General features: G+C 38.3%; 2 protein-coding genes across 9 annotated transcripts in view; one reads left to right on the forward strand and one right to left on the reverse strand.

The window, feature by feature from the left end:
• Nucleotides 1-9,284: 9,284 nt before the first annotated feature.
• On the forward strand, nucleotides 9,285-110,250 carry git1 (G protein-coupled receptor kinase interacting ArfGAP 1). 5 transcript variants are annotated; one of them, XM_039757185.1, is made up of 22 exons: nucleotides 9,285-9,406; nucleotides 9,630-9,887; nucleotides 60,637-60,770; nucleotides 62,185-62,297; nucleotides 72,376-72,481; nucleotides 72,591-72,677; nucleotides 73,014-73,144; nucleotides 73,238-73,332; nucleotides 74,610-74,652; nucleotides 81,856-81,882; nucleotides 82,667-82,715; nucleotides 83,768-83,840; nucleotides 91,936-92,033; nucleotides 96,111-96,222; nucleotides 100,379-100,512; nucleotides 101,726-101,878; nucleotides 103,289-103,513; nucleotides 104,988-105,068; nucleotides 105,398-105,474; nucleotides 107,638-107,820; nucleotides 107,993-108,056; nucleotides 108,319-110,250. In XM_039757185.1, exons 2-22 carry the CDS (start codon nucleotides 9,836-9,838, stop codon nucleotides 108,529-108,531), a joined length of 2,250 nt encoding a protein of 749 aa, XP_039613119.1. In that variant the 5' UTR covers nucleotides 9,285-9,406; nucleotides 9,630-9,835; the 3' UTR covers nucleotides 108,532-110,250. The 5 variants fall into 5 exon arrangements, with proteins under 5 accessions (XP_039613119.1, XP_039613120.1, XP_039613117.1 ...); XM_039757186.1 differs by lacking the exon at nucleotides 9,285-9,406 and adding an exon at nucleotides 9,520-9,535; XM_039757183.1 differs by lacking the exon at nucleotides 9,285-9,406 and having other exon boundaries at nucleotides 9,542-9,887.
• Nucleotides 110,251-130,456: 20,206 nt separating this feature from the next.
• Nucleotides 130,457-144,179, reverse strand: part of tp53i13 (tumor protein p53 inducible protein 13) — a 20,524-nt gene continuing 6,801 nt past the window's right edge. Inside the window, exons 2-9 of one of the 4 annotated variants that reach the window (XM_039757191.1) lie at nucleotides 137,461-137,535; nucleotides 137,283-137,318; nucleotides 136,782-136,845; nucleotides 136,624-136,739; nucleotides 132,996-133,124; nucleotides 132,662-132,868; nucleotides 131,932-132,580; nucleotides 130,457-131,829 (exon numbers count right to left, since the gene is read on the reverse strand). In XM_039757191.1, coding sequence (XP_039613125.1) covers nucleotides 131,717-131,829; nucleotides 131,932-132,580; nucleotides 132,662-132,868; nucleotides 132,996-133,124; nucleotides 136,624-136,739; nucleotides 136,782-136,845; nucleotides 137,283-137,318; nucleotides 137,461-137,535 — 1,389 coding nt within the window. In that variant the 3' untranslated portion in view covers nucleotides 130,457-131,716. Of the gene's footprint in view, nucleotides 131,830-131,931; nucleotides 132,581-132,661; nucleotides 132,869-132,995; nucleotides 133,125-134,059; nucleotides 134,250-136,623; nucleotides 136,740-136,781; nucleotides 136,846-137,282; nucleotides 137,319-137,460; nucleotides 137,536-144,179 lie in introns of those variants that run through there. The other 3 variants (XM_039757192.1, XM_039757193.1, XM_039757194.1) reach the window with 3 other exon arrangements.

Raw genomic sequence — 144,179 nt, forward strand, 5'->3', positions numbered from 1 at the left:
TATTAATTATACAGTACTTACTGTATTGTCATATACGTTTCTATTTTATTTTTATTATTATTTTACTTTAGGCTTCTTGCAAAAATATTTTTGACAAAAAAATAAAAATGACAAGAAACAGAATGAGGTCAAGGACCCTTGGCATTTAATATAGACTGTTCTTACTAATGTTTATGCACTACTGTTCTAGCGCCCGTTATTGTAACGGGCTTAATGTCTAGTTATAACATATTATTCTCAAACACACTTAATACAATGCAGAGCTGTCTTTATTGGCAGTACTGGATCCATCCTTGGACAGGGTACTCAGAGGATATACAAATTCAGTGTTATGTTTTATCTTCTTATATAATATGCTACTGTGGCTGTCCATTTGACCTATTGACCTGAAATTTGGTACACATATACTACATGACATCTATTATCCGCTTTCGTGGTGATGATTGACCTCCAAGGTTATTCCCCTTTTTATTTTTATTTTATTTTATTTTAGAATCAACTCTCGGCAGTGGGCAGCAGGGCAGCCGTATGGCACATGTGTATGCGTGCCGTTCTCATTCCCTACCACCTTCGCCGTCACTTTCCCTACCTCTTCATATCTTATATCATTCTTGAGGCACATTGAAGACTTAGGTACCAGCTTAAGCGAAAATTTTAAGAAAATGCTAACCCTAACCCAAAGTGGTTCTTCAGAACGATGCCACTGGGGAATCATTTTTGGTTACTGAAGGACCCATCCACATTAAGGTTCATTGAAAGAGCCTTGTATTAATTTAGATCTGTAACAGGCTCCATACAGTCAATGACCATGAATAGATGGTAACAGATTTGTGGAATACCAACAGCTCATGATTTTGTAATGACTCTTGCTGCATACAATAACACAGGGTAAGTCCAGGTTTTCTAAATCTGGCATCGCCATATTAAAGGTAGCCTACCAAACATTAAAGTTTTTCAAAGCACAAAGAACCATTTTCATACGCCCTGAATCCTTCCCAGAATGAAATGGTGCTTGGTCATGCAATGGTGCTATGTAGAGCCACACAACCCAATAAAGCCTACTGGAAGGAATGCCAGCCTGGTGTTTCTACAGCAAATATGGAGCCTCCCCAGACCCTTGAAGTGATTTGGGGACATGCCTGATAGTGAACCCAAAATGACATGGTGTAAATTCAGCTCACAGCTAGAGGCTTACTGTTCTTAAAGTAGGAAGATGAGCTGGGCATTGGGATTTTGAATGGTAAGATATTATTTTCACACCTTTTTGTCATTATTTTACTTTGTAAATATGACATATTTGTTACCTTTATTGTATGCTATTTATTTTAATTTTTCATAATGTTCATTTTGTTTACATTTTGCCTCCGCCATTTTGTATTTCATGGTCACAGCCATATAGTTTTGAACTTTGATTTGTTTGTCATGTGACCCACTGTGTTACGTCATGATAACTATATTTAAAATGCCAGCAGGTATTGGCCTTCATCCAGAGTTTTTGGATAAAAAAAACATCACTTTACTGAAGAATTGCAGATTATTCTTAGTGAAAGGAATTTAACTTCTGGTTAAAATTTTTTACTCTTAGTTTTGACTTCAGTTCCCATTTGACATTTTGGTTTTGTTTGGAAATTGTATTTATTTTTTTTTTTATTGCCATTGTCTGAACCTTTGGCTATTTTTATTTTGCTTAACACCTTCTTTGGTACCTTCATTATCTATTAGTGTTTAGCCTATTCTGTTCTTTTCTGGGGTTAACTAAATATCAGCCTATTTATAATAGTGGGCAATGGCTCAACTGCTACCAGGAAGATAGACCAGGCTACATAGAAAGGGAGTTTAGTGCTTCAGGGTGGAAAAGTGGACAAGTTATCTCATTTGTTTTGCCAGAAGATAGAAAATTTGGAACACCACAAGAGCAAAGGGACTGGGAGATGAAAATGTCAGATGAAAATCAGGGCAAAAGTCAAAACAGAGAGATCAGAATGCAAAGCATCAGACCCAAAATACTAAGCAAGAATCAAGTTCCAAAAAAGTAGCTGGAGATCTATTAACTGGATAACAAAAGACACAATGCTCACCTTTATACTGAATATCTTTATTTTGAAAACGAAAATGACGTTTTGGCATGGCAAAAATGAGATATGAAAAAATACTAACTTAGTCAAAACCAAAATAAAAGAAATTTTGACAAAATCAGATTCTTTACTAAAAAGCACCACTAAATAACACAGAAAAACATATGGAAAAAACAAGGAAAAGCATAAAATAAATTAAAAACTGTACATAATCATAGCACCTTTGATAGACATGACTTACGTATTGAGGCCTGGAGAGGTGGCTGATTTTGTTATTTTTACATTTATTTATTTATTCATTTAAGATTTTGGCTACTCTGAGTTAGAGTGTACATTTTTCACAACTATGGTGATTTTAGATATAGTTTTTATTCCCTTAGCCTTTCTGATTTTTTAAAAGGTTTTGCATATTATTGACACTGAGTACTTTTTAAGTTTTATCTAATCCTGTTATAATAGAAAAAGACAACACAAATGAACAGATAAGTATGTTATTTTGTTTACTTATTTCAACAGTTACATAAATGGGCAGCATGGTGATTAATCATGGTGTAATTAAAACCAGGGTTAATAAATATAGATAGATAGATAGATAGATAGATAGATAGATAGATAGATAGATAGATAGATAGATAGATAGATAGATAGATAGATAGATAGATAGATAGATAGATAGATAGATAGATAGATAAAATCTGCTGTTGTTTTAATGCTTAAGGGGGACCCAAATTGCAGGTTTCATGTCTGCACCCAGTCAAAATGACATTTTGCAGGTACGAACTGGGAAACTGAAATGGCTCACGTGAGTCCAGTATGAGCAGATGACAACCTGGCACGTTCCATTAAGAAAGCCAGAGAACATGGATAAGTTCATCAAATGCCATCACCTACTCTGAACTCTTCCAATTCTGTATCAACCTCACAAGATTCATTCTAAAAGACTGAAGCAAACAGGAATGTTAAAGGAACATACAACCCAGATTTTCTGATTTACTTTAACCGTGAAGTCATTGCAAGCAACAGCCATTGTGTGTTGTCTGCATTGTGGTACTACTAAATAAAAGCATGAGGCCTTTGGCTATGAAGACAGATTGAAACAATATACAGTATGTTACTTAACAGAAAATAATTGATTTGTTTTAAATGAAGAAACAAATTCAATTTTGGGGCTTCACAAAAAACATTCTAGCATGTTTTTAAATAAGTCAAGCGGGCACTCAGGGTATCGTCTTGTTGCACATTGAATTGCCAAATATAAGAAAGTGCACACGATTGCAGAACAGCCCATCTTGCCTCTTGCAATCAGTAAGTGCAGTGAAATTCTAAACAATTTAGCTGCATGCAAACTAAAACATATTCATCTCTGTATTCTCTTCACTTACCCCTGATTTTGACAAACTTGTGAAAAATCAGATACGCCCAGGTTACCGATTAAAAAGAATTTTGATTAAGTATTAAACACCCTGGTGTCAAGTAACATTTGGATGAGTCCTGTGCATATTTTGTCTGTTATGTACACTGCATATAAATGTTGAATATGTATTTACTGATATAATGTGTGCCTTTCAGGAGAAAATGTTGGCTAGTTTACATTAAAATTACAGCTAATAAAGGGTCATCAGAGAACAGAAGAGAGCCACTGGTTAAAACTACTGCTGCATAAATCACACTTCTTTACTGTAGTATGAATCCCATGTCAGCTCATCTGGGTTGAATTTGCATGTTTTCATTGTATTACTGACGCTTGTGCTCATGTACTCCACTTCTCTTCCTACACTCCCCAAAAATGTACATATTGACAACAACAACATTTACTTATATATCCAGTAACTTTGAGGGGATACCGCAAAGTCGCAAGAAGTCCCACAATTCAGCTCAATCAACTGAGTCGAACGCTTTATGAAAATCAACAAAGGCTGCAAAGAATCTCTGCTGATATTTGCATTTGCGCTCCATGAGAACCTTCAGTGCCAGAATACAGTCAATGGTAGACTTCTTAGGTGTAAAACCAGGCTGCTCCAGTCGCTGGTAGGTGAGCAAGTGATCATGGTTCCATGTTGAGGATGACCCAAGCAAGGACCTTATCCAGCACTGAGAGCAGTGTTATTCCCCTGTAGTTGCCGCAATCCAGGCGATCACCCTTCCCTTTCCAGATAGGGACGACAAGTCCCGTTTTCCAGTCAGTTGGGACGACGCCTGTCTTCTAAATGGAAGCAAAGATTGCTTGCAATGCAAGGAGGACAGCCTTACCACCAACCTGGAGAAATTGACCCCGGATACCATGGATCCCTGCAGTCATCCCTACACTCAGCTGGTTTACCACCTGTGCAATCTCAGTGACATTGGGTGGATCAAAGCTAATTGGAGGATCAGCCTCAAGAACCGTGGACCCAGAGATATCCAACGTCCTAGCTGGAGGATCAGTTTTAAACAGCTATTCAAAGTAGATAGCCCAGTGGGTCACAATTGCAGCGACATCCATAAGGAATGTTCCATCAGCCACCCTGATTGTGACTCTTTGAGGAACAAATTCAGATGTGCGTAATGCTTCGATTCCTCTGTAAGCAGGACATGGGTCACTATATCATAGATGTTGTACCACTTGCGCACAGATTCCTCTAATAAACACCTCCTTGTCTGTCCCCAGAGCCCTCACAGCTGTCTTTCTCAGTTCCTGGTACAGACCGGAGTTGCCATCAAGCTGTGCACTGTGACTCCTCTTGATGATATCCAGGGTACCCTGCGAGATGAAACACCTCCTTCTGGGAACACCAGTAACACTAACACAACCCTCAGCAACCTTCAGGGTCTTGCCATGGAAGGTCTCCCACATCATATTAGGATCAGCAGTCACACCCAAGTCTGCAAACTCCTCACACAAACTGTTTGCAGACTCATTAGAAACTGCCTGGTCTTGGAGTCTGGCCAGGTTCAGCCTCATTCTCTTAGTAGGGTGTAGCCTACTGGACCTAAGCTGGATCTTCAGAAAAGCAACCACAAGTCTCTGTTTCAAATTCACAAACTGGGCACTTCTGTAGACCCTGCAGTTATGTAGGAACCTCCAGCGTCTACCACAATGATGTGATCGATCTTGTTCACTGCACCACCAGTACTGGAATATCAAGTCCAAGTCGTTCAGGGCTCTAGAACCAGGATCAAGCAATCTGCAGCCCCTGACCTTTTGCAAAGTCAAGGAACATGGAGCCACTTTCACCACGGTCGCCAGACCAATAGGGACCGACCCAATCCTCATAACCAGCCCTGTCAGCGCCAGTGGTCGTATTGAAGTCAACCGTGACTAGAGGAGTGTCACCTTGTGGGCATCCATTAAATACTGAGCACAGTTGCAAATAAAATGTCTTCCTCACTAAGACATCAATCACCATGGTCGGAGCATACACTGAGACAACAGACAAGGCACCCAGAGTGTGACAATCTGAGTCTTATCATACATTTGTTGAAAGGAGTGACATTGGACACCATCAGAAGAAGCTGACACACTACAGTAATAGCTGCTCCCTGAGTATGACAGTCATCAGACTGACCAGACCAATAAAAGGTGTATGCACCTACAGAGATCTGGCAGGTCTCAGGTCTGCACACCACAGAGAGTGTCGCCACTGAAATGTGGAGTTTACAAAGCTCCTCTGACAGCAGAGGAAGATGATCATCATGCCAGAGGGACAAGACATTCCATGTACCTACCTGGATGGGCTGCCTCAAATTGGGATCTGAGTTCTGCTGTGCAGTGGGCGACACCTCAGCACCACACCAGCTCTGATCCCCAACAGGCCTGACCCCATTGGCTCTCCAACAGTTTTGACTCTTCTAGGGATGAGGCTCCTGAGGGTTTTTCCCCTATTTTCTTCATAATGTGAGCAGCCCTCCTATTGGGGGCTACAGCAGAACTACTCCCGTGGAGAGCAGAAAGGAGTCGTGTCTGTTGTTACGTAGCTGCATGAAGTTTTTACACTGGCTGGAATGCCAATCCTGCCACCAACCCCCAAAATTTCTCAGCAAGTTGGAGGACTGCTTGCAGGGCCGGATGCAGGTTAATGTCATACCCAGGGCAGTCAGTGGTTACCTCTAAATTCTTTACATCCACCTTGACTTTTAAGAGATCAAGTTTATTTTTAATGCCCTCACTATTTCCATATTTGCCAGTCAGTAAGGTTTCTATTTTTTCCTTATTTAGTTTGAGAAGGTTTCTACTCATCCAATTGGAAATACTGCTAAGACATTGGATCAGAGAGCCAAGAGCGTCAGACATTATCGATAAATAAACCTGTGTGTCATCTGCATAGCTATGGTAGCTCACCTTGTGCTTTGAGATAATCTGACCTAATGGAAGCAAGTAAATTGGAAAAAGCAGCAGACCCAAATAGATCCTAGTGGTACACCATGTACCATATCATGAGACTCCGAAGAACAATCACCACAACTAACAAAGAATTTTCTGCCTGTTAAGTAATACTGACACCAATTTAAGACGCTACTACAAAGACCCGATTTATAAGAATACTCTGGTCTACAGCGTCAAATGCGTCCAAGTCTAATAAGTTTAAGAGAATAAGAATAGATATACGGCCTCTGTCTGCATTAACCCGCAAATCATTTACTACTTTAACTAGCAGAATAGTTTCTGTACTATGATTTGTTCTAAAACCTGACTGAAACTTGTCAAGAATAAAATGTTTATTCAAGTGGTCATTTCATTGCTTAAAAACTACCTTTTTTTAGAATTTTACTTAAGAAAGGTAGGTTAGAAATTGGTTCAAAGTTGTCAAAGACAGAGGAATCAAGATTATTTTTCGTGAGCAGGGGTTTAACAACTGCAGTCGTTAGACAGCCAGGGAAGAGACCTATATCTACTGATGAATTCACTGTGTCAAGTACACTATAAGTTATTTTTTTTATTGAAATTTCAAAAAGCCTGTTGGTAGGTCAAGGATGCAGGTGGAGGGCTTCAGCTGAGAAATTATTCTGCACTGTTCAGGTAGATGTATTTCAATGAAAAAATGTAACTTGCTTAAAAGGCCATGCTGGGTTTCAACAGAATTAACTTGGAGGGTATGTACTATATTCATTCTAATATCATTTATTTTGTGTTTAAAATATATAGCAAAAGCCTCACTAGTTTCACATATTAGGTTAATTTAAGATTCGAAATTGAGTGTATGGGCCTTGAAATAGGCTGGCACCCGGTACGGGAATAGATCCTGTCTTGCACCCAATGCTGCCCGGGTGGGCTTTGGTCCACTGTGACCGATTGGAGACAGGCTATGTCAGTATGTCAGCCAATGTCCAAGGTCCATTTTTAAAAAGGAATTCACTCACCTCAGATTCAGTAACTGGTTGCACTAACTTTATAACTGCAGTAACTAGAACCAAATGCTTTCTCTAAATATTGACCAGTTTTTCATACCTCTATGGAGGAACTGTGACCCATTCCTCTACAGTAAACATATTCAACCTCATAACCTTTACAGGTTCACTAGCATGAAATACTTGCTTCAGGGCCTGGTAAACTATTTTCAGGGCGTTTAGTGTTGAATTTTCTTGTCGCTGTTTCCATCCATGAGATTACTAGAACCATTTGCTAAATCTGGTATATGCAAGAAAAATCTATCTGCAAGTCTTTAATTTGTAGAATAACCAAAGCATGTGAACATGCTGTATATATTTCCTGATGTGATGTGAACACTACACATACAAAATTGTGACCATTTCTGAACAATGAGCACAATATTTTTTTAAACATTGATATGTGCAGCATGTAAGGATAACCATACATGCTCTTTGATGGACATCTGCTCCCCTCCCTCCTCATGTTGTTGATATGGGTTGTCAGTAGATATTATAAACTTTTTTTAGTAAATGGATATGTGTAGCTGCAGAGAATGCTACTTAAGGGTATACTTGAGTGGGGCTGATTTTTTAAACTCTTAAGGTATGGAGTTGTTTTTTGTACCTTATGTTGACCCAGGGCTGACTTGAGGGTATATGGCACCCCCTCCAAGAAATTTGCCTCTTTAAAATAATTTTACAAAAGTATTACGGCAGTACTGTGTGTTGTCAGCGGCTCCTTTTTGCAACGTGTTATTACTTTTAAATGATGTGTTAGAACATTAGAAAATTCTAGAAAAGAACAGGCCATTCAGCCCAACAAAGCTCATCAGTCCTATCCACTTAATTCTTCCAAAATTACATTGCATCTAATCATGGAGTGTATTGATATTAGTATTATATGGTATCTAAGAATGGTGGGGCCCCTTAAAGGTGTGCATTGATTTCAGTATTAGATAAGAATGGGGGAATGGGAGGGCTCTGACCGAATGTAAGACTGCGTATTATATTAGTATTATAAGGCATCTAGGAACTGGGGTGGGGGGTTCTTGGCAGCCACCAAGTCATGGCGCCCCTAAGCTGGTGCCTTCTTGGCCTTATGCTAGAGCCATCTCTGTGTTAACCTGCCTTTTTTCTGACTAATGTCCTGTGTTGGGTGATTGCTCCTGTGGGAGCCCTTGCCAATTAATGAACTGATAAAAATAATGTGGTGTCCATCTATTATTTTTCTACTATACAGGGTGGTCCAGATCTAATTATGCAGATCCAGATCGCCGGGATGACTTTGATTTATGCGGGGACGATTCCAGTTCGGCGCAAAGAATATTCTTCTTGTCGTCAGTTCGCACACTTCTCGATGGTCCGGGATTTTTCGGGCGATTTTCTATGCAATAAACTTAATACGTTATAGCGTAATGAAAATTGAATAATTAGATCTGGACCACCCTATATAAAAAGATATTTAGAGCTGATGGATGTATGCATGTGTACTCATTACCTCTTTTACCATATTTGTGATTAGGAGTGCTCACAAAACCATCACCAAGATTATTAGGAGTTTTCTTTAGATTTTCATAAATGCTCCCTATACCTGAAAAGCCTACACACACAGCATGTGGATTTATATTCTGATTCGAATGCCAATGCGTGTTCCAATTTAAAGCAAGCAAAAGTGTAGAGAATGTATAAGAAAGGATTTAGAAAGCACCCGATAAATTGTGCTGAGCACCCATTTGAAAATCGCTTTAGCACATACCGAGCGTATGTATGTATACGTCAGCCAATTTATGGTATATTGCGCACCGACTCTCTACTGCCTAAGTATGTAGAATAAACACAGAGTAAAGCGAAGCAGCGGTTGCTCAAAGCCTTCGTGGCGACTGATATGCACAGCAGCGGCATGTCCGGATATGAAACACATAGGGATGGATGTATCGCGTATGCTTGCTGATGTAAATCCGCAGCCGTGACTCTGCATGTTCCCGGTATGTACAGGCATGACTGCGCCTGAAAGCTGCGCAGAGGTTATTGGAAGGGGTGCCAGTGATCTCACCGCCTAATTGCGGCCTCTTTCACACCCCCAGGTGGAGCCGCTGCGCTGCAGAGAGAAGGAGGTGGCGGCTGTTGGGGAGGGAGACGCCGTCAGTTGGGGAGCGATTTTTTTGCCTTTCGTTTCCAGTGATTTATTCCGGTTCTCTCTATTCTTAGCTCCTCCAAGCGGATAGGGAGACAACGAGCGAAAACGGAAGAAGAAGAAGACGACGGCGACTACCATCACTTTCAGTCCATTTGGATACACAGCGGTCACAGGAACTAGACAAGGCACTGGCGGTCGAGGGCCGAGTGGGACGGTTCTGAGGCTGCGAGCCAGAGACGGGAGCTGCGGCGACAGCGGATCGCAGGCAAGAAGCAGGATGTCTCGTAAGGTGCAGAGAAGCGAGGTGTGCGCGGACTGCAGTGCTCCAGGTAAGACTACCAGAGTGGCTTTTCTTGTGCTGCCGATCTTCCTCCTCAATGCCAGAGGATGCGCGATGCAAGTTTGTGGGAAATGTGCTGGAACGAGGCGCTGGGGGCCTGAGAGGGAAAGCAGGAAAACTCCAGGATGAGGCAGTAACCAGTGCGGCCCTTCCTTCTTGCCACAGACGTAGATCTTCTGTTGGGTGATAGCTGGCATATATACTTTATGTTGAGTTTGTTTTGTAAAAGTGTAAACCTGAGTCCAAAGACTGAAATGGATTTGTTAAAAAAAAATACATAAATACAGCAAGGCGTGGTGCCGTGAGCCGAGAGAACACACAGGAGGCGTGTTGCTGACATGTTGGGACTCTCGGCGATCCCTATGGCCCGGCAAGGCTACCATACAGGGCGCTGAAGACTTTAGCAACATTCATATTTTTATGTCTATTCAGCAAACGGATTATTATTCCGGCTAAATGGAAATTCTTTATTTACTCTGTATGGCTTTCATAATAAGGTGTGAGCAAATATATGATGTTGCTTTGATTGAGAGAAACCATGCCTCTTCAGCCAGACTCCTGTCCGTTAACATCGCAAGGTTTACAGGAATCATTTTAATAATAATATACATTTATGTTTTTTTCTAACTAGATATCTAGTGATAGAAACGTTCTAGACATATAATGTATTAAAATCAAGTAAGAACAGGAACGAATACCCTTGTTATAAGACCAATATGAAAGGTCGCGGTGGTTAGTCGTCACGAACGATTGTGAATTTTTCTGAGTATTGATTTGTGAACATTACAGAAGATGAACTTACCCTTGAACATTCAGATAACGGTGCTTACTAATTTATGGAAAACCTGACACAAATACTTTTTTAACTGAATAGCAAGGGTAAATCGATTAAACTTATCAAAGGTTATCAGATAAATTCATTAGAAAATGCTGCGGTATCTCTCATAGTGCCACTTAATGGGTAAGAGTATAACAGTGATTTATTTTAACATCTCAAGTAAACTTCCTACTATTGGTACCGTTTTTCAGTGCCTCAGGCTTTTGACTTCTAAGTCTACAAAGTGCATTGCTGTTGGTGACCGGCCAGTCAGTCTGATTAGAATTTCTGTTCTCAAATATTTATAGTAAAGCAAAATAAAATGCTTAGTTACATGGTATTGGCACATATGTACTATAAATGTTTACACTCACATTGTGCAGAAAAATCTTCAACTACTACTATAATCATAACTTTAAAAAATGACAACTTCCTGGCTGCCTATTTTCGTGCTTTATTATGTCAAACTTTGCGCAGAAATTACTACCACGTAAAACATTATTGCTAAATACTATAGTGATTTAGAAAAATCCTTGTGGTATTTTGACATTAAATGTGACACACGTAAGTTTTGCATGCTGTTTTGCTATTTATGAAGAATCTGTTAATCCCAGTCCTCTATATATTTTGCCTCGCACTCGTTTCAGAAGGGTCTGCTCCACTTCCTGCTAGCATTGTGTACCCTGAACAGTACTTGTTGCCAGCATTAGCCTGGTAGCCAACCCTTATTTTGATGTTTATTTGTTTGGCACTGTGGAGAAGTGGACAAGACACTGAACCATAAAACTCAAGATTGTCCATTCAGTTCAGTGACTTTTTATGTCATGCTTTGCAATTTACTTAACCCGTCTTTGTTCCAAATGTTTTAAAGAAAAATCTGTCTACAGTTATACAGTGCTGTATTCTGTACTTGCAAGTCACCTTAGATAAGAGCATCGGCTAAATATACTACAGTAATAATGTTTAAGTACACCATCTGAAAGTTATGTTTGTTTAGAAAAAAGATGAAAAGCTACACTTTGTGGCAGACGGCCAGGGCCCATGCCCAGCTGAGACGCCTCTTCTGTATGTGGTCTTGGGGAACAGGCATGGACTGAACCGTTCCTCCCCTGGGATGCTGGGTGGTAGTGCGTCTCGGACTTCCTCCGGGCTCCATGGGAGATGGAGTTCTCTGCGACCCTGTTGGGATCCGAGCGTGCCATCCAAGGGCGCTGCAGTGGTTCCTGAGCCCATGTGGGTGGTGGTTCTGTCACACCCAGAAGTGCAGCCGGAAATGGGTCATCAAACACCTGGAACACTTCCGGGTGGGGCTAATAAAGGAGCCAGCAGCCACCACTCCGGGAGCCAGAGTCGGGAGGAGGAAGACAAAGCTTGCCGGAGAGCAGCGGAGGGGAAAGAATAAGAGAAAGTAAAGTATTGTGTAGATTGTGCTTGTGTTGTGTCTGTGGGGATGGGGAAGGCGTTGCCCACAGGCGAAGAAATGAAAAATAAAACATTTATTTTTTATAAGTGTGCCTCCCTAGTGGTTTTGTTACAGCTTTTTAATAAATGTATTTACACAACCACCCCTAAACAAAAAAGAATGTTTTCTCAAATATTAGTATTTGTGACAGTGTCATCACAAGTATCAGAAAACTCATCCCTAATTATAATTGAACAAAAACTGAATAATAAAAAGCAGTACAAGTACAGAAGACTCAAATAATCTTTACTTTAAAACTTACATATTTTTCCCCCCAAGAATGACAATTCAAGCAAGAATTATTAAATACTGTTATCGTTAAGTTTGTAAATTTAACATTATTTTTGGAAAGATGCAACAGGCCATAAGATGCAGTTGGACAATGTATATTAAAATTATTATCTTTTCAATATTACTTGTTGTTCTTAAATTTAAGAATATTACAGCACATAGGGATATTTGACATTGGACCATACGTTGTTCATGGGGTGTATAGTTAACTCACTTTATGCTTTAAGAATGGTAAAGCTATGATTTTTTTAAATTAATCTCTGTGCCTTGTGTTTCTTTTGCAGTCTTGTTAAACCATGCCAGCCTTCTTGACAGTTTTCCAGTGATTCTCATTTGCGTGTAAAAATACTTAGTCTTTGTAAAATGTGTTTTGAAAGTTATTTACCTGAACATTTATATGCTTATTGTTAGATTGTATTCCAAATTATTAGATTTGACACACCATGCTAGTTTTTTAGAAAAAAAACTTTGTTCTATGATTTAATCAACCTTCTATAAAACGACAGCCCATGAAGTACTTAACTATGTAACAATAAGCTGATGTGTGGTAGACTTCTGTTAGTCCTCAAGATGCAGCTTTGACATACTAAGCCTTAACTCTCACTTCTGTGCTCACTTTGCCTCTGTGGCTGAGATGTTCATCCACAGTCCTTCAAAATGTTCCAGAAAGACCTAAGTGGGTCCGTTGCAGTGTAACCGAGATAGTATGATGATAAGACCAGAGTATGTAGTATGGTACTAAGAGGAGGCAATCCTCAGGTCTAAGTGCTGTCTCAGTGAACAGTGGAATAAGATCAGCCCCAAGTTTAACTAATCCACCACTAGTCTTGTTTTAGCCTTGTGTTTCTCCTTGGTTTGCTCAGCTGGCATCTGATTGCTTGCTAACGACAGCACGCAGGCAATTAACATCTTACCCTGATGATTTAAAGGGACAGAACACACGGGGTGGGGGGTGTCGGAAAGTACATTTTCATATTAACTTAATAAAAAATTGAAGATCTTAAGCTACATTAAATTGAAATGAGTGTCAGTGTCATTACTGTGAATGTGAAAAGGTGCTGAAATATGGAAAAAAGTATATAAAGTAATGACAAGGAAAGTTAGTAGAGTCGTATCTGAAGCATATATATCTAGCTTCCGAATGATCTAGATAATATGGTAACAAATGAGTTGATATGTTTCATTCATTATGTGCCAAACTTTTCCTAAAAAACAAATTAATCCAACAGTCACCAGTGCAAATGAAATGCCTAGTAAGAGGCTGGACAATATTAGTAAAGAATATCTCATCACAGCACAAACTTCACCTTGGAGCACAGGCTTCATGTAATAGATAGATAGATAGATAGATACTTTATTAATCCCAAGGGGAAATTCACATAATCCAGCAGCAGTATACTGATACAAAGAAACAATATTAAATTAAATAGTAATAAAAAATGAAAAAAAATTAAAATAAAATTAATGTTAGCATTTACTCCCCCAGGTGGAATTGAAGAGTATACATACATATATAATAATATATATATTATATATAATATATATAATACATATTGTGAGAGATCTGGTATTAGATCTGGAGGACACCTGCAAAACCAGAAGTTCAAATGTGTTTTGGGGTGTTCTTTTTTTATCTAAACTAGGAGGCTTTGCTTGCCAGCCCCTGTGCCTGCGCTACGTCTTAGCCTCTTTGTGGTTCTGCCGCTCGTGTATGAAAATGCAGATGTACAATTTACTAACTATTTTAACCATATTAAAAAATAATAAAATGTAATAATCTGAAAGTAAATTATGTTTCATGTTCTATTAGTTATTTGTTGCATATTACGATTTCTTTTTGTTTGGCTTTGAAATTAACATGCAAAAACTTTTTAAACTTCCATAAAACCATAAAACTTACCATAAAACTTCAGTGAAATATCACATTGAATTTTCATTCTGTGTTTGTTTGGACTTTCATTGTGACAACGCAATGCATAACTGCTTGTGATTGAATTTTGTTTTTCTCTCTAAAATAAATCGACTTCTTTGAATGTTTGGCTCTGAGATTTGTTAATTGTCTTTGCAAAAACTATTCTAACGGGAAACTGTTAATGTTTTAATACAAATGGTATATCAAGATCTCCTTTGTTGTCTAATGTTTATCTCCTGAAGTTGTTCTACATTACCTTTCTTGGATATGTCCTTGTTTCTACAGTAATTCATGCAGAGGAAGACTGAACTGTGTTAATGGTTGTAGATATTCTACAGGATATTGTTTTTATCTTCTGCACGATCACCACCAACTATTTCAGCATAGTCTATTGATACGCATTTAACTGATTTGCCGTGCACCCGATCGTCATTTTTGGTGTTTAGTTTGTTTGACTTCATCATTTATCAGTGCTAAGATTGCCTGTGTAGTCATTTTTATCGTTGATAACCCTTTGTGATGAAATTCTTCAATAAGATTTGGACATAAGTCTTCTTTAATTGGGAAGTTAAAGTGAGGAAAACGTTAAAATTTATAAGAGCTGAGAGAGCAAGAACTACAGTATGTCTGTCAAAAGCATTCACACGAATGAGAGGTGAGAGTACCGTGTGCGTGGACTATTAACCTGAAATGGTTGAAAGGAGGGCATGACTTGAAAACATCTCATGGCAAAAGTCTCAACTCACTGGACTTGAAAAAATCTTCCAAAAAGTCTCGTCTCGTCATAGGATTTGTTATATAATACAGAGATAATCTTTATTTTTCTTGTTCTGCTGTATCTAAGTATTTCACTGCTTTTTGCTCTATTATTGTATGTTACAACAAAAAATCAGATTTGATTTGAAACCTTCACGTCACTTCAGAGGAATACAGCATGAAAGAAGCTGGCAAGATTTTTCTATGTTCACATTCTGAAATGGCGGCCAAGCAATTCCTTAGTTAAGACCACCAACCCTGTGTGTAGTTTTAATTGTTAAATGTATGTTATCCATATTTTTCTATTTTTTTTTTCTAGTTCTTATATATTGCAGTATAAATATTTCCATACATTGCTTGTCTTTCTATGGTATTATGTTAAATATATATGATTCAGTATCGCACAATATTTAAGTCCATATATGAAATATAACCCAGGAGTTCTGCTATGGCACTGTTGGTTCTAAACCCTTTACCGATTCTATTTTAGTAACCACAAAAAGCAAAACATAATTGTTAAGCTTACAATTCTTTTTGCTCTAAACCTTCTTACTTGTAGACTGAACAATACTTTCTAAAGAATCATACATTGTGGGCAAAACTCCAAGCCAAGATTAAACTTGGTTTGCTATGTGGCCAGGTTCTGAAAGAATGAGTTGTTATAATGCGGAGTTCATAAATTATTTTAGGATGTTTTAACTTAAGCTGTCAAATGCAGATTTTCATATTTTTGTTGTGCTTGTAATGGTTTATTAGAACATTGGTTAACTTTGCAAGAGTATAATTTATATAATTGAGTTTATGAATGTGTGTTTATTTTCAGTTGTAATAATTAAGTACACATTAAAACTTTTTGTCCCTTTTTTCCATAAACTGAATATATAAAAATGTCAACCTATTTAGATTTAGAAAAGTGGTTTTTTTTTTCAAATCTTCTTTTTTTGATGTTTTCAACAATTTTAATCAAAACCTAATAGTTAAAACGTATGATTAAATGGTTCAGAATATTAACTGTGCACATTGTGTCATTTTTGTGAGGAGATATTTAAAAATTTTTGTGAGGGGGGAAAAAAAACATATGTCAAGGTCACTTACCATTCTGAGAGAGCTCCCAGTGCTGTACTGTATAATGCTTCTGTAACAATGAGGATATTTCCATTTCCTTTTCCTTAAAAGCGCTGGCATTTTGAAAAATAAATCATATTTATTTTTCAGCTTTGGATTGACAGGGACTGACTCGCAGATATTGTAGACTGCCAGAGGTAAAAGTTCAAAAGCTCCACTTAAATAAAGAAGACAGTTTGATTGCAGTGGTGAAAGCTGCTAGTTCAGTAATATCGGCTCAATTTCATTAACGTTCGTTATTAAAGTGTTTCTAGCACACGTCCAATAAACCCTAATTTCTTCAAATGTTCTGTCTTTCATTAGGACACAGCTTTTGACTGTAGACTCCTATTGTTAATATCATTGTTTCCTCTGTACTGCAGACAGTGGCCCTGAGGCTTATTTGCTTTTAAGAGCAGTAATCTGTTTGCCCTGATGTGAAAATCAGAAATTTTCACATTACACCTCTGTAATATCTTTAATTGTCTATATCTAGATGCTATTTGGAGTGAGTGTAGGCTTTTTTTTTCTTTCACTGAATAGCTAATTTTGTCTTTGTGATTTTTTTTTTTTTTTTGGTCACGATTTAGTTTGCCAATTGCAGTTAATGATAAAAAATTATGAATTTAAACAAAAATTAGCACTAAATGATTTTTAAAACATTGTGGATGTGGAGTGTTAGTTTTACCTCATCACTTAACTATATTAATTTTGTGGTTGATAGGGGTTATTTGTTAGGAATTGGATTTCAGAGATGTCATGATTCATAACTAGTTGATGTGTCAAGAATCTAGGCTGCACCATATACTGTAGTTAGGCTTCTGCAAAATTATACCTTAGCAAAACTAATTTATTATGATCAAGAATACATTTGTGGGAAACATGCATATTTTGCTTTCTAGTTACTATTCTAGGATTGTGTATAACCCAAGATTTACCCCCTTCAATAATTGGCATATTAGATATATATATATATTAATTTCTTTATTGGAGCTAAACTATTGTGCTTTTTATTTTCATACTGGTTAATTATCAGCCTTATTTTGTTTATAGTGCAGCATATGCACTGCTGTCTGAAAATACAGTATACTGCATGATGCCATGGTTTAGCTAAATCTAAAAAATCTCCAAAATTCAATAAAGGTACCCTGAATGCAAAGCATCAAAAATATATACACATAATTTACTTATTCCCTAAATAAAACTTGTTGTTTTAACTTAAACTTGATGATACTTTAGTAAGTCATTTGTCATCCAGTTTACTTCGTGATGTTGCAGTGACAACATGCTGAGCTGAACCGATGAGGTCATTGTTTTCCAAGAATTTGACTCCAAACCCCAGCCTAATTATTAAAGAAGACCATAATTGAACTGAGGGAAAGCAGTGCCCACCCCTTAACTAAATGAGTCTTGGTGGTTCATTTAACTTTTGAATATGAGCTAATTTATATTATCACACTCCTTGTTGAATTGTGTTCAAGTCGTCTAAACAATGTATACAATTTAGAAAGTTAAGGGCATTTCATAGTTGAAACACACATAGTAGACATTCAAAAACAACAGTATTGAATAGTGGGGCTCTCAAATTTTTTTACAACCTTAGGGTGAAAACAGTATTTATTTGTTTCTGTTTGAAGAAAATTCAAATAAATAGCACTTTGTTTTCTTATCAATATCATATGATCTTTAAATTATTTTCTTTAAGTTATTTGAATAAAGCAGTAATGTGAGGGGTATATTCAATATTGTGGTCCTGTTTCAGAATGTGTCAAGCTGCCCATACGTGCCAACACCTATTTTAGGTACATGCACATCTAAGATGTGATTATGAGGTGTTATTGCCATAAATCATTATTAACAATACATACACTTTGTAGGTTCATAGGGTCAGTATTGTCCTATGTACAGAGTACATTGTATTGAAGCACTTTGTATTGAAATGTATGCATTTTACTTTAAAATGCCTACATTTAGAGCGGAGACATATGCACTGTACACTGAAATGCATACATACTGTCAAGCTCCCATTTCTCAGCCCTCCAACATCACTACAATGAATTTAGTTACATGGTTTGGAGAATTGAATGGGGAAAACATTTGGAAAATAATTTTGGTTGTTTTAATTGAATTTCTCTATAGTGTATTGATCACTATACCCTTCTGTCTTTTGAGAAGAGGCAATAAATGAGTTCTCGTGTATAAAATCAGCACACAGTGGCAGTAACTAAGAAATATGTCTTTGTGTAGTCAAACATTTCTTAGCATACCAGTGACTACCTCCGGCCCTCCAAGTTTGATGGGGGACCAAATGTACTCCTTCCCATGAACCTCCCCTCAAATGTTAGTGGTGCTCAGAATTTCATGGTACAAGGTCGTCGGTCGAAAGCCAGTGTATTTTCATTAACAGAGTACCACCAGTAAATTGGTTTCAGTTCAACCACTTTCACACCTTTCTACACCAAGACTGTACTCCTTAAAAAAAAAAAAAAATACATCATTAGGCACAAATTCACAACTTCACCTTTTCAGCTGTTAATTTCTGTTTATTAAAAATATTTTTATCAATAAAATGGCACTAATATATTGCGTTCACTAAGAAATAAAATTAGTAGCCAAAAACTAAATTTAAATAACTCGCCGAGTAGGTGGATAAAACCTCTATTATATTTTCTTATTTAGCCTACTTACAACATTTATGACAATTGGTTACATTTTTTTTTGTTTTCCAATTGGAGCACAGGCAGGTGAAGTGACTAGCTCATGGTCACACAGTGTTAGTCGCAGGATTTGAAGCCTTAATCCCTGGACCGCACTGCTTACACTTTTTTGTATTATCATCATTAGTCCCATGAAAATAGTTAAAATCAGTATAGCTATTCAGATTAAAAAATATTAACTGCAGAAAAGGATATGTCAGAACATTACAAAAGCCTTGATTACCAACAGGATGCATTTCAGTGAGTTATATATTATGTGAATTCTTGAAAGCGAAGTACTTTCAGGTTGTCCCTTGGATATTAAAGTGTTCCAAAATTATGCAGCATAAAGCTTTGCTTGCTTTGATATTCCTTGTGTTGCTCTTGTATGACCAAGTATGCATTTTGGAGAAATTCTGAAAAATTCTATTCAAATTTGTTTTTCCCCTCTCCCCCAAAACCCCCCCAAGTTTATAAATGTAACATTTAAAAGAAATGTATCAAAGTAGTAGAACACTAAAATAAGCAATTTGTGGCAATAATGTAAAGATAGCAAGTATTGTGTTAAAATTTGTGGAAGTTTTTTTTAAAGGACTAATTTGAGACTTCAGGTAACTTGCAGTGTGACTAGTTTTCTATTTACAGTAAATTTAAGGTTTGAGATCACATATGATATGGGTATGACTTTTAATGCTTGTAATGGTCCACTTAAAATCTGTTTTGTCAACACCAAGAAGTGGAACTTCAAGTTAATAATGTGCTATCCAGTATGATGGATTCGGGATGTATAAAAGTTATTTGTGGATCTTATTGATTGTGTATTTTTAAAGCTATACAATTATACAATATGTATATATATTGTGGGGTACAGCCCGGACACAGACAGGTAGACATGTTGGTTCACCACACACGTTTATTTACAATACTATGTACAAGTTAGTAAAGTGCGCAACCCAGTGCAATGCCTTTTCCGTCTTCAGACTGCCTCCACTTCTCTCCTCCGAGCTCCGTCCACTTCCACCCGACTCTCAAACTCAAATGGACGGAGGCGGCCCCTTTTATGCACCTCCGGATGGGCTCCAGGTGCTTCCTGAGGAGCCTCCGTGTGGCGGAAGCACCAGCTATGTAGTCGGAAGTCTTCCGAGTGTCCCTGCTCCTCTTCCCCCCCAGCACTTTCTGGTGTGGCGGAAGTGCTGAGGTCCAGGGCTCCCAAGGCATTGGGGCACCCCCTGGCGGTGACCATGGGCCCCTACAGGGTTGGGCTTCCAAGCCCTCTACCCATGGCCCCCAACATAACCAGGGCGGTCGCCCCCTCATGGTCTGGAGGAGGCACAAGCCCTCCTCCGGTCCTCCCGGCTGGGCTCCACCCCCAGCCGCATGCCACAATATACAGTCCATGCATTTAGTATAGATAGATATAGATACTTTATTAATCCCTAAAGGGTAGTATTAATTAGTATCTCGTTGAATGATTTTTTTGGACACCCGTTTTCACTTTCTCACATACAGTAGCATGTGCACTTTGTTAATCATGGTTAAGTATTTTAAGAATATGCACTCTTTCCTTTCATATAGACTTCCAGGTGTGTTTGAAAGTGATGCTGCTTGCTGGCTTCATTATTAAAAAAGATTTTTAAAACAATGCAGTAGCATTTTAAAGCATAACTGTAAATTGTGGAATAGCTTACTTACAATTGGATGTGTGTATTAAGAATTAACTTGTAATGTTTTAAATTGCAAGAGAAGTAAATTCCAATATGTACAGTACATTCTTCCTTATTCTGTTTGTCTCTTAATGATAAATATGGTCTGAAATTTTTCAGGCTAGGGAGACCAAAGTTTTGAGAGGTAAGATTGTTATACCTGCTATTAGTGGAACTGGGAGTGGCTCATGACAATTATGGATAGATAGCACTTTATTTGCCTGCACGGGTATAAACCTATAAGGTGTTAAAATTACAATGAAAGTAAAGATGGTTGTACTTTCAATACAGTATTTCACAGAGTCTTGCAAGGAATGCTTTAATTACATTATACTGTATGTACAAAGCCATCTATATATATATTCTGCCTGGTAGCTGAAACCGATGCTGATTTGGCCTTAGATGAAGATTAAATAATGCTATTTTACATGTACAAATATACAGGAAAAGGTTAAACAAGCACAAGAATACACAAAAAATAATTACTTTTGATTCACTGTACCTAAAGAAATATATTCATGTGCTCCTTTGCATAAATTAAGGTATCTCGCCTACATGTATGCCTTTTCTCACCCTCACACCAACCCTGTTCTCAAGTTGATTCTCTCATTCTGCTGTCAGCTTGAGGCCTCAGTTTGCTCTCCTTCTGTTTGCGATTCTCATCTTTGTTTTTGTACTCTTAAGTAGGCTCTGGAGCTTGTCTAAATCATTTAAAGCTTTCCTATAATTCTTGCATGAATGTAGTGCTCCAATACAGGATTAAAGAGTTGACAAATTTAAATTACTTTCTGTGTTACTGTACTGTTCTATCCCGTAGTGACCCCTTTCTATGTATACTGTATAGCCTTTATAAATGAGCAAAGATTTGAGGTAACTTGACATGGTTTGGAAGCTTTATTGACTTCAATAAAATACAATTGCATTTGACTCTGGTATGATGCTACAGGTACTGAAGACATGTTAGTAGCATAATGCCATAGTGGTTGTTACTACAGTCTCACTGGCTTAGGCAGCTGGATTTGCTTTCCAGGTCCATTCGCTGTCTTAATGGAGTTTGCTTGGAATTTCCAAGCAGATGTTTGTTTCACACTACTACCTTGAATTTTACAAGAGAAACGTGTAATGCTCAAATGTCCTGTTGATGAAGTGTCTGCCAGTAGACTAGTTTTCCATCCATGCTTTCTTTCATGCACAGTTGGTTTCTGTCTTACTTTTTAATGCAGCTGACATATATTCTGCTGTGTTCAATCTCATAATGAAGAGAGCGGGTTTACAGCATTGGCTGATGGACAGCAGTACCGTAAAATACTTGTTTCAGAAGTAGAACCCTCTTATGAACGTGACAAAAGAGCCTTTTGTTTGAGACCTAAGGTCTGGGAAGCTTTGTTTCTGAGAATGTGCACATATTCATTACAACAAGCACCACAAACCTGGACATTTATTGTAAATGTGCTCATTTAGCCTTACTGAACTACAGACAATTTCTGATCAGATTCTTTTGAGCCTGAATCTCAAAGTGGTGTTGTACAGTTTTGATTTTGTAGTTGGCCAAAGATAATGTGTCAACTAGCTAACACTAGAGGGATTAGTTATGGGTAAGCTGAACCCATTCTTTCTGAAAAATGTTAATCATGAGGAAGGTCTCTACACATTGGGCAGCCAGAATATTGATTCATATAACAAATCATTACAACATGCAATGTTCCAAGGGGAGCCTCAAGGTTCAAGCTAAGGCTCGAAGCATTTCATAACTCCGAATAAGACTTGAATACGTCACTATAACCCAATGTCCCAAAAACCCATCAGAACTATGAAAACATGCTGATTCTCCAAAACCAAAGACATTCAAAGTTCGGCCAGTGCTGGAAAGATCACAAGGACAAGTTATACACAAATATATCTGTATTTTGTGCAATAGTCCATATTTATTTAATGCTTCAAAACACCCATAGAATCCGTCAGTATTACTCTGATTTACTTTGCTGCTTGAAGCAATCAGTTAGGAAAAAGCAATGAGGAAAGCCGGCAACCAGTTACCTTCTGTTTCACAGCTGTACCCCTACTCGCATTACAGAGGTTATGAAAGCTGCACATTCAAAGAGATGCTTCTCACAATCTCCAGCCCTGTCTCTTTATAACTACTCCCGTTCCCCAATCAAAAAGGACTAAATTGCTTTGACATGGTATTTTAAAGGTGAAGACATTAAAATAGCCAAAGAAGATTGGTTGTACAAGCAAGACAAAAGTTGTGTTAGAGTGACTTTAAAAACTTTATAAATGTTATAACGAGGGAATAAATTGAAAATACAACTTGTTTGTTTAATGAAACTCTAATAAAGCTAATCGTGCTCAGATTTATTTATAACCCTGTGTGTAGTAAAAAAAAGAGGTTTTAGTACATTTTTAATAAAAGCTTTCACATAAAATAACCTTCAAAGTATGCATTTTTCCATTCTTCATTATTAGTTCACACCATATGCACAACTTGGCCTCTTTATTTTAAATTTGCAACCCTGTCATCAGTAGTTGAAATTAAAGTCTGTAGGAGTGGGATGGAAAAGGGTGAAAACACTGGACCTACTGGTGCCTTTCTTTTGCCAAATTTTTATTGACTAGGTAACAGCGATAGTAGTAGTAGTATTGTATTATTGAGTACACTGAAATTCTTACTTGCATGTCTAAGCAACTTCCAACACCTTGCAACTCTCTGGTGCCATGATAAGCAAAAATGCAATAAGATGGAACATATTGTTAGTGATGCTTTAAATTATATTATGCACCTAAATCTTTCCAGAGACATACATTTTACACGCAAAACAACATTTTTTCTTTGCTTGACATTATTCAGTTTTTTATCTTTGAATATATTGTCTAATAATTATTTGGCAAGTAATGAAAAGTCAGGTCATTTAAGTCAGGAGGAGGTTCTGCTCAACCTTTATAATGCACTGGTGAGGCCTCATCTTGAGTACTGTATGCAGATTTGGTCTCCAGGCTACAAAAAGGACATAGCAGCACTAGAAAAGGTCCAGAGAAGAGCGACTAGGCTGATTCCAGGGCTACAAAACAGAAAAGGAGGTGGGGCTGCTGTTTATACCAAACAGGATTTAAATGTCAGTCCTCTTCAGTTGGATGATGAGCCCCATCTTAGTGAGGACATGTGGCTTTGCCTGGAAAATATTAAGGACAGAGGTCTTATTTTAGGAGTGTGTTACAGACCACCCAAATCAGACCGTAATTTCAACACACGTCTTTTTAGTAATATCAAAAAGGCAAGTTTACAGGGAGATATTATAGTCATGGGGGATTTTAGTTATCCAAATATTAACTGGGATAACCTTGCAGATGGAGGAGCACAAGAGCAGACGTTTTTAGAAGTAATCAGTGACTGTTTTTTTAACGCAGCATGTTAAAGCACCAACACTGGGTGAAGCCTGTCTGGATCTAGTATTTTGTAATAATCGGGATAGAATTGAGGGTGTAGAGGTGATTAAACATTTAAGTAACAAGCTGGTTAAGTTTGCAGATGATACCAAGATAGGTGGATTAACAGATAATTTGGAATCTGTCATATCATTATAGAAGGACTTGGATAGCATACAGAATTGGGCAGATTTGTGGCAGATGGAATTTAATGTCAGTACATGTTAAGTATTACACATAGGAAGTAAAAATGTTAGGTTTAAGTACACAATGGGGGGTCGGAAAATTGAGAGTACACCTTATGCAAAGGATTTAGGAGTCATAGTGGACTCTAAGCTATTGACTTCAAGACAGTGTTCAGAAGACATTAAGAAGGCTAACAGAATGTTAGGTTATATAGCACTGTGATGTGTGGAGTACAAGTCCACGGAGGTTCTGCTCAACCTTTATAATGCACTGGTGAGGCTTCATCTTGAGTACTGTGTGCAGTTTTGGTGTCCAGGCTACAAAAAGGACATAGCAGTGCTAGAAAAGGTCCAGAGAAGAGCGACTAGGCTGATTCCAGGACTACAGGGGTTGAATTATGAGGAAAGATTAAAAGAGCTGAGCCTATACAATTTAAACAAAAGAAGATTAAGAGGTGACATGATTGAAGTGTTTAAAATTATGAAGGGAATTAGTACAGTAGATCAAGACTGTTATCTTAAAATGAGTTCATCAAGAACACAGGGACACAGTTGGAAAGTTGTTAAGGGTAAATTTCACACAAACCTTAGGAAGTTTTTCTTTACACAAAGAACAATAGACACTTGGAATAAGCTACCAAGTAGTGTGGTAGACAGTAAGACGTTAGGGACTTACAAAACTCGACTCAATGTTTTTTTGGAAGAAATAAGTGGATAGGACTGGCGAGCTTTGTTGGGCTGAATGGCCTGTTCTCGTCTAGAGTGTGCTATCTGTTGGATACATTTATGGCAGTTTCTCTTTCCTATACAAATGCCTAAACTGACCCATCAATGATTTTCTTAGGACCTTGCTATTTTTTTATGGGTCTGTTTACCTGTCATGAAATTTAGAACTGCCCCTTTGTGGAAGGCTGTTTGCGCTTTGTGATTGGCACCCCATGCACAACTGGTTCCTCTTTTGTGCCAGATCCTTCTGAAGTGGTTTTACAGTTAAGAAATGGTTTACGTTTCCTTGTGCTTATTCTTTCAAGACATGTTTGAGGGTAACATCATACACTAACAATTGTTAAAGTGATGTTGATTTTTTTTTTTGATTCACTGAAAGTCACTGTTTTTAATTTTACTGCCTTCAAATAGATGCTGCTATACAGATTCCTATTGATGATGGCATGCATTCATATACACTCTTTTTAAATTCTTGTCAACAAGCCTGTTGCATTGCACAAATAAATGACAAGCTAAACTTATAGGTGGAAATTCTAAAGTACCGTATGCATTAGCAGTATAAGAGTGGGAGGCTTACAATTGAGGAGTTGGTTTCATATGTAACACAGTGCCAAATTCTATCGCTCTTCAGTTGGTTACGGGTTTTGTAACTTTCATACTTTAAAGTAATTTAAATGTATATTAGTGAAAGGATTCAATGATGCCTGTACTTTTAAACATTTCAAGATGTAAAAAAAGTTATTGAAGAGTTTCTACAAAACATCAGTGAATTTAAAGCAATGTGTGCAGTGGACTTTCAGTCCTCCAACTTTTTTGAAGAAAAAAGTCTGAACATTTTTACAGGATGACTAAAATTATACAAGAGCCTATTTTTGTCTTAGTTTTGATTCCTTAACTGTTAATGTGAATATTTTTTGGGCAACCCACATCTTTGTCTTATGTTTTTGTTACAGGTGACATGATAGAAACATAAACAAGCATCTAAATATGTGACATTGTGTTTATGCCTAAATCACTATATAATAATTTCTATATTTTTAAGAAATAGATTGTGCTATGTACACTAGTATCTCTTGTAGCCCTTTTAAGTCATGCCAGTAAAAATTTCCTTAACTACTGTTTTGTTTATAAATGATACATTTATGTTAGATATGAATCTTCTATGTATTTCTGTTAAATGTGTTTATAATTACTTTTTTAATTTGATATAAAATACTGGAGAGGTGTGTGATATTGGCAAAAAAATTATATTTCAGTATTTTCTGGGACCTTGATGATAATGATTATCTGTATAATAAAAGCCCAGTGCTGTGTCCGTGTCCAGGACCTCGTTCCTTTTGGCTGTATAGCCGCCCCATAGAAAAGCCCCAGTCCGTCCCCTCTCAGAATTCCTGCTTACCCCCCTCCGGTCTTTCCCCTTTCCTTTTATTTTCCTGATACCCAAAAATCTTCTCATAACAAAAGTAAAGAAATAGACAGAGCGTCACATTAACGTCTTCTCCCCTCTGCCTAATAAATAATCAATAAAATGAAATAAAAATCACGAAAGAAACAGAAACCACAACCTAACCTTACAGCGTCCACCGCGCTTCTGGCGTTACAGCCAAACACGTGGTGTATGCAGGTTATCAGGTGTGCCCGTACTACAACATATTATATTGTTCATATACTATTAACTATTTACAGGGATCAACTCTTTTGGGGAAGTTCATAACAAAAAAAAAAAAATTAATTATAAATAACATATGCACTTAAGTATTTCGAGCGCCGTGTCTGAGTCCAATGGTTCCCCTGGTCACCAATTCGTGTGTTTCACTATGCCCACTATGCCTTTCCGTCTTCAGCTACCCACATGCACTTGTACGGGGAAGACCTTATGGAACAATGCCGAAATGAAACGCAAGTAAACCTGCTGCTTCATTACATTTCTGTCCACCTCAGGTATCATCAAGTAGCTCTTGATCTCTTTTTCGATGGCAGTGTGTAGAGATTCGCCTTCTCTGGATTCCTGTGTGTGTCCGTGTGTGTGTTTTTTCTTTAATAGCTGCTAACAGGCTTTTTTTTTTTTCTTTCTTCTGTCTACGGGCCGAGGAGGCAGGGATCTATATGAGTGTTTTAAATAAATAATGAAAGAAAAAAAAATGTGCTTTTGAATCTAGAACCCACCCAGCCAATACAGCTTTCGAAATAAAGTGCACACAGTAGACGTGTGCATTTTACGGAAATAAAAATAATCTGAACGAATTATGTAATTTGTTTGAACAGATTTATTTATTTTTTTCATTTATTTGCCTGACACCTACAGGGCTTTGTACTAGATTAATTTCACTTCGCAGATGATGAATCAAGTTATTTATCAAGCTGTCTTCAACAGTAAACGATTTCTGACATAGTTTGCAAATTGCCATTTTTTACACATCAGTCTTTTCAAAACCAAACCACCTCCACGCAAGTGAGGATGATCCATGTCTTGCAATTAAATCTAACAACATAAATTGTGAGGCTGTTTTAGACAGCTACGCTAGCTTCACTTGTGTTGCGCTGACCATACACATGCATGCAGTAGTCTGTCCTGTTAGGTTACACAAGACAGTGAATGCATGGACTCTCAAGGCGTGATTTTTGATTTTTTTTTTTTTTTTTTTGCAAGTTGAGTGGCATTCTTGATAATTTCAGCTCGCACATTGTTAAAACAACAATTAAGATAGTATCATTGACAGTACATTTCGCATACGTCTAACTGGAGATAAAAAAAAAAGTATCGTAACATTTTTTTTCATATTATAAGAACAATAAATGTCTCAAAGACCCACTTAAAGCATGACACCCATGCTCATTGCATCCTACCTGCACCCAAACTCTGTGCTATGGTAGGGGAAATTAAAGGAGGAGAAAGAAGTTATACCTGAACCAAACAGAAGAGTAGGCAGGAGTACATACAGTAGGCCCTGTGGGGAGAAAAGAACATACTTGAACTTGAAGAGTAGGTTAGTGTTACCAATCACTGGTCACACAATCCCAAACCAGTTACACCACAGAGATCATTTTTTCAGGGTTGGTGCTGTGTGACCCATTTATTAATGCTACAGAGAACTCAAAAAAGTTAATTTAAGAAGACGAGATTTCCATACATTAAGTTAAAAGCATTGAGAAGATTTGCATCGTGGCGCTATTAAAGTTTTGACCATGATTATTCCTAACAGAGAACAGCTTATACTGGATATAAGAGAGTGAAAGAGAAGATTTCTCTAAGTGAAGAAAGATTTCTTAACCAAGCAAAAGGTTAGAAGATCAAATATTGAGAATTACCTGTATAGACTGGAAGACAAGCCTAAATGCACATTCCCAGAACCTGTGTAGTATAGTTTCAAGGGCCCTAAGTACGGAGAAGTGACAGTAGCGGTCTTCAGCTTAGCTTATAGCATGGCATTTGTAGAGGGTAAGAAATAAGTCATGGACATATTTAAATTGAACTTTTTGATAATTTGGGTTATTCAGAGCTACAGATACATTTTTAAAAATTTAGAATTTCATGATAAGGAGTGTAAGCCATTCTCTCAGAAACAGGTTGCAAGGGCTTATAAACTGTGTTGCAGAGAATCTTGGATGATGATGTGACACACTTCTGGATTGAAGAAAGTATGTCTGTGGGGAGACTAATGCAGGAAACCCAACTTTTCTTAAGAATAGATCTTAGTTAGAAATTGGAGGAGAGAGAGGAAGTACTGAAATTAGATCTTAGAAGCTAGAACTTTTCATACCCATTGACTTTGAAGAATCCCTGAACTTTGTAACTTGACCATAGACAGAAAACGGTTGCCAGTTTGACTAGGTTGACAGAACTTAAAAAGTTTGGAAGATTATTGTGGCAACGTCTGGGCAACCCTGATTTATTGGCAACAACAAAAAAGCAACAGACAGTACACACAGGCACAAAATAAGGTTGGGTTGTATCCTGCAAGATTTCTCTTAGAGAAAGATTCCATCAACCAGGAGCTCTGTTCAATGGGCATCCCTATTGGAATGTGTGGAGCCTTTTCCAGGCATCTTCCCTGGGTGTCTTCTCGGAACTTTGGGTGAAAGAGAAGATACAGTTAGTAACCATACCCCTCTTAATGGAGTGATGCCACTTACGTCTGAACAGTCAGGAAGGTGATTTCCAGGCACACACATGTGACGCCAGCAATGTACAGAGCTAAAGATTATGAAATGTGGGTGGGAAAAGTGTTCCAGGCTAAGCCTTAGCCAAGATGTTTGTCCAGTCATTGCAGATCTAGAGATCATATAAGAGAAAGGATTCTAGTTTTGATCACAGTGTGTTAATCTTCGCACTCTGCTGACACTTTGTTAGTAGCTTCTGTGACTAGTTTTGTGTCATTGTAGATGACTGGGCCAGTGGTATGCAGCAATTGAGGGAAACCTGGCATATGAAGGATGGTAGCCCTGCTTTGTGTGTCCTCTTCATCACAGAAAGAAGCACCTTTCTCACTTGTCAAGTATTAATGGAAAGATCCAGAGAGGCTGTGATGCATAAGTCAGATTAGGAGTTTTCTAAGTCATATGATGAATAGTTTGTTTGTCCGAGTTATTAAGGAACTTTCAGATTGAAGGTCTCTGGTCAGAGGAGTTGCTCTTTGGAGAATAAATACTGTGCCATCTCACCACTACTGAAGCAAATTTGTTCAAAGTGGCAAAGACCGCTTGCCAGAACTATCTTGAAAAATCAATAACATTAAGGCAATCTGCATTCTCCTGTTAGCCAGTAATGTGCAGCTGAGCCTGTGGTTCTTGTGTCTTCCAGTTCAGTAATTATGGAGGTCATTGTTGCTACATATTCTAGATTTTTTTTTTTGTAATCCTTCTTTCACAGCCAACCGTGGAGCTTATTCAGATTTTTAAATGCCTGTGAACTTTTCATTTGCTCATTGGAAACTTTCATCATCTCATATAGAATAGCAGCAAGCTCATGTTGGAAGCTTTGTTGAAGAAACTCATGCATAGCCAGTGGGTTTTTCTGCAGTATTGTGTCTCACATTCCTGAGCAGCATCTATTTAAGATGCTTGCCTGCTTTGGCACGTCCTTATCAACCACTGCCACATTTTCACAGGACTAAAGGTTTCTGGGTGGGACCTTCTTCACTCTGTTGGCATCATTGGTAGCCAGAGGGGTAAAATGGAACTCAAAAATCTATAATGTACTGTGTTTTAAAACAGTTTTAAAAATAATCCTTGTATTCTAAATTGAGAGAGAGAATATCAGGGAGGTAAAACTATGTGTCTTTTCTTGGTCTTACCTTATCTTCTGTTTTCTGTCATTTTACATTTTTTGTCCTGATCAACTAAGCGACATTGGCAGTGAGATGAGTACATCATGTGTAAAAATTAATTCTCACTATATGTGTGAAACATTCAGGGATTTGTGTGTGGATCTCCACTCCAGTATGATTCCCAATGAGGCTTATTGTTCTGATTCAGGAATAAAATTAAGTGGTGTGGTTTTGCTGCTTCCTCAAGGAGTGTTATGTTTTTGTGTAAAGTTTAGAAATATTCAAAAATGTATTACAATTTGAATATGCAAAATTGGTTGCAATATTTTGAAGTGAATGTTGTTATCCGGATACCACTGTGTGCCAATGTTTTTTCTATAGTCAGCTATCTAGCTTTACAGTTTTCACAAAGAAAATATGAGAGTCATTTTCAGAACAACATATTTGTATTTTTCATTTGGGACCTTCTGTTATCTTGATTGAAAGTTGTACTTTCCTAAGCAGTGAGCATGCTTTTTAAATGTGAGGTACTTTATCGCTTGCTAACACTACCTGGTTCCTTAAAAGTCATACTTTTGCTTCTACAGCTGAAAGATGAACTGCTAGCTATGTTTCATGTAGATGGAAACTTTGAAGTTTTTACAAAATATAAATATTCCTTGTTCATATGGAATCAATTACAATACAGATTGAATGTGGAAACATTTAAGTTCATTAATGCCTGTGTGCAACGTTGTTAATCAACTACAAATTTTGTAACAAATGTGTGTTTATTTATCTATTTATTTATTGAAGGGGACAATTTTTGATAGCTTTCAAACATACTTCATCTTGGTCTCTGACCAATGGTAATATAATGGGGTTGGTAAAAACAAAGTTGTCTGGTGGAATATCTCATGTATTATAAACCTTTGCTCAGATTTGGTACTCCCCAGTATATGACTTACAATGTAGGTTGGTGTAGTTATGCCTGCTATGTGTGAAACATGTAGAGATCTACACTCTTATGGAGAAGACTTGCTGTATAAAGGACAGGTTCCAGAAGCTTATTTATCCCAGATATGTTAACACACTGAAGAGAAAGAGACATCTGCAGTGGCAACCAAAAAGCATGGCAGATACAAAATAGAAGCCACCAATCTAGAGTCAAATGCTTGCCTTAGATTTCCAAAGCAAACTCTTTTTTCTTTTGTATTGTTCTTGAGCATCCAAATATTTTCTGGCAGGCTAGAATAGTTTTCTAATGTTTGTGGCGGGTTGCTGGTGATGATATCCTGGTGCCATCTTCCTCATTCAACAACAACATTTATTTATATAGCACATTATCATACAAAAAAGTAGCTCAAAGTGCTTTACATAATGAAGAAAAATAAAAGACAAAATAAGAAATTAAAATAAGATAACATTAGTTATCATTGAAAAAGAGTAAGGTCTGATGGCCAGGAGGACAGAAAAAAAACTCCAGATGGCTGGAGAAAAAAATAAAATCTGCAGGGGTTCCAGGCCACGAGACTGCCCAGTCCCCTCTGGGCATTCTACCTAACATAAATGAAACAGTCCTCTTTGTATTTAGGGTTTTCACGGACGGACTTGATGATGATGGTCATGCAGACTTCTGGCTTTTAATCCATTACTGTTGGAACATCACGGTGCTTTGAGTAGATGCACCACCAAAAGGACACCAGAAAAAGAAACCGAAGAGAGAGTAGGTGTTAGTACAGATTTTAGAGCCACCATGAATAGTTATTATAATGAATTGGCTATACAGAGTATCAGGAGTAAATTACAGTGAAGTTGTGAGAAGGCCATGTTAAAATAATGTGTTTTCAACAGTTTTTTGAAGTGCTCCACTGTATTAGCCTGGCGAATTCCTATTGGCAGGCTATTCCAGATTTTAGGTGGATAACAGCAGAAGGCCGCTTCACCACTTCTTTTAAGTTTTGCTCTTGGAATTCTAAGGAGACACTTATTTGAGGATCTGAGGTTACAATTTGGAATATAAAATGTCAGACATTTCGTTATATAAGATGGGGCGAGATTATTTAAGGCTTTATAAATCATAAGCAGAATTTTAAAGTCAATCCTGAATGGCACAGGCAACCAGTGTAATGACATCAAAACTGGAGAAATGTGCTCGGATTTTCTTTTTCTGGTTAGGATTCTAGCAGCTGCATTCTGCATTCGTTGCAAACGATTTATGTCTTTTTTGGGTAGTCCTGAGAGGAGTGCGTTACAGTAATCTAGTCGACTGAAAACAAACACGTTAACTTATTTCTCAGCTTCTTTCAATGATATGAGGTCTAACTTTTGCTATGTTTCTTAAGTGAAAAAATGCTGTCCTAGTGATCTGATTAATATGTGATTTAACATTCAGATTACAGTCAACAGTTACCCCTAAGCTTTTTACGTCCGACTTGACTTTTAATCCTAATGTATCATTTATTTCTAATAGCCTCATTTATCCGTTATTGCCAAGATTTCAGTTTTCTCTTTATTTAGCTTGAGAAAGTTACTATTCATCTATTCAGAAATACCAGTAAGACATTGTGTTAGTGAATCAAGAGAATCGGGGTCATCAGGTGCTGTTGATAAGTACAGCTGTGTGTCATCAGCATAGCTGTGGTAGCTCACGTTGTGCTCTGAGATAATCTGACCTAACGGAAGCATGTAGATTGAGAAGAGCAGCGGACCCAGGATAGAGCCTTGTGGAACACCATATTGGATATCATGTGTCTTTGAGTTGTAATTCCCACAACTAACAAAGAATTTTCTCCCTGCCAGGTAGGATTCAAACCAATTTAAGACACTGCCAGAGAGGCCCACCCATTGACTAAGGCGATTCCTAAGAATATTATGATCAATGGTGTCAAATGCGGCACTTTGATCTAAGAGGATGAGAACAGATAAATGGCCTCTGTCTGCATTTACCTGCAAGTCATTTATTATTTTAACGAGTGCAGTTTCTGTGCTGTGATTTGTTCTAAAACCTGAAAATTTATCAAGAATAGCATGTTTATTGAGGTGGTCATTTAACTGCATAATGACTGCCTTCTCTAGAATTTTACTTAAGAAAGGAAGGTTGGAGATGGGTCTAAAATTTTCAAAAGCAGACGGGTCAAGATTATTTTTCTTAAGTAGGGGTTTAACTACAGCAGTCTTAAGACAGTCTGGGAAGACTCCCGCATCTAATGACGAATTTACTATGTCAAGAATATTATCAATTAACACGCCCGATACTTCTTTGAAAAAATTTGTTGGTATTGGGTCAAGGACGCAGGTGGAGGGTTTCAGTTGAGAAATTATTTTATGTAAATCTATTCTAGTGAAAGAGTTTAATTTGTTTCTAACGGAGTACTGGGGTTTAGGAGGATTCTTAGTGTTGGGGAGATATACTATGTTATTTATAATATCATTAATTTTTTGATTGAAAAATACAGCAATAGCCTCACAGGTTTTACTGGAAGTACTTAGGAGGCATTCCTTTGAGTTACCTGGGTTTAGAACTGTGAGAGTTTAGATCTGGACTGTTATCAAAGTAAGAAAGATTTATTGGGGAAAGGGGATGCTGGCACACACATGTTGCTGCTGCTCCAACCTGGTACCTGGTAACTTCAACAAGGGCCCAGTTGCTGAAATAGCCACACAGCCCCTCAGCATGATGGAACCTCCACCAAATTTGACTGTAGGTAGCAGGTATTTTTCTTGGAATGCGGTGTTGTTCTTCCGCCATGCAAAGTGCTTTTTGTTATGACCAAATAACTCAATTTTTGTCTCATCAGTCCAAAGCACTTTGTTCCAAAATGAATCTGGCTTGTCTAAATGAGGATTTGCATACAACAAGCAACTCTGTTTGTGGTGTGAGTGCAGAAAGGGCTTCTTTCTCATCACCCTGCCATACAGATGTTCTTTGTGCAAATTGAGCTGAATTGTAGAACGATGTACAGATACACCATCTACAGCAAGATGTTCTTGCAGGTCTTTGGAGGTGATCTGTGGATTGTCTGTAACCATTCTTACAATCCTGCGCTTATGCCTCTCTTGTATTTTTCTTGGCCTGCCAGACCTGGGTTTAACAGCAACTGTGCTTGTGGCCTTCCATTTCCTGATTACATTCCTTACGATTGAAAATGACAGTTGAAACCTCTTAGATAGCTTTTTGTAGCCTTCCCCTAAACTATGATACTGAACAATCTTGGTGTTCAGATCTTTTGAGAGTTGCTTTGAGGATCCCATGGTGTCACTCTTCAGAGGAGAGTCAAAAGGAAGCACAACTTGCAATTGACCACCTTAAGTACATTTTTCTTCATGATTGGCCTATGAAGTTCAAGGCTTAACGAGCTAATCCAACCAATTTGGTGTTGCAAATAATCAGTATTGAGCAGTTACATGCATTCAAATCAACAAAATTACAAGGGGACCCAAATTTTTGCACAGCCAGTTTTTCACATTTGATTTAATTTCATCCAACTAAATGCTGCTTCACTAAAAATCTTTATTCGGAAAACACCCCAGTACTCGGATGTTCCTAGAAAATGAAAGACATACCACTGTTATCTTTTTTTTGTTGAAAGTAGAGTAAATTATTATGCAGGCTGAGAGGGGTTCCCAAACATTTTCATATGACTGTATTGTTTTGTACTATGCTAAAATACATTCATGTCAAACTCCTTAATATTAAACAGTTTGTCCACAGCAAATGGTCACACTGGAATGTCCTAAAAGAAACTGGCATTGTGCGGTGCCCAAAATATTTGTATCGCGGGTCATGTCACCGCCACTGCTAATAAGTCTAACGGCATCATTTGTTCGGGAATATGCCATCCTGTTCATGGCTTTGGAAATAGGTGTGTCATTGTGCCAAGTTTGCAATTTGCTAAAATAAACTCTGATCATGAATCTATGTACAATGAACCCTCATCAGCTAATATTGCATTGTTTAACACAAGATCTCTTAATGGCAAAGTGCTGGTGCTATCAGAATTCATTACAGATTCCAACCTTGACATGCTATGCCTAACAGGAACCTGACACAAACCAAATTATTTTACGTCTCTCTCAGAGGTCACACCATCCACATAAATTTACTTTGCAGGACCTTGCAGCTCAAGAGAAGGCAGCGGAGTGTCTGCCTCTTAAGCTAATAAAGAAATCAGGTTCTGCCTTACTCATTATTTTCTATCATCACCCCAAAATACAATGCGTCTTTTTTTCTTCGATCTAATCTGACTTAATTATTAATCCATTCAAGTTCCCTTTCCCAGGGAGTCATTCTTCTTGGCCATTTCAACATCCATATTGACATTACTACCTGTAAGTGGAGAAATGAATTCCTATCTTTACTGGTCTGTTTTGACTTGGTGCAACATGTTGATTTTCCTACTCACTGTAGTGGTCATATATTGGACTTGATCTGTACATCTGGCTTATCTGTCGGCATCATTTATAGCAGTTATTTGGGACGCTTTGATTATAAAGCAGTACTTTTCACTGCCTCATTACCTCTCCCTTCTCTTACCTGTAAATGTCAAATTTCTTTTAGAAACCATAAAAATATCTGTCTCTATCCTTGCTGGATTCATTTCTAATCCTTTTCTGTCATCCCATAATCCATTAATACTAGGTAGTCTTGTTGACTACTGTAACTCAGCCCTTCATTCAGCACTAGATAAAACTGCTCCTTTATAAATATTAGAAAGTTTCCTTTAAGCGTTCAGCTCCATGGTACAATTCAGAGTTACAGTCTATGAAAGCAGCTGGCTTATGCTTGAGAGAATGTCATGTGAGACTGGCCTCACCGTGCACATCCAGGCTTTCTCTGACCATCAAAGGGCTTAAAGGGATGTACTAACTGCAGCCAAGAACATGCATTATAGCAGAATAATAGAAAATGAATGTGATAACCCAAGGGTTTTGTTCTCTGTAGTTAATAAACTACTTCAACCTGCATTTGGGCCAATTACCTCCTCTACCAAAGTCTGTGGAAAAATTCCTCCACTTTTCTGCAATAAAATTAAAGACCTAAATAATTAAACTAACAAACCCATCATCCATTTATATCTTTTCCCTGTCTTCCTATTCCATCCAACTTTTTGTCTAGATTTTCACCTGTCACTCTGTGTTTAACGACCAGCTTTGTAAGATGAAGCGGACTACTTGTGTACTGGACCCCATCCCCACCACATGTCTTAATCCTACCTTCATGCCTTAATCATGATTGTTACAACAACAATAAATACATACCTTGACACTGGTTTTGTGCCAGCCACTTTTAAATTTGCTTCTATAACTCCAATGTTAAAATAAATAAATAAGACTGGTCTTGATGCTGACAGTCTTAAAAAAATTTTTGGCCCATCTCTCACTTTTTCTGTCAAATAATCTTGAGCGTGTTGTTGCCTCCCAACTCACCATTTACTTAACTTATAATAATGGGACCCTTTTAGTCTGGTTTCAGGACTCCGCATCTCTGTGAAACGGCTCTGCTTCGGGTAACCAATCATTTGCTTATGGCAGAAGACTCTGGACAAACTAGCATATTAATTCTGTTAAATCCTAATGCAGCATTCAACAGTGTCAGACATGACATTCTATTGTCCAGAATGGAGAACATGCTGGGTGTCTCTGGCACTGTCATCCAGTAGTTTAAGTCCTATTTGACTGACAGGTAAGAGATTGTTAGTCTTGGCAACAGCAGATCCAACTCAGTGCCAGTCATACAAGAGCTCTGTCCTCTGCTCTTTTGTATCTATATGCTTCTGTAATGATATGGGTTCAGCTTCACGCTCCCACTTCACTTTTGGGAACCCCTGAACCCAACAACGTTGGTAATGTAACCGGATGAGCTGAACAATGAGGACACCACAACGGGTAAGGTGAAAGGTGCAAGAGTGCTTTTATTTAAAACCAACAAAACAAATCCAAGCAAAATCCCAAAATTAGTGCTGTGTTTCTAAAAGGTCAGTAAATAAATAATCTATTAAAAACTGAAAATGTGGAGGTTAAAATCCAATAAATAAATCCTTTTAAAAACAAGGTTAAAATACTGGCTTGAAGCAGTCCTTTAAAAACAAAACCTGGTGCCACCTTCAACTGGCGGCTCCCCTGCTTCTGCCATCCGGGCTGTGCACCAGGGGAGTCGCCCTGTGTGCAGCTGACTTTTCCCCATTGGTCTGGAAGCCTTTTGGTTCCTGGCTCCGCGGGGCTCTGGTAGACCAAGACTTGAGTTCCCCAACGACCAGGGTGCTCACACTGGGGCTTCCACCTCCCAAGCCTCCAACTCCCGCTTGCCTTACGTGGCAAGCCGTTCTCGATTGTAGCTACTCCTGCTCCTCTGTAAAACTCAGCAGGAGTGACCCAATCCGTCTGCCCCCGAGAGCTGGCCAAACACCCTGCTAGGGCTCACTTCCCAGCTGCCTTCCTTCTTACAGCGATCCTGCTTTGGCTAACTCGCTCACACCCACACTGGCTCTCAGCTTCCCCGTCTTCATCCTCTAACCTCCATTCTCTTATTCATTCTTTTTTTTCCCCCTCCGTGCTTGCACTTCTCCTATTTATAATGGGAATGTGACGCAGGTGTGGCGATTAGCAGCTCCCTACAACAATTATGGATGCAGACGATTCCTCACCTGTGTACTTAAGTGAGGAAATGCCCGCACCACATTGCGTCCGAGAACTGCTCTTTAAGCCACCAGTGCGGTGATTATATATATTAAGCCGTGAGTGCGGCGATTATTTATTTAAAAACTGGCCTTCTAAGCTGCGGACCCGCTATAACAGAGCTTCCCCTTGGCCATATCATTCATAGGTAAGGATTGCGTTATCATTTTTATACAGATGATGCTCAACTGGATGGAGCAGAAAAATAACATTGCAACAAAACTGAACTACTGCATATTGGCAACTTAAGAAAATGAGCTCCTTCTCCTTCACTCTTGATGGTGATCTCACCAGACCTTTTTCTGATACAAGGAGTCTTGGTATCATTTTTGATTCCTTCCTTTCTTATTCTGTCCACATAAACCACATTAAGAAACTTTCTTACTTTTTCCTCTGCAACATATCCTAGGGTCGCTTATCTCACATTGATTATTCTTACTTCCTACTAACTCCGTAGCTTCTAATCTTATATCACAGCTCCAGTTGATTCAAAACAAGAGTCCTAACACGAACCAGCAACTTTGAAATGACCTCACGAAATTAATTAGATCAGCTGACTCAATTCATTCTTTTGAAAAACAACATAAAACTAATCTCTTCAGGAAGGCATTTAACTTAACCTGACATTCTGCCCCCACTTCAGTCTTCCTCTCTGCCCAGATGCACAGTATAATGTGTGTGTGTTTGTTATATCACAAATGGTGTTATCTGCTAGGCTTTTCTTTTAGTATTGAATTTAGTATTTTACCCTGGTTTATTATCTTTTGTTCTATTTAATGCTTTGTGCATCCTGCATCTATCAGTTTTAGTGTTCTATTCTGGAAACATTTGTATCCAATGTTACATATACCTGCTGTTTCCTTCTGAACCTCTGTGAAGCTCCTTGAGCATGGCAAAGGTGATATATAAATAATGTATCATTTATTATTATTAATAAACTGTACATCTGTTAAATCAATTAGTATTTGTGATTTTATTGTGTAACCTAATGTGTCACCCTAGTGCTTTATTTTGGAAATGTTTTTGTTGTTTGCAAGGGATTGTATTGTAAAGTAAATGTTATTTCTTTGTAGTATCATTTTTTTTAAATATTTATTTCTTTGTAGTGTTATTTTTTAATATCAGAATGCTGGGCTGGGATTATTAATGAGTGGGTGGTCAGTAATGTTGAGTGTTAGTAACTGAGCCCTGAACAGGTTTTTTTATTAACTTTTTCTGCATGTGAAACGGCAGTTTCTGATCCTGCTGTTGCTTGGGGGTATGACCAGATTTCTGAAGAGTGGTGCAGATGTATGATACAGACCTGCAGTAGACCTGTGGTTATGAAAAGTAATTACTGCACCAACATGTAATTCAAACCGTAGAATTAGAAAGTATAAAAATTTCTGTCTGTTAGAACGCAAATACAGTATGTTACAAGTATTATAGTTGTCAACCCTATCAAATTTAAATGTGTGCAGTCAAATTCACATTTTTCAGGTTTAGCGACTATAGCTTGCGGTGTTTGTGTCATTTGCACAAAAGTCGGTCATCATTGAGTCATCCCCCCCTACCCAGAAGCCAGGTACCAAGTAAATGGTGGCCATAAAAGGATGTGCTACAAGCATAGGGCAGTATGTTATGCCACTTTATTAGATGATTTTCACTAAAATAAAAAGTATAACATTTAATTTCTAGAAGTTTTTCCACAGTCTCAATGTAAGGATAAAAAAATCTAGCCTTCAGTTGTGCTAGATCAAGTTACAATGAGGAATTTTAACAGTTAAAGGGCAATGTCACTTTAATGGGTTCACTCACTTGAACTCTTTAAGATGGAAGCTGTTTGCGATTAAGGGCTAATGTTTAAACTCAATTTATGTTGTAAATTTTTGAAATAAGCAGTGATTATTGAGTTTCTTTATGTAGTTTCAGAACCTTGTTTACATATTTACTTTCAGGATTAGTCGAGTATTTTCAACCCGAGTTTCCGGTTTTCTCCCACAGTCTCTTTCAAATAATTCTGGGATTTCTTTTGAGTTGTTATTTCATTTGGAGATGTAGAATTGGTAGTTGTTGAGTGTGTGTGTGTGTTTTGTATTTTTGACAAATAAACATTAGTCATAATTGAAGTTCTTTAAGGAAAAGAAGCAAGGAAGATAATGTGTTTTTTTATTAGTGAACAAAACAGGTGGTAATAGTATAATACAAAAATTGTCTAGGTGCGGAAGACTACAGAGTTGTTGCTTTTCATATTTTGAAATGGATAACTATCACTGCAGGGGTGCGGAAATCCAACGCCCGACTCGTCCGACACGGGTAAATTGACCGTCGGACAAGCGTGTTTTTCTATTTCAGTTGTCCGTGGACAAGTGCAATTTTCTGGAGAAAAAAGAATTATATGTGCTGTGCAGGGCACATTTTTACCACTACTTTCAAATTTTAAACAGTTGGGTACATACTTCGTATGGAAACAGTCTACTTAGCTATATTCTTCATGTCTCAAATTGGTATTCAGTATTGTTTACAAAATGACGGCTGATTTTTCAAAGGGGAATCACTCTTGTGGTCTTACATAAGTATTTTACCCTACTATTTACACGCTTGGAGATGCGGTCATTTTTTTCATGCCGACATTATGATGTAATTTGATTTTTCATTATAATCGATAACTTTTATATATTATTGATAAAATTCATTTTTTCTACATAAAATGCGCTCATTTCACCTACAATGCAATTGTTTTCTCCACATAAAGCTTGTTAGGCAGTTAATCTTTCCTGAAATTTGCGATTTCGCGTAGGTTGTGGTATATTGAGGAGTTAAGAAATTTATTGCGTGACATCAATTTTGATGAGCTGTCTATAGATCGTTTTTGATTAGCGAAATTTTCATATAAAACAAGTTGGTTTCGCGCTGTCACTTTATTAAAAGTAAAGAAGAAAACATTCTAACGGTTTCCAAATGTTATGAAATATCAATAAAAATCTTCACTTTGACGCGATTATTTTTTTCCCGACAACATCGGTAATATTTACTTCTTTGGAAATGTACCATCTTGTGGAATTTCGAATACGTCATTAGGAATTACCTGCATAACCCATAATGCACTGTGGTAAGCACGTTGTTCTTGCTATATGCGTGTTGATGAAACTGAAACAAGTAGCGTCGCGGATGAGAAATGGATCATTGTTTGGTTAAAACTGGCACAACAGGCCCTGAAAAACCTACGGGAGTGTATTAAGGCCACGGTGAAAAAAATACGGACACCGTGAAGACAAAAAAAAATGTAAATGTCGAGATTAAAGTCGACATTTCCACTTTATTCTCGTAGTTTATCAGTAGAATGTCGCAAACTAAATTTCATCTTAAAATGAATGTTTAATTTACTAGATTTTCTCAAACCCCGTCATAAATTAATATAGCACATTAAATGCTTTATATTAAGTGTTCCCCCGACCCAGCTGTTAATTTCTGCGCGCTTCTTAAACTGACTTCCTCTTGCACTGAGGAAGTGGCGGCAGCAATCGCCACACATTGACTTCATGATATTCCTGCTTAATGAACATTCAGAATACTAAGATAAATACTTGATATCTTTTTCATGATGAAATGCATTAAAGCATGTATTAGACATGGGTGGCGGGGGACACGGTGGCGTGACTGTAGTGCTGCTCCCTTGCATTTAGGGGTCCTCAGGTCTACGTTCAGTGTAGGGAAGATTATGGCAGGTGTGACGAGGCTCCAAAAAACTGGATATTTGAATGGGTATCGCACAGGTTTAACTGAAATATTGTGTAAATGTTGGGTTTGTGATCTGGAGGTCGGAGACACGAACGCAGAATTCAATGGATGTTTTTCTGAGCAGGCTTTCTTTATTGGATGTTTGCTGTGTTTATCTTACGTACTAAACCCCCAGTTCCTATCCTTTGTCTTTCTCCATATAACCAAACACCACACGATAAACGTCCTTTGTGAAATCAAAACTTGATATAAACCTAGACCTCAGAGTTTTCAGAATTAAAAAAAAAAAAAATTGTTATACATGTTTAATTATGCCATCCATTCAGAGGTCTAAGCTTATAACTAGTTTTAATTTCACAAAGACGTTTATCGTGTGGTGATTGGTTATGTGCAGAAAGAAGGAGGATATGAACTGGGGGTTTAGTACGTCAGATAGAGACATGAGTCTAAAAGTAAGACAAAAAGTTGGTTCAATTGAAAAAGCGTTTTCTAAGGCTGAACGCTCGGAGGTTGAGTGTTATGCTAGGCTGTTCAATGCTGCTTCTTTAGAAGAGTTTGACCCACGACCAGCTGTGGAATTCTGGCTGTCAACTGGCAACAGGCACATCATTCATAAAAAACCTGAAAAGTCGTCAGCATCCACTACTGCAGGACCCTCAGTCCAGGAACCATGCAGTTCAGCTCAAGCAGAAATGAACAGCATTCAGCCCATGCTGTCTGAGATAGTAAAGATTCTTGGGGGAAAAGATGTTGCAAGACAAAAGCTGAACAACATGGTAGAAAATGAATCAGGACAGTGTTCGGTTATGTAACTGTAATATATGGAAAAAGAACTAGTGCAGCTATAATGGCATTGTTTATTAGCCAGTTAAAATAAGGGAATCTTTTATATAATGTTCTAGAGCAAGGTGGCAAAATACTACTCCCTGAAAGAACTTTTTTCAGTTTTAAAATGGAAGGCAGTTTTGGTATCAATAAAAGAGATCAGAACAAAAACTATTTTTCACTTTTGTTATTTGTTTATGGGCAAGTGAATTTAACTGGCGGACAAGTGGATTTTCTAAGTTTACTTATCCGTGGACAAGTAGAAATAAATTTGATTTCCACACCCCTGCACTGTTGTTTTAAAAATTGCATATTTTATAAAATAAACACTATACTACATTATATTTTATATTTCAATCCCTTCATCAATGTTCTGAACCCATTTCATCTAGGAAAAGTAATGCAGACGCCAAAACTTCAGGAACAGGTGTTGGGCAAGAAGGAAATCCTGCATGGGGTGCCATTCTATAGCAAGAGACATTCACCCACACTTGCCACAGGACACATTAGAGCAGGGGTCTCCAACTCCGGTCCTAGAGGGCCCCAGTGGCTGCAGGTTTTCATTCTAACACTTAATTAGTGACCTGTTTTTGCTGCCAATTAACTTGTTTTGAATTACTTTAATCTGACTTGCTCTTAAAGACTCAAACCCCTTAATTGTTTCGTTTTCCTTAATTAGAAGTCAAACAATAATGAGATACAAAATTAACCAAAATATGACCAGCAAACTGTGTTGATCATACAATATCTGGAAGTAAAGAAAGGTGAAGGTCTCAGGAATGCTGATCCGCTCAGGTCCTCAAGACATTTTAACAGAGCTCTTAGCATACATTTCTGAAATTGTTGATTTTCTCTTTTCTATTGCACAATGAGAGCAGCAACAAGCCATGGAATTAAAGAACGGGTTTAATTAATGACAAGAATCAGAGCCTAATTAGGCAACTGGTTGGAGTGAAATTGGTTGGAGTTTGAGGCCCTGACTTAGTTGGTCTCTGATGGCTAAACTCACTTCATATTTTATTTCTGTTTGGGTGCCTTTTAAGGAAACAAATGAAGCAATTCAGAGGAATGGTGAAGAAATTCAGGGGAACAAATCTTAAAAAAAAAGTCAATTAAAATTAATGCAAAAGAAGTTAATTAGCAGCAAAAATAGTGCACTAATTAAGAAAAGGGTTAGAATGAAAACCTATAGCCACCGGTGCCCTCCAGGACTGGAGTTGGGGACCCCTGCATTAGAGGTATCAGTCATCCTAAGATGGAACATAGAACATGGGATTTTTTTCTTTGGTTAGAACAAATGACTTTAAAATCAATGTAGAAAAAACATCAGAGAAATAAACAAAAAAATAAGAAAATGGAGAAAAAAAAAATGTAAAACTTAACACAATAATTCAGCCCCAACTTGATGCAAGCACAACACTCTGAATAAAGGAGCACACTTATAATTACCAGTTATCATTAATTACTTTTCTTCAAGACATAAAAACATAGTTTATACTGTACTTTATATGTATTTTTTGATTGACACTTTACTGTTCTTTTGAATTGTTTGTTGCCTCTTTTGGGACTACTTCTAGAATGCAGTACTTTATCAAGGGTACAATTAGTTTCAAAACTTACATATTGACAATTTGAACTTACAGTAGGTAGTGAACTGTAGTTCCACATACAGTTGTAGAGTGTCAGGAAATGGAAATCTACTATATGTGCTCAAGCATAGTAGTAATAATATTGCAGCACATTGCCACTTTCAAGTACCATGAAAAACAAATGAATACAACAAATGTGGCAGTCCAGGGCATTACCCACTAGGGCCCACACAATCTAGTGCACAAGTATACTACTTAAAACATCAATAACAAGCTGTAAAACATGGCAACAAAATATTAGAAAATACTTAAGTCTTACCTGAAACCTCATTAGGCTTTCCCATCCTTCACGTGTCTGCTGTGTTAGTGTTATTCTCCCCAGTGCCAAATTTAATTCATACCTTGCTAGAAACTTCAGTGCTTGCCTCAAGTACTTTTAAATTATGTGACTAAATGGTTCATTCTAGTGTAGGCTAAATGTAAAAGGCACTATCTGTAAGATATTATGCAACATAATGATTGATGGCTGGAGTGCATCTTAGTAATGTATGCACAGCTCTTTTCACCTTTCACCAACACCAGCACCCCCAACGTATTGGTATAGTGATGCACTGTATCTGTTTGTTTAATTGTAGAATGAAAGCTTTTTACATCTGCTTTATTGCCTCAGGTGTATTTAATCCATTTTCAAACCTCATCCCTTCACACCATCACTACTCTGGTTGATGAATGGTTCACCTGGAGCTAGGACTTTGTGATTTCCCAAGATAAATTGTTTAATTCAAATTAATGCTTTAAAATTATATTTGTTTTAATCACATTTTTAACCAATTGGTATACAGTAGTTAAACATTTAGGAAAATACCTTAGTTTAATCTGCTGGTCACGTTTGTCCAGTCAAAACATATTGCAGTGATCTGGCCAAAGATCTCCACAAAGTGGCTGCATCAAGAGTCGAGTCCTGACAAAGGGCATGAAAAAAGATGATGAACAGCACTTGTGTGTACAGAGAAGCCGCATCAATCTACTCTTGATGCAAAGCAGCAACCAAGATGCCAAGGGTCAGGGATTGGGGATGAAAATTGGGCGTCAAGGGGTACTGGTACTGTTTTCAGTTTGAATCATGATACTGCCACGAGTTAGGCTGTGTGTAGCAAGAAGAATTTGTTTGCAGTGCCAGAGCTGATAGGAACCTCTCGAAAGGAGACATGTAAAACTCCCATTGACTGCTGTGACTTTGAAAGCAGATGCTGAAAGTGTAAGTTGTTTAAAGAAAAGTAAGACCGAAGTGACTGCATCTCCTGTGACCGTAACAATGTAAATATCTAAGGATTATGCTATTGTGTCTTTGAGTGTTTTGTTGGTAGAAATGAACCTGTTTGATTTGTGTACAGTGAAGTGTTATTTCACTTTTGTTCCTCACGCCAAGGAAATGGTATTGCAATATTAATGCGAAGAATACGTTGAGCAATGCTTCTGTTGTGTTCATTCCAAAGAAAGGCAATAATGTTAAGTTGGTTGTGTAGAATTGGTTCAGATATGAAAGATCAGATGTCGAACAAACTAATGTAAAATGAGAAGTTTACAAAAAGACTATAGCAGTTAAAAATGGTTGGACATTCAGTTTATTTCAGCACTTAAAACAGAAACCACATAATGGAACCAGTGTGAAAAGACATGGGACAAAGCTAAAGCTGGTCCCCAACCAACATCTGCCAAAAGTGTTTTGTCCTTCTTCAGCATGGACTGCACAAAAAGTGCTACTTGTTATAAATCCTATTGGACAGTGTGAGTACGTTAGTAAGAGGGCATGTCTTGTCAGTGGCTGGGAGAAAGAAAACGCAGGAGCTGGCCATCACAGTGCTTTAACACAGGAAAGAAAGAGCAGGTAGTCTGTAATGGGTGGCCTAAGGGCTATCAGAGCACACTTGGAGGAAAAGACTCCTGTACAAGTGGCTCATCACAAGGACCAGTAGTTACACTAGGGGAGAAAAGCTGGTTGGTGTGCGCTGTAAGCTAAACTGTTTATGTATCTGTGTTAGAAACATGCCTTAGGTATAGGAATGTGCAGCAAGGGCAGCAAAAAAAGAAAAATTGCAAAGAAAACTCCAGAAAATTTAAGGGAACGGTCCCTGTAAGTGGTGTGAAAGGAATGTGGAGACACAGGAACGAAGAAAGCTGCATATATAAAGACAAATAATAAAACATTACAGATAGGTCTGTTCAGAAACACATTCTCTTGTTTTGCACCTTTTCATCTATACTAATAAAAGGCAAAGCACTCACTCACTCACTCACTCACTGACTCATCACTAATTCTCCAACTTCCCGTGTGGGTGGAAGGCTGAAATTTGGCAGGTTCATTCCTTACAGCTTCCTTACAAAAGTTGGGCAGGTTTTATATCGAAATTCTACGCGTAATGGTCATAACTGGAAGCTGTTTTTCCATTTACTGTAATGGAGATGAGCTTCAACGCCGTGGGGCGGAGTTTCGTGTGACATCATCACGCCTCCCACGTAATCACGCAGTACATAGAAAACCCGGAAGACCTCAAAAAAGCGCTGAAGAAAACATGCATTATATAATTGAGAAGGCAGCGAAACAATAAGAAGCGAAGCGAAAGTGACATATACAACCATATTCATGAGTTCTGCTACTGAAACAAAGCACGATGTAAACCTACACTTTAAATTAAGTTCATAGACAGGCTGCCGCTGGCGTTTGTAATTTAGTGCCTGCCCATATAAGGCCGTCCGTCAGCGGCAATCCAATAGCAAACTCCCACTAAATATTCACGGGTGAAGGACTGTGTTTATGGAGAGGAAGATGAGATGGTCAGGGTGGTGTTTGACACAAACTCAGCGAAACTGCGAGAGAAAGTTTTAAGTGCCAGGACTAAGGTAACATTAAATACAGCCATGGACATAGCACGAGATGGCACCAGCACAGCTGGGAACCTTCGATGCATGTACACCGAGCGGCTCACGTGAACTGACGCAGTGCACAGATAAAAGCAACAGTTCCAAAGAGCTGAACAAAACCGAATTACACAATTGAAAAGGCAGCAAAAATATGAAGCGTCTGATAAGCATATTCATAAATCCAGCTACTGCGGAAACAAAGCACACGGTGGAAAAAGTCAATGTCCCGCTAAAGGAAGACAGTGTAAAAAACCCGTGCATGCAGTGTGTCAGGTCTCAGATAAAGAAGAAGACGAGCTGTTTATTGATGCAGTAAGAAACGAATCGATGAAAGAAACCTGTCATCTTTACAACGATTGACAAACACGGAATGTAACTTGAACACAACACATCCTACAAATACGAACCTGATTGAAAGAAATAATGATAATCAAATCCTTGATGACAGCAACACTCAGTAACACTCACAAAACAAATACTGTATATTGACAGTCATGTTACGTTATTTTTAAAATGTTCCCTTTTCTTTTCTAGCTTTTTAACACACTACTTCTCTGCTACGATACACGGGTATATATATATGTATATATATATCCCGATCTACATACTCGAATAATGGATACTTTATTCGCCATCAATGATTGTTTTGGTAAAGCCATACTCAGTGTATTCATTAGATGAACGGTAAAAAAGTAAGAGCGAGGGGAGGATGCAGGCTGTAGTGCTTGCGTCAACTCTATCTGAATTGCGCGATCACATTTGAAAAATATATCTTTTCAAGTTCTATTTAGTCCATATTGTCAAACTCAAGGGCCACAGGCCACATCCGCCCGGCGTAATTATATCCGGCCCGAGATCATTTTATATACTGTATTATTGTTATTAATGGCCCAGGTATATGAAGCGCTGGTAACACAATAAACTACAGATCCCATAATGCAGCGCTTCAGCTGCCTTGCCAACACTTACCGCGTTAATCAAGTCTAGCTTATGATGCTGCAAGTTATTGCGAAGCTAGCTCACACGATGCTGAGAGAAAAGTTGATTCTGAAAATAGAGCCTTTAAAACCGATGGGAGGCTGAGTATATGTTTACTGAACCCGTGTGTCTCATTTGTGGAGCTAATGTGGCTGTAATTACAGAATTTAATCTAAGACGGCACTATGAGACAAAACATCAGGGTAACCTGAATGCAATGCAGAAGATACAGAAAGCAGAATAATTAAATAAGTATCTGACACTTCAGCGGACGTTTTACCGTGCACAATCACAAAGTGATTTCAAGTGAAGCTGCTTTTATGGGAGACACAAATGCACCAGTGCAATTTGCCCCACTTTCCCTGTTGCCAAGTAATGTTAAACCAAGTCGTCACTACGGTGTTCCCAAATCGCACTTTGCTGATAAACTGAGCGCGCGACTGAGTTTGCACGGCGCTTTGGTGACTTTGAAGAACAAAAAGTCCGTCTACATGCGGCTCGAACCTTGTGCATGTTTGGTAGCACATATCTGTGTGAGAAGCTCTTCTCAGTGATAAAGACTAACAAAACAGCACACAGGAGTCGCCTCACTGATGAGCACCTGCAATCCATCCTGAGAATCTCCACAACACAGAACCTCACACCAAACATAAACGAACTTGTGCCAAAAAGATGCCAGGCGTCCAGCTCTAAAATGACATATGAGCAAAGACAACTGAATGATTTGATTTGTTATTGCTGAAAGGAACACATTTTATTTATATTTCCAGGTTTTGTTATGCAGCATGTTCATATTTGAATTTGTATAATTTTGACAGGATATATTTTTATGGAGAGCAAAATCTTTTGGGATATTTAAAATCTAAGTTTATTTTTATATAAAATTACATAAGAGTAAAGAAATTTGAATGTTTGTTCTTTTAACGTTTACTTTATTTCTAACTTGTATAATTTAGACAGGATATATTTTTATGGAGAGCAAAATATTATAAGTTGTTTAAGGTTTGAGTTGATTTATTCAGGAATAATATTCCTGTCTGCTTTTACCATTCCTACCAAAGATATTTCTGTCGACTAAATAAAAATTCCTTCTATTTAAAATTTAAATAGAACTTGAACAAATACGATAGTTCATAATATCCACGCAGACTTGCACGTAAGAGCGGAGTCATCCGTTTTAACAAGCAGCGTATTGCACTGATCTGAAATAGCTGTGTGTGTATATATGTAGATATGTATGTATATGTATATATGTTTATATATGTGTGTGTGTATGTATATATATATATATATATATATATATATATATATGTATTTGTGTGTATGTGTGTGTGTATGTATATGTATGTGTATATATGTAGATATATATACTGTATATGTATAGATATGTATATATATATATATGTTTATGTGTGTGTGTGTAAATACATATAAATATATATATATATATATATGACAACAACACTCATCACTCACAACAGTGACAAAACAATTACATTGACAATCATGTTACGTTATTTTCAAAATGTTTCCTTTTCTTTTTCATTGCTTCTTTAACACACTACTTCTCCGCTGCAAAGCGCGGGTATTTTGCTAGTATTAACAATAAAGTTATATGTTTTTGTATTTCTAGGAATGATTTCTGTATACAGTATAAGTCATCTATAAATCTTAAAATCAAGTGTTTTTTTTTTTTTTTGTTTTTTTTTTGCTGTATCATCCAGCCCTATTTTGGAACCAGTTTATAGGTTATCATAAAATTATTTATCTGTTGTTTGTTTATTTTTGTGACATTCATTAAGAGACTCTTGTATGATCAAATTTATACAAAGAATTGAATGCAATGCTTCCGTTGCACACACATTTGTGGTATTTATCATTGTGAAAGGAACTATAAAATGTTAACTGTCATATTATGAATTCTTTTTTTATACAGTACTTTTTACTTTTACTAAGTTTTAGATTGCATTAAGCAAAAATACACTGAAGTAAATGGTGTTCGAATTACTTGTATTTTCTTTTTGCATTCTGTGAAAGGCACTAAAGTTTGTAGTGTTTCTTAATTGATTTGTACAGTATAGTGATCTACTATTATATTGCTCTTATTTGTAATTTCCTCTGTAGTATACTATCTATCAAATAGTTAATGTTGAATTATATGTCCCCTTATCAAAATTGCTTGTATTTTTTGATTCTGCTTCTCAAATAGTAAGACTTGTCAGTAAGATGCACAAACACACACACACACACACACACACACACACACACACATATAAAATTATTATATATATATATTATATATACAGTATATATATTATGTGTGTGTATATATGTATACACAGTATATCTTGCACCTTGGTCATGCCTAGGCAAGCATATCAGAGAAATAAACTGAATAGAAATTATAAAATGGTTGCTTTGCTTCTTTAAGTACAAAATACTTGCATTTGAGCAAAACCGCTGCAGGATGGTGATGTGCATTTCAGAAGTTAGCAGACATCTAGCCTTTGGTCTGATGTGGTCTGATTTACTGCAGTGTGCTTCGTTCTGCAGCTGTCAAATAGTTTTACATTTATTCAGTTGTGACCTTTCTGAAAAGGACAGGCATGATTAACTGCATATGCATTATTCTCCCATAGCACCCCTTAGAGGCTGGGAACTGTATGAGCATTGACTCGGTCTGACAAGAAGAAAGGGCATTTTTGTGCTACTATTCTGTACAAAGTGTACTGTTCATGATAATTCCTGTGATTCAGGACGGTAAAATGTAACTCCTGGCAGTACATACATATTTCTCTTCAACTTTGATATACGTTTTTTGCTGGGAAAGTCTACTGCAAGGATTTTCGGCAGCATATTCTTTTCACAATTCTGCTGTATAAGCAGTTAATCTCACCAAACCCCATATTTTAAAACTATCATTTTTTATTATTACCTGAAAATGTTTGTTACCCATTACTGCAAGCTAAGAACTAGTAATGAGTGAACCCCCACAGAGTTTGCTTTGGCATGCCTTTGTTGAAATTGTAAAAGTGTTCAGAAACTTCACTGAACTCTGCAGAATGCATCGACATCAGTAGGGAAGGAGGAACTGAATTAGTTCCGAGTGTATTCTGATGGTGCAGTGGTCTTTTAAATGTCCCTGAGGGCTAGGAATGCTTGACCAATTATTATTTTATAATTATTTTGGGCAAAACTGTACATCTGTATTCTCTCATATATATATATATATACACACACTAGCAAAATACCCACGCTTCGCAGCGGCGAAGTACTGCCTTAAAATGTTTATTAAGAAGAAAATGAAACCTTTTTAAACTGAGGGAAAATATACCAATAATTATTTGTTAAGGATCTCTTTGTATACCACATTGTGAGTTCGGCCCTCCGGTTGTAATATGACCAAGCTGTGCGCTGAGCTTACTCTTGAGCATGCAATGTACAGTTGGCCATGTGAACAGTAATCTTGTCTCAAATCTCACAGCTTGGATTGCTGCGGTCATAATCGGTTTGAGTTTCATGGTTTGTTTTAATTACGACAGTATTTGTAGGACTTGTGTTGAAGCGACATTCGGCATCTGTCAAGCGTTGTAAGCATACAACCGGTTTCATCGATAACTTCGCATCCAGCTTTTGAGAGTTTAAACATTCATAAACATCAAAGTGTCCACTACTCAAATCGTCACCTGTGAATCCAAGATGTTTAAGAGGCATTGGCGGTTGTCGAAAGGTGTAATATATTTGGCCATTTCGGTACATTTCAAAGCGACAACCAGACAATTCAGTGGCAGCCATCAACTCGCATGCGGAACCATAGGTGAAGGGTTTAAGCATTTCACTCTTATAGTGCTCCTGTGTAGTATAATTATCTCCTGTACCATCATCAGTCCACACCTTGAACCTGTCCCAGTCATTCAATACATAAGACACAATGTTCCTCCGGATATCAAGAGTGAGCCTGATATGGCCGTGCAATATGTAACAAAGAGAATGGAAAAGGCAGGTGCCATCTCTGGGCATGGAAATCACTCGGTAAGTGACAGTGAATCCCGTGGCGAAGCAAGGAAGGAAATGTAGAGACCGGAGAGACGGACGGCCTTATATAGGCAGGCAGCCAACAATGTGGGAGGCGGAATGAAACCTGCTTAACTTTTGTAAGTAAGCTGTAAGGAATGAGCCTGCCAAATTTCAGCCTTCTACCTACACGGGAAGTTGGAGAATTAGTGACGTTGGAAACTTCAATATGGCAGCCGACAGTGGCATCATACCACTGAAATAAATATGTACTTCGGTTTTGGTTAGCACAGGGAAGCCACCTACCAAATTTCGTGAAGATGGGGTCAGCCTTCTACCTACACGGAAGTTGGAGAGATATATATATATATATATATATATATATATATATATATATATATATATATATATATATATATATATATATATATATATATATATATATATATATATGTATATATATATATATATATATATATGTATGTGTATATATATGTATGTATATGTGTGTGTGTGTACAGTCCCTGACAAAAGTCTTGTCACTTGTGTACTAATTGACCTGAACTGCCGCTAAAATATATTTCTAATCAAGATTTTGTTACAAGAAATGGGTCATTTTAATCCCATCAGCTTTTGTAATAATCTTTCAGCGCAAAACGAAACTGACAAAAAGTATTCTAATATTCACAGCTTGGTAAAGCCCATTGAGTCAATTTTAGGCAAGACATAAGTGTTGTCGCCTTGTAATATGCGCTTCGCCTGTGACTAATAATGGATCAAATAGGTCTCAGGTGTGTATAAAAAGAACCCCAGTACACTAGACCTTCACATCAACTGCAACTAGAGACTAAAGTGTTGATTATCAAGAGGCTGAAGACCAAATCCACTGCTGATGTGGCAAACACCTTGAATGTGTCTCAGCGTCAAGTTCAGAGGATAAAAAAAAGATTTGAAGAGACTGGAGACGTTTTTGACAAGCCCAGGTCAGGAAGACCCCGCAAGACAACTGCTCAAGAGAACCATTTGTTGACTCGAAAATCCAAGGCCAGCCCATTTTCCACTGCAGCAGAGCTCCACAAGACCTGGTCACCTGAAGTCCCTGTGTCAACCAGAACAGTTTGTCAGATTCTGTCTCGAAATGGCCTCCATGGTCGAATCAGTGCCCATAAGCCAGCACTAAACAAAAGACAATTGAAAAACCGTGTGGCATTTGCCAAGGCCCACAGCCTGCTAAAAAGTGACAGAAGGTGGATTTTTCAGATGAATCTTCTGTTGAATTACACCACAGTCACCGCAAATATTGCAGTAGACCTACTGGAACCCGCATGGAGCCGAGATTTACCCAGAAAATAGTGAAGTTTGGTGGAGGCAAAATCATGGTCTGGGGTTACATCCAGTATGGGGGTATGTGAGGGATCTGCAGGGTGGAAGGCAACATCAATAGTCTAAAATAATAAAGAAATCTTAGCTACCTCTTATATTCCCAACCATCAAAAAGGCCAAATTCTGCAGCAGGATGGTGCTCCATCGCATACTTCCATCTCCACATCAAAGTTCCTTAAAGCGAAGAAGATCAAGATGCTCCAGGATTGGCCAGCCCAGTCACCAGACATGAATATCATTGAGCATATGTGGGGTAGGATGAAAGAGGAAGCATGGAAGACGAAACCAAAGAATATTGATGAACTCTGGGAGGCATGCAAGACTGTTTTCTTTGCTATTCCTAATGACTTCATCAATAAATTGTATGAATCCTTGTCAAACCGCATGGATGCTGTCCTTCAAGCTCATGGAAGTCATAGAAGATATTAAATTTGGATCTCACAGCACCACTACTTAATTTGCTGACATATTTTTGGATTTGCAGTAAAGTTGTTCATTTTCTATATAGGCGACAAAACTTTTGTCTTGCCCAAATTTGACCTTTCTGTCTTGATTAAATGATAAATCTTTTTTCAGTGAAACTAATTTATTTCAGTGCATTAAACATCATTTGGGAGGGCTTTAGCTTTTAATATGAGCTATTTCTAACACCAGTTGATTAATTAAAAGTCAGGTTAATAGCAGGAGTTTCTACAAAATAGAGAAGTGACAAGACTTTTGTCAGGGACTGTGTATATACACACACAACTATGTCATTGTGCTCACAGAGTTTGAATCTTTGTGCCACAAAGCAGCGATGTAGGACTGGCACAATACATGGTTTAAAGTTTTAGATGGAGCATTTCCAATGATACTCTATCTGCAGATGCTTCACACTTTTTTCTTTCTTTTTTACTTACACCAAGAAGATAGAAACATTCGTCATTAATATATGTGGAGTTTTATGTGTTTTCTGACTCTGGGAGTGGGAGGACTCCTTTAAGGCTTGTTTTGACTTGTAACCACACTGCCTGACTTATTACGCATGCATTTGGCTGGCATACAAAATTACCCATTCAGCAGCAAGTGTGCGAGTGCACAGGGATCGGTGTCAAATGCTCGGTGGCAGTACTCCTAATATTCTCATTATGGTCAGCTAGCATACTCCTCAAATGAAGATGATGAAGTTTGCTTTTTTTTTTAAGCACATTCATGGAGTACATACCAAGTAGTGACATCATGCATGTGCGCAGCAGATCAGCAGCCACAAATAAGGTGAAGTGGAGTAAACTTAAAGTGGGCACATTGTTTAATTTCTGCACATGGTTGCTACAGCTCTGTCATTTACACCTTGCAAACCACCTCAGGTTGGGAAGAATACATTTTTTGTCTAAGCTAGCTGCACTGTGATTTTGAAGGAAAATATTTTGTGAACAAGGTCATCTGCAAACACATCATATTTGTAAAATGCTTTGGCAAATTTTGTAAATCAACACCACTGATAACTAACCTAGGCTATCTTTTTATTTTGAATCTGCATTTTATGAACATTACACAAAGAACATATTGTAGACCTTTTAAATATGTCATACCCTTTGTTTAGGATCTGCGCTTTTATTTTGCGTGACATTTATTAAACTATTTCTCCCTGCTTAAAGGATTAATTCAGTGTTTTTCAGTTTGAAGCTTTTTTTTCTCACAGTCATTGTACACATTGTTTTGGCAGGTGGAAATTATGTTATGTAAATTATATTTTATACATTTTTCAAAAAAACGTGCCTGCCCTTGCTGTTTAAAATGTAGTCTACTGGAACCTAATCTAAACATGAAAACAAAACTCTTAAAACCTGCCTAATACAGTCACTTTGAAGCAGCAGCAGTGGTTTCAATTATAAAAAATGTGCCTACTGCATTTTGGAAGTATGTTTATGAAAGCAAAAGAAAAGTGGAAGTAACAGTTTATCATGTCTTTGAACTATTTTTATATTACTGAGGTAAGGATGTGTTTGTGCCTGCCCGTTTAAATTACTATAGAATGGGGTCTGCAAAGTCAGTCCTGCAGGGCTGTATTGGATGCAGGTTTTTGTTCCAATCCATTTTCTTAATTAGAAACCAATCCTTGGCAATAACAGATGTTGTTTAATTTTATGGGTTGTTAGTGTTTTCATTCTGCCATGTCGGGTCATTCTTATATTATAGGTTTTTTTTTTTTTCCCTTCCCGAGGATATCATCCAAATGGTTTATATCTTGAAGTGGATTAGTAATTTTTACTCTAACATTGTTTCTATTCAGTTTCCTTCCAAACATTTTATTAAAACAATTCATGATGGATATACACAGGCATAAATGGGAATGGGTTAGATGGAGAATTGCTGTTTCCTTTGCCATTTTTTCATCTTACTGATAGTAAGGAGCAAGTAAAAACCATGAATGCAGCTGTATAAGACCACTAAAGATGTCCTCCAGGGCTGACTTTGCAAATTCTTGTTATTTGAACAACCAAGGTCTTTGCTAACTAAATTTAGCTTTGCGGACTGAGCAGTCACATTTTATTTGTAAAACTTCTCATGATTTACTGTAAGTGGGAGCCAAACATCATCAATATAGCAACTTGTTCTGCATTATGCTGAAAAAATGGAAGGTTCTGTTCATTATAAGGATGTGTTTGAATTATCAATACATTTGCAGCATTGGCTGTGAATTCTAAAACAAAACTTTAAAAATGTTGCAAATGATGTCTTCGGCAGTTGCTACCAGATATTAAAGGTGTTCAGACTTCATAACAATACACCAATTCAAATATTTCCTATACTTCCTCTTAAACACATTGCTTTGCCACTTACCATGAGGAGGTCATGGTAATATATTATACATATTAATATATTTTGAGTAGCACTTGACTGTAGCTTTGAGCTGAAGTGTATGTTTTTTGTCTCCAGGCTACTAATGTTTTCTGTTTGCATGTTTTTCTTCTTGATCATAAATTCATATAATTTACAGGAATTAATTAATTAGTTTCCTTCTATTTGACAGCATCAACAAAACTCATTTCTGAAAGTTTAATTGTTGCACTCATTCCTAGTCTTGTCGTGTGATCCTGTTTTTTGTTTAGTATCATAGCTTTTAAAATTTTATAAGAAAGTTCAAGTCGATCTGTTCTTAACATAATTCTTCTTTTTGTAAAAACTTGATTGCTATGTATGGATTGTAATAAAATTAATAAAAAAAAAAAAAGAAAGTTCAAGTTCTTTAAACCAAATATCTACCCCCACCAAAGTCTGCAATTACCAATTTTAACCATTATTAACACCTTCTGAGGAAAACTGTCCGATTTTCTGTGTTTTTGCTTTAGGGTATTTTACATGAAGCATAATTTTAGCAATTGTTCTGATATGAAATGTATCTGTTCTTGCCATTTCACTCCTGCTTTTAGTCAAATAATTAGTTTTACCTTCAAAGTCCTTGAGTATATTTCATGTACAGTTGTATTGTTTTAAGAACCTATTTAATCCTTAGTACAACAGTGTAGTTGTATAACTCACATTTCAGGGAACTGTAGAAGTATATTGAGGCATTTATAAATTTCAGAATAGATAGATCCCTCTGATTTAATACAGCATTCTCAAACCCACTTTTTTTAGTTCAATAGTGTATTAGAAAGCCATGTTTTGTAAGCTGAAATCTATGAAGTAGTTTTTCTAGAGTATAAGGAACTATTACATCACGATTTAGCTGTTTTTAATTGAGCCTGAAATTTCTGGAATCATCTGTGTTTCCTTCCATTCCCTCAGCGCCAAACCCCCCCCGCCCCCCAAATTGAAATGCATCCAAGCATGAGGAGTACAGATAGACTGAAATGACGTGGAAATCCATCTGTATTTCATATTTTTGCACTTCTAGTCATTTTGTTTTCAGTATGTGCTGCACTATTTTGTTGCATCAGGTTTTGTGTCATTACCCGTTACCATTTTTAATTTTTATATATTTAGAGATAAGTCTCAAAATTGGAAGGCATACACAATATGATATAGTGTTTGTGCTCACAGATGCTTAGAAAAATGTCTACATAACTAACAGAACATTTGTTCATTACGTTTTTAAAGATGTTTGTACCTTCTGGGATTAATACAGTGCAACAAATACAAATACTCGAGATTAATCCAGTTTTGTGTCACAGGACTGGCTTGCATACTCCAAGTCCAATAGTTGACTCATGTTTTTTTTTTTAATTAAATAAAAATGAAGATTTTTTTTTTAAAAAGGCAAAAAACAAAATGCTACAGTTTAAAATTAGCAAGTTAAATACTTATTATTCTTAACACTTGCTGTGTTTTACATGCATTAATTAAGTCTAAGCAATTTTCCATTACTACAAAATATTACAAAAATCTATATCTATAATTCACTAAGAGCACGCAAGACAACTAAGAGAGCCCCGCCCGCCAACTCTAACCCTCCTCCCGCGTCATGGGATATGCACGACAGAGCCCTGCCCGCCAACTGTAACCCTCCTCCTTCGTCCACCGTTGACTTTTCATTGTTCTTTTCGGTTCCGGCTGCTTTCCTATATAGATAATCGACAAAGACACCCGACCATGGGGTATGCACGACAGAGCCCCGACCGCCCACTCTAACCCTCCTCCCGTGTCATGGGGAACGGATGACAGAGCCCTGCCCGCCATTCACAAAGGGCACGCAAGACAGAGAGCCACGCCTGCCAACTCACAGAGCCCCGCCTGCCAACTGTAAGACCATGGGATACGCATGACAGGGCCAGGCCCGCCAACTCCTCTGATGGCCAATGAAGATCATTGCTAGAAGTACATACAGCAGTAGGTAGGCCAATGTTATGTTCTTGGACAGGAATGGCGGTATCTTCTTGAAAAGCAGCGTAAAACTGAATGTGATGACTGTGCATGGGGTTTGCGAGTTGACACTGAAAGGAATTGGAATGAGTTTGTAAGTGCTTCTTGAGAGCACGAGTTGTTTGAAGCATTGCTGGCAATGTTCACATTGCATAATTCGTTCAGTGGAGTGTGATTTTAAATGTGCGTTGAGATATCTCTGCTGTCGGAACGTTTTTGAACAAATAGTGCATTGAAAGACCTGTGTGGAATGCATTTGTTCAGTGGAGTGTGTGTTTAAATGTGCTTTGAGATATTTCTGGAGCATGAAGGTTTTTGAGCAATTGTTGCGTTGAAATTCCAGTGTGAAATGCGTTTGTAAATGTTTTTCAGTAAGAGGATCGTGGGAAGGTGACGTCACATTAGCGTGGCTGCAGACAAATGTTTGTGTTGAATGGATTTGCACATGGTTGAGGAGATCCATCTCTGTAATGGCACTAGACTTTGTTACCAACCTTCACCGCAATGTTCTGGAGTGTAAGAATATCACATCTGCTACCTCACAAACTGTCCTTATTCCCCAGATTTCCCTGACCCCATCAGATTCAAATTTACCTTTTACTTTTACACGCAGACAATTTCCTGTTAGATTGGCGTTTGCAGTGACAATTAATAAGCCACAGGGCCAAACTTTCAAAAAGATATGCCTGTATATGCCAAAACCAGTTTTCAGTCACAGACAATTGTATGTTGCTCTCTCCAGAGTTCCATCTTTTATTCACTCACAGGCGTATCCTCAAACCCTCCCCATTTGGACAACTGTGTCTTTCAGGAAGTGTTCACACATCGATAAATAATTATGCGGCGTATGCTACGCCGCGGGTTGGCTAGTCTTTGATAATACACCAACAGATGGCAGTTTTCTTGTTCTCAATCTTACTGCCACCCTAGTTAATAAAGTTTTTTTTTCTTTAAACCTACTTAGAAAAAAATGTGCTCATACCAAAAATTCAGTTTGGGCTCTCTTCAACAACAAAATTGAGAATTCTAAACGTACACTGTATAACAAAACAGTTTGAATGATTCATTCAATGAATTGGTAATTGAGAGATTCATCCTCTCTTTCAGGACTGAACTATAAATATATTCAGAGAATGTCTGTCTGTACTGTATCCACTTGATCCTCTCAAATGATGTTCCATTAAATATAGGTATTGTGGAATAGGGATTATGGCATTTATTTTTACAAAGTTACTTAGTTCCTTTTTATTCCCAATATATAAAAGTATGGACCATATTGAGCTATTCTTTGTGTACTTAGCTATTTAACAGTTTTTACTGGCAGTCTTCAGTCCTTCAAAGTTGTAGCTGTTTTATGTTTTTTGCATCTAGAAATATGGCAGCTCAAAGATTTTTTTTTCTAATGTGCATTGTTATTAAATATAGTTGTAATTTTTTAAAATATAGTTGACTTGTTTACCATGTTTAATAATTCACCTCCATAAACTGTAAGAGGTTAAACAATTAGACAAATATATTATTCTCTTCTAGAAACTCTAAATAAATTTACTGATAGAAACTGGATTTTTGCACACATTCTAAACCCTTAATTCACTGCTGGTATTGCTGATCTGTGATTCCTTTATACAAAAAGTTGAAAATAATCAAATCTGTGTCTGTACTTGTTTATTATTCTGTTTTTTGTAATATAAATGTATTACAATAATTAGGTCTAGCTTCTCTGCATGATTTTTGTACTATTTTATTTTTTTTAATTTCCCAAAAATGTAACTCAAAGAACAGTATTCATCTTTTTCAGTAGTTGAAATGTGTGAATTTTTTGTCTCTGCATTTTAAAAAGTAGTATGTGCTTCAAAAATCCGTTTAAGATCTGTAAGTTTTCCCTCTCCCATTTTTTTTTTTTTTTACTGATTTTGAGCTTTTACATAACCGTGTAGGAAGAGCTGATGCTTAAACAAAATGTTCTGTAGGAAAATCACAGCTAAATTCTGTCTAATTAAATAAACATTTGTTTTGTTTTTAGTGCTTTTAATTTGTTTCTACTGTAGTCTAATATAAGGGGATCAGATAAGTGTATAAAAATTACAGGGGCTTGCCACATTACTTTGGCAGTTACTTTAAGAATGTTGGACAATTGTCCCCTGTGGATGTCATTAATTTCCTGTTATTTGCTTGTGAACAGCTGCAGTAAAAAGAAAAGGTTAGTTGGGTAGCATCTGGTTGGTCTAAATTGCTGGCAGGGCCACAAACCTATGTGAAGAAAGGTTGGAAAACTGGCTTAAGTCCCCAAGGCACTGTTGTGACACAGACTAATGGAAGCTGAGTTCTTTTTAGCTGTGAGGTACAGGTGTTATTTGAGTGCTAGAAGAATGAAGACGTGATCATAAGACTTGACTGTCGTCTAGTTTTTTTAATCTTAAAGCACTAAGATTCTAAGACACTAATTTGCCTTCGTATTTTACAGACCCTGGTTGGGCTTCTATTAACCGTGGAGTGCTAATATGTGATGAATGCTGCTCTGTGCACAGAAGTCTTGGACGCCACATCTCTATTGTTAAGCATCTTCGACACAGTGGCTGGCCACCCTCATTGCTTCAGGTATATAAAAATATGTGAAATTTGGAAATTGTATGAGTGAATAAGAGAATTTGATGATGAAAACATGGCCTTGAAATCAGTTATTAGGTTTGACTCTTAATGAATGTAGAAAGTTGATTATTTTTTTTTTTTGGCTTTAAAAATGAGTATAAAAGTGTTCACAGGTTATTGGTGGAAAGCATGTGTTTCAGATGAAAATTGGAAGCTGTTTCCTACAATAGACTCGTGATTATGGAAAAAAAAAAAACTGCTAGAATGAAATTATTAAATAAGCTAAAAAAAAAAGGGTGATGAGGGGCATATCGGTGTTACCTTTAGTAAAATTACTGAATAAGATCATTGGCATTGGCTAGTGCTTTTTTCGTTACTTTAGTGCCTTAGGCTTGAATTGTTCCCTTTTTGTTTGGCTTTTTTATGGTGTTATCATTATTGCTGTCCTAGATCCCATTTTCAGTTATCTTAACTTGACCACTGTAATTTAGAAAATAGGATAAAAAGTGCACATCAGACTCATTACATTTTTCCATATTACCAAAATGGAAAACAGTTAAAGGGAACTTGTATGTACATGGCCGAAAATGTGATGACTCAGTTAACACAATTGCTTCTTTCATTTTTACATATGATTACAAAAAACGTATTTTGGTAGAATTTAAAATGATTTGAAATTAGCCTGGGAGAACATAATTTTTGAAGGAGTGCACAGAGGGAGCTCTGAATACATTAACAGTACTCCAGTTAATGCTGTAATTCAGTAACCAATAAATGTACATTTTGCAAATGCAAATCACTGTACATTCTATTTATAGTTTCAATTTATTTTCTTCCAGAGTGAATTGTCAAGTGTTATTACATGTAAAAGATTTATATTTTATAAGTGCATTAGAAAATTAAACTTTTATGAAGTTGACTGTATTCTTTACAATCAGCAGATTTTTGTTCTTTTCATTTTTACCCTTGCATTTTTTTTTTTTTTTTAAATATCAATACTTTTTTTAGTGGATTTAGATGTACACGTCAATAAAAATATTTTCCCACTATAATTAGAAACAGAGGTGCTCACTGCAGTCTTGAATAGAAAAGAACAAACTTGCTCTTTTCGTATTGCTTAATTTATGTACATGATCATATAGATTAGAATTAAAGTGCACAATAACAAAAAAATACATAAAGACAAATAAAATGAATCTTCACCAGATTACACTTTTGTTATTTCAGTTCATTAACTTGCTTCCAACCTTGTAGTACTTGCTGAAAAGTCTTTAGCTCAGGTAGAAATGCTCATGTGAAAGGAGCTATAACGCTCCAGGATGAAGTTTATGTTTAGTCATTTGCCTCTTTTTTTTGCGCATTGTAGTAAGTATAACCTCCAGAGTTTTAATATTATGTTAAGCAAAATCTTCTTTTTTGCCAGATGGTGCAAACACTGGCCAGCAATGGAGCAAATTCTATTTGGGAACATTCTCTCTTGGATCCAGCACAGGTGCAGAGTGGTCGTCGAAAGCCCAATCCCCAGGATAAAGTTCAGTAAGTGACTATTGTTGGTCATTCTGAATAGTTCTGAGGAGAAAAGTAGAATAAATATATGCCATTCATCATACCTTGAGCTATCCTCCAAGTCATTTTCTTCCAACCAATTAGCTGGGGTCATATATTCTGGACCGCTAAGGCTTCCTGTATTTAATTAACATAAATGTTTATGAACATATTAATTTGAAGATTGAACACTGACTACTTTGTGCAAATGTTACAAATATTATCTGTATATTTCTATGTGTAATATCTAAATGTGTGTAAGTTCTATTTTTTAATTTCAGACTTTTTCCTCAATAAAATTGCGGTCGGTAAATAAAACATGTTCACAAAACATTTTAAATAAAAGATATACTGTACATGTGGCATATACAGTGAATTTAGAAAGTATTCAGACTCCATCACTTTTTTTCACATTTTCCTATGTTGCAGCCTTATGTTAAAATCATTTCAATATTTTTTTTTTTTTTATGAAAGCAAAGAGGAATGACTTAAGAACATTAATTTTAGGTAGAATGCCCAGTGGGGGCTGGGCAGTCTTTTGGGCTTGGAACCCAGCAGATTTTTTTTTCTTCAGCTTAACTGGTGTGTTTTTTCTCTGTCCTCCTGGCCATCATACCCTATTACTCATCTTCAGAGACTTGCATCATGATATTGTGTATAAGGACATTACTCTTCTGCTAGTTATATCTGTTTTATAACATTGTACAGATTTGTTTTTCATTATTACTTATTCATTAATATTGCCTAATCTTATTTGTTCTTTTCCTGTAAGTTTTTTTGACATCTTACAAAGTACTTTGAGCCACATTGTTTGTATGAACATTGTTTGATACTGTATATATATATATGTGTGTGTGTGTGTATATATATATATATATATATATATATATATATATATATATATATATATATATATATATGTATATAACAGTGCATCCAGATAGTATTCACAGCACATCACTTTTTCCACATTTGGTTATGTTACAGCCTTATTCCAAAATGGATTAAATAAATTTTTTTCCTCAGAATTCTACACACAACACCCCATAATGACAACATGAAAAAAGTTTACTTGAGGTTTTTGCAAGTTTATTAAAAATAAAAAAACTGAGAAATCTCATGTACATAAGTATTCACAGCCTTTGCCATGAAGCTCAAAATTGAGCTCAGGTGCATCCTGTTTTCCCTGATCATCCTTGAGATGTTTCTGCAGCTTAATTGGAGTCCACCTGTGGTAAATTCAGTTGATTGGACATGATTTGGAAAGGCACACACCTGTCTATATAAGGTCCCACAGTTGACAGTTCATGTCAGAGCACAAACCAAGCATGAAGTCAAAGGAATTGTCTGTAGACCTCCGAAACAGGATTGTCTCGAGGCACAAATCTGGGGAAGGTTACAGAAAAATTTCTGCTGCTTTGAAGGTCCCAATGAGCACAGGGGCCTCCATCATCCGTAATTGGAAGAAGTTCGAAACCACCAGGAATCTTCCTAGAGCTGGCCGGCCATCTAAACTGAGCTATCAGGGGAGAAGGGCCTTAGTCAGGGAGGTGACCAAAAACCCGATGGTCACTCTGTCAGAGCTCCAAAGGTCCTCTGCGGAGAGAGGAGAACCTTCCAGAAGGACAACCATCTCTGCAGCAATCCGTCAATAAGGCCAGTATGGTAGAGTGGCCAGACGGAAGCCACTCCTTAGTAAAAGGCACATGGCAGCCCGCCTGGAGTTTGCCGAAGGACTCTCAGACCATGAGAAACAAAATTCACTGGGCTGATGAGACAAAGATTGAACTCTTTGCTGTGAATGCCAGGCGTCACGTTTGGAGGAAACCAGGCACCGATCATCACCAGGCCAATACCATCCCTACAGTGAAGCATGGTGGTGGCAGCATCATGCTGTGGGGATGTTTTACAGCGGCAGGAACTGGGAGACTAGTCAGGATAAAGGGAAAGATGACTGCAGCAATGTACAGAAACAACCTGGATGAAAACCTGCTCCAGAGCGCTCTTGACCTCAGACTGGGGCGACGGTTCATCTTTCAGCAGGACAACGACCCTAAGCACGCAGCCAAGATATCAAAGGAGTGGCTTCAGGACAACTCTGTGAATGTCCTTGAGTGGCCAAGACTTGAATCCGATTGAACATCTCTGGAGAGATCTTCAAATGGCTGTGCACCGACGCTTTTTATCCAACCTGATGGAGCTTGAGAGGTGCTGCAAAGAGCAATGGGTGAAATTGGCCAAGGATAGGTGTGCCATGCTTATGGCATCATATTCAAAAAGACTTGCTGGCAAAAGTTCATCAACAAAGTATTGAGCAAAGGCTGTGAATACTTATGTACATGTGATTTCTCAGTTTTTAAAATTTTTAATAAATTTGCAAAAACCTCAAGTAAACTTTTTTCACGTTGTCATTATGGGGTGTTGTGTGTAGAATTCTGAGGAAAAAAATTAATTTAATCCATTTTGGAATTAGGCTGTAACATAACAAAATGTGGAAAAATTGATGCGCTGTGAATACTTTCCAGATGCACTGTATGTGTATATGTTGTTCTTCACATTTAATATCCCAGAATGACAAAGTGCAAGCAGGATTTTAGAAAACTGCACAGAAATTTTAAAAATAAAAACTGAAATATTAATAATGAGCGCATTTACATGCACTTTAATAACCTGGTTTCTAAAATGTCATGTAAACCTTTACTGCAATTAGAGAATCTTGTTTATTGGTCTCAGAGAAACCAGGTTAACACACACAGATTTCGCTGCAAGTAACCCGGTTGTTTGACCAGCTGAACCCTTCACTGGGTTACACTTAAAGAGTTTATTGTCTACAGGTGTCTGTTGCACTCTGAGTTTGCCTCCTTAGCTTTGCTTTCAGTGGCCATAGTTAGAAGCATCCACAAAAATAAATCTGAGGCAAATGCTCAAGCAATTGCATTATTCCTTCTCCTTGTTGAAATAATCTGAAATATACATATAGAACACAGTCTCTGGAGCAGTTTTGGGGATAGCAGTAAAGTGCATTACATAGTCCGATTTACTTTTTTAAAAGTAATATCTAACCTAACAAAATACTTAATTTACTGAAATAACAATACCTCTGTTAATATTATCCTAGCAGCACTGGGTGCAAGGTAAGTAATGCACATACCGGTATGGTGCTGCTTTGCAGGGTGCAATCGCATAGCCAAGTAGAAAAGAGATGCATGCAAACCAGTAACCAATATTTTATTAATACATTTCTGCTTAGTTTTAGTCCAGCTATTTACAATATATGTGTTGAAATGGTGTAAGTAGGTGATGCCATAGCCAGTATTCACATCACTAATCACCAGTGGCTCAGGTTAAGGTTGTCAAAAGGGTATATATTTTGTTTACTTCACTGCACATGAAAGACTAAACGTAGTTATAAAATACAAAAAAAAAAATTACCGTAGTCTTCATACTTATTTTCAGATTCACAGAGGACAATGATGTTGCGCATCCTGCACATTTTTTGTGTGCAGTTTACATCAGCACGTTTTGCCAAAAGAGAATTACAGAAGCATACTTGCAAATGTAAATGGACATTTTTAAGAAACCAGGTTTCTGCCTTAACTAGGTTCTCATCTTATCACACGTTTGTGTATCCATATAAATGTACTCCTTGACACAAATATTCAGACATTTTACTCTTTACTTTGTTGTAGCATCTTTGGCATTGAGTCCGACTTGGAGTCATCTTGAGTATGATTTGACAAGCTTCACACATCTGGATTTCTGTATATTCTGTCATTCTTGTCTGTAGAAATTCTCAAGCTCAGTCCAGTAGGAAAGAGACCTTTGGTGGACAGCTATTTACAGGTCTCTCCACAAATGTTCTGTTGGGTTCAAGCCCGAGCTGTGGCTGGGCCACTGAAAGACATCTCCAGAGTTGTTACAAAGCTACTCATTTGTTGTCTTTTCTTTGTGCTAATGGTCATTGTCCTGTTGAAAGGTGTACCTTCTGTCTAGTCTGAGGTCCAGAGCACTGTGAAGCACCTTGATTAAGGATATCTCTGTAATTTTAGCATTCCACCTTTCCTCAATCCTCTCTAGTCTCAGAGTCCCTGCTGCTGAAAAACAACTTTGCACCATGATGCTGCCACAACTGTGTTTCATTGTAGAAATGGTATTGCACACATGGTAAGCAATGCCTGGTTTCCTCCAGTCACAACACCAGTCTTGATTTTACCAGACCTCTCATCATAAAGCCTAGATAAGGATGCTCTGATTGATTGGCCGCCAATCACAATTTGCCGATTTTCTCTAAAAAGAGACTTGATCAGTAAAAAGGCCAATTACAAAAAATATTTTGTAATTTCTTCCAAGTTTTACAATAACTTAGTACCTTGCAAAAGGGAGCACTGCAACTATGATAGTACTACTATAGTAGTTTTTTTTTTCATTTTCGGCAGACATCCTGCACTGTAAACAAAGAGTAGTGAGTGGAAGCTTGTTTTATCAGTGGTATATTAGCCTTTACATTAAAGAAAGTAGAGTAATAAACTGAAAAAAGTAACTGGAGAAGTCCTGTGCAACTAGACAAACAGCAAGAAAAGCTTCTCTATGGAATTAAGACTTTTATTGCGCCCTTTAAATTAAAACAGATGACACTTGAGTTTGGACAATGAGCTTGTTTAAAATGCAACAGTTTACACTTTTAATTGGAAACAAGATTTGTGCTGTATTTCTTATTTGTTGCTGTGTGTCGTATAACGTAGATTTTGGTAAGAAACAAGTACTACATAATTAGAATGGTGATCCATATTGTTTAGTTACACCTCAAGAATTTTGAATGTCTAGTTGATACACTTTAGAAAAAAAACACACCTGTTTAAATATAGTAAATGTATTTTTAACAGCAAAAACCTGTAGAGCAATACATGATTTAAAACGATTAAAATGTATAGGGTGGTCCGGATCTAATTATGCAATTTTCATTACTCTATATCTTATTAAGTTTATTACATAGAAAATCACCCGTAAAATCCTGGACCATCGAGAAGTGTGTGAACTGATGACATGAAGAATTGTCTTCGCGCCAAACTGGAATCGTCCCCACATAAATCAAAGTCATCCATACGATGTGGATCTGCATAATTAGATCTGGACCATCCTGTATAAGTGCATGTATATTTACATTTAATTGCTAAAATCAATTAACACTAGAATTACCAGAGCCTACGAAAAAACTCGTAGATCCGTCCCACCTTGAATTGCTTCTCACCTCTCCGTCACTGTCTTCTGTCCTTTAAATGTGTTGATAAGTAGCAAGCATTCTGCTATCACATCCCCCACCAATGCACAGTTTTCTCAGCTCAAGTCCGTTTTCCTGCGTGTCAGTTGCTTGGAGTTGTATAGAGTGAGAAGTCAAGCAAAATCGCACCTTTTATAAATACTACAGTGGTGTGAAAAACTATTTGCCCCCTTCCTGATTTCTTATTCTTTTGCATGTTTGTCACACAAAATGTTTCTGATCATCAAACACATTTAACCATTAGTCAAATATAACACAAGTAAACACAAAATGCAGTTTTAAATGATGGTTTTATTATTTAGGAGAGAAAAAACAAACCTACATGGCCCTGTGTGAAAAAGTAATTGCCCCCTTGTTAAAAAATAACCTAACTGTGGTGTATCACACCTGAGTTCAATTTCCGTAGCCACCCCCAGGCCTGATTACTGCCACACCTGTTTCAATCAAGAAATCACTTAAATTGGAGCTGCCTGACACAGAGAAGTAGGCCAAAAGCACCTCAAAAGCTAGACATCATGCCAAGATCCAAAGAAATTCAGGAACAAATGAGAACAGAAGTAATTGAGATCTATCAGTCTGGTAAAGGTTATAAAGCCATTTCTAAAGGTTTGGGACTCCAGCGAACCACAGTGAGAGCCATTATCCACAAATGGCAAAAACATGGAACAGTGGTGAACCTTCCCAGGAGTGGCGGCCGACCAAAATTACCCCAAGAGCACAGAGACGACTCATCCGAGAGGTCACAAAAGACCCCAGGACAACGTCTAAAGAACTGCAGGCCTCACTTGCCTCAGTTAAGGTCAGTGTTCACGACTCCACCATAAGAAAGAGACTGGGCAAAAACGGCCTGCATGGCAGATTTCCAAGACGCAAACCACTGTTAAGCAAAAGAACATTAGGGCTCGTCTCAATTTTGCTAAGAAACATCTCAATGATTGCCAAGACTTTTGGGAAAATACCTTGTGGACTGATGAGACAAAAGTTGAACTTTTTGGAAGGCAAATGTCCCATTACATCTGGCATAAAAGGAACACAGCATTTCAGAAAAAGAACATCATACCAACAGTAAAATATGGTGGTGGTAGTGTGATGGTCTGGGGTTGTTTTGCTGCTTCAGGACCTGGAAGGCTTGCTGTGATAGATGGAACCATGAATTCTACTGTCTACCAAAAATCCTGAAGGAGAATGTCCGGCCATCTGTTCGTCAACTCAAGCTGAAGCGATCTTGGGTGCTGCAACAGGACAATGACCCAAAACACACCAGCAAATCCACCTCTGAATGGCTGAAGAAAAACAAAATGAAGACTTTGGAGTGGCCTAGTCAGAGTCCTGACCTGAATCCAATTGAGATGCTATGGCATGACCTTAAAAAGGCGGTTCATGCTAGAAAACCCTCAAATAAAGTTGAATTACAACAATTCTGCAAAGATGAGTGGGCCAAAATTCCTCCAGAGCGCTGTAAAAGACTCCTTGCAAGTTATCGCAAACGCTTGATTGCAGTTATTGCTGCTAAGGGTGGCCCAACCAGTTATTAGGTTCAGGGGGCACTTACTTTTTCACACAGGGCCATGTAGGTTTGGATTTTTTTTTCTCCCTAAATAATAAAAACCATCATTTAAAAACTGCATTTTGTGTTTACTTGTGTTATATTTGACTAATGGTTAAATGTGTTTGATGATCAGAAACATTTTGTGTGACAAACATGCAAAAGAATAAGAAATCAGGAAGGGGGCAAATAGTTTTTCACACCACTGTATATTGTTATTTGGATCACATGCATTTCATATGTGTTCCGTGTCTACAATGATCTATGCCAACACATTGTTAAAAAAAGAAACGTTTTTCATGTTTTAGTAGTAATTGACAAAATGTAGACATGAAGTTTATAATGTGTGAAGCCTGAAGTCCAAATATCAAAGAAACACTTTTACAAAAGGTACAAATATAACAGAACAGGTGCGCTTTTATTTAAAAATATAACTGCAGAAAAATAACCTGCGACATAGACACACATTTACTACAACCGTTTGGTGGTGCAATGGTATCAACTGTTGACAGGTAATCAAAACTTCACGGGTTCGATCACCGACAAGTCAGTTTTGAGAAGTAAACTGCTTTTATTCTTACTATTTTAGAATAAAAACATACATTTGATTTCAGTCTGTAACAGCTGGTGTAAATGTATGATACTTGTAAAGGTTAGACACTTGTAAGGTTTTCACATAAAGATGCGCTATAGCTCTGCACTCTGTAGGAAGAGAGTAAATAAACCAAGGTAAATAAGTAAATAACATTTGATCTGGCTCTCATATACAAAGTACAGTGATGGCAGCTTCCACCTGCAGCTATAGACTCTTCAGTTTGCAAGTGACTCTACACGCTAGTGTTTACATCTGGACAGTGTACGTGCCCTAAAAAGAAGTCTGACTGCATTCTCGTACCAATGCTTGCAAAATGAAGTGTCTGCATGCACTTTTCGTGGCATTACACATGTATTTTTTGAGCATGCCCGTGTCGTTCAAACACAGGAAGCTCTGCAGTGTAGTTGTGACTTTCTTTTTTCTTCGGTTATAGTCTTGAATAAAATTGCCCTTGTTTTGTTGTACATCAACATTTGTATGTTACTTAATGTACATAAAAGCCAGCTCGAATATTATTTGTCTGGATTTATTTACTTAACTTTGTACAGAGTGCAGAGCTATAGCGTGTCTTTATGTGAAATGAAGTGTTTTTTTATTCAGTTTCATTCTCTCAGTTGCATTCATGATCCTACCCTACCCCCCACGTCTGACATTGTTGTTTTCACTTTGTCATTCCTGGAGTACTGTATGCTGCTTCATGTGGGTGAAAACAAATTGAAATGATTTTAGCACAAGGTTGAAATATAACTAAATGTGAAAAAGTGAAGTGATCTGAACACATTCTTAATCCACTGTATATGTAAAATTAACAAAAAAGCTGGAACACATTACCATATGTACTCGCGTATAAGTCAGGTCTTGAAACCTAAAAAAATCAATCATTAAATTAGTCCCTGACTTGTACCCAAGATCAAAAATGCGACACTTATTTTTTTTATTTATTTATTTTTTTAAATCTTCTTGCCTCCTCCAATCTCGCATCAGTTTTTCAGACGAATCGAATTTTGTTGCAGCAGCTCAGTTACCAAATTTTTTTTTTTTTTGCTACTTCAACGACTTTTAAAACCATCTTTATATTTTCTTCTGATCAAACGCTCCATCGTAGATAAGGGATGTCCTTACGATAAAGGTGTATGAGGGTGTGAGATACCCAAACTATTACAGTTTTGTGTTTTTTGTATTACCGTGTGGTCATGTAGGCTAAATAGAGAGAGAGAGAGGTTAGGAGCACGCCCTGATACAGCGCATTGCCGCACCCACATAGAAAAAAAGGCTGTGTGCTCCGTGGTTACTCTCTCAGGTGGGCGTTAGCATATCATAATCCCTTGTACCAATAGTGTAAGTCATCCGCATTCGACTTATATGACCGACATTATAAAATACCAGAAATTATACTGTAAAATCAAGTCCAGACTTATCCGCGGGAGAACTTATCTGCAAGTATATATGGTAAATGGGTTGTCTGAAATAAAATTCACAGTTCTAAAAAAATAAAATGAATATATTTATGAAGAAGATGGACTCTTAACATATTTAAAAAGTTTACAAATAAAATAGCCTAATTTGCTTTTTAAGCTAAGTTTTACTAAGCAGTGAGGTAATGTTGTAATTTACTAATATGAAAATCTCTGTATTTTCTAAGGCAACCTTTTCCTATTCGAAATCAACATGTGACCTGCTGTACTAAACAAAAGCGTGCTTTCTTTTCACACTTGCACAAGGTGTGGCCATTTTAAAGGACTAAAATCATTAAAAAAAAACTTCTGCCTTAATTTCAGTGGAGCATGCTGGTTGTCATTTATTTATTTCTCCATTGCAGTTGCAGCCTTCAGGCTACTTTTTTTCATTCAGATGGGGTTGAGCTCTTGAACTGAAGACAGGACTCTTGATCAGTGAATGAGAGGAGAGTTTGATCTTCAGATCAAAAGCTTGATCTTATTTGAATATGCTTCCTGTCCATCTACTACTCTGTTTTTCTGAAGGTATTTATTCAAAAATAGTTTAGTGAAATACATGTATTTGGATATTGTGAACATACAACTGGGTAAGTGACTTGTGGATTATGCAACATGAATAACTGAAGATTTTTTCCCCATAGATGTTTAATATTGTTTGCTGTTATTTAGTATTGGTCCACTGTGAACCCCTTTTGAAGTTTGTTGAATCATTCACTTAATCTCCATTCTCCATGAAGAGATGAGGTTGAAAATTTGTCTTTGCTATCACTAAAAATAATATGGTGTAACTAGCAGGTTAAAAAAATTAAGGTAATCATTTTAAACTCTATTATTGGAATATATAGTCAGTGTAGTACAAAGGTGCAATAATCAGATTTATTGTCATGCAACTGTAAGAGAATGGGTTTGAATCCTGGGCCAGTCACTGTTTCATTTTATGCATTCTTCCTATGTCTCTGTGTTTTTGTTCCTACATTCCAAAGATGTGTGTGTTAATGTGACTACTGAGCTTTCTCCTACCTTTTTGATAAATACTGTAGTATAAAAATAATGTGCTTGATTTAAATGGTTGAATTTATTTTGTCTTTTTTTAATATTTCATTTTTTCAGCTCAAAAAAGAGTGTCCTATATTACTTATTAACACACTGTTTTTTTTTTTTTTTTATCTCCTCATTTGCAATCTTTAATGTAGTCCAACAAAGTCAGAATTCATTCGTGCAAAGTACCAGATGCTGGCTTTTGTTCACAAGTTGCCATGCCGTGATGATGATGGTGTGACTACAAAGGATCTGAGCAAGGTGAGCTAAAGTTGGGCTTAGTTCCTAGTGTTGGCATGGTTTTTAATTGTGAACTGTCTAGCAGAATTTATAAATAAGCAGAATATATTTTTTGCTTTATCATTACCAGCAACTGCACTCTAGTGTTCGGACTGGCAATTTGGAAACCTGCCTGCGGTTGCTTTCTCTTGGTGCTCAAGCCAATTTTTTCCATCCGGTAAGAAGAATGAAGAAAAAAAATCCTCTTCAGTGCTGTGTTGTGAATTCTTTATTTCTTGCTTGCAATAAGATAAGAATTTGGGAAGGAATGGATACTCCAATATGTCAAACCTTTGGCTTTTTTTTGTTCTATGGATCTCCATTTCTTACTTTTAGACCTGTAGTTTTTCATAGTTTTTGCAGTTTGTTTCCTTTCTAGTGTTTATCAGATTATACCTCCGATGGCACCTGCAAATAATAAAGCAAATGTGATCTAGACTATTAAGTGCAGCAAAGGTTTGAAAATCGATAGAATGGTATTTTGTAAATGTAGTTCTACTTCTAAATTATACAGGAAAAAGGAACCACGCCTCTTCATGTGGCTGCCAAAGCTGGTCAGGTTTTACAAGCAGAATTGCTTGTAGTATATGGAGCGGACCCTGGTGCACCAGATATTAATGGTAGAACCCCAATGGATTATGCCAGGTAACACCCCAAGTATGCTTTGAAAGCTTTTGCATGTTCACTTATCTCGTATATGGATGCCAATTTTGATTTTTAAATTTTGAATCATGATAGGCAGGCTGTTCATGTGGATTTGGCTGAAAGACTTGTTGAGTGCCAGTATGAGCTTACAGACAGGCTTGCTTTTTACCTTTGTGGGCGTCGCCCGGGTAAGTTTTCCTGAATGTTTTAATATACAGTGCTATATAAAAGTTCCGGTATCCTTCTGAAGTTGCATGATAATTTGCTCTTTTTGCCATTTTTACTAGAGAAATGTAGACAAGGGGATGTTTTTCAGACCAAAAATCTCAGTGTAGCATTATTGAGTTGTATGAAATAAAATGTAAAAAATCAGATGTGTAAAAGTTTGGACACCCTTTTAATTGCATTAATTTGAAGACCTGTAGTCATTTAATGCTGACAGGTTGCAGCCCAAAATTGCTTTGATTAGCCCATTAGACCTTAAACTACAAAGATAGATGCAACCAATCATGAAAAAGGTTACTTAACAGGTAATTGCTAGTTGTGCTTGTCCTTGGTTTTCTCTTAGAGAGTGGCAACATGGGAACCTCTAAAGAACTCTTTACTGACCTAACAATTAAGATAATTCGTCGTTATGAATTAGGAGAAGGAAAACAAGAAATTATCACAATGGTTTGGACTCTCCTTCTCCACACTCAGAAATATAGTTAGGAAATGGAAGGCTACAGGAACAGTCCTTGTGAAGGAAAGATGTGGTAGGCCAAAAAATATCTGAAAGGCACAGCCAAAGGCTGGTTAGAATGGTAAGGTGACTAAGGTAGAGTTATTTGATCACAACCAGAGGCACTTAGCATTGCGAAAAAAAACACACAGCATTCCAAGAGAACAACTTGCTGCCTACTGTAAAATTTAGCCTGGGGACTGGGGTGGCCATTCCAGAACATCATTGAAAATGTATGTATTCATTTGGAGCAGGCTGTCCATGCTTGGAAGTAATCAAACCTGACTGAACTGGAGGCATTTTGTATGGAAGAATGGTCCAAAATACCACCAGCCAGAATTGAGGGACTTGTCAGTTGCTGTAGGAGGTGTCTCCATGCTGTTATTTCAGCAAAAGGAGGCTGTACTAAATATTGATGGGATTATTCCTTTGGGGTGCCCAAATTTATGCACTCTGCCTATTTTTGTTTAAATGCACGTTAATTTGGTTCTGTTGGTCCAATAAATATTTCACTACTGAGTTGTTGCTGTTTCCATAACGTATAAAATATGTTAAAATGAAGTTGCTGTCTCAAAAGCTTAGCAAGGTATAAGTTAATACTGTAATTTGTATCAGGGGACCCCAAGCTTTTACATAGCACTGTATTACTCTGAAATTGGACCTAGTATACTAGTATATATATGCATGATATTATTGAAATTTACATATAATAGCGGTTACTTTGTTTTTTGTTTTTCCTTTTAGATCATAAAAATGGGCATTATATAATCCCTCAGATGGCTGACAGGTAAATTTACATCAAACATTTAAGTGTTAATAAGAGTTGATATAGATATATATAGATGTAGAGCTATATAATACATTTAGATATATATATATATATATTTTTTTTAAAATAATTATTGAATAACACATTGGATGACTACATTTACTATTCTTTAAATGTGTGTGCCTAATGTCCGAAACTGTTTACAAAAAGAATTTTGAGAGTATGAAAGCACATTCACAGATGAAATTGTTCCTAAAACATATGTCTATTTTGGTTGAAATCGTAATAGTCATATTTGAATGTTTAATTGAATTATTTTGCCGCCAGTGCCCTCTGATTTTTTTCTATGTACATTTCTTCTATGCTGAAAAAGAATACATTGTGGCTGTTTTCACTCTAAACTGCTTATCTCTATCTTTATAGCTATTTCTCACTTCCACTTTACTCTTGAATATTTCTACATTTTATTCTTTGTTTTCATTCATCGGATAAATATCTTCCTGTTATAAATATATTGGTTGTATGCTTTAGTAGGATAAGTATTCTGTTTCACTTAAAATGTTAATTTATAATTCTGACAAAGACCACTATCATTTGCCACAGTTGCAGTGTTGAAATAGGAATCTTAATCTGAATTATTACAAATGTATTTTACATGAATACATAACTGGTTTTATCACCTTCAAGTCTCATTTGTAGGGGGAAGAAGCTGCTTTATTACAAAGAAAATCTGTTAGCATTAGTCACTTCTGGATGAGTGTATTTTTATGTTTTCAAATATGTCATATGTGTTTTTTCACTAAAGATTATGCCAAAACTCTTAAGATGTGATATTTAATCAAGATGATAACACTGATGAATGAGAAATTAGCCTTTTTTTCTTGTTATCCTTATAATTAAAGAATCTTAAAATCAATTGTATCATGTTTTCCTTATCCATATAGCATCAAATATTTTCATACGGACACCTTGATAAACTGATTTAACATTGACATAGTTAAGCCTGTGAAATATCTTTAAATATCTTGTTTTCAACATGTACTTTGCGGGAGGATTTTGCTAGTATGGGGTAGGGGAGATATCTTATATAATCTGATGTGCTCTCTTAGCCCACAAGTGGGAGCTATAATTCTGTTCTTCACTGTTCTAAAATTTTCAGCTGCTGTTTAGAAAATCATTTTGACCTTTGTCAGCCTTGTAATTAGACTTTATTTTGAATCGATGTGAAATAATTATAACAGACAAAGCTGTTTGTTTTGACCTGGTATGTGGCAGGGTTATTTTTCAAACCTAGAACATTATGTTCCTTTTTCAGTTTGCTCTATTTAGGTCAAATAACCTATCATATTTAGATATTGATAGATTACCTGTTGGGAATATTGTGATGTAATAGTGATTGACTTTAAGGTAAAAATAGGATGTGTTTCAGTGTAACTAAAAAAAATTTGCTTTGCTTTGGGTACAGAGTTAATATTGAAGCCTTGCTAATGATTGGACCGAGAGCACCTTTATCTTTCCAAATGGAGAAATTGAGCTTGTTACAAAAGCAGAATCAAAAAATAAATATAGGGTGAGCCAAAAAGAAGTACCACATTTTAAACGTTTATTGTACAAAAATGCTACAATATAAAATAAATTTCATAACAACACAAGGATATACAAAATATTGATACAGTATTTTGATATTTTTCACTGTGTTTTAAAAATGTTGTCCTCAAGGTGGTGGCAATCATACACTCATAGAGATGGTTTCTTAACACTCGCATGACTTGTTTGGTCATCTCAAGGGGGGAATAGTGGCAATTTCATGGCGAATAGCATCCTTGAGGGCTTAAAGGTTTTGAAGTCAGTGTGTGTATACCTTTGACTTGAGATAGCACCACAAGAAGAAAATGCACGGAACGAGATCAGGTGAACGTGAAAGCCACTCAACTTCACTACACAGGGAGATTAGCTGCCCCGGAAACATCTCCCACATAACTTGCGTGGATCTCTGCACCATATGAGCTGTTGCTCCATCCTGTTGAAACCAGGCACCCACTACATCCATTTCTTCCAGTTGGGGCCACAAAAAGTTCCCTGGCATTTCAGTATAGTGTTCTGAAGTGGTGGTGACTGTTTCTTCCCCCTCCTCAAAAAGTGACGGCCTACAATGCCACCAAACTGTAACACACTCACTTTGCAGGGATCTCTGATGAAGTTCACAAGGTTTGGTTTCAGCCCAATAGCGAACATTTTGCTCGTTTACACAACCATTCAAATGGAAATAACAACAACATTTATTTATATAGCACATTTTCATACAAAAAAATGTAGCTCAAAGTGCTTTACAAAATGAAGAATAGAAAAATAGAAGACACAATAAATAATAAAAATAAGTCAACATTAATTAACATAGAATAAGTAAGGTCCGATGGCCAGGGTGGACAGAAAAAACTCCAGACGGCTGGAGAAAAAAAATAAAATCTGCAGGGATTCCAGACCAAGAGACCGCTCAGTCCCCTCTGGGCAATCTACCTAACATAAGTGAAACAGTCCTCTTTGTATTTAGGGTTCTCATGGAAGGACTTGATGATGATGGTCACGTAGACTTCTGGCTTTCAGTCCATAAATGTTGGAGCATCAGCGCCGCCACCACAAAGAAACCAGAAAAAGAAACAGAAGAGAGAGTAGGGGTCAGTACAGATTTTAGAGCCGCTATGAATGGTTATTATGATGAATTGAACAAATGTGACTCGCTGCTGCACATGACAATGGCTTCTCGATGAACATTTTGCAGAATGTTTGTGCACAACTCTATGGCTCTCCCAGTCTCTCTCTGCGAGTTCCTGCACTGCCATCATTTTGTACAGATGGAAATTAAGGTCCCCTTGCAAAATCCTCCTCAAAGACATGTTGGAAGTGCCTAAGGCAAAAGCATGTTTGCACGGTGAATGTCTAGGAGACTGCAAAATTGATGTTACAGCTTGGATGTTTTTTTTAATTAGCTTGTTGTTTTGGTGGGCTTCTCTTGAGGTGATGTTACCGGCCCAGCACACCACATCACAGCAGAGAAAATCACTCCATCACAAATTTAAACAACATGTAAATGATCCTGCTTACACGCATTAAAGGAGTGTAGTCACCTAAAAAAATAAATTAATAAAGTTTGTTCTGCCCTTCATATTCCCTAAATGTTATGAGGCGAGTCCAGTCTGTTGTTATTGTGAACCTTCAATTGCATCACCTCCAAATTTACTTTCTGAATACTGACTGGAAGTAGAGGATTTGTTGATGTAGCAAAAATCAGCAAGTTCTTTGGTTTTTCTGATGTTAAGCTGCAGATAATTCTTTTTGCACCAAAATAACAAAGTTCTCCACCTGACTCTCATAGTCTGTCTCATCCTATAAGTACAGAATCGTCTAAGAATTACTGCAAATGATATGACCTGGTGTTATATTTGTAGTCCAAGTTGTACAGAGTGAAGCGAAAAGGAGACGGGAAAGTTCGTGGAGTGTTGCTCACATCTGCCTCAGAGACACAGTCCCTGAGCCTCACAAGCTGTGATCCTCCAGACAGATAGTCCATTAACCAGAACAGCACAGGCTCATCAACCTGCATATCCTTGAACGTGTGCCATTACCAGAGGTAGATTGAAGGCAGTGGAGAAATCAAAAAACATAATCTTCAAACATATTGTCTAGATCTGAATTAGCCTTGCAGAGCAGATAGGTAACTGGATCTTCCACTGCAACCTTTGTGTGTACAAGTGGTCTTTTACAAAAGGATTTGTGTAGTTCTGGACTAGCCTGTCAAAGGTGTTCATGATGTGGGATGTAAGGACCATTGGTATACAGTCATTAGATGAAGAAGCACAATGCGGGATGTTTTTCCATAGCAGTGGTACTTTCTGGAGCCTTCATGACAGACTGAACGGGAAGTAGAGGATGCTATAAAGTTGGAAATCACACCCCTTAAAGAACTTGAAGACTGGCTCCATGCAATCTCCTAGCTTTTATTGTGTGTAGTCTCATCAGTTGTGTCCTCACTTGGTCATCAGTTATGGCCAAACCATACTGATGGTCAGAGGCAGGAACTGTTGATGCGTTAAGAATGGTGTTGGGAGGAGCTGGCCATTGGAGGAGGGTAATGGTGGAAGGAGAGAGAATCTTAACTAAAAAAATAAATAAAAATTGGTTCAGTATTTAGTCCACATTCCCTTCTACCACCTGAGCCCCGGAGTGTTTGAGTCTAGTAATTATGTCCAATCAACTACTAACGTTTTTCATGTTGTTCCGAGTTAGTTTTCTGTTTCAGCTATGCATACTCCATTCTCCTTACACAGCTTTTTCTTAAGCATTCCCTGCATGCCCTTTAGGGCTGCTTTGTCACCAGATTTGAATGCTTACTCCTTGTCATTCAGGAGACTTTTTAGCTCTTTATTAGTCCAGGCCTTGTTATTTGGAAAATTGTACACTGTTTGACACAGAACTTAATATAGTCTGTGATGCAGATTTGATCTGAATGCCTTAGAAAAAAATAATCACTTTTTCAGGTCAGGCATGTCTTTATTTTTTTTTTTTTGACTGAGCAATCTGGTGTGATGGTGCTGGAAAGCTATTTTTGTCTGCACATACGAAGGCTTTTTAAAATAGCAACCTCTTTCACAACAGTACTTGGCATTTTTCTAGAGGAGTGCTTTCAAAACATTATCCATAGCAAACACCGAGGTCTTCTGTGCACCCCAGCATAATAGCTTTGTGCATTTAAATATGCATTTAAAGTTTAAAAGGAGAGTAGACAGGAAAAGAAGCCATGTTTTTATTTGGACACCAGTTTTTTGATGAAAGATTTTCTACAGTTATTGATTTGTATATACTGTAACTAGTGAGTTTTTTGCAGTTTTTTTGTTGTTAGGTCAAATAGGACACAAGATCTTTACCAAGCATTTCTGAACTTTCTGCATTTTCATTTTTTTACAATACCACTTTTGTGATTTTTCTTTTGTTGTAATGGCTTTAATCTCACAATTTTAAATAGTCTTTTCAAAGTCAGCAGTACTAATTTAGCCACTTCAGTCAACATGTTGTCCGTGACTTAAGGTAGCTTTCAGGTTGATTCACAATGCCTGAAACAGGAAGGTATGATGGAAAATATATATTCAGGTTGCTTGTATTACATCTTTTCTGTAACTGTTTAAAAAAAAAAAAAAAAAAACAAAACTCTTGCACTTAACGTGTGTTCTGTACTATGAAGTATCAAGTTGGATTGGACGGAGTCCTGCACACCCAATGTGTTGCACATACATTTTTTTTTATTTGTGTACTGTGATCCATATTGCTTTCTCTGCCATAACATCTCCTTGTGTGCAAAGAGAGTCCTGTATGTGTAGTAGGATTTGTTTTAGGGTGTCAGTCATTTGGAGGCAGCAAATTTCACTTGCTTATTTTAAGGAACTGAGCAAGAGTCCTGTGTTGCGGAGGTGCCACGACCAAAACAGTAACTATATAAAAAGCATATACAATACATACAAAGTATATACAACACTGCAAATATTTATTTGAATAATACACTTAATTTTAATTTGCATCTGTATTGCAGATTTGTTTTAATATTGATAGTTCAAGTTCAACCTGAAAATTTAAACCAAATTAACTTGGACACTCCTCAAGCTGCAGTGCTTTATTTTAAAGAATGCTTTGCCTTTTGTTGTTTACATGATCTCTGTCAGATCTTGTGAAATTATATTTCTAAATAGTTGTCTATTTAATGAAATATATTCTTTGTCATTTTCTGAACTCTCAGAATTAACTGTCTTATTTAGTTATAATGTATTTAATAGAGTCAATTGAGGCAATTTGTGTGACATACTTCACAAAGTTTAATTCTGAATCCAGTTCATAGTTTGAAATAAATATTGTAGACAGTAAGTTTCAGTTTTTACAAATTATCGAATTTGAAATTGTTTTAATCTGTTTTGTTCCATAATAAGCCTGTCGTCTTTTGCCTATTATCTTGTAGTTTCTGTGGAAGAATAATAGTAAATATAGAAGTGTGATGTTTAAAAAATTGAGAAGGGAGGTCCATAGCAAACAAAAAAAAGTTCTTTAAATGCAAATCATATGTCTATATTACTGATTCAGTTTATTGACTTTAGTTGTGCATTTTTACAGCTATTACCTCCTTGTGAACACGTCTGATTGAATTGAATTTGTTTTCCTTTATTTAATGTAAATATATGTGATGTCAAAGTTGCAGAGGGCTTCAAGGATATATTTAAATAATATTTTAATTGTCTTTTGACTACAATTTTTCCAGTATATACTTCTCACTGCTGGAGAAAAATTAATGTGGCTATAAATGGGGTTTCTAAAGTTTCATTTTTTAATTTATTGTTATGTATACATATATAAATAAGCAAATATTCATTTTGGTCTTTATTTTTTTATTTAAAAAAGATCACACTTAAAATGTATGGTTTAGAAAACTTAAGCTGACAGAAGTTTGGCACTGACACGCTGTGATTTCTTCTGCTGCATTATGAACATTCAGGCCTTAGAATTCTAGAGTGTGCCATGTATGACTCATTCTGTACTGGTGTGGTTTGTAATTAAAGCAAATCTAGTGTGTCCTTCTATTTCGTAAGATTTTATTTTCACCCTAGACTTGCTTTCTCAGCTTTTATTTTATATAATGCTTTTCAATACTGAGCATCTTGCCAAGGTGGTGTCTCACAAAATGTTTTTATATTTAATTCAACTGTGGAGTATAGGCCAGCTGAGTGACTTCCTCAAGATCACAGTCCCTCCCTTAATCTGTACATCTCTAAGATACTGAAATTAGTGTAAAAATAAACTAATTTAAAAAGTAAGTGGGGGGGTTAATTGTAATGAGATATATATATATATATATATATAGATATAGATATAGATATAGATATAGATAGATATATATAGATATAGAAATTTGTGTATATATGTATGTGTATATATGTATGTGTATATATATATATATATATATATATATATATATATATATATATATATATATATATATATATATATATATATATATATATATATATATATATATATATATATATATATATAATCTAATGCGCAAAAACACAATCAGAAAAGGAGGTTGGCAACATTAGGATTTTGTAATTCAGGGACATCTCACTCTCTGTCATTCCTACTCATTCCTTTCCTATTCTCTCTACTTTGCTGCATTGGAGACAGAGCTCGACCAAAGTGCCCGACTCAGAGGTATCTCTTTTGCTTGATTCTCCTTCCTATCATCTTTATGTGTACATATTTGTTTCACTTTAGACCCTAACCAATTTCCTTTTTTTTCACAGCTCATTTTCAAAGATTACAGCAGTTTTTCCCACTTAGAATACTGACATAAGACTGCAGATCTGTATTATCTCGGCAGAAATTTGCAGTCAGAATGATTTGAAAAGCATAGCCTCTTTAATAGAAAACATAGCCATATATTGCATGATGCCATTCATCCTGTAATCTTAATATCAAATGTATAAAAAAGTTAAATGCCAAGCTAAAAGGATTAGTATTTTTAAACCTGGAAGTTACAAAAGTAAATAACTAAATTAAGTAAAAATCAGCATTTTGTCTTGAAACAGGAATATGCTATTGCACATTTGCCATTGACCCACATGCCTATTATTTTAGTTCTTAAATATTGTGATGGCTCAGTAGGTTTCCATTTTGTATAAACGTTTTTATCTGCTTGAAATAAACAGGTTAACAAATAAGATTTACAATATTATGGGAAATCAGAAAAATATATTAAATAGTATATTTTAACATGTTTTTTTATGGGTGAAAGGTTGCAAGTTTCTTTTTGTGCATAAGATAGACTGTTTGTATTTTACCTACTATGGCAGAACTTGACTGAGGATTGGGAAATGCACATCTCATTTTAACTGTGTAAAAGTACCGATGCAATACAGCACTTTAGTGATAATGCCATTATATTTCATGTTTTTGCATCTTTTTTCCCCTCTTTTTCCTTTATTGTTCTTGACAGTTTGGACCTTTCTGAGCTGGCAAAGGCAGCTAAGAAGAAGCTACAAGGGGTGAGTCGATGATGTGATTTAAAGGACAGAGCTGGGATCTAGTCAAAGCACTTATTGCATGTTTCAATGTGCATTTCATGGTTACAAATCAAGTTTTTGCGTTAGATTTTGCAGGTTTTCATTTAAGTTTTAAATGTACTGTATTTAATACGCTTTTCACATTTAGTTTCCTTGCCGTTTTTGTCCCACATCTCAATGCAGCTTGCTTTGTTTTTGATGTTCACTTAAATGTTCCAAACTGACATAATACATACAGTATATGTATGGAGTACCTTTCTCATGTGCGTAAAAGTATATGTCTGTAATATTTTACAGATGTTTTGCCATTTTTGTTACAGGCCGGTGAGACGGGTCTAAATTGGTTACCTTGTGATGAAACGTCAAGGTGGTTAATTTGTTTAAAACATGTACAACAGAAAACACTTCAGTCATATAGTTTCCATGTGCGTGAAGAAAGTCCTCTTATTGCTTGAAATAAGGCTTTCAAGATGAATTTTAAAAATAAACTATTTTTGCTTGGTTATGTTTGATAGTTAAACAATCCATTTAAAGAGCTGCCATGTTTATCGCACAGGTTTTTTTTTTCTTTTTCTTTATTAGATATTCAAATAACAAATTTGCAGGTTTTTTTTTTTTTTTTTTTTAAATAAGCTTTTAGACTCAAGGTGAAACAACAGCTGTTCTAGAGATCTGGAATGACTCATCTATACAAAAACAGATTGCACGAGAAACACAAATATATTTCACAGCAGCCTCATCAGACATGATTCATTTAGAAGTTAAGAAAATCATAATATTATACATTCAATGAAATTTTTTTTTTCACTTACCAAATATATTTTTAGTGGAAAGATTTTGATTCTTTTAAGTCTGTCTGGTGGAAAAACCCTGCCATATTGGGTCTTAAGATTGTTGAATATATTTTTGTCTTACACAGCAAAGTTTTGTGTGTAGTAAGATTCTTTCACAATTGACAATCTTATTCTTTTTATCTTGCGTTCTTTCATTCCATTGTTTATGCTTTTTGTCTCTTATTATTTCATCTCTCACAGCTTAGTAATCGTCTGTTTGAGGAACTTGCGATGGATGTATATGATGAAGTAGATAGGCGAGAGAATGACGCTGGTGAGTTTTCCATCATTGTGACGTGTCTTGTAAATAGAGTTGCAGAGTTTCTTCTTAAATGAGAATACATACATCAAATTTTTTGTCTAAAATAATTCAAGAAGTTCAAGCTAAAAGCTTAAAACCTCTTTAAAAGAGAAAACTGCACACTTCCTTTAACCTCCATCCAGTCCAAAAAGTATTATGTAGTCTGAAAAATAGAGCTGTCATAGCTATAGTTAATGGTTGATTCACTTCAGCTTTGTTTGATTTGTATAATTTGCTGTAGTAGTGTTTACTATGAAATACATTTTATCAAGTTATTTATGTTAAAAAGAGCAGGAAAAAAGCATTGATGGATTAATTTGAGAGCAAGACAGTGATGTTGCCAAGGATGATACGGTAACAGGAAGAGGGTACAGGTAAAGGTTTTAATTTTGTATGAACAGCTTCCCTTTTTCCTCTGGGGCCTTAACTAATGTGAGACTACCTTGGTTCATATTACTGTTTCATTTCTTGCAGTAGCAGGGACACTGATAAAGTTAAGAGCTAAGGTGGGCAACATCAGAAGTTTCATCTGTGGTCTTCTCATTCAATATAATTATTGGTTTAAAGTTGAATAGCTAAAGCCACCATGCAGCTGCATTGTGTGGTGAGTCACAGTAATTCAGATACGATCACATATCGGCAATAAATCGCACATTTTTTTTTTTCTCAACATTGTGTGTGTGTTAGTCTGTTAGTGTACTATAATATATGTGCAAAATACTTTGTTTTCAAATAAATATCTATTATATAGATCATTACACTCCTCACATTGTTTTGATAGCCTTTCCCTTCAATGCCAGAGAGGATACTTTAGAAATCAGAATGGCAGGGGGCAGCTCCTGGAATATTTTCTATGCAACTGTCACCCTTATTGTCACTTCTGGGTTGGCACTTCCATCGGCACACAACATATCATCTAAGTAGGAGAACTTCCCTACTTAACTCAAAACAACTTTACTGTCACTATCTTAATGTACACTTACTATATCAGCATTTTGTTCCCACTTTGCACACTATGTACAAACAAAGACCACACTTGCTGCCTACAGACTACACTTCACACAGAAAATCCATTCTGAATCTGAACACGATCACACAACTTTTTAATCAAACATAAAACAAGAATGAAACACACTATTCACTGATAAACCACAGAAATAGAAATATAACTATAATGCTGTTGGAATTAGGGAAGGGCTGCATTAGTGTCCATCTACAAAGGAAAAAAGATAAAGGTTATTCCCACACTGAAAAAAACAAAGGAACACAATGTCTTAGATGTGTAGTTTTTATCACATGCACCCACAACTGGTGAAAACTACACATTTGACACATTGTGTCTATCAAATACTTTTCATCGTGGGGTTAACCGTAACCTTGTTTCTAATACAGTAAATAAAACATATTTAATAAATGCAAATGAAATTAGGCAAATTGGGATGAAGGTAACACTCAAAAATCCATTTTGCTTAAAGATGAATGTAAAGCCTTTGGTATTGTCAGACTTTGAATGCACTGGAAACGAGTTGCCCGATTTCTTTTAACTTGAACAATATGGCTGAACATGTACAAAGAAAACCTTAATCATTGTTTACTTGAAAGAACATAATGTGTAGTCTGATCAACTCAAATGCCGTTTCAGGGGTGGTCTTGAACATTCATAGAAAAGAATGTCATTCCTTTGAGTAAATCAAATAAGGTGTCACTGACACTTCTCCAGACTTGGAAGTATATATCATTTGCCAAACCTATATGTACATTAAGTAGTTATAAATGAATGAATGAGAATAACACTATACTATTATGTGCTGCCTCTCCAAACAAAATTTTTTAGAGAAACTTTAAAATATAGAAACAATATGTGCATTTCCCTGACAAGAAGAGAACTGGATGAGTTAACTACCACACAAAATACAATCAAAGCTAGCTTGTTTAAAACAAAAGCTCAAGAAGTTTATCATCAAACGTTGTTCTTGTATCCTTTTCATGCAGAATAAGGTGTATTACTAGAAACTCTGGTCCTATATGGTCCTCTTTGGAAACACCTCTTACAAAACACTTCTCCCCAGGTCACTTCACAGAGATTACTTCAGTGTCCTTCCCCCTGTGCTGATGTTACTGCAAATCTTTTCCTGACTTTTCTAACAGACATGGCTTATGATTGATTGATTTTATTTGCTTATTTATTTGAAATAAAACATGCTGGGTTCTTGCGTGGCCGATCTTTTCTGAGAATAATGTGGCAGAGGAGCCCTGCACCTCCAATTCTTTAATTGTAAATGACCATCTACTGTATTTGGAGTGAATGACTTGCAAAGATGTCAAATTTTGATTCATTGGTCCACAAGACTTTCTTCCAGTCTGCAGTAGTCCACAGTCAGTATTTCAAGGCCTTATTTTGTCCTTTTAGAAATTGCTTTCTTACTGCCGCTCACTCTGTCAAACCTACAGAACAAAGTCTCCTCTTCACAGTGAAAACTGAGACTTGCTTTTTTTGACCACGATTAAACTGTGCTTGAAGATATTGTTCTGTGAGCTGGTGACCCTCAGAAACTTGTCTTCTGATTGGGTTGTTCCCAGTTGCCTCTGGATTGTGTACTGTACTCATTGACATTTTTATTTTTTTTTATTTTTGCAGTTTATCTAAATGAAAGACCTACACTTCTAAGGGTGGTAATGCCCTGTCTTATTTAATTTGTTAATTGCCGTATTTGTGCCATTATCACTGGAATTTACAACTTTCTAGGGTGTAGTAACACAGTCTTTTCCAACTCTGCTTTAAGACATGAAGAGGGGTTTTAAGTAGTCAACAGAAGTTAGGACACCTGTGCAAATTTTTTGCTTCAATTTGCACGGCTTAATTTACTTTAGTGGCTGCAAAAGATTTGTAGGTTGTAACCTATTAGTTGTTCCCTGAAGAAGGACCTTTTGTAATATTCTGAAATTTCCTTTTTTTCAGTTGTTACTATCTTAAACTTTAAATTTAAACCTCTGGCAATTTACTGCTTACCTTTTCATCAGTTGAAGTCTTTCATTGCCTTTCAATTGATTAAATTTGAAGGAAAACTGGACAAGCTGAGTTGTTCTAAATCTTTTGACAGAGGGAGAGAGAGAGTGAGAGTGTGTGTGTGTGTATATTAAACATTATCTTAATTTCCAATTGCCAATATTTTTTGGAGATTGGGGCTTTGCTTTATTGATTTACAGAATGTGAACTGCATGCAAATATATTCATTGCATCATTGTGAATTATGGATTATACTGAGAATTTGCTGTTGTGTGTTATCTGTGTGTGAAATTTGATTAGTTTAGGATGGGTAGTAGTTTTTCCAGCTTTTTTCGTTTAGTTCGCCCCCCACAAACCAATCCCCCCCACCCCCGCCAGTTATCTACCCAGGAGCCAAGACAGGTAGTGAATGAAGAAGTGTTTGCATCTTGACAGTAGGACAGTAAGTAGATTATTAGCCAGCTTTGTTTCTGTTAGTATTTATTGAGAAAGTTGGTTTCCCAGTAAGGAAAGGTGTAAAGGATTGCTATTTGACTTATGTACATTTTATGAATTCTGACAAGCATTGGCACTAAAAGGAAGGTAAGAGAAAAGGACACATTTAAAAAGAAAGATATTCAAGCAATTATAATATTTATCATTGATATAATGGAAAGTCAAGTAGAGATATATAGATATGTCAGTCACAAAAGGAAAAAAGCATTTAGAAGTAAGAGCGTCTTAAACTGTTAATACAGGGGTTAAATAGGATCAGTAAGTATTAAACAGGTGTTGTAATTTGCTCAACACTGTTAGTCTTAATTTTGAAAGGGCCTCACTGTCACCTAAACAAAATTTTAATCATGAGACCAGTACAATGCACATCCTGTATGATGCTGTACTTTTTAGGGACAGGCTTTGTCGAAGTCTGTTTCGAGGATTCTTTCTTCTGTAGGAGATGCCAGCTGATCCAGGACCTCAAACTCAGGATTGCTGAAGTTAAGGAGGTGATGGATACCCTGCATTAATGTGTTCACCCAAAGTGGCACAGGAGGAGACTCCAGATCAGAGAAGTAAAAAATTGAATCACAATTCTGTGTAAGCACAAGGCAAGAGGGGCACACTGTCCCGAGGCATCAACCCCAGAATTTGAAGTTTCTAGTTCTTTTCAAGACGTTGCAGTGCTGGATGGTAGTTCTGAACATTCTCAGGTGAAAGACAGGGTAGAGGAGCCCCAAAAGGTCTTCCCAGAACTGGTCTCCATGGAGAAAGACTTGGGTGGCATTCTGTGATTTGTTTGGCAAAAAACTTGGACAGCTTTACACCTTCCAGCCAGCTCTATGATGAAGTAGAAAATAGCATGCAGCTCTTTCTTGTTGGGCAGGAATACAGATTATCTAACCTAAAACATGCATAGATGGTTCATGGTTCTGGTGTGCTAATACTTCCATTTTTGATAGTTAAATAGAATTATACATTCAGTTAAATTCCATATTTGGAAATGAGAGTAATGGACTCATAATTTGTGTTCCCCAATGAGAAGACTGAACTTTGCAACATACTTTTCCAAATATACTAGCAAGATAACACTAAAAGTGTGAATGCACACCAGAAATTAATTTCATAAAAACCTTGAAACAAAACAGGTTGTTAAACATCTTTTTCCATTTATTTATACATACCCTTTTGAAAGAGTTTCACCCATTTGATGAAACTGTTTGGAGTAACATTTTTTATTAGTTATGACAGTGTCATTTTTCCTTCTTCAAAGAAAATTGGGATTGAAGCTGTGTTTTTCTCAACCAGATGTACTGACACTTAGCATAGCAATGCTGCAATGAGATGTAAATATTACATAACTATTACCCTTAAAACATCTTCATTTACAGGGTAATTAAGTGTAAAAGTATAAACTCTTTTGAGGAAGATTGGGCTGACATCACTGCTGAGAACACATTGAAACCTCGGGTCACGACCGTAATTCCTTCCAAAACTCTGGTTGCAACCCGATTTGGTCGTGGCCCGAAGTAATTTCCCCCATAGGATTTTTATGTAAATACAATTAATCCGTTCCAGACCATACAAACTGTATGTAAATATATTTTTTCAAAGATTTTTAACCACAAAAATAGTTAATTATACCATAGAATGCACATTGTAATCGTAAACTAAATGTAAAAACATTGAATAACACTGAGAAAATCTTGAACAGAGAAAACTAACATTGTAAGAGTTCACGCTGTAGCCTTATGAACTGCTCTCTGTAAACACTTTTTTTTTTAATGAGTTTTAAGCACAGGGAAAAAAATGAACATTTGAAAAATCCTTAATTTATACAAAAACTAACCATAAACAACCAAGAAAAGTAACCTTGCATGAGTCGAGTTCTGGCATGAAGGAAGTGAGCAGGAAGCTGGGTGGTGAGGAGATTACAGTTTTGAGGTAAAGTCCCTCTGCGCGATGCACATCTGACCAGAACAATGTACAGTACAGGGAGGGACTGAACACGTGTGTAAATCACCGGTGCGTACAAACAGGAAGGGAAACGAAATAGAGCGCAAAGAGTTCACAGCGAATGCACAGGGAGAGACGGAACACTTGCAGAAATCATCGGGGCGCGTACAAACCGGAAGGGAAACTGGCATGTTCGTCACCCGAGTGTGTGGTCGTGAACAGATACAAAAATTTGGCAAACTTTTTGGTCGTAACCCGTTCGTGTACATGTTCCGAGACGTTCGTGACCCGAGGTTCCACTGTATGTAGTTAATGCATATGAAATTCAGATGTAATTGATCGAGATTTTAATGTTGTTCAGAATCCCCTATTTCAGTATTGTTTTTTAAAGTAGAGACAGAAAAAAATGAGAGCAAATGAATCACCATTTAAAGTAATGATTTTTATGAAAAAATATTGCTGTTACTGTTTATGTCTTACAATCTAATCAGCAAAACATTTTATTTGTTCCTCCCTGTACTTGCATGTCTTGCTTGTTTTTGTAAATCCATTCTATAAATTTAGTTGACAGTAATTTAATGGCTAGCTTTGCTGCCTCATAGCTGTAGAGTACTATGCTCAGGTCCTGCCCTGGAGAGTGTATGTTTAGCACATTCCCTATGTCTGCTCTTGTTGTCTCTGAACACTGTGGTGCCTGCTTGTACAAGACCCGCACATTAAGTTTTATGATGACTTTGAATTAGTCCTGTGTGAGTGTGTCCAGCAGTTGTCTGCAATAATAAGTAAGTTATACATAGTAAAGCTTTATAGGGACTTTATAACAACAAATAAGGAAGTATTTGAATTGACAGAACATTTCTTTTAAATGAGTTACAGGACAAGATATAATGTAAAAAAAGAGTGCATAATTCTGACTAATAACATGATCTGTTTAAATCTGCATATCAGCAAGAAGAGACTCAAAGTTTACTCCTTTAACCTCTTGACCATTACTAAGTACAGTATAGACAATACACTATTGAATATCTGGCATGCTGGATTATCACCATTGCCTAGAGTTGAAAATTTGCCACCTTTTTGAGTTTTTTCCAGCTTATTCAAAGGCATTGAATTTAAACTTTGACAGGAAACATAGTCTTGAATTACAGTGGTATATTTTGTGGCTGAAAGAGGAATGAAAGAGGAGGGACCACATTGCAAATTTCACTGGAAAGTCTCTCCCTTGCTCCCCCGTTACTCTCAGAACAGTTTGTATGTTACAGACAAGACTCCTCTCCCTACTAATGATCTGTTGCTTGTTCTTATGTTTTTTTTTTTTTTGGTTTTTTTTTTAACTCTTTGGTTTATATTTTCATCTAAGCATACATGCTTTTGAGATGTGCATGAAGTCTGTGTCCTACAGACAAGCTGACTGAATTCTCCTCCAATGTGTTTTTTTTTTGAATTCCATTCCTTTGATTTGCTTTTGCATTCACTCACTTGTGCTTGCACTCTCCCTCTCCCCCTCTCCAACAACCCCTCACCGCTCTCTCTCTCTCTCTCTATCTCTCTTTTGCTCGTAAATGGTCAGGTCTGTAGTTGTCCTACAACAAAGGCAGAATAGCTTTTGGCGATATTTATATGTAAGGTAGGTGAACATAACTGTGTATTCTGGTTGATTGAAAGAACTTGATCTGTAGTGTTTCTGAGAGAAAAATACTAAACAATTTGTGGTAGATAAAACTGTGGAACAGCTAGTCAATAGTATGCTTATTATTTTCAAATAAACTTGGCACTGACACCAGTTATATTTAACTTTAACATATTTTATTTGTAATTCATCCTGTGGGTATCCAGATTTAGAAACTGTAATATACCAACATGTGTTTTCTATTTAAAAGACAAAGTTTAGGATTATTATGTGCATAGACAAGTGAAAGATTATGATTACGACTATGTTCTTGGAGCAAAGTAAACCTTTGTTTTGTGTGTAATTGCAGCTTTTTACTTTTGGGTCTGTATAGCTGATGCCACTTTCCACTTTGTAGAAGTTTATTATGTATTTTTCTTGGTTTCTTTTTTAAATTGATTGTTTTAGCTGTGTAATCCTCTAAAATAGGAGTGGAAAGAGAGAGTTTAGCATTTGTTTTCCTGCAGAAACATTTTACATCTATTCAGAAGTTTTTCCTCCCCTTTTATTAAGCTGAATCCTTGCAAAACAAAAATTCTAGGAGAAATGTTCTTTGCTTAGAGAAAATGACAGATTATGTTCAAATAGTGTTACTTTACTCTCTTTATTTAAAGGCAATTAATGTGGACAGCAGTAGTATGAAGATCCACTCTCAGCCTTGTTAATTTTTATGCAGTAACACTAATGAATTTTTTTTTTTTTTAAGTGTTTCACTGCACTCATTTTGTTTTCTATAGAGACAAAGCAGAACATGAGGGCTTTGATGTTTGTTTTTTTTTTGTTTATTTTTTTATTTTGTTTACTAACCAGTTTTCTTTTTCAGTTGGTGGATTGTATTTTGGGAGCCACTTTCAGTGAATCCTGACTATGTGGCACCCATCCTTTTATGTTTCAGTCACTCACCTCTCCCGTGCCACTCCTTCCCTTTTCTTTCTGCCCCTTACCTTTTCCTCCTGCAGTTTGGCTGACCACGCAGAATCACAGCACGCTTGTGACAGAACGCAGTGCCGTACCCTTCCTTCCTGTTAACCCTGAATACTCTGCTACACGAAACCAGGTAGGAAAGTGACAGTTAGCTCTTAACTTTGAACTTGGGGTTTTCTAACTTGGTGCTGGAGCAGCAGTGGGTTGTTATTTAAATCAATCTTTCAGTCTAAGTCAAATTCATGAATTTAATTTTGTGATTTTCTTGTGTATAAAAAAATAAAATATTTCTTAATTCATTTTTAATACAACTAAGCCTGTTTTTCACAGTTACCAGGAAGCTGATATAACCAGGCTAAATCTGGTTCCTGCATTGCTCGGATTACTTTTTTCCAAATGTTTGTTGAACTATCAATTATCTCTTATTGGCTCATTCTGTGGGATTTATGCTGATCTGGGAATGCCATACAAAGGTCTTGTTGACAGTGAAATTACTTATTAGTTTCAGGTTTGTGCGATCATGCAGATTTGGTGTCTGCACATGAAATATTTATACTCTGATTTAACACTTCATTTAATAGTTAGGGTTTGTTCAGTTTTTCCTTTAAATTTAAAATGAAGTAGAAGGTCTATTGGACCACAGGCAAAGCCAAAATTCTAACAAATTGCTATGTACAGTATGACCAAATGTCAAAGATTTTGGCAGAAGCAAGTCCCTTGTAAGAGGGCACCAAAGGAAAAATAAAATTAAAATAGCAGTAAATTAATGTCACAAAAAGAATATTTAGCACCCTTGTGATTTCATCTGCATCATTAAAATTTACCCCTGATTTAAACATAATACAGGAGGGCAAGGGTCTTTAGGTGTAGATCTCCCAAACTCCGAAATAATCTGCCTAACAATTTTATAGAATTGATTGGTATCAGGCTAATAAAGACTCATTATATACCATATCATACTCTCTTAGGGATGCTACAAGTCTATTTATGTTGCTTTTTACTTAGTGGTACAATTGTTTTGGCTGACTATTAATAAGAATATCCCATTTTCTTTATTTTGTGTCTGTGATAGCATTTGGGCTGTCTTGGAATAAAGGTGCCATGATGGAAATGTTGTCATCTGAAAATTTTTAATACCCAGTACAGTAGGAATAATTTTAGGGGGGGGAAAGAACAAGCGTTGCTCTGTACCCACCTTATTTGTATTAGCAAATTGGGTGCCATCATTTATTTATTTTATTTTTATTTATTGATATGTGTATACACTTCTGAATTGAGCTTTCCTAGTCAAGGGTGGATATTGCACATACTGATTAGTAACAAATGATTAATAAATAAACAAAGGAGATCTTGAACCAGTAATGCTTCAGGCACAGAACACTACACCAATAAGAATGTGAGTGCAAAGCACCTTTTGCTATTCACCTACCACTGAAACGTGCAGTAAAGGCACTTAATTTGAAAAAGTTGTCCAAGAAGCCATGCATGGGCTCCTTCTACTTTGTAGAAAATAGGTTGACAGGTGTTCACTCCTAACCAGGAAACTGGGTTTGATGTAATGCCCACATTTTAAAGAAGTGGAGAGTCGTAGTGCAGAAAGGAAAAGATATATGGAGAAGTATTTTTTATATTGTTTGCCAACTTGTCCTGAAGAACATTTCGCTCCACTCCTGTGCTGTCACAAGAGTACTGTGTTTAAAGCATGTAGTCCATGTTGATTTCTGGTTCATTATGTATTGTTATGGGTTTTACAACTGAAATATCTGAAATTTTAAATCAAATTTGCTTGTTGTGGTGTCAATTTTGGTCACTCATACCCAGTGTTTTCTCTAAGTCTCTAGGCTGCAATGCTCATAATTCATGCAGTTTAAATCTGTACTGCTGTGTTTCAGTTGATGATGATAGTAGAAGAGATCTCTGTGATCAAAGGCCAAACAACAGACTGGCACTAACACATGTTAACACCAGGCCTCGATATGAATTCTTCAGTATTTTCAGCACACAGCTACTCTGGTGCTTTGTCTTCTAGCAGACCCATCTGTCTGCAAAGATGTCTGGTGCTTCAGCATAATCGAACCTCTTGCCTGGTCAATTTTGTGGCTAAAATCCTGTTTTAGACTATGCAATATGCCGTTAAATGCATACATTCTCTCTGATATCATGCTGAAAAGTAATATAAAATTGTAAATGGCCTTAACTTCCACAATATCTCTGTGGTGTGGCTACTTGATTTTGCCATGGTTAGCAGTGGAAGGTACTATTATACTTTTCCATACACTTAATTTTACAATGTGATTTCATCCATGCAAAATGTACACAGGGATTCAATTTCAGACACAACAGCATCTGGACAGTAATTGAACTCATGAAGTTAAAAAAAAAAAACAATTTGCAGCTTAACAATTCATGGAGTTACTGGCGCTGATGACAAGGTGGCTGCCTTTTTCTTCTTTAGATGTGAGGACAACCTAGATTCTCCATCTGTTCTCTCCAACTTGTGTAGGTGTATAGTGGACTCTATATTCATTGACTGCATGGCACCTTGGTATGGGCACATGCTCAGTTGAAGACCTCGAAACACCTACAGAGGGGTGGTGAAGATGGTGCAGACTTTTAATAGAGCATAGCCCTCTTCTGTTCAGTATGTAGTAAATTACACTCTTCCATAGAAAGGCAAATAGTATTCTTAAAGACTTCAACCTTCTTGCTTTTCTCCTTTAGCCATTCTAGCAAATGATTCAGGTTTTCTTTCTCATTACAAGGTTTAGGGACAGCTTTTATCTGCAAGCATTAAGGTTACTCAGTGGCCACTCATACTAACAGCTGCAGTATTTCTTGTGTATGTTGTCTTTACTGTCTGCAGCTTAATTTTAATTTTCTGGTGGTGATATTATCCTACTATCACTAGTTTCACGAGATATGCAAGTGACTGTTTTATTGTAATAAAACTGAACTTAACTATGCAAAAAGATGCACTGTTCATCAGTTCCCTTTACCTACATAAAATAGTAATTAAGAGCTCAAATTATCGTTTACAAAGGCAAGATTTCTCATGATGCAATGTTATCATTTTGCTTGGTTAATATTTTTATCAGCTGTCTGTTTTAAGCAATAGAACCAAAAGGAACGGGTGTACAGTGTAAAACAAACAAAAAAAAAAACATTATGGACTTGTTTTTTTTTTTTTTTTTCTTTTTCTACTAACAATTACCAAATCAAAACTACTTCTTAGTTAATCTATACTGTCATGTTGGAGTGATGAGAACTTATTAAGCATCTCACTGTTAAGAAGAATTCCAAAGCATATAACAGGTTTTGGAATCTTTCGTGGCCTCCCATTATTTGTAATCATTCTGCAATAGTTAAGAGTAAATCATCCCATGCTGGAAGATCACTCTCTTTCAGTTTCGGGTACATCTGGTAAATCTTGTACAAATTTTCACATGTTATTGTATGGTATCTGTGTAAAAACATGCAGTTGAGTTTTCTTCAATTTCACAATAGTCTCGGGAATCTAAAATACACTTGCCCAGTCCCTTAAAGTATGTTCTTCCTAACTGTGTTTGCGGCCAGGTTGTTACACAGAAATGTTGAGAAGCATACCTTGAAGTTGTGCTTTTTTCAGTGTAAGTGAAGTCATTTTAAAGCACACCTTCCAAGTCGTCCAACTGGCAGCTCCTGCTCTACTAGGGTTATTACTATCAATGGTGTATCAAAAGTTAACTGTGACTAGGGATGGGGGTTGATTTGCTTCAAACCTATTTTTGTAAAACTTGATTTTTTGTATGGAATGTTATTTGGGTTTAATAAAATAAAAAAAAAGTTAACTGTGGCTGATGTTAGGAAAAAATGAACAAGAACCAGAGAACGTGCCAGATCTATATTTTGCTTTGACTGTTTGAAGTGGTTAAATTCAAACATGTGCATTTATTCTGCCTAAGCACTTAAAATTGTAATGTTTACATTTTAAAATAGAATAAAATATCAATCTGTTTGGTACTGGGTACAGTGCAATAACCTTGGCCCATATGTTGTTAATGAGAATACAGATACATATACATATACAAACTTGTGTGTGCATGCAGAAAATGTAAACTTTTTTAAGATTGTAAGTGTGAAAAAAATATTGATTCTCTATGTCATTGCCCTTGAATCATCTGGCATCAGGTGTTATTTTTATTTTATTTTTTTCCCGCCTGTCTATCTTCAGGGCCGTCAGAAACTTGCTCGGTTTAATGCAAGGGAATTTGCTACTTTGATCATTGATATTCTGAGTGATGCAAAGCGTCGGCAACATGGCAAGGGTCTCACTAGCCCCACAGGTCAGTAAAAGAGTTTTCATTAGGCTTTTTTTTTTTTTTAAACCATTTTTGTTTATTTATGGTGGGGGAAAGATCATTTTATGAGAGACACAAATGTTTTCCATTTTGCAGCATATGTATAAATAAAACATACAGCCTTCTCAACATATATAACATCTATGTAGGTACAATAATGGAGCCTTTTTAAGCAATAAAGTATTGAAATTGTTGTTTTCTGTAACCTTCATTCTAGAATATGAGCACTAAATGATCTTGCCATCAGTGAGTGCCAACATGTTGCATGTTAATTAGCACATGCAAGTAAGAATTTTATCCTGCTCACTATATGTGAAAGTAATGATCCTATAAACAGAATCCTATTATCTGACATTTTCATATTATAAACTAAACATGGGCGATATGGCCTAAAATCAATATCACGATAAATTGAGCAGTTAACCTCGATAACGATAAATGGACGATAACCACCCCAAGTGCCAAAAAAAAAACTTTTTTTTTTTTCATTTGATGGGGCTGTGGCAGGCAGCATAGTTCCTCCAGTTATTTTGATAATATTATTCCCCCTAGACCTATTCATTGCAATTATATTATTACCACTTTAAAGGACTGTAAAATGTCACTGAAAATAAATGAAGACAATAGTAGTAAGTACTTTTAGTGGTTAAGATTTATTAACTGAACAAAATAAAAAGTGTAGGATACAATATGTAACCATGCTCTCTAAAAAATGTGTATCCCTTGTAAACAAAATAGTTTAATAATAAATATGTTTCACATTGGCTATTCACAAAGTAAACAATGATTGTGCAAATGTAATGCCATCATGGACAAAGGCCTATCTCTGCTAAGGCCTTGAGGTAGCATATCTATCCAAATCTTCACACCCAACATCACCCCAATTCATGGTCTAATTCTCAAATAAAGCAAGCAAAATAAAGTAAGAATTAAATAAGACCTCTCAGACCATATTTACAAAATTAAAAGGGTTGGCACAGTAATAAAACATTTTAAAAATCATGTATTTTGTTACATTTCACAGCACAACATGATCAACACTGGCTCACAATAAGTCTTCTGTAAAAACTTTCTGGATACACTGCTGCTCAGCAGTCTTAAGTATTTTATGCCTATATAAACATTATTCAAACATTAATACTTTCAATTTTGAATATGACACACAGAATTAAAGTCACTTTAAAACACACCAGATGTCACCACCCAAATATATTAAGATGTACACACTTACCGACTGCCAGGTGCAGCCTGTGCCCAAAACATTGCACCCGTGTCCATTTATTGAGCTTGACAGCTTTCACAATATTTGGGCCGTTGTCAGTTGTTATAGCAACAAGGTCCTCTTCACTGATGTCCCATGCAGACAGCATCGCTCTCAACCCCTGTCCAACCATCTCCCCCGTGTGATCAGTTGGAAAATAGGCCGCCTCGAGCACTCTGGTACGCAGCTCCCATTTGTTGTCGATGTAATGAACTGTGAGACTAATATACGGCTCCATTGTGCGGCTGGACCAGAGATCGGATGTGGCTGCAACGCGTTTAACGTATCTCAATTCAGCAGCAACCTTTTTCCTCTCTGTGCTGTACATGCTGGGAATGATAGTTTTTGAAAAATATTTTCGTGATGGGAGTTCGTATCTCTTGTCAATTATTTTCATGAAGTGTCTGAACCCGTTGCGTTCCACTGTAGCAATAGGAGCCATGTCTTTTGCTATGTGGTAGCCTATAGCATTTGTGATTTCTTGCCATCTTTTTGAAGTTCGCTCATATAGTTGAGTACTAGCAAATGCATCGGTTATTGACCGCTGCCTGGTGGAGGAAGACGTTTTTGCTGGTCCTCCTAATCTCTTCTCGCTTTGAGCTTTTTTTATGTCTTCGAATTGAATGGTTGTGCTGCAGGTGGTGGAAGAGGTTGGTTGTGTTACCTTGACTTGACGCAACAGTCTTTTTGCAGAGTTTACATTTAACAATTTTTTGATCAATATCATCCTTGTTGAATCCAAAATGTTGCCAAACGATTGATGATGCATTTTTTTTGTTAACAAGCGTCTCCTCTTCCTCCTCCACCAGCTCTACCTTCGCTGCTGCTTCAACATTTAAATCGTCCTCCATTTGTTCACCCGTGTCTCGTCTTGTTACAGGTAGTAGAGTCATGTGACTCCACCCCGTCAAGTCTGTAACGTAGCACAGCGTCTTAAAGGGACATGAACATCGCCAACCTGCACATGCCTTTTCTTTTTATTTAAAATACCGAATTTACCGACGGGCAAAATGACGTCAATGAGAGTCATAAATTTCGGTAACGATAAATTTTTTATATATCGCCCAGCCCTATTATAAACCATCATCTACCTCTTGGAGGAATAATGTACTGACTTACATTTACAGTAAAAATATGCTAGTATTGGTAGAGTTGCATAAGTAAGTAAAGTCTGAGTTAGCAACATTCAGACTTAATCATTTGTTCGATAAGGCTGTTTCCACTCCATGTTTTTCAATTTCAGCTATATAAGTATATTTGCAGCTAACTTGCATATTATAGTAACACAACTGCATTTACAATTTGAGTGACGACAGCACTTTTTCAGCGATCAGGTCAGTGTAGATTGGAGAGCATGCACTGGTACACAGTGCATTGCCGCACCCAGCACACAACGAAACAGCTCGGGATCCTGGTTAGCAGCCCTCAAGGCGGACACCCAGTTCAGTCCCACCCTCTGGAAATGACCATCTGTCTGCTGCAGCCAGGTGTTACGTGGGCGTCCCTTGGCCTTGTTCAGGCGCTCAGGTCCTTAACAATGAGGATCCTGCAAGCCAGATCACCTTTGGGGACTCACGCTACATGGCTATAGTGCTGTAACTGACGCTCCCTCACAATGCAAGTGATGTGTCTCATTTGGGATCCCATGAGCAACCACTAATTTGGCACAAAGTCAAGCCAGCAGTGCCCAAGGATTCTCAAAGAAACACAGTACCAAAGCACTTCTGTACACCCTGCAGTTCTGTTGGAGCTTTCAGCTTCTGCCCACGAGGATGTGGAGGGAGCATGTCCAATGATGCAGCCTAGGGTGCTGGAACCAGAATTGAGCAATTCTCAGCCCCTGACATTTTGTGAATTCAAGGAACATATAGCCATTTTCACCACAGTGGCCTAGCCCATGGAGATCAACACAATCCTGATGACTATCCATTTCAGTGCCAGTGGTCGCATTGAAGTTGGAGGACCACTTGCAGGGCCAGATGTAGTTTAACATCATACCCAAGACATTCAACTATGTGAGGGGAAAATGCTTAATATATGTAGTGTGCTCTGAGCATATCCTAATATTGCAGCCAGCTGATTGACTGCGTCCGCAAGCAAGACTAATCCAGGTCTTCAAAATCCTCAAAGGTATTGATAAAGTAGATCCCACGAGTTCTTTTAACTAAATTGCAAATCACATATTCAACACCTATGGAAATTAAGGGGAAGTACATTTAGGACTAAAACCTGGCCACATTTCTTTAAATAAAGATTTGTGTGAATCTGGAAACAAACTATTAACATGTAGTTGAAGCACAAGCCTTGACAACCTTCAAGAAGTATATGAATAAGATATTGGAACAGTATAGCTATTAGCTAAACAAACAAGCCTTATGGACTGAATGGTCTACTCTCGTTTGTCATATTTATTATGTTCTTGTGATTGATTGCTAAAGACTAAACAATTTTAATGACAGATAGGAACTCTTTTTAAAATTATTTCAAAATTAATTTAACAATATATATGTTTCAAAAACAGATGGAATATATGTAGAGTGCATTTTTACATCTTATTCTTTTGAAAATGTTTACAACAAAATAATATAAAAAAAATAAATCTGGTGTAAGTCATTGCTTGCTCACATGAAGATTTTCTTTTAACTTGAATGATTTTTTTAACTAAATATAGTCTGGCAGGGTGGTTTGGGAGTTGCCTGATTAACACAGTATAGAATTAGGTTAAATTTGTGGTAAGAATGAACAGAATATTTTTTTTCATTTGACTGGATGAACAGCAACAGATTTGGTTTCTAGCAAGTATGTAGTTTCTGAAAGAAAACATTAAATATATTTTGTGCCTTGTCAATAAGTTAATGCTTTTATACTTTTATCGGGCAGATAACCTTGACTATAGCCCACGTAACCATGGTGAAGCTGATGATCAGCACGACTATGACAGCGTAGCATCAGATGAGGACACAGATCAAGAACTACACAGAAACACCAGCTCTGGACGGAACAACCGAGCCAAGGTAGGCATATGGAAGGACCGCAGTAATTAGCATCAGTTGAGTCTTGTTTATTAGCATACTTTTGGCTTTCTTCCAGGTAAGAGCCAGTAGATTGGAGCAGGCCACTTTACTCTGTATATAATTCCTATTTTAGCCCTTAGCTTTCCTTGTTCTTGTGCACACTCAGAGTGCCCACCCCTGCATATTTTAACATTGATGTCAATGTTATTGTGAGATTCTCAGTGGATGCTTTATGTTTTCAGTATGAATGCAGTGTTATGAGATAACTGGCTGAATCTCTGAGCTTACTTTATTGTAAACACTGTGTAGTCTGCATCTACTTGGTTCTGTTTTCTGAATCTTTTTGGTGCTTATACTTACATATGTCAGCACATATACAAAAATGGTTCCCCTAAAGGCATTCTATGTAGTGTATATGAATTACTTGTTTTTTTGCCATATCTGAAGTGTATATTATAGCTATTCTTTTCACCAGCAGTATGTATTTTTCTTTAGTTACTTTTCTGTGGGTTTCTGTATTTGGAGGACCCAGTTTTATTCTTCATGAGGCCCATTATTGCAAGGTTTCATTCTATTGTACAGTACAGGTCATATTTTTGACATTTTCTCTTCCATGTGTACTTTCTCCATTTTTCTCATTTAGAATTTTCCTTATGCTTATGTGGTGTGTTTTTTTTTTTTTTTTTCTCTAAACTTTCCTAAAGAAGTAATTTGCTATTTATAAAAGCAAATTGGTTAAGTTAAAAAGTCTCTGGTTCAGTTTTAAGAGTGGTTAGACACACCCTGTTATTATGACTGTCCGCACAGCCATATTAAGGCGTAGCCGCCCATTGCTCTCACTGTTCGAACTGCTAAAAGTCCTGTATCCTCATTGCTTCTGTATTTGTTAAAGAAATATACAATTGAGAGGATTAAAGAGTAATATAGTCTTCTCATTTTATACCCTGAAGGATCCTAAAAAAACAGAGTGTACTCAGCACTAGTATCCAAAATAATTTTGTGAACATCAGTGACAGTTACTAGTTTAATTTTGGGATTGCTAAATTCCTATGTCATTAAAAATTAAATAAATTATATATATATATATATATATATATATATATATATATATATATATATATATATATATATATATATATATATATATATATATATAATCCACCAATGATATAAGCCAGTTATATACCATCTGATTTCTTTCTCTTCCTCACAGAGTATGGACTCTTCTGACTTGTCTGATGGACCAATCACACTGCAGGAATACTTGGAAGTAAAAAAAGCACTAGCTGCTTCAGAGGCCAAAGTCCAGCAGCTCATGAAAGTCAACAATAATTTGAGTGATGAGTTGCGACGTCTCCAGCGAGAGGTAGAAAATCTTTTAACTGTTAGAAATCAGTGATGGAGCATATACACCAAAGGGTAAAATTTAAAATGAGTTAAGGGTGCCCAGCAAATTTTACAGTTTTCCATGGTCACGACTTTAATAATGCTTGTTATTTAGGTTTGGTTATTTTGCTGGTAAAATGCTAGATTTCATTTAGTTAAAAACTTGATTAATATTTTCATGTAGATTGCTGATCCTTTGCTATTTTTTTTTAATGAATTGTAAAACAAAACTGATTTTCTCAGTGAATAATTTTTTTTTGTATTCACAGCAGAGGTAGTCCTGTGTGTCTAACAGCCTACCCAAGTCATTGAATGTTTTGTATTGTTTTTCATGGTTGCCATTCTCTGGGATGTTCTTGTGAGTCATTTCCATCAACCAATGTGTGTATTGTCCTAAAGTGGCTAGTATAACTACCACAAACGTATTATGGAGGTATCAGAAATTAGATGATTTCTGATATTAAGAAGCAAGGAGAATTTTACAAAGGAAAACAAATGAAAGTTTTCAGTCTTCCAGTTTTTTTTTAATCATAAAATAGGTGTTCATTTTATGTATATGTTGTAGAAAGCAGAATAAAATTTTATTTAGAATTATTTACTGGAGACAAAATGATAATATAGTAATTCTGATAGGTAAACATATCTCAGTAGATAATTGGGACTAGAGGTTCGAGTATTCAAATGTAAATGCATACACATATATATTAAAAATCTACAATAAATTTACTCTTTAACATTCTTCTTAGTTTAATTCTGTAGTACGTGTTGAGTCGCATATTTTTCGCTCATGCTGGCACAACTTGAATTTGTACTCAAAAAAATATTGTACGTCAGGGGATGTATTAACAAATTTCATATTAAAACAGCATAGGCGGAAGATAGAGTAGATTGCCAAAAGACACATAGTTAAAAGGAATCTTCATGACTGGGGAGATTACAAGAGCAACCTAAAGACCAGAAGAAAATGAGGAGGTTGAACCTGACAACCATTACCCAACAGGGAGTGAGAATGACAGTCAAACTAAATAATTAAAATAACACATTCGTTTAATTGATGGTGAATGACGTGAGTGATGTCTGTAGCCTCACAAGACAGATGAAGGAAAGGGAAATATGAACTCCCTAAAATCAGGATGTCATTTTTAAATTGTTACTAATGCTTGGAAATTTTTTAGTAATCAAGTCCACATTCACCCAGAAGGGTTTTTTTTTTTGCTTTCCTTTCCACAATTATTGTGGATTGTTTTAGATATTTTAGCATAAAGATTAACAAATCAAACTTAATGCAGGACAGAAAACTTTGAAGGAAATGAAAACTAAGAAACAGCCGTATACAGAAAATAATCAGCAGCCTTCCACCTCACAAACCCCTCCCTCCAACTCTTCGCAGATTCACAAGCTGCAGACGGAGAACAGCACCATGAGAGGTCAGGCAGGGGTGGGGCCCCAGCACGGGTCAGGGGTCAATACCACCGAGCGAATGGAGCAAGGAGGGGCAGTACCTCTCCGCCGGGACAGGCAAGCATTCTCCATGTACGAGCCTGGCGCACCCCCTAAACCCTTCAGTCCTGGTGTGGATGAGCTGGTCAGCCGGCTGCAGCCGCTACACTCCAACGTAAGTGCTGGCCCCTAGTGGCCTCACCACCCAGTAAAGGGTGAAGGAGAGTCACTTTTCTCGGCATGGGGACAAAAGTTGCTGGCTGGAGAGGGTAATAGGTCAGCTTCCACCTGCAATGCTAACTAACCGTACATGGTCACAGGCATATTGCACAGTAAATCTAATCTCCTGTAAACAGCACTGATTAATGTTGAGGGTCTAAGTGTAGCAAGGCATGCTGTCATGTAGCAATAGGCCATGGCCATTATTAACTGTGCTGTTGCTTACTAACCCCTGGCTGAACTGAACCCACTTTGAACTTCAAAGCATGTTTCACCACTAACACTGCATTTATGTTGTGTTGTGTTTGTTACAGAGCAAGCTGAACTGGCATGTGAGAAAAAGTAGAGATGTGTATCATTTTGGTGAGGTTAATTGTACACATTTTTTTTTTTTAAAGTGGTCCTACTTGGGAGAGGGTTGGTTTCCAGGTCTGACTATACCTCAGCCAGTGGTGGGGATTTCCAGGTTTACTTTAGTCACTGCTGGTATCCATATCCTTCTACTTACTTTCTCTGCCCATCAAGGTTACTTCTCCAAATAAGTAACATTTCTGTGTTCAAAATCTCCTGCCTGGTCTTCTTGCATTTGGGCATTGGTCACGAGGGGCTTTCCCCCATTCCCCAGTGGCTTTAGTATATCTTATTAGTCAGTAGTTGCATATGTAATACCTGACTGCAGAAATTCAGCATTGCTGGAACACTCCATGCCAGAACGCCTTGGCCTGTGAAGTCTGTGTGGTTTTTTTTTTTTTGATTAATGTGTGTAATTTCCAACATCTGAGGGTTTTTTAAGCTTTGTGTATAAGAATAAAAATTCATTGGCAACTGCATTGTTACTAACCTGCTGTTTTTCTGTCTTGGTTTGGTGATGCAGCCTATAGTCTTAGCTGTTCACAGACAGGACATGTTCAGATTGCACCACAGACCAATTTCTGTGTAACATAATAAGTAAATCAGTCACGCGATACTGGACATGCATGTATGAGCCTAATGTTTTTCTCGTTTCACTTTGATTTTGAACTGTCCAGTAAACCAAAGAGCTTTGCTTCATACCATGACTACAGTGGCAGGTTGGGGGGCTTGGGTTATTTTAAGGTAATGGGCAGGAACGCTTTGATTTCCAGGCAGTCTTCTTTCAAACATACAATGTATGGCTTAACTGAAATGTGTTAGTCATTTCCAATCTTCTGAGAAAAGATAAGTTGGGCTGGAAGATTCAGGGGAGGAAAGTGGTGGCGGAAAAGAGATTTCTGACCAGCACTTTAAAGGATCAGTACTGGTGGGGGTGGACTTAATTGTGCCCTGATAGGTGAAAGCAACAGTCGTACAGTGTGTGTATCTTGTACCATATACATTCAGTGCAAAGACAAAAATGAGGTCATTTTTCAGCAGGGAAGATTTTGCTTTTTTTTTTTTCCTCTCACCACTAGATACGGAAAGGTGCATCTGGTGGCCCTTCTCCATACAGCTCTCTGCAGCACTCTGGGAGTTCTGATGGTGGCAGATACATGGTAACTACAGCCTCTGTTAATTATCCTCAATATAGTCCTTTAGTCCTTTGTACCTTTTCCTGTTAGTCTTTATCTAAATATTCAAGCCCCTTCTGTAATAATTTTATTAGTTTCTGCTTCACCAGTTTTAAGGTGTTCATTTCTCTGCCTCACTTGTTAATTCCTTTATTCCTTCTTGCTTGCTCATTGTCCTGCTCAGTTCTGTTCTTATTGCTGTCTACAGCTCACTTGTACTTCATTTATTGTTTCATATCTTGTTTCAGTCATTTTTGAGCACTTCTTTCCACTTTTTGCTTTCTCTCACATGTGGCACGTTGCTGAACATATAGATGCCCAAATTGGATAAGCATGGCAGTGGGACAGATAGTGATTATGACAACACCCAGACACATGAGCCCTCTATCAGGTGAGTCACTTTTTATGTCTGTAGTATAAAAAGTAACTTGATGTTTACTAGCTTCCTTTTAAAATGTTCGTGATTTCCTTGTCATCTACAAGAAGATATTTCTCCAGTTTTAGCTGTACAGTTGGATTTTAAATGTTTAGATATTTTCCACTTTGTGCCAGTGCCTTCCTATATACGATGATTCAGCCAAACATAATTTTTAAATCTGTGGGCTCAAGATGTGATAAGAGATGATGGGGTTCATAAAGGATAATGAAAGTGCAGAATAAAGAGCAGTGTGTGAAGTGTGCTGGTGCTCGCTGGAAATGCATACCGGCACATCTACAATTTACTGTTTGGAACACTGCAAGCTTTTTCCATGAGGGTGTGACAAAGATGGCCGCTGCATCGTGGATCGCCAAAATCGAGTGAGGCGCATTGTCCAACATTATCGCGGTGCATTCAGCATGTTGCAGTATGCTGTCATTTGTAGATCATTTATTAGTGCTCCTGCTCTATGATATGAAAAGAACCGAGTATTATGTGCTCAGTTGTCACCTGTGAATGAGCCTCAGGAATACGTGTTCTTGTGGGTTACTTGCTGTGGGTGGAGTGTTCAATAAGATGAATAACTTTCGATTAAAGGAATGGCATTTGGACCTCTCGGAGAAGGGCAAGGTCACATATTGATATCTCTGTAAGTCCTGATTGTGAGACCGCACTGATTTCGAGATTTGACTGACATTTTTGTCGGGATGGATGGATAAAGGGGACCAAATTAGACGCAAATCTGCTGCTTACACACACACACACACACACTCGCTCACTCACTCACTCACAAACACACACACACACACACTTGCTCACTCACTCACTCACTCACACACACACACACACACACACACACACACACACACACACACACACACACACTCACTCTCTCTTGCTGGAAGCCCTGGCAGTAGCACAGCAGTTTTAACTGTGTAGTGCTTCTATTGTTGAACCGCAGATGTTATTTGGGGGTCGGGCACAAAGCTTGTTGACTGTGTTTCTTTCATTGCTTAGCAACATGCCAACACCCATTGCTTCATGGGGTTCTGCAGTTCCCCAGTCCTCTTGGTCATCAATTGTGTGTCATTTCCTTGTGGTGCCTAATGCTTCATGGGCTACCCAGCCCCCAGTTTGTCAATCAAGTGTCTGAGCTTCATAGGGGACACATTTACAAGATTGAGAGTTATAAAGGCAAATTGCTAACATTATATTTAAGTTTTATGCAGTTCACGCTATATTGCAACTTTTGGAGTTCAGTTTGTTCACCTTCAATACGGCATGTGGCTCAATTTGTGGTTCAAAAATTAGAAATTTGACTTCCTTATTTTCAAATGTTTGATATTACTTTTATAGGGGGTGTGAACTTAAATTAAACATTTTCTAGGGGTGTGGGGCATAGAAAAGATTGGCAACCACTGGTGTAATAGATGCATTTTTGCTGTACCTAAACTAAAGTGTTACTGAAGTAAAATGTAATTATATATACAGTATATAATAAATGAGAAAGGGTACTTCATACACGTTTATCTTTTCTGTTTGAGGGTCGCCCTTGTGTTTATTAAAATTAAAAATCTGTTTTAATGCTGTGGCCTCCTCAAATAGAAAGTTGACTGCTATACATTTACACAAGTATCTAATAATGTTTTCTCCATTTGTATAATGTATTTCACAAATAGGACTGTAATGTATCTGTTGTTCAGGTTTCAGATCCCCCCATTTGTTTTCTTTGATATTTCAAATCCATTCAGTTTGCATATTTGATAGCTGTAAACTTGCCCATGTCTGTGGATGACCTGTTAAGGACCACTAGCGTACTAAAGGTCGGAATTGTCATCCAATGTGGGTGAGATGTAGGATTATTTTTTGTGTCCATGTGTTGCAGGCTCCTCTTGTAACAGTTTTTGGCTGTACATGGATGGCACCAGTTGTGCTAGAGGGCTCCTGTCTGTTTATTCTCAAATTGAGTTATGCCTAAAAGACAGTGGCTGTTCAGTGTTGCTTGTGGCAGGTGATGCAGAGCATCGTCTTCACTTAGGCAGACATGACTGACAAGTGTTCGTACTTTCCACTCATTTATGTCATTTGACACTAATTGATACTAACCATTGCCTCTCTGGGTGCATTTCACAACAGTGTGACAGAGTCTCGCTTTGGGCGTGGAACAGGTGAGGAAGACTCTCGTTTGGAGCTTGAAGAAGGTGACAGCGAACCTGACCCAACTCTTCCCTGCACTGAGGATGTCATTCTGAAGACCGAGCAGGTGACGAAGAACATTCAGGAGCTACTGAGGGCAGCACAGGAGTTTAAACATGACAGGTAAGTTTGGAACGTGACAGTACTTGAGCAAAATTGGACAACACCTGTAATTTTTAGACAGGGACGGTGGTAGGTGTGGGAGAGGCAGATTGGCACATTGGATGTTGTCTAGGCTGTGCTGAAGCATTTTAGATTTCTGTGGCTTAAATGTTCATTTTCACTCCACTTGCAGCTTTGTTCCTTGTTCTGAGAAAATTCATACTGCTGTTACTGAGATGGCATCTCTTTTCCCGAAGGTGAGCCACTTTTGCCCATTTCTTCCCACCTTTGTACCCTCTGTTTCAGCCATTATGCTTACAGTCCCTGCTGGTATCTGTGGTGTTTAGAGAGCATGGCCTTTGGACCTTTCCTTTTTCCTTTCTCTGTCAGTTTGCTTCAGTTTTTGTGTTGGTCTTGATACCAGCCTGGCTACAGTTTGCTTTTGTTTCCTAGTCTGTCTTGCTCTTTGCTTACAGTCCATCTTTGCTCAACCTTTGCGTATTTTTCCTGTCAAAACAGCGACCTGCCCTCGATGCGGTTCGCAGCTCCTTGAGGCTTTTGAGTGCCAGTGCTTACCGGCTGCAGAGTGAATGCAGGAAGACTGTTCCTCCTGAACCTGGAGCACCAGTGGACTTCCAGCTGCTCACTCAGCAAGTTATTCAGTGCGCCTACGATATTGCCAAAGCTGCAAAGCAGCTGGTTACCATTACAACCAGAGAAAAGAAACAATAAGGAGAGCAAAGAAGTAGAGATGCAACCAACATCACTTGCCACAGTGAGTTGCGACGGTGGACCAGATGTTCACACCATATAAAGGATCTTGATGCAAGTCTTTGGAGTGGGAAAGCAAATTTGACTGAACATTTCTGACAAAGTGACTCCAATGTCTTTTCTGTTTTATCTTCCCTTATAATATAGTGGGTCTGCCCAGCAACTACCGAGCTTATTTCACTCTAACAGGAGACATTCCCACTAGCCTCATGACCACATCTTTCCTGTGGAGAGATCCTTCTAATGGTGGACAGAATGCTTCTCTGAGAAGCAGGATAGAGATAGCTGAGGGTTCAAGACTTGCCGCTGCTGCACTTTTAAGTAGTCATCAATAACAATGGAAAATGCCTCCTGGACCGAACGTGCACAGTATAAGTCCTGTGACATTGGAAAAGATGGCTGCCTGTGCTCTAAAGCCTTTGATTCTGTTGAGGTTGACAGACTAACACTGGAATTCTCTTAATTTGTAATGAATTACAATCATTTTATGTTCATTTTGTTTTTACAACTGGGCTTTTTGTGTAACGTGTGCCATATTCACACTGTTGTTTACTTCCCCACATCCTGCGCCAGTTGCCTCTCAGGTGTATCGAGGTATAGCATGCACTTTGCTTCCTTCTGAGACAGCCTGCATGCACAATGACATTTGGGAAAGGCATATGACCTTTGCATACGGCCTCCCTTATGGGAAAGCATTTCAGTCATTTGGTCTGGTTCTTCAAAACCTTGAACAGCATGAGTTCAGTTGGTAGATACTAGCCATGCGGGGCCCTTAAGCACTTTTGAGTGCTGCTTGTGAGCCTAACATCACGTGCCACTGCCCTTGGGATGCCAGCTTGCCTCTTCTACACTCTTTGAGATGCCAGTGTAGACTTGTGTAATTAACACCCTTTAAACATAGATGTAATTTCTTAAAATGGTGTGTGTCACTAAGCAACTGCATGCAAGATCGGCCAAAACCTCGTGTGCTTTCCCAGTCTCACCTCACCACTTGATTATGAGGATTAGCCTGGAAATTGAAGCTTCTTAGATTTTGAAGGAGTTCCAGGGAGTAGTAGTGACTTGTGGAGAACGGTCTTAGTTACAGTTGGAAGAGCAAATTGTTTTCCTTTCATCTGTCACCCTCAAACCCTTGTGTTGTAGCTATCCATTGGTACAGATAAGAGAGGCAGGAGCTGACTATAGCTGGCATTTTGACCATTTCAAAGGTTACTATTCTCCTCTGGCTGACTGCTCATGGGATGTTTCCATCGCCCAGTTTCAGTTATTATTACTGGCCTGTCAAGGTCCAGCTTGCCTTTATCTTCGTAATCCTGAGGGCACTCATGTTATAAATGGTGTTTTGCACACTTACATGGCGCAGCATTTATTTGTTTACCTCTCCTCCTGCACAGACGTGCCTTTTTTGTTTTTCGTTAAATTCCTGGTTACAGCCTGTTCGTTGCTGACAGTTTGCAAACCAGCAGCCTGCCTGCGTCTGGACCAAGGAGGTGCCAGTGCCTGTTCAGTTTAGCCCTCTGAGTTTTCCCATACCACTGAGCCCAAAAAAAAGGTATATGCCATGAGCACTTGCAGATATCTAAATGAAATTATCTGGTGGGGGGAAGTGACAAAAAATATGTATGTGGAAGAAAAAAAACTCAAAATTGTACATTTGTAATAAAAATAATGTTAATGGGATGTTGGTGTATGTAGAGTTCTTTCTGGTGGGGTTGGAGCGACTGCCTCCTGACACTGGAGTGAACTGGAGATCATGGCTGCAGATTTACAAACCTATTTTGGCAAGGATTCAAGCGTCTGGTAAACTTTAAAGTGTTTTTAACTTTTTTCCAAAATTGACTGAGAAATATGGATGGTGTAGAACATTCTGGTGCAGTACTGACCTAATTGAAAACACTTATCCCATTCTTTCATTTCAGTGATCGATGAAAGATGAGGAGCAGCCTTGGACAGGTTAAAATGCTACTTTGATATGTAAAGTGACCAGAATGAAAACTAGTTTGAAGAACAACACTGCTGGCCTTTTACAGAAGCTGTTTAAACAAATAAAAAATATATATACATACACACAGTGGGTATGGAAAGTATTCAGACCCCCTTCAATTTTTCACTCTGCTATATTGCAGCCATTTGCTAAAAGCATTTAAATTAATTTTTTTCCTCATTAATGTACACACAGCACCCCATATTGACAGACAAAAAAAGAATTTTTGAAATTGTTGCAGATTTATTAAAAAAGAAAAACTGAAATATCACATGGTCCTAAGTATTCAGACCCTTTGCTCAGTATTTAGTAGAAGCACCCTGTTGAGCTAATACAGCCATGAGTCTTCTTGGGAAAGATGCAACAAGTTTTTCACACCTGGATTTGGGAATCCTCTGCCATTCCTCCTTGCAGATCCTCTCCAGTTCTGTCAGGTTGGATGGTAAACGCTGGTGGACAGCCATTTTTAGGTCTCTCCAGAGATGCTCAATTGGGTTTAAGTCAGGGCTCTGGCTGGGCCATTCAAGAACAGTCACAGAGTTGTTGTGAAGCCACTCCTTCGTTATTTTAGCTGTGTGCTTAGGGTCATTGTCTTGTTGGAAGGTAAACCCTTCGGCCCAGTCTGAGGTCCTTAGCACTCTGGAGAAGGTTTTGTCCAGGATATCCCTGTACTTGGCCGCATTCATCTTTCCCTCGATTGCAACCAGTCGTCCTGTCCCTGCAGCTGAAAAACACCCCCACAGTATGATGCTGCCACCGCCATGCTTCACTGTGGAGACTGTATTGGACAAGTGATGAGGAGTGCCTGGTTGTCTCCACACATACCGCTTAGAATTAAGGCCAAAAAGTTCTATCTTGGTCTCATCAGACCAGAGAATCTTATTTCTCACAATCTCAGAGTCCTTCAGGTGTCTTTTAGCAAACTCCAAGATAGAACTTTTTGGCCTTAATTCTAAGCGGTATGTGTGGAATGAGGAAAAAAATTAATTTAAAAGATTTTAGCAAATGGCTGCAATATAACAGAGTGAAAAATTGAAGGGGGTCTGAATACTTTCCGTACCCACTGTATATATGTATATGTGTGTGTATATATATATGTATATATATAATATAATATACACTCACCTAAAGGATTATTAGGAACACCTGTTCAGTTTCTCATTAATGCAATTATCTAATCAACCAATCACATGGCAGTTACTTCAATGCATTTAGGCGTGTGGTCCTGGTCAAGACAATCTCCTGAACTCCAAACTGAATGTCAGAATGGGAAAGAAAGGTGATTTAAGCAATTTTGAGCGTGGCATGGTTGTTGGTGCCAGACGGGCCGGTCTGAGTATTTCACAATCTGCTCAGTTACTGGGATTTTCACGCACAACCATTTCTAGGGTTTACAAAGAATGGTGTGAAAAGGGAAAAACATCCAGTATGTGGCAGTCCTTTGGGCGAAAATGCCTTGTTGATGCTAGAGGTCAGAGGAGAATGGGCCGACTGATTCAAGCTGATAGAAGAGCAACTTTGACTGAAATAACCACTCGTTACAACCGAGGTATGCAGCAAAGCATTTGTGAAGCGACAACACGCACAACCTTGAGGCGGATGGGCTACAACAGCAGAAGACCCCACCGGGTACCACTCATCTCCACTACAAATAGGAAAAAGAGGCTACAATTTGCACGAGCTCAACAAAATTGGACAGTTGAAGACTGGAAAAATGTTACCTGGTCTGATGAGTCTCGATTTCTGTTGAGACATTCAAATGGTAGAGTCAGAATTTGGCGTAAACAGAATGAGAACATGGATCCATCATGCCTTGTTACCACTGTGCAGGCTGGTGGTGGTGGTGTAATGGTGTGGGGGATGTTTTCTTGGCACACCTTAGTGCCAATTGGGCATCATGACCACCATGTACCCATCCTCTGATGGCTACTTCCAGCAGGATAATGCGCCATGTCACAAAGCTCGAATCATTTCAAATTGGTTTCTTGAACATGACATTGAGTTCACTGTACTAAAATGGCCCCCACAGTCACCAGATCTCAACCCAGTAGAGCATCTTTGGGATGTGGTGGAACGGGAGCTTCGTGCCCTGGATGTGCATCCCAAAAATCTCCATCAACTGCAAGATGCTATCCTATTAATATGGGCCAACATTTCTAAAGAATGCTTTCAGCACCTTGTTGAATCAATGCCACGTAGAATTAAGGCAGTTCTGAAGGCGAAAGGGGGTCAAACACCGTATTAGTATGGTGGTCCTAATAATCCTTTAGGTGAGTGTGTGTATACACACACATATACACACAGTATGGCCAGAAAAACTAAAAAAAAGGAAGAAAATTAAAAGAGAAAACTTCTGACTTGGCAGTCCCAGTCACAGTGAGGCCTTATGCAGGTGTATTGCTGTTGCTATAAAGGGACCCCCAAGTAGGGTTACCACTTTTAATACAAAAAAATAAGGGACGCATACTGCAATGGGGGCCACATCACTTGGGGGCCAAGCGCAATTTCATTCTCAAATACGGGACGATTCCGTATTTTAAAGGACGGGTGGCAACCCTACTCCCAAGTAACGTTTCTTGACGCACTTCTGCTCAATACAGTAATCCCCCTCACTATATCGCGCTTCGACTTTTGCGGCTTCACTCTATCGTGGATTTTATATGTAAGCATATCTAAAAATATAACGCGGATTTTTCGCTGCTTCGCGGGTTCTGCGGACAATGGGTCTTTTTACTTCCTGTACATGCTTCCTCAGTTGGTTTGCCCAGTTGATTTCATACAAGGGACGCTATTGGCAGATGACTGAGAAGCTACCCAATCAGAGCACGCAGTTAAGTTCCTGTGTGCTGATTGTTTTAGCGATGGAGGGCCGAATTCGATTGCGCTGCATTAACCAGGAAGTTTCGTCTCACTCATTCAGCATCAACATGTTTCGCTGTGTAAAGAGTTAACTTTTGTGCTCTTTTGTGTTTGTGCATAGTCAAGCCCTTCATTATGGCTCCAAAATGATCTGTCTATCGTAATGGCTGTAACATATGTGATATTAGGGACGCTCGATATCTTTGAAATAATATTTAGGTTTTACTGTATATAAACAGTGTGTTTACATACATAATGTCAACGAATCTTACCTAATATCTAAGAAAATACAAAGGGTTTATGCTGTATAACTGTGCAGCAAATGTTTATAAGAGTGTGGGAGAGTTTATAAGGGCTTAAAATATATAAGAATAACCATATGAACGTATGGCTTTTACTTCACGGATTTTCACCTATCGCGAGGGGTTCTGGAACATAAAGGAGGGATCACTTGGTTAGTGTATCAGAGAGAAGATGTGCAGTATTGTTCGTAATGCTCAGTTTTGTTTTAATTTTCTCCTTTGTTACGACTTCCAGGGAGTCCAGAGTGCGTCTTCTAACTAAGCTTGCCATTTTAATTAGCTTGTTGATTCAGTCAGTCTCTCTTGAATTGATGTTACCAGCCCAGTAGTGCACAATGTAGAAAATCCCTCTGGTCATCACAGAGGTGTAGAAAACGTAAAGGGTGTCGCTTCCCACATTATAGGAACACAGTTTCCTAAGGAAGAAGAGTTTGCTCTGCCCTTTCTTATATAGCTCCTCTGTGATATTAGACCAGTCCAACCTATCAGTAATGAGGACCTCCAAGTACTTGTGGGAGTGGACCACCTCTACATCCTGTCCTTGAATAGTAACTAGACATGTGGACTCTTTGGTGCCACGAAAGTGAATAACCAGTTCCTTGGTTTTGCTGATATTTAGTTGCAGAAAATTCTCTTTTCACCAAGAAACAAACTTCTCCACCTAACTCCTCTACTCCATCACATCCCCTTTATCAATACACCTCATAAGTGCAGAATCATCTGAGAATTTCTGCAAGTGACATGACCTGGTGTCATATTTACAGTCTGAGGTGTACAGAGTGAAGAGAAAAGGACACATGGCTGCTCCTTGTTGTGCTCCAGTGCGTCTCACATCAGAAACACAGTCCTTGAGTCTCAGACTGCGTCTGCCCAACAGATAGTCCATTATCCAGGACACCACAGGCTCATCCACCAGTATATCTCTTGAGTTTACCCCTTAACAGGGATGGCTGGATGGCATTGAAGGCACTGGAGAAATCAAAAAGCAATCCTCACAGTGCTGCCAGCTTTCTCCAGATGAGAACAAGTGTTTTGGAGCAGACAGATAATAGATAGATAGATAGATACTTTATTAATCCCAAGGGGAAATTCACATAATCCAGCAGCAGTATACTGATACAAAGAAACAATATTAAATTAAATAGTAATAAAAATGAAAAGAATTAAAATAAAATTAATGTTTGCATTTACTCCCCCGGGTGGAATTGAAGAGTCGCATAGTGTGGGGGAGGAACGATCTCCTCAGTCTGTCAGTGGAACAGGACGGTGACAAAAGTCTGTCACTGAAGCTGCTCCTCTGCCTGGAGATGACACTGTTCAGTGGATGCAGTGGATTCTTCATGATTGACAGGAGTTTGCTTAATGCCCGTCGCTCTGCTACAGATGTTAAACTGTCCAACTTTAATCCTACAATGGAGCCTGCCTTCTTAACAAGTTTGTCCAGGCGTGAGGCGTCTTTCATCTTTATGCTGCCACCCCAGCACACCACCGCGTAGAAGAGGGCACTCGCCACAACCGTCTGGTAGAACATCTGCAGCATCTTACTGCAGATGTTGAAGGATGCCAACCTTCTCAGAAAGTATAGTCTGCTCTGAGCTTTCTTACATAGAGCATCAGTATTGGCAGTCCAGTCCAATTTGTCATCCAACTGCACTCCCAGATATTTATAGGTCTGCACCCTCTGCACACAGTCACCTCTGATGATCACAGGGTCCATGAGGGGCCTGGGCCTCCTAAAATCCACCACCAGCTCCTTGGTCTTGCTGGTGTTAAGGTGTAAGTGGTTTGAGTTGCACCATTTAATTGCGTCCTCCACTCTAATTTTTGCCTGATAGGCAACTTCAGTTGCTCCTGATGGTCTACCTCAAGAGGACATATAGTCCAGGACCAGCCTCTTGAAGGTCTTAATGATGGGGGATATAAGGGTCACTGGTCTGTAATCATTGGGTAAAGAGGTACCTACCTTCATTAGAACAGAGGATGCCACAAAGCTGGTCAGCATAGGCCTCAGCTTTTTCTGTGTCCACCTTCCTCAGTTGTCTCCTTCCTTGCTCTTCATTTATAGATAGGCCACACTGATAGTCAGAGGTGGACTTGTCAGTGGCCATTCCAATTGATGTAGTAGGGATGGTGGGGGGGTGAGGGAAAAATCTGTTAAAAAAATGGGTTCAGAGCATTAGCATTGTCCCCATCCCCTTCTAGTACCCTAGGTCCTGGGTTACTTGAGTCCAGTAATGATGCCCAGTCCATTCCAGACGTTCTTCATGTTATTCTGAGTGAGTTTGTTTCCTGTTTTAGCTTTGTAAGCTTCCGTTCCTTACATCAGCTTTAACTTGGCATGTGCTGTATGTCCTTCAGAGCTTCACTGTAACTGGATCTGAATGCTCTCTCTGTCTTTTTCTCATTCAGGAGACCCTTTAGCTCCTCAGTAATCATTTGCTTGGTATTTGGAAAGCAACACACTGTCTTTGAAGATATCATGGTGATAATGCAAAAGTTAATATATTGTCTGTGGTGCAGTGGCTAGCTCTCTCAATAGCATCCCCACGTGACAGTGGCACATATAATAACACATTCGAGTGTGCACATGAAACGAGCATGTAAACTAATGAGATGAACCATCCGTACCCAGTTATCTCATTATGTTGGAGCTTTTCTACATAGCGGGCAATCCAGTGGTGCAGCCAGGGCCACGAGTTCAAATGCTAACCCAGTGGCTGCCTGTGTAGAATTTGCACATCCTTTCGATGTCCGCTTGGGTTTCTCTTTTGACCTGAGCGCATGTTTAGTGGCCCAGGAAAAGGATAGCTAGTGATAGCCGTCTCATGCAGTAAGTGGTAAAGTGGGTTTACAAAGTTGATTGAATACTTAGTTACTTTAAAATGTTTTAGGCGTTAGTGACGCATATCTTAAAGTAACTGTAAGAGCCAATCTTAGAAAGTTAAAGTTTTGAGTTAAACTCATATTAATGTTTGCTTAATTTGAATAGAATATAAATTCCTTTCATAGTCATAACTTATGGTATAGTCTTTTCCCCCTATAAGTTAGCAAGAGATTGAACCTTCTTACTATAACTGAGTAACAGTGTGATAATAAGCTCGGTTTGTTTAGAACTGGTCCCAGTAAAGAGGGACTTGAAAGCCCCATTTTAAGTTTAGAAATGGGATAAGCATACAGTCTTCGGACCGTTTTGAAATGGTTCAGAAATGTTAAGTAAATTGTAACGATTTGAGATGCAACAAGATTAAGCTTAGAATTGAACTTAATTTGAACCTTTTTGCCATTTTGATTTTCCTTTTTTGTGTGAACTGTTTTACTTTGAAACTTTTAACTAAACTTTTAAAAACGAAGATATTTGTCTGTGGAATCATTTCTGCGCGTCAGGCTTTTGTTGAATCCCATTTTTGAGTTGAAGCTTCTGAACTTTGGTAATTTTGGGAAAACGCAGCTACATTTTCGGCAGAAAACTTTGCCATCTGAAGGGTGTGAACGTGAATTGGAATCTACCATCAGAACGGAGGACACTTCTGCTCCAAAACTCGTCAATGAAGAAAAAGAACTGAATCATTCAGAAGGTACTGTGCTCTTATCTACTTACCTTCGCATGATCGTAAATGAAGGCCAGGTTGCCGTACCTTGAGAAGATGTGATATTATAAAAGACGTTGTGGATGATCGGTTGTGCTTTTGCCTGAGTCATGGAAGCCTCGCTGTAAGGAAGTCGCCTGTTGTCAGTGTTCGACTGGGACATTTGTTGCTGTCAGTTACTCGTGCTGCTGTCATGGCAACGTCTAAGCATCGCTCAAGTGAAGTCGGGAGTGATTGAGTGCGGACTCAAAGCCAGAGAATGTAATTGGAGATCTTAAAGATCATATAAGTAGAAGGAAAGATCAGCTTTCCGTGCTTATGACTGAAATTGACAGCCTTAAAGATACTAAAGAAAATGTTACAGAAGTAGCGCAAATGCTTGGAATCTGTTGTGAGACGCACAGTGAGATAGAGGATCTACATAAAAGGCTTCTATTCGAGTTAATTAAAAAAGAGCGATTAAGAAACAGAAAATGACATTCGCGAAAAGCTCTAAGAAATGGAATGAATTTGCTGTCGCTACAACGGCATGGCTGAAAGACGCAAATAGACTGTTAGCACATAAAGCTGGTGAACAACTAGTTAATCAGTTCGAAGAGATGCGATTACAAGAACGGGTTCGTTCAAAGTCAAAAACACGAAAGACATCTCAGTTAATATTGATATTAAACTTGATTCTTTAGCTCAGAAAACCGCAGCCACGTTATCACCTTCTACAGCAGTGCTGATTGAACAATCGACACTTGACAGAATTCTAAAAAGATTAGATAAATTAGAGTCTGAAAGGCAGGTTCAGTCATTAACTGCCTCAGGACAGCCACCATTATATGGACCCGGTCTTATTGATATACTTCAGAATCAAGCTGAAAGCCAAAGGGTGGTTGTCGAAGCTACAAATCTGTTAGCTCATCAGTGGGAGAAACAAATTAAACCCCCAGCGCCACGTACAGAAGTACCAATATTTAATGGTGATCCTCTGACGTATTCATCATTCATTAGAGCTTTTGATTATGCTGTAGACAAAGCGTTTGAAAATGAACAAGATAAACTGCATTTTCTAGAACAATACACTAGAGGTCGCCCTCACGAACTCATTCAATCCTGTATCGGACTTTCGCCTGAAGAAGGTTAACAAAAGGCACGACAACTGCTGAAAACCTACTATGGAGATGATAGACAGATATATAGAGCACACATTAAAAAAATGATGAACTGGCCTCAGATAAAGTCAGCAGAAGATGGAGGAGCATTGGTAGATTTAGCCTTCTTCCTCGGTCGTTGTATGAATGCAGCACCCACTTCAGGAGGACATCAGAATGAATTCGATATAGGGGAAAATCTACATATTGTCGTTTCAACACTTCCATATGAACTGAAACGAGAGTGGTTATCAGTTGCATGCAGTACTGAGAGAAAAGAAAAAAGAGACGTAAAATTTAATGATTTAATAAACTTATTGCACACACAAGCACAGAACGCCTCTCATTCAATACATAGCACGGCTATACAAAGTTACAAATATATAGAAAAGGGAGAGAGGAATGACAAAGGAAAGCCTTCTATGAGTTTTAGTCTGAAAAAGGAAAATACCTTTGGCACAAATATCACAGAAGATGCTGAAAAGGAAACTCCGGACACATTAATCAAGAGGTCCGTCACAGGCACTTATGCCTTTAAAACACCTTGTGCTTTTTGTAGCGACCAACATATCCTTGCTGAATGTAAAAAAATCAAAGAACTGCCACATAAAGAAAGAATTGACTTTTTAAAATCTAAAGGTTTATGTTTTCGCTGTCTCAAACAGGGTCATCTAAGTAAGAATTGTAGAGGGAGAATGAAATGTCAGACATGTTCCTTGCAGCACCCAGATATCCTGCACATTCAAGGGGACAGTGGAGCAGCATTTAAAGCTACAGCCAGTGTGGCAACATCTACTGGAACTTGTGGGCCACAAGACTGGGGCCGGAGAAGAATGTGCACTGCAAGTAGTTCCTGTTAAGGTAAAATCCAAGAAAAATGAAAGGTATGTAGAAACATACGCCTTTATAGACCTCGGCAGTACAGTAACAGTTTGCACAGAAAGGCTCCAGAGACAACTGAGCCTACAAGGGAGAAGAACACAAAACTATGAGTAATTACGATGACGATTCAAAGATGCTAACCTAGTGTTCTGTCTTATCAGATTTACAAGTCTGTGGTCTGAATGACGTTGAATATATTGGTTTGCCAAAGGTCTTCACACAGGTCTCCATTCCAGTGAACAGAGAAAGTATTCCACTACAAGAAGATATCGAGAAGTGGGCATATCTTAAAGAGGTACGTCTGTCTCGTATTGACTCTGAAGTTGATCTTTTAATAGGAATCAACTACCTAGAAATTTTCGAGCAGTCACGAATCATACCTAGCCAAGGAGGTGGACCTCACGCCATGAAGACTGCGCTTGGATGGGTAGTTGGTGGACCATACAAAGAGATAGACGACCTCGCAAAACAAAGTGGTAAGATGCCTAAACATTCAATCAATCGTGTGTCAATAACAGAGATTGAAGATATGTTGCTGCAACAGTATAACAGATTTTCCAGAGCGCAACTGTGAGGAAAAAGAGGAGATGTCACAAGAAGACATCAAGTTCATGCGCATAGCTTCAGAATCTGCAAGACTGGTAGGTGGCCATTATTGTTTAAATTTGCCTTTGAAGGATGAAACACCTCAAATGCCAAATAACCGCTGCATTGCTGAACAGCGTGCTGTTAAACTCAAAAGAAAACTGAGCAAAAATTCAGGTTTCCACGAAGACTATAAAGCCTTCATGAAAGACATTATAGTCAATGGTTATGCTGTTAAAGTACCCAAAGAAAGCCTGAATTGCAGTGAAGGCAGAGTGTGGTACATCCCACATCACGGTGTGTATCATCCAAAGAAAAATAAGATTCGAGTAGTCTTTGAATGCACTGCCACCTACCAGGGGATCTCACTTAATGAACAATTACTAAAGGGCCTGACCTAACTAACTAACACTCTCATTGGCGTCCTTACAAGATTCGGAAAGGAGCCAGTAGCCTTAATGGCAGACATTAAGTCAATGTTCTACCAAGTTAAGATACCAGACAAAGACACAGATCTTTTACGTTTTCTATGGCGGCCTGAAGGTAATCTAAGTAAAGATCTAGAAGAATTTAAAATGACAGTACATCTTTTTGGTGCTACTTCTTCACTCGGTTGTGCTTCTTATGCTTTGCGTAGAACAGCCGAAGATGCCAGAGATACATTTCCTGAAGAAGCTGTTAACACCGTTCTCAACAACTTCTACGTGGATGACTGTTTAAGGTCAGTGACGACAGAAGAACAAGCAATAAAGCTGGCAAAGGACCTCCAAGCTCTATGCCTCAAAGGGGGATTCCATTTGACTAAGTGGGTGAGTAACAACAGAGCAGTTTTATCATCCATACCAGAAGAAGACAGAGCTCACGAACAAAAGGACTTAGATTTGAGCCACAGTCTCCTTTCCACGTGCCCTGGGCATCCAGTGGTGCACAGAAACTGACAGTTTCAAATTTCAGATTAAATTGCAAAACAAGCCCGCTACAAGGCGTGGTATCCTGTCTGTTGTTAGCCCAGTTTATGATCCACTTGGTTTTCTAGCACCCGCCTTACTGCCAGCAAAGCTTATTCTGAGAGACTTAAGTAAGGAGAAATGTGGGTGGGATGAAGAAGTAGAAGTCAAACACATTCAGAAATGGAAAAAATGGATGGATGATTTGAAGTTACTTACAGACTATAAAGTGAACAGATGCTTCAAACCTACTGGGGTTGGAACCATAAAGAACAGTCAAATCTATAAACTCGACCCGATCGTACAAGATGGAATATTAAGAGTTGGAGGAAGACTCTGTAAAGCTGCAATGCCTGAAGAAGCTAAACATCCCGCAATTCACATGTTGCTTCTCTCATATTGCAGCACATTCATAAACGCGTCGGACATTGTGGGCGCAACACAACTATGTGCTCGCACAACTTCGCCAGAAATACTGGATACCTCAAGCAAATTCAGCTATCAGAAAGATAATTTCAAAGTGCACAACATGCAGAAGATACAATGCGAAAGTAGGTGAGCAAAAAATGGCAGATTTGCCAGAAGATCGCCTAGCATTAAACCAACCGCCGTTCACTAATGTTGGAGTTGACTATTTTGGCCCCTTCCTAGTCAAAAGAGGAAGAAGTCTGGTCAAGAGGTACGGAGTAATCTTCACATGTCTAAGAACCAGAGCTGCGCACCTAGAGATCGCACATAGCTTAGACACTGATTCTTGTATCCAAGCCATACTCTGATTTACGGATAGAAGAGGACAAGTTAAAATCATGCGCTCAGACAATGGAACAAATTTCGTTGGAGCAGAAAGAGAGCTACGAGAAGTTATTAAAAAATTGGAACACAAAAATTCAACTACACTATGATGCAAGAACAAATCAAATGGATTTTTAATCCACCATCAGCCTCTCACCAAGGTGGAGTGTGGGAAAGACCAATCAGAAGCATAAAGATTTTAAATTCAACACTAAACCAACAAACACTTGATGATGAAAACCTCCCTACAATGATGTGTAGAGTGGAATCAATACTCAATAACAGAAGACATCAGATGACCCAAATGATTTGGAGCCACTCACACCCAATTATTGAAGACAAAACCTGAAATGCCACCTAAACTCATTTCAGAAAATGAACCATACCCAAGAAGTCACTGGAAACAAATTCAATACATGGCCGATTTGTTTTGGAAAAGATGGACAAAAGAGTATTTGCTAATACTTCAAAAACGTCAAAAATGGCTTACACCAAGAAGAAATGTTGAACCAGGGGACGTTGTTCTAATCGTAGATAAAGCTACACCTCGCAATTCCTGGGTAATGGGTCGAGTCATCAAGACGATGCCAGATGCCAAAGGTGCAGTCAGAAGAGTTTGTGTGCAGACCAAAACCGGCACACTGGACGGACCCGTGAATAAACTGTGCCTGCTTCAAGAAACAGCCAGTGTTAAAATGTTTGTTTGCAGTGTTATTGCTAATGATTTGAAAAGAATAGTTAATATAAAAGTAATTGGCTCATATTTAAGTAAAGTAAAGTAATTGTCTCCGCTCCTGCATAGCCAATTAGGGGCTGGAAATGTAAGAGCCAATCTTAGAAAGTTAAAGTTTTGAGTTAAACTCATATTAATGTTTGCTTAATTTGAATGGAATATAAATTCCTTTCATAGTCATAACTTATGGTATAGTCTTTTCCCCCTATAAGTTAGCAAGAGATTGAACCTTCTTACTATAACTGAGTAACAGTGTGATAATAAGCTCAGTTTGTTTAGAACTGGTCCCAGTAAAGAGGGACTTGAAAGACCCATTTTAAGTTTAGAAATGGGATAGGCATACAGTCTTCGGACCGTTTTGAAATGGTTCAGAAATGTTAAGTAAATTGTAACGATTTGAGATGCAACAAGATTAAGCTTAGAATTGAACTTTTCTTAACATTAATTTGAACCTTTTTGCCATTTTAATTTTCCTTTTTTGTGTGAACTGTTTTACTTTGAAACTTTTAACTAAACTTTTAAAAACGAAGATATTTGTCTGTGGAATCATTTCTGCGCGTCAGGCTTTTGTTGAATCCCATTTTTGAGTTGAAGCTTCTGAACTTTGGTAATTTTAGGAAAACGCAGCTACAGTAACTTTAAAATGTTTTAGGCGTTAGTGATGCATATCTCCCTGGTTTGTTGTGCACAGCCAGACAGATTTCTGAAAGCTTTGTAAAGCTGCATACTGTTTCATCCTTTAGTTCTTTTAGGACGTAAACTCCTCGCTTTCAAGGGATGCCTTAGTGCAGGGGTGGCAAACTCCAGGGGCCTCATGTATAAACGGTGCGTACGCACAGAAATGTTGCGTAAGAACTTTTCCACGTTCAAATCGCGATGTATAAAACCTACACTTGGCGTAAAGCCACGCACGTTTCCACGGTACCTCATGTCTTGTCGTACACAAGTTCTCCGCTCGGTTTTGCAAACTGGCGGCACCCAGCGTCAAAGCAGTGCTACTGTTCCTGTGTGGTTACTCTTTATTTTCATGACGCGGCTTTATAAATACACAGAAACTAACCGCATATTGTTTATTAGTGTAATGCATCTGATTGTAATTAACTTGTAACAATATAATGGTCCAGGGAATAGCCATAGTATTCCAAATACCATAACTGCTTTAGCGTTGTTACTCTCACTGCACCTTCTTCTTCTTCGTCTTCTTCTTCTTCTTCTTCTTCTTCTTTCAGCTCCTCCCGTTAGGAGTTGCCACAGCGGATCATCTTTTTCCATATTACTCTCACTGCACGACTCGGAGTATTTATATCACTGTATCTGAGTGTGAATCACAGCAGCAGCTGATCGGAAAAAGAATTATCGGTATACGGCATTAAGGACACGCTGTCTCAGCCACGGCAAAATGTTTTAAAGCCTTTGCTGTACGGACCTCGCGGTTCAGAAACAGTTTAATAATCCCAAGAACTTTAAATGCACTCAATCAATTGCACCTTGTAGAACTGTTTGTACTTATAAGTACAATCACCCAACTGTAAGCTTGCACTACAGTTATAATATCTCACAACCTGAGCCACTTTATAAAGCGCGTATTTACATATGATGACGATATCATTTTTAAGGTGAAATGCAGCAAAATATGTTTGTTAAATTATACACATAAAACTTTAACTTCATTTAAATAATCTATATTATTCACTGGGAGTGTCGTGAAGGATAGAATAATTAAACATAGATATTTCACGTTTTGAAGAATCGGCGCTAAGCTTACAGATGGCTTAACGTCTATTACAGAGCTGATTGTGTGGCGATCGGTTACTTGGAGAAAGAAAAGCAAGGACTGCAGTGGCGGCTACGCCAATATATATTAAATATAAAACAGAAAGAGAAAATAACAACACAGCTAAAAACACAAGAGACAAATTTCGACAAAAGATAAATGCTTGTCATGAGCACGAGGCTCATGAAACACATGTTTAATAATGTGCTTTAGCTCCTATCATCATGAAAATGACATCACGTATACATCTCAGTATTTTAGTTATTCAGAGAGCTGTAATATCACAAATGTAATGGACTCTGTGTCCAGTTGGAGGAAGAGAGCCAGTTTAAGAAGCAAGTAGTGATTCACTCACATAGATCACATAGAAGATCAAATACAAAACAAAGCATTTAACGTGCTACTTTAATTACAATGTGATTTGAGAAACTGGTTAATTAAACGATTTTAAGATGAAGTTTATGATGTTCTACTTTAATGACAAAATAAACTACGTGATTAAAGTGGAAATGTCGAGATTGAAGTTGACATTTCGTGCTTTTTCCCCACCGTGTGCCTTTTTTTCCCTGTACCCTAATAAACTTTCATATGACACTCAGACAGTGGGCTTACAACTCTTCTTTTCACGGCGACTTTGATATGTGACTTCTTTTTTATTTCCGGCACTGTGCGATTTTGTGGATGTGAGCTTTCAAGTTTCTCCAACACGCTATGTCACTCGATCAACTTCCTTTTGTTGATTATACCACGGCTTATTTGAACAAATAGTATGTTTTTCATTTGCCTCCACTTGGTATTCGCTGAAATTCTTATGTTTCCCCCCGTGCTTTTCCCATTGTCTTTTCACAGAAAGCTGCGCTTAAGGGCGATTTATATTGATTTGCATATTCAAAGAGGCGTAATTCTGGGAGGATTTGGGGCGTTACATAAAGCACGTGCACGAGCGTTACTTTTCACACTGACCAGGATTTATGTAGCAGAAGAACGTGGAAGTTGGAGTACGCACAGATTCCTGCATCTGGATTTTTCTGTGCGTAAGCACATTTCGGCTTTTGTGCTTACGCCATGTTATAGTGCGAGTTCTACGCACGGCGTTATACATGAGGCCCCTGGAGGGCCGCAGTGGCTGCAGGTTTTCATTCTAACCCATTTCCTAATCAGTGACCAGTTTTCACTGCTAATTAACTCCTTGTTCCCTTCATTTTAATAGCCCTGTTCTTAAGGATTCAGCCCTCTGAATTGATTCCTTTCTTCATTAAATGGCAGCCAAACAGAAATGAGGCATGAAACGAGCCAACAGCTGACCAGCTAAATCGGGGCTTCAGACTCCAACCAGTTTCACAATGCGAAGCCCATTCTCGCTGTTAATTAAACTCCTGATTTAATTCCATGGCTTGTTGCTGCTCTCATTCTGCCACAGCAGACATTTCCAGAACTGTTGATTTTTCTGCTTTTCCTAAGACCACCGTCACAATGTTTTGGTGAGCTGAGAGATCAGCCTTACTGAGACCTCCACCTTTCTTTATTTTCACATATTTTGTGATGGGCACAGGTGAGCTGGTCATATGGATTCTTGTTTTGTGTCTCATGATTTTATGGCTGCCAATTAAGAAAAAGGAAGCAACTAAGGGGCCTGAGTCAAGGTAATTAAAATTAAGACAAAAGAAGGTAATCAGCATCAAAAACTGGTCACAAATTAAGAAGATGGTTAGAATGAAAACCTGCAGCCACTGTGGCCCTCCAGGACCGGAGTTCGACACCCGTGCCTTAGTGGCAAAGTGCTTGGAGCTGCTCCCTTAACGGCAGGCATTCCTCACAGAAATTGTATGGCTGCATGTTTTCTGTGAGCAGTTTGCCAGTCCCCTTCTATTGCTGGCCAGATCCGGTTGGATGCTGTTCACCATGGACTTTTCCTTAATGGTGTCTTGTGAATCACTAACATGGTTCTGCACCTCCCTGACAATAACCACACACACCACACTTAGAAATTGTATTTCTAATGAAAGTTGGGATTATGTACATACATTATATACATTAACGACGCACACGTGCACAAACAAGATGAGTGACAGTAGCAGTACAACACATAAATCCAACAACAACTTGAGAGGTCAATCTCTAAAAAAGCAGAATGAAGCTCAGTTCAAACCCATCCAGACGATGGGGACGCTTCCCAGATCAAACATCCACTTCTGTCCTGCAGGCTCTTCCACACTTGCTGCACCACCAAAGGTTTTCCTCTCTGGATGGTTAAAGCGACTCCCATCGCGGTACTTTGTGTTCTCCTGCCAGTTGGCTTTGCTGGATTTGAATGTCCCTCCTTCCTAATGCCATCCTAGTCCTGTTTTCCAACATCCTGCCCTTGCAATTGGCCAGTCTTACTATTCCTTTTATCCTTGAGTCCCACAAATAGACCAACAATAAGGTGAAACAGCATTGCTGATTTGTGGCACCCACTGCAACTGCACGGACAGTCCTACCACAGTCCCCATGATGTTCTTGTCAGGCTGGTTGGCGATTCTGAACTGGCCCTATAAATAAATAAATACATAAATATTGGAGTGGGCTGCTGCGTGTCTGTGTAAGGCTCCGGCTCCTGACAGCTTCACACGGGGTTGTAATTTGAAATCATGAGTGCACTCCGTCATGGCAGGTCTTCTCTTTTAATGTATGTGAACATATCAAGATTTGATCTTCAGTCAGACTGTCTTTACATCACTGGCCACACTGGAAGCTGTTGTGAGAAAAGTGAATGGTAGCAAAATTGGATGCCATCATGTCAGATTCCCTGCAGGAGGCGCTCAACTTGAACACTTCCAGGCACAGGCCTGCTCCTCCACCGTGTCCTAAGAAGCCCTCCTCGGGGTCTTTTGTGCCAGCTGTTATCGGGCAACTCAGTGCTTCCTCCTGAGGCCCCAATTAGATGCTTATACTCTTTTAGTTCACTTTTCTATTTCTGCATATTTATTTATGATATATCTGTTGATGGATTACATTATTTGTCCTGTGAGTCTGTATCCTCTATTTTTGTTTCTGCTTCTGTATGCATCTAAATTTCCCTTTGACACCCATAAAGTTTATCTAATTTAATTTAAACGTGATGTAGTGGAGGGCGGGAGGGATGAAATTTTGACTTTGTGTTCATTTTTTTTTAACAAAACACAAACGTGTCATTTCTCGGTGTGGAAAAAGTCAGTCCACCATTGGCTGGAACAGCTGGAATTACCTAGAACTGGTCTATCGGTCGTTCATGTTGACTTTGAGAATGTTTTTTTTCCACTCCTCCATGCTGAATGTTTTCAGCTGTGTGTTGTTTGAAATGGGCTGTGCACACGGCATCTCAGCAGGGTTTAGATCTGAGCTTTGACTTGGCCATTGCATTAGTCTTCTCAAGCATTCCTTGGCAGATTTACTGTCGTGTTGTAAGGTAGACCTTTGGTTGAGCTTCAGTCTTCTGACAGATGGACTTACATTGTCATCAATGGTACAATGAAGAATTCAGAGTGGATTCAGTGATGGAGAAGTGTCCAGGCCATCACCATCCTTTACAACTGGTATGAGGTTCTTCTGGATAAATGCCGTCTTTGGTTTTTGCCAAACATGTCTTCTGGTGCTGTGACCCAGTAACTCTATCTTTGCCTTGTCTAGCCAGAGCATGTTGCTCCACAAGTCCCAAGTCTTTCCTTAGGTGTTCACTGGCAAAACTTTAGTCTTGCCCTGTTGTTTTTTGTGGATAGCATCCTGGTGCAGCATCTTTCTAAAGCCAAACATCGGTGGCAAAGGGCGAGCTGTAGGTCCCGTGGTGAAAGTCTGGGCTTTTCGAAGACAACTTTCAGCATCTTGTGTCAGGCTGACCATGCTGAGGCAGCCTGGCCAGAACAGTTGCCCACTTGTAGATGATTTCCTGGATGGTGGATTGGCTCATTTCTAGCAGTTTGGAGATCTTTTAAAATTTGTTCCCAAGCTTTGAGGCACCTACCACCTTTGTGAAGGCCTCAGAGAGCTTTGTGAGTCTTGGCGTGGTGGCGACGCACACTTCAACAACAAAGAGTAAAACCACTGCGTTTACGGAGGTTCTGATCATTTGCACCTGATCTTGGGTACCTAATTCTACGTTTTGATATTTGAGTTAGTGATAAACGAAGGGGTGTACTTATTTTTTCCCATGTAAAAATTGCCTTTGTTCAAATTATGCAAAGAGCTAAAAAAATGTAAATGTGGCACCGTGTGTTTGCCTTTATTTATAGATTCTATTTAAATGAAGATCAAATTTTGATATGTATGTATAAAGAAAAAGCATTTCGGGGGTGTACTTACTTTTTCACTTCTCACAAAGTATGATGGTGAACTACCTTAGGGCATAAATATATTCTGGAAAACAAAATGAAAAATCACAGTTTTGATAAACTCCTTCATTGAACCTGAAACACACATCCATCCTTGGCTAATCTCAAGCTGCTAGTGGAGCTGAAGTTCAGCACAACTGCACACTCAGCTCTGCTCCATCGCTGCAGAGTTTGCATGTGCCCTTTGTATCTTTGTGGTGTGTTCAAAAATGTTAACAAACCACTCCAAAGTGTCATGAGTGCACTGGCACCCCATCCAGGCCTTGTTGTTCCTGCCAGGCAAGGCCCCATGCATGTAACCGTAGTTTGGATTAATTGGGTTAGAGTCTGAACACCACAGCAAATCGAAATGCATCTCTTTGGGACGGACATGGGAGAGAAACTCACACCCATACACAATAAGAACATGCAAAGCGGTGGCCCACTTTAGCAAACGGGCCAACTGAGTCCTGCAGGGAGCGTCAGCTCGCCAAACAGACAAGGATCAAAGCTGGCAAGAGGCAGAACTACTCAGTGCTGTCACCTCAACAAAAATGACAGTACATGGTAGAAGTTTGTATTTGGCTTCATGTCCACTCCACGTCAGGATCTGTCCTCGCTGAATATCAGCAGGGTGAGCGCTTCTGTTGGTCACTCATTGTGTGGCTCTCAGTGCCATCAGAGTCGTCTGAAGGGTGAAAGGTTACAAAAGACTGCAGGCAGTTGAAGGATTATCAAATACCAGTGTGTGGCAAAACATTTAACATGTAAAATAATGCTTTTGGCAACCTATGAATTGAAATGTCTGGAAATAAAACGCCTTTCTCAACTTTTCTAGGTGCCACAGCAAAAGATAACGCATACCCTGATAAAGCTCAACAGTAGAACTAGAAAGTAAGAGTGTAACATGATGACAAGTAGAAATAACACATTTAATACTAAACATTACATCCAATAAGCAGGCTATTTCAAAGCTGACTAAAAACACAGACCGTCATGCCCTACTGATTATTGATTGGCTGTCGAAGCCAATCTATTCCTGCCGAGTCAACTCTTAACATCAGAGTTGAAGAATTCTTGGCCACTTTTCCTTGTAAAACTGCTTTCTCAGCTTCAGGTGTTTCCACCTGCATTGCGCCAACACCCCACTTGTAGTCTGATCACATTTCTGTCGGGCTGTGATAGAGTTGGTGACGTCGGCACACAAAACGCCTTCTTCAATTTGCTGTCACTCAATGACTGCACGTCATCTGGCTTTAGGGCAGAAAAGCAGCCTGAAAACCTAAAACTCCCCTCACTGAGCTTCATACCAGCAAGAAGGGTGCTGCCAGTGACCAGACGCTGTGGGACGGTTTGTGTGGACAATTAAGAGTCTCACATTAATCTTTACAGAGAAAATGATTGCCGGGCTGCCTAGATGACCTGTAGAATTAACATTCTTGTACTTCTACGAAAACAACCATTTTGTCCTGGCAACACTTCCATGAGTGGGGCTGCTAGTCACCTTGATTTGCATTACTGAGGTGACGCTGTGACCACAGCAGGCCTTGTTGATCCTCAAAAGTGAACATGGAGTTCATCTGTGCAAATCTGAACAGTGTGTAGGATAATGTAGAAGGCTCACATCTGCACAAAAACAATTAGAGTGGTGTAACATTTTTAACGGAGGACTGGCAGGTTTCTTGATATTTTGTTATCATCTTGACAACCCGCCCCAGTCTCAAGAACGTTTAGAACGATAACTTGCAGGGGACACACTGACCGGCACACGGTAAACGGCGTCTCCCACTTTACACTGCGGTTACACTGAATTTTGTCACGATGACGATTCAATAAAAGAGTAAGAATCTTTATTAAACAAGGATTTTGTAGAAAAATGTAACATTTAAAATATCGCATCAAAAGGCATTACCAACAAATTAAAACAGCCGTTGCAATTTTTTTCATGGTAAAATACATATATATGTAAAAATACTCTTTTTTTTTTTTTTTAAACCCTCTTCCCTCCACAAGCAAGGCTGAACATTTTCACTTGTGTAGCTGTATTTCCATTATGTGACCCATACCGTCAACACAGAGGGCTTCATTCAGGTCCTCCAGTGGCTTTGGAAAGAACAAAATCAGTAAGATCAGGGAGAATGCCTGATCTCACTACCCATAATGCTGCTTACCTTTGTCAGTGACCAGGAATAAAACAAATCCAAAAAATAAACCCAAGTTCAGCCATTGTATGTGGTGATGTCCATGTAAGTGCATCTGTCTGACTGGGACGTAACGGTGGAGACTTTATTATCCAGGGTCCCCTTTTTGCGAAACTGGCGATTAGCAGTTCACTCCTTAATAAGGCTCTCTTTTCTCCGAGACCCGGGCCGGAGGGGTACGGCCATTACTGTTTAGTGTGCTACAGAAATCCTTAACGTGTCTTTTCTAAAATGCATTCTTCAATAGCACATGCGCCCGTGTGTTCTAGTAACATCTGAGGTAGTCAAGTCTTTCTACTGCTGTACGATTATGTCAGCTTCAGGCAGTATAAATATAATTAAAGTAACATATTAAAAATACACATTTATACATTAAAATGAAACAGTTTTTTACAAAAATAAAACACAGTCGATCACTGTTTCCCACAGTATACGTTTGTCATCCGATTTGTGAAAATGTCCCACTTCTGACAGAAAAACAACCAGCCCGGTGTGGTCCGAGTTCAGCACACTTTCAAATCTGTGTTTGTGGAGCGACCCGAAGGCAATCTGTTATATTGTCAGTTCCATAAAAACAAACATGAGGTTCAACATGTCAGCAGTAAAATGTAGGCAAATGTGGTGCAGCAACTCATTAAAGAAGATGTTCACAGTGAAAAGTTTAGTCAAGGCTTCCTGACTGTTAACAACGCCGGAGTCACTCCAGGCCCACAGACGTGACATCTTCCTATTTAACTTTTGGAATTGTACCGATACACCTCTGTAGGCCAAAGGCGTGTGCTGCTACTGCACAGCAAAGCATCCGCACGTGAATGTCAGAACGGGCCTGTTCCTCACCTGGCACAGTCTAATAACTGCAACCTTCCTTGCAATGGCAAACATCAACAGTTGACATCCAAACTTGAGAGATCTTCTGCCAGGTCGAGACAAAAACCAAGAATACCATGGGACAGTCTCAGATAAAATCCATCAAACTACAATCAGAGGATGGAGCTAAAAAAAATAAAAATAAATAAAAACACTGGATGAGAAAACTTCAGTCGGAGTCGTCACTGCTGGAGTTAATCAACATGGAATGCTCCTCTTTCCTGGCTTTCAAAGGTTTTCTCTTCCGTCTGCCTCCTAGCTGCATTCTTCTCTTCACAATCTCTGCAACACAGGAATAAAAGCATTGACCTACTCGGCCTTTAGTTCTTCTCCACACACGCACACACACACCACTCTCTGCTTCTACAAAGATAACGGCCATACCTGCAACACTATCATACTCGTGGAACTCATGCTGTTGCGCTGGCCAGTACAGACTTGGTCCTCTCTGGCATCCCCGGTAGAGGCGCGTGTGGAGAATGGCAAGAGTCAGTATTACCAGCAGGAATCCAAGGGCTGCTGCCGCCCAAGCTGCCTCTTCTGTGCGAGGGGTGGGCAAGTGGACACTTCTCTGTTCATCCATAGCTCCATCAGATTTCTGCAGCCTCATTTTCTCAGCACAGTCACACTCAAATGGAGGAGCAGCCATGTGAGGACAGCCCGAGTTCTTCTCTTGCTCTCCTCTCAGGCCTGTCTCATTCTCTGATCTGTGATTTCCTCCACCATCTTGTAAAGGCAGCTGTTGTCCTATCTGGTGGGACTCCTTTGCAGAATCGACCTGAATTGCCCCACTGCTTGGAGATCCTGCTTTGGAGGCAGCTCTGCCAGGTTTTGGATACACTGTCTGATGAAGACCTTTCACTTGCATCGCAGGGGATTCTAATTTGCCTTGATTGTGGCGATTCAGGATTCCGCTGCCTGATTTCACATTTGTGTAAGTTTCATTTCTATTAGTTACATTTCTCTTCTTCAGGTATCTCCTGCCACCACTCAGTCCAAGATCTTGCTTGGTCCACCTGAGACTATTAGGTTTCTGTTTCAGTGTAAGTGAAATAAATTGGTCAGGCATCTGTGAAAAGACTGCAAACTGCAACCCCACCTCTGTTTGTCTTACCGTCAAGTTCCCAAAGGGACAAGGTGCACTGCCATCTTTATCCAACAACATTTCGGATTTCCTGATCAGCAGATATTTGTAACGTTTTTCTTTATTGGACCTCAATTCTTCTTTCTGATCTTTTCTAACTGGAATCCACTTGCCAATTTCTTTATGGTCAATATGTGACATCTCTAGGGTGCGTCCCCAAGCAGCAAGAGCCAAAGGCTGAAAGACAAAAAAAAAGCCCCAAAAAACAAAACAAAAAAAGATATGCAGTAAGAGAGGAAAAAAGTACAGATCTGGCCAGAGGAGAACATGCGATGGGATGAGGAAAGTAGCACTTACAACTCACCCTCTCATGGCTCAATGTGGGGTAAGGAGTGATAATATGGTTACAATAACAGGACCTTGCCAAAGCCACCAAACCAGCCTTGAGGACAGGATGGACGCAAGGGTGATACAAGAAAGCGATCCCTCCATCCTTATAACCAAAAAAAAAAAAAAACGAGAAAAGAAAATAAATAGGAATTAGAAGACAACATCGGGCACCCGGTATTCTACCAGCACAGGTGGGTCTCCCCAGAAAGAGGCTGGCAAGCCAGAGGGGTTTACTCACAGGATGATCAGAAACTGGAGGCACAATCTGGCGTCTGTTAGTTTCTTATTTATTGGTTGCCCCTAACTGTGTACTGCGTGAGCGGAGAAACGGAATATCAAGAAAGAAAAGGCTAAAGAAATAAAACATTAAGCCATGGAATTTCTATGAGTTGAGGAGGAAGAGAGAGAGATACAGACATGAAGTATACACTTACATGAGGATAATAATTTAAATAAGAAATGATGTATAAAAAGTACAACGAAAAAAGTAGGGTGAGAAAAAGGGGACATCAAGAATAAGAGTGAGCGAGTTTGTCCGTTAAGAGGTCAGTAAACTGAAAATGGTCAGGAATAATTTTGCACTTTTGCGCCATTTGTTGAAAATCTTATAAGAGTCCAATTTATAAGAAAGACAATTTGTAAATATGCAAGCAAAATCATCAGTAGTAATTTGCGTAAATATTTAAGGTCAACGAAAGTAGGAAATAATTTCTGCAAAACTAGTAGCGGACTATTACCTGCACGAGTATCACAAAACAATAGCATTTTTCTTTATTATACAGAAAACTCAATTAAGACAGTAGTTCTAAACAAAAGCATTATTGCTCCATTACTCTTACATTTTTCCTGTCACATACGGTGATAACAAACAACACAGACTTTGCCGTAGGTATTACGTAAAATGGTTAAAATATACAACTTCCTGTTTATGAAATAATTTAAAAATAAATTTAAAAATAGACGCTAAGCTGAGTAGCTTCTGACCATGTGTCATCATGCTATGTAAAAATAATCAAAAAAGCTGTAAAAATCACACACATAAGAAAGATAAGGTTGTAATCCTTTTGTTTTTGAAGTGAGTGGTGGCCTGTCCAGGTGGTGTTCCTGCTTTGCACTTGATGTTTGCTGGGATGGCTCCAGCTGCCCCATGACCCTGCCCTGGATCAGCAGATCAGGTAGATGGATAGTTTCACAATGGGAAACTTCTGTGTGTGCTTCACAAAAAAAAAACCAACTCTCTTGGGATTTGAAACAAAAGGGTAGCAAGCCCACTCTCTACAAAACAATTACTATCATCTGTACAACTATGTGAACATTTTCATAGAAATGATCAAACCATTGTAAACGACTTAATACAGTGGAAATATATAGGGTGATCCAGATCTAATTATGCAATTTTTATTACGCTGTAACTTACATTACATAGAAAATCACACGAAAAATCCCGGACCATCGAGAAGTGTGCGAACTGACGACATGAAGAATCGTCTTTGCGCCGAACTGGAATCGTCCCCGCATAAATCAGAGTCATCCAGACGATCTGGATCTGCATAATTAGATCTGGACCACCCTGTACTTTAGAGTGCTACGTGACTTTTCCTGTGATTTTAATTGTAGCCTTCAGTTATTAATCTTAGAGAGTTGGGGGCAGTCGTTTAGTTTGACACCCCTAGTTATTTGGTCGTACTGGTTTGTGACTTGACCTGACAAACAGCTTTGATTTGGACTTAAGTCGGCCTTAAGATGGGCTCGTTTGCATGTGCAAAGCTGACCACCAATGAAGGCTCAGCCAGGAGGACAATGCACACAATGCAGCTGAAAGAGCAAAAGGAAAATGCATGTGTTGGAGGGTACCAGCAAAAGATGGGCACGTCTGTCTCATGCCTTGTATCTGTCATACCACAACAGAATGAAAAAGAAAGGGCAGAGATTGTGGGTCAACTAACCATAACTGGGAAGCATTTATGCAGGCTGTGAGGTTTCTGAACTCTGTTGGGACCCCCCTAACGGGACGACACACCAAAGTGCGATTGCCACATCTGTGGAAGGCTGCCTGTTTGTCACGGAGGCGACTGCAGGGTCGCAGCGCTGCAGCATAACACAGCGGACTCAACTCCGAGCCGATCACGGTTGCGCTATAAGCGCCTGTCGTCGATGGGTGATGCAAGGAACATTATAACTGCAGGGCAGAGTATTACTTGGCCACTAACCTGGCCGCGGCCCTGCCTGACTGCTGTGTCTGTGTATAGGAGAGCGATAGATCACGCTGCAATAAATAACCGTGCTGTTCCTGTTTCAAGTTGAATGAAGCTGGTGTCGCTAAAGTGCTGAGACTCGTGTTTTGGGGTGCAAGACAGGGACTCGCGCGTCACAAGGCACAGGAGCTGTAGGGCAGCATGTTAATTGGCTGCCAGAATGCAGAAAGCTTGTGATACTGGAAATTTGAAACTGTGTTGAAAATTTGCGAGATACTCATGTAATTCATCATCCCCTGCTACTTCTGTTCATGTCATTTGACATCCACTGAAGTGTCGAGATCAAGCAACTGCAGTCTTTTTGAGTTTGACAAGTTCTCACACTAGAAGTCGTATAATGTGCTGCTGTCCTAAGGTAATCATCGGTGCTCTAGGAAATGTCTATAAATGTCGTAAAACCAGTTTTGCCAGCTGATTATGAACCTAGAAGTCTGAGGCGCAGCACTCCGCAGGGCGTGAATACAAGGCCTTGGTGTGTAAGCCATTGAAGCCAGGCAAAGAGGGCATCAAAACAAAATCCTCCTAATTAGTTTTGATACTGTACACAGATGAAATATGGGTTATGACATAATGCCTGAAAACCTTGAGTTTGAAGGTCCATCATCATGAAGCCATCAATCCCCCAGACTCATGCTATGCTTTGGAAACGTAGACGCAAGACACTCTCAAACTCAAGCAGAGCAGGCATACTGTTAGCGTCCATTTTCTGACAGAATATTTATTAAAGCATACTGTTTAGATTGAACTTTTCCTGTCTTTTTTCCAAGTGCTGTTGAAAGTATCTGTCTGTTAAAAGATAGACTGTGTTTCGATTTAAACAAAATTATATTATTCAAAGTCACCCAAATCTTTGCAAAGATGAACCACTAGATTGAAAGAACTACAAAGGTTTTCTGTTAGAACAGAATCCATTCAGCTGGGCATATCCAACGACAAACATCTGTACGCCTTACAAAAATGTACTTGGGCTATGCTGGCTATTTGTACTATGATGAAAAATATCAGATGAACCTTATGGTTTCAATCTGCTTATTCCTTTAGATTGACATATTTATCACCGATCTTCATATGCAAATATTTGTTCTTACTGTTTTAGTATAGTGCCCTGTTTTTTAGCAAAATGACACACATTATGTTTTGACAATCTGACACATAAATGAACTAAAACCAGCACATAAGTTAGTCTCTGAAATGGAAACCCCCATTTAATAATAATTTAAAATGCATTTTTTTTTTTTAGCTCAACAAAACATTACTTCTTTAATACAAGAACAATATTCAGCAGGTACTGAAACTTGGTCCATTGGAGGAAAAGGGTTATGTCAGGATGCAAATTGGAACTCTGACCTTAAGGTTGCGGATCCAACGTTGAGGAGGGCAATATATATACTCTCCATATTGTGCCCCAACAGGACGGTGCTTCCCGCTGAAACACATGCAACAGTACATGAGAGACCACCCATCTGATAACCTAAATGCACCCACCCACTCCCTAAAGCACTTACCATACCTGTTAGGAATGCCTTCAGGGTACTGAATGGTCTTATTCATACAGACTGGTAGACCGTCCTTTAAGAGAAACAGAGAGTGGGGTTGGGGGGCTCTTGTTACTGTTATTGTGAATTGAAAGGCAGTGCAGTGTCTTTACTAAGGAATTCACTCCAAGGCATTGATTGCAATGCTCAGTGCTGCCTGTAAGCCAAGAGGTTTTAGATTGCAAAGAAACGGGGTCATCTTGAGGAGCTCAAGACAGAGATTTCCCCCTTCACTCTGTAGCTAAGACAGCTTCTAAACGTCACTGGCACACTTCCATGTACTGTATATGAAATCAGGCAGGCTCGGTCTAACTCTTCAGGACTGTTACCTGCACTTAAGAGTCAAGTGTTCTGGAAGCCATGCACTGAGCCACATAGAACCCCAGTGACCGGACTTGTATTTTGCCCATATTCTCTCCCACTATAGATGATCAGCTCAACTTTTACATTTTTAAAAAGGCATTAACTTACCACTGTAGAATATGTTCTGTTCACACTGGGAAGACGCTGCAAAGAACATACTGCAATTTAGGAGTGGGAACAACCATGTTGCTATGAGCCTGTGTCCTAAAATTGCCTTGTAAAGACACAGCAAGCAACACCTCAAAATAAGGACATTAAACAGTCAAACAAATAATATAAAATGTACCTCTTCAGGAGGGGGCCAGGGAGGACCAGTACACTGTACCTCTTTTGGACTGGGCAGATCAACTTCTAATAAGTGCTGAAAGTGCAAAAACAAACCAGGAAGACAGAGAAAAGGGCAATTAGGAATCTGTTTAACCAAATCCAACTTAACAGAGGTCTTGACTAAGGGTGGCACAGTATAACCGATGTGACCAAAGTCAAAGCCAACCCAACGTTAATAATGACTCAGACAAACAAAGGAGGGTTTGCTTGTTCAGGTGAGTCACACTGATAAGCTTTAGAAAACCGAGATCTCCCTGACATCACCGCCATTTTATTAAAGATGCTGACACATTTCACTCTTATCTTTCCGGACGTAGCAATCAGTCGTTCATGAAGCTAAAATAACCTGTCCACATTGCTCTGCCAGCGGACTATGAACCAGTTTATTTACCACCTAGAAATATAAATCAAAACAGCATAATGTTCTCTTTACACTGAGCATCCAGAGGCACAAACTGATACTTTGAATTTGTATCATTTGTGTTTATTACTCTTTGACCTCATTTTATACCGTTTCTTGTTGAGATGTAAGTGACAACGCCTGGCACAAACTGTTAGGCTCTTCTTAATATGTTTATCTTATCTTGTCGTTCTTTATAGTACCCATATGATCACTGTGTTTTACTGCTTAAGAAAAATCTGTTCATTGTTGTTTTTAATTCCTTTTTTTTTTTAAACATATTTGCCTATGGCTTGACTTCCATCCACTGTGTAGAGATGTGGTTCTCAAGTTCTTTCCTGAGGGCACGCTATGGCTCCATGTTGCTTTAATCAAGCAAGCTGTTATTTCCCAGTTTCTGTGTTTAGGTGTCAAGTCAGGAAATACAAAATTAGGTCTGCTAAATTTCTATAGGAATTTAGTACTTATGAAGTTATATATTAGGCAATTTATTGTTTATGTTTTCTCTTGGGTTTTAACCCCTTCATTAGCAAGATTTTCACAACACTTTCCCAGGTGTTCTGGTTATTTAAGCCATTACTCACTAGTGATTGCACTAGCAGACCTGACACTGCAGTAGCTGCGGTCTTTCAACATTTAGTGTAGTGTAGGCTGTCCACCCCGCTGGTCATTAATTGTTATTAATAGAACATAATTAAAGGAGTAAACTCCACACAAAAAGGAGAATTAGCAGGTAAATAACAAAAGTGAGTTAAGCATTTAAAGCTAAAGGCAAAATCACAAGTATTTCTATATTTTTGATAAATGTAAATATCAGGTTGTACTGGTTGTAGAATGCAGAGTAAGGAAAAAAAAAGCCCATCTAAATAAACAATGAGATCAATTATACATAAAATGACTGGAACAAAAACCTGCATCCATAGTGGTCCCCAACTACTGAACCTGAGAACAACTGGTCTGGGCTGGAGTACTCAAATGTATGTCATTTCCCAATCTGTTAGGGTCATCCTTTCCAGGATGTCTACCTTCTTTTGTAAATGGCCAAGAGTCATCACTGTGGATTAAACTTTAATCAGGCATCTAGGATACAATTAAAAAAGTCACACTAGATATCATTTACATAACATCCCAACAGTCTCATATAACCTCTTGACTGCAGGGACAGAATTTCACTGGCATAATCCTGTAGCTTCTTGCTTCATTTATCACTGGATGAGGACTGACACAAGCAGACTTCTATCGGCTCCTCCCGTTAGGGGGTGCCATAGCAGAACATCTGTTTCCATATCTTCCTGTACTCTGCATTTTGCTCTGTTACACCCACAACCTGCAAGTCTTCTCTTACCAAATCCATAAACCTCCTCTTAAGTCATTTGATCGTCCGTGACTGCTCCATCCTTAGCATCATTCTCCCAAGTTACCTAGCATCGCTCCTCTACACGTGTCCAAATCAACACAGCCTTGCCTTTTCTTTGTGCCCCTATGCTGAGCCTCTAAAGTACTCATTTCTAATCCTGTCCATCCTCGTCACACCCAATGCAAATCTTAACATCTTTAGTTCTGTCTCCCGTTTTTTGGGTCAGTGCCACCGTCTCCAATCCATATAACATAGCTGATCTCACTACCGTCCTGTAGACCTTCCCTTTCACTCTTGCTGATACCCGTCTGTCACAAATCACTCCTGACACTCTTCTCCACTCATTCCACCCTGCTTGCCCTCTCTTCTTCACCTCTCTTGCACTCTGCCCGTTATTCTGTACTGTTGAACATAGATAGATAGATAGATAGATAGATAGATAGATAGATAGATAGAAATTCACATAATCCAGCAGCAGTATACTGATACAAAAAACTATTAAATTAAATAGTAATAAAAATGCATGTAAAAGCAGACAATAAATTTGAGTAATGTTAGCATTTACTCCTCTGGGTGGAATTGAAGAGTCGCATAGTGTGGGGGAGAAACGATCTCCTCAGTTTGTCAGTGGAGCAGGACGGTGACAAAAGTCTGTCACTGAAGCTACTCCTCTGCCTGGAGATGACACTGTTCAGTGGATGCAGTGGATTCTTCACGATTGACAGGAGTTTGCTTAATGCCCGTCGCTCTGCCACAGATGTTAAACTGTCCAACTTTACTCCTACAATACAGCCTGCCTTCTTAACAAGTTTGTCCAGGCGTGAGGCGTCTTTCGTCTTTATGCTGCCACCCCAGCACACCACCGCGTAGAAGAGGGCACTCGCCACAACCGTCTGGTAGAACAGCTACAGCATCTTATTGCAGATGTTGAAGGACACCAACCTTCTCAGAAAGTATAGTCTGCTCTGACCTTTCTTACATAGAGAATCAGTATTGGCAGTCCAGTCCAATTTGTCATCCAGCTGCACTCCCAGATATTTAAAGGTCTGCACCCTCTGCACACAGTCACCTCTGGGTCCATCAGTATTTGAACTCATCCACCTTTACCAACTCTACTCTCTGCATCCTCACCATTCCACTGACCTCCCTCTCATTTACACACATGTATTCTGTCTTGTTCCTACTGACCATCATTCCTCTCCCCTCTAGAGCATACTGTATCTCCTCCTCTCCAGGATCTCCTCAGCCTGCTCCCTGCTCTTGTTACAGATCACAATTTCATCCACAAACATCATAGTCCACAGGGAATCCTGTCTAATCTCATCTGTCAATCTGTCCATCACCATTGCAAATAAGAAAGGGCTCAGTGCTGATCCCTGATGTAATCCTACCTCAACCCTGAATTCATCCGTCACTCCTATTGCAGACCTCACCACTGTCAGACTTCCCTCTTACATATCCTGAACAACTCTTACATACTTCTCTGTAGTACTCTTTCCCAGCATGAAACCATATCATCTCCCTTTTTAACCGCCTTTCCACTGCTCAATCCTGCAACATCATGCTGTGGCTGACCAGTTTTATCCTCTGTAGTTGCTACAGTTATATATATATATATATATATATATATATATATATATATATATAGATAGATATATATATATATATATATATATATATATATATATATATATATAGAGAGAGAGAGAGAGAGATCAAATTCTTTATTGTCATTATGCATACACATAACAAATTTTTTTGTTGGTAGGAATCAGCTTCAAGGCAGAATACTTAAAATACACAATACACTATAAATAATAAAATGAACATAAGTTTAAAAGACAGTAGCAATAAAATATCATCAAGTCCAGACTTTTCCTGAGTAGTACGCCTTCAGAGACCAGTGATCTGTGTGCGTGGGTCTGCAGGGGAGGAATACAAGTGTGTGTGTTTGATTACGAGGGAAAGTGCGTGTGCATGTCTACAGAGGGGCAGGTTAGGAGTAAATGTATGTGTGTATGTATCAGCAGGGGCAGATGGACTTCACAGCTCTGGGGAAAAAGCCGTCTTTCAGTCTGCTGGTGCGTGTTTTTATGCTTCTGTACCGCTTTCCCGAAGGCAGTGGTACAAACAGTCCATTTCCCAGATGGGTGAGATCCGCAGCTATACATTTGGTCCTCTTCTGCACCCTTCCATCATATACAGAGTCCAGGTCTAGGAGAGGACTTCCCACGATCCCCTGTGCTGTTCTCAACACCCATGCCAAGTCCTGCACATCTTAAAAATCTGTACCAGTACGGGCATCCTCTCACTTTCCAAGAATGAATTAAACAAACTGGTTAAAAACTCCACTGCCATTCCTCCTAAACACTTCCATTCTTCCACAGGGATGTCATCTGGACCAACAGCCTTCCCGTTCTTCATCCTCTTCATAGCTGTCCTTACTTTCTCCTTGCTAATCTGTTGCACTTCCTGAGTCACTATCTCCACATCATCCAACCTTCTGTCTCTCTCATTCATCAACCTCTCAAAAGTACTCTTTTCATCTTCTCAACACACTCTCCTTGCTTGTCAGTACGTTTCCATCTTTATCTAATATCACTAACCTGCAGTTCATCTTTCAAAGGCCATTGTCTTATGAAATTTCCCAGGTGAAGCCACATAACACAGCTTGTCTACAAACCATATACACTGGTCAGAAAAGTAAGGGAACATTTAATCATCACAATCTAACACCAGGTCAGTTAAGTTTCAGGGATATCGGTCTGTCCAGTTAGGAATCATGAGCGGTTGTGAATCAACTTCATCTGCTTTGGTGCAAATGAAAGTGACAACAGGTGCACTGGAGGAGCAACACCAAAACAACCCCCAAAAAAGGAGGTGGTACCACAGACAGTTGCTCTCCCCTTATCCCTCCTGACTGATTCTTCTCTAATTAGTGTCCTTGTCACCACTGGTAGCATGAGGCCTCCAAGATGGCACATCCATATGTGCCATTGCAAGAAGGTTTGCTGTATCTCTCAGCACAATCTCAACAGCATGGAGGAGATACAGTTACAAAAGGAGAGCTGGACAGGACCATAGAAGGGCATCAACCCAGAAAACAGGTCTTGTATCTGCTCCTTTGTACAAGGAGGAATTAAAAGGAGCACTGCCAGAGCCCTACAAAATGACCTCCAAACTGTCAGAAACAGACTCCATGAGGGTGATATGAGGGCCAACATCCTCTAGTGGGATCTGTGCTCACAGTCCATCACCATGCAGCTCGACTGATAATCGCCAGAGAATATCACAATTGGCAGCTCTGCCAGTTAGCACACCATTTTCTTCACAGATGAGAGCAGGTTCACGCTGAGCACATGTGACAGACATGAAAGGTTGTGGAGACACTGTGGTGAATGCTATTCAACCTGCACCATCATCCAGCATGACCGGTTTGGTGGAGGTATTGTAGCGCTGCCACATAAAGATAATGTGTTCTGCTGTCGATCGGTTGTTGGGGGGGAATTGCTTCTGACAGAGATTGACAGCGGTACCCCAGAGGTGGAACTTCCGGTTGGTTCGGGGATTCATTAGCATAAAGCGCGCCGTCTTTGAAAAGGAGAAGAAGGGAGAAAGAGAGGAAACGAAGAACATCGGATAACAGATAAAGGCAGATCAGCTTTTGCTCTGGCCATGAGATAAGCCTAGGAGCTCCTATTAGTCCTGTAGGAAGGTGGATGGTCTTCGCCTGGGAATCGATTGTTCCGCTATTACCTACGGACGCGGGTGAGCTACCGAAACGGACTTACTATACTTTAATCATGGCGCAAGTCTGACTGTATGTCTTTTATGACGAAGAGGAGATTGGTAATATAGTCTGCTATTTTCAGGACTCCTCATCAACTCGCTGGCCGTTGCGGGAATATTACGGTGGACTATCTGCGGACTTATTTCGTTATCTCTGGAACGGGAATTGGGAGGATAAAAAAACTGTTGATGTATAATAACTTGTATATGTGTGGCGCTGCAAATTAAGGGTTATTTAGGTTCGGGGGCGATCCATTTGTAAGGGATTATTTATCTAGTTGTTGTTTATTTGATGAACTGCAAGTATAAATATGGTATATGGTGGGCAGTGACCTATAAATGTATCGATATTGAGGGATTGCTTTATTAGAATAAAGGCGATACGGGAAATTTATTAAGGTGTGATATTGGCCTATCCTTTTATCATCTGACTTTAGCTAGGTCAGAATAGTGGTAGCATTTCTCTCAGGCTAGTGCTCGAGACGAATTGTTACAGTTGGTGCCCTCTCTGAGGATTAGGATCATATACGACTTTATATTCCCCGTATTTTGTCTAAATTTACTCAGAGTCACTATGAGTGTGTCTTGATGCCGCTAGAGCAGGAGGATGCCAGTCCGAATGTATCGCTGTGGGGGATCCGGTAGCCGCCACGTCACCGTCAGGACTCCTGCAGGATCCCATGATCTATCTAGTCTGTTACAGTCCATGTATCTGGAAGATCCACCTACACCGGACGAGGAGGACGTCGATGGAAACCCGCTGTTACTCGCGGCGGTTTCCGAACGTCTTGATGCTCTGGACGAAAGAATAACCTCTGTGGCAGAAAGTACAATATCTCGGGAAGAGGGGCTCGCGTTTATGTGGATACAGCGATCTCAGAGCTTAAAGACAACTTCACTGCCCAGCTAGCGGCTATGGAGCGAGAGATTGTGCAGTGTTTACAGCGAGATCGCCAGTGGAAGGATGAACTGCGTAAGGAGATTCGGAAAAGTATTTCCGCGATTAAAATGCCGGCTGCTCAGTCAACGCCGGGGGGAGCATCGCGCATTTATCAGTCTCATGCGCTTCCGCATGTGCGGCGCTCGCTTGGAATTTCCCAAGTTTAAAACGGATTATACTTCAGAAGATGTA

This window comes from Polypterus senegalus, chromosome 6, assembly GCF_016835505.1.
Source record: "Polypterus senegalus isolate Bchr_013 chromosome 6, ASM1683550v1, whole genome shotgun sequence".
NCBI lineage: Eukaryota > Metazoa > Chordata > Cladistia > Polypteriformes > Polypteridae > Polypterus > Polypterus senegalus.

Coding starts and splice junctions, on each gene's coding strand:
- git1 (XM_039757185.1), top strand. CDS start 9,836: ATGTCTCGTAAGGTGCAGAGAAGCGAGGTGTGCGCGGACTGCAGTGCT. Junction 81,883..82,666: donor CCAAAGTGCCCGACTCAGAG/GTATCTCTTTTG, acceptor TGTTCTTGACAG/TTTGGACCTTTCTGAGCTGG. Junction 100,513..101,725: donor GACGGAACAACCGAGCCAAG/GTAGGCATATGG, acceptor TCTTCCTCACAG/AGTATGGACTCTTCTGACTT.